The sequence below is a fragment of the Cryptomeria japonica genome, chromosome 5, assembly GCF_030272615.1.
Source record: "Cryptomeria japonica chromosome 5, Sugi_1.0, whole genome shotgun sequence".
NCBI lineage: Eukaryota > Viridiplantae > Streptophyta > Pinopsida > Cupressales > Cupressaceae > Cryptomeria > Cryptomeria japonica.
Genome location: NC_081409.1, coordinates 106987934 through 107132112, shown reverse-complemented (window position 1 = coordinate 107132112; position 144179 = coordinate 106987934). Strand labels below are relative to the sequence as shown.

The 144179-nt window shown below is 38.7% G+C and overlaps 1 protein-coding gene across 2 annotated transcripts; it reads right to left on the bottom strand.

Annotated features, from left to right (window-relative positions):
• Nucleotides 1-49165: 49165 nt before the first annotated feature.
• On the bottom strand, nucleotides 49166-133155 carry LOC131067272 (kinetochore protein SPC24 homolog). 2 transcript variants are annotated; one of them, XM_059221277.1, is made up of 6 exons: nucleotides 132993-133155; nucleotides 97386-97627; nucleotides 96824-96965; nucleotides 96633-96734; nucleotides 49866-49939; nucleotides 49166-49480 (listed from the first exon to the last, which is right to left on the bottom strand). In XM_059221277.1, the coding sequence occupies exons 2-6, from the start codon at nucleotides 97582-97584 to the stop codon at nucleotides 49374-49376; spliced, it is 624 nt and encodes a 207-aa protein (XP_059077260.1). In that variant the 5' UTR covers nucleotides 97585-97627; nucleotides 132993-133155; the 3' UTR covers nucleotides 49166-49373. The 2 variants fall into 2 exon arrangements, with proteins under 2 accessions (XP_059077260.1, XP_059077261.1); XM_059221278.1 differs by having other exon boundaries at nucleotides 132872-133001.
• Nucleotides 133156-144179: the final 11024 nt, after the last annotated feature.

The following is a 144179-nucleotide window of genomic DNA, read 5'->3' as shown; positions in this document are numbered from 1 at the left end:
TGCAGGTTTTGGAAGACTTTCAAATTTGCAATCTTGTTTATCTTGACTCATTTTAATGGTACAAATTGACCAATCCTAGGATAGGCAATTTTTATTTTATGCAACAAATGGTTTAGAACAAACAATCACATTGCTATCTTGGTTTAAAACGAACATTCATATTGTCTTATTTTGTGCAACAAATGGTAAAAGGAACACTTCATTTTGCTATCTTTCCTAAAAATAACACCATGGTTGTTGGAGCAACATCTCCAAGTAGCAAATAGATCACATTGCGATGATGGGTTAAAAAGAACAAGTGTCTTTTGTGTTTGGCACGCTTGTGCAAATTAGTAGAGTGGTCCCAATTCTAACACACACTATCCTCTCCCTTGGCTCTCATGGTCTTAGGTACAAGAGAAAAGTGTTAGTAACACTCTAAATTTTCTATTTTAAGAGAGGCCTACCAAGGGACACATCACCCTTGGGACGACCTTGAGAGGTAAATCCTTTGAGCTACTATAAAAATCAAGTGAGAGCTAAATTTGTACCCTTAGGGGTTTCTATCCTACAATGTAACTTGTCAAAAGGACATATGGGCCCCACTGTGAGTGACAAGGCTCTTAAATGAGCCACTGTAGAGTGAACTTACATCTAAATGCATCGAACATTACTAGACACCTCTTATTTTAGAAGCCCACCCGTTCTATTGATTGAGGATATTTGTGAAAAGTTCAGTGCAAGAGAATAGAAGGTTTTTCTCCCAAGATACTCACCATACATATTTCCTTGAGTAGAAACATGACTTTTTGAAAATCTACTTGTAGCTTAATGAAAGTGGAGGCTCCCCCATCATAGGGACCACCTATCTATTATGCTCATGCAAGACTCAGTATATCACATCCTTACCTGCCACAGTGGGATACATAAGGTATGTAGTACCAAATTCGAAGAAATATCAATTTTTGGGCTAAAACAATTGCAATTGGCCATTTCCATAGAGATAAAAAGTGTTTGAGTTATCTTCGTATTGTTTCATACCAGTGGAAATTTGTGTGGACTTTAGGCCTATGAACATACACACAATATCAAGGTCAAAAATTTCATGAATGGGTTGATTTAGACCCACACCTTTTATGCCATTTTTGAAAAAGGCAAGAATATGTGTTTGTGCGCTTGACGTGTTTTATTGTCAAAGAGATCAAAGCAATTACAATGAGTTTCAATCCAACAACAAACCAACACAACAACTTCACACAATTCTTAGAAAAGGCACTCATACTTCGTATTTGGAAATATCTCAAATACACTAAGAAGTCAATCTATTGAAAAACTAAGAAAAAGAAAAGTGCAAAGAAAATCCAAAAGAGACAAAGCTTTGTATACAAAAATCGTAAGCTCTTGTTGAAGCATCACACCTTCATCCATCGATATCACAACTTTAGTTACGATTTTACCGACGAATTTGAATTAGAACCACTTGTATCCCAAGATTTCTTTCAAAGAAGAGCTTTGTCATCTCATCACAATCACAGTCAACACATTCATCTATCATACATTCCACAACCCGCAATCACTTATTAGGCTTCTTCAAACACCAAATCATTTCACTTTCTAAATCTTTCCACAACTATATTTCGCATTTCCTAAATCATTTCCAAATCATTTTCAAACATCATAATAGATTCACATCTTTCCAAAAGTCAACACATCGTAATCCTAAGGTCATCATCTTTCATCATTTTCTCAAAAACATTCCACATCAATCATCAAAATTCATAATCACTTAGTAGAAACTCCAAGGTCTTACACTCATTCCATAAACATCAGCATTCCATTAAACTCTCAACATTCAAAGGTCTTGTCCTTTGTTCTTTCTGCTATTGCTAAAACACAACAATCACATACTTTTTAGTGTGTCTCTACATCTAGGATAAATCATCCTAAGAGGCACTACTAAACATCATAGATAGGTTAAAAATAGCTTTTGAGTGCATCCTCTCATACCTAGGTGGCTTGTGATTTGCAAACACAAACCTTGACACATCTCATCTCACATTTGTTGAAACCAAGCAAGCAATATCAAAAGAACTTTGTTGACATTCCACCTTTGGTAAAAGGAGATCACTCATCCATACACATTTCAACTCATCATCATCATCATAAAATCTTGGAACTATCAACGAGGACCAACCACCCGCTTCTTTGTCATTCGTCTCATTTTTAAAATGCAAACATAAACATGTATAGGACTAGGTCTCAGAGTTAGAAACATGGGAAAAATTAAATAGAAGAGAAAGAGGACCTCAATGACTTTCATGATCCAAAAATCATAGATGGAGAAAACCTAGATACTCCTACACAAGAAGAAATTGAGTGAGCAACACATAACCCTCGATTTAACATACTCTTTGATGAAGTTCTCAAAGGAAATGTTGATGCCCATTTTCTACGGCTTGCTCAAGAGGGTGCCAAAATCCCTGGAGACTTTCATGTGTCGCAAATTAGGGACACACCAGAACAAGCCCAACATAGTCATCGACAAGACAAAAATCAAGATGACAAGCGAGCAAGGAATACTTGCAATTCTAACAATACCCACTATCAACAAGGAAGCATTCCACCTCCTCCCATGGAAATGGATATGTTAAGACAACAAATGCAAGACCTTTCCCAACGAGTAAACTCGAGGAGGGCACAAAAGCGATATGCTATTGACGATATATGTCCCTATCCATTTGATAGAAACATCTCCATGTCTCCTTTTCCACACAACTTTGAAACTCCAAAGTTTGATAAATACAAAGGAAAGGGAGACCCTAGAGATCATGTGCAAGAACTGTACTCCACTTGCTTAGAGGTTGCCTATGAGGACACATATTTAATGCACCTTTTTCCCCAAAGTTTGGGAGGCTCAACCATGTAATGGTTCTCACGCCTACCCAGCGGGATCAGGACCTTTGAAGACTTAATACAGGAATTTGTCACTCATCATGCGTACAACATAGAACACGATGTTTCCATGGTTCATTTATGCAACACCAAACAAAAGAATGGAGATTTATTCTCAACATTCTTGCAAAGGTGGAGACACCTTTCTAGCAGACGTTCCTTCCCCATTCCAGAGGAAAAATTAGTTGAAATTTTCATTTCAAATTTAAATGATGAAATGGAATTCTACTTAGACATCAAATGTTCAGAAACATTAAAAGATGTGATAACCCAAGGGCTCAAAATTGAAAAAGCCCTTATCAAGAAGGGACTTGTCAAAATTTACAAAGACAACAAAGATGGTCCACGACCGACATTCAACAGTGACAAACCCAAGTTTTGGCCTAAGAACAAAAACATCTTCAATGATGGTGTTGTTGATGCAAGGACTGTCAAAATTGCTCAACCCATAGTCAAAATCACAGGACCAGTTGATAATCACCAAAATAATAATACCAACCAAATAAATCTCCCAAACAATTAAAACAATCAAACCTTCCAACACACAACAACAGGCACCTAAAAACATGTACCCTACCTTCAAACCCAATCACACATACGCACCCTTGGGGCAACCTCTTGAAGTGGTATTACGACAACTTATATCTTCCAATCTTATCACATTGCCTAGAACATTAGATTATGAGCCTCAGGTCAAACCTCCATGGTGAAGGGATAATGAGTATTGTGAATGTCACAAAGGAAAGGTTCATAAGACCTTGTTGATCAAGGTGATACAGAAGTCAATGACCATAATGCAAAAACTTCCAATACGAATCACACTATGTTCAAGAATCCAATCCCATCATATGAGAAAGGAGGTCCATCCCATCAAGGTAAGAAACAAGATAATGCGACCAACTATCCACGTGCAACTTATACCTATATTGTCAATAATCTCTATGATGCTAATGAACAAATTGCTACCATTACAATCAAAGGCAAAGATCCCGCATGCAATGTTGTCACCCGTCATAGCAAGCTTGTCTTACCAGGAGCACCATCAAAAGCGGCATACATGCCCAAGCAATATAATCTTGTCAACCAACTAGATAAAACTCCCAAACTCATTTCCATACTAGAGATTTTATGCCTATCACCCTCGCACAAAACTATCTTTGACCATGCTCTCTAAGAATCATCAGTTCCATCCAGCCTAAACACAAATCAATTTCAAGCCATGGTTGGAAGTCTCAAATCATCCCCATGTCTCAATTTCACTGAGAGTTATGATGTATCCTTTCAGCAACTGCATAATGCCCCTCTACACATTGAGGGATTCATACACCAATATAGAATCAAGCGAGTCTTGATTGACAATGGAGCAGGCCTTCACATTTGCACCTTTGAAATGATAACAACATTAGGATATTTAGAAGAAGTAGTGGATGCCAGAAAGAAGATCACCATCAAATCCTATGACGATGTAGAACGTTCCTCTAAAGGGTGTGTCACTCTACCAGTAAGGGTAGGACCTGTGGTGAAGGATGTAGTTTGCCAAGTCCTAGACCTACCTCTTCCATACAATCTCCTATTGAGAAGACCATGAATCCATGCCATGCAAGCAGTACCATCCACCTACCATCAATGCATAAAATTCCCACATCATAGCGTAGAAATATCTATCTTGGGTGATGCTAACCCATTTTCCTATTGTCACAATATAAGGCATCAACTGGATATCATAGTGCCTAGCAATAAAGAAGCCACCGCCTCATCCTCAAACATTGACCCAACTTCTCTTACTAGTACATCGATCCCTACACCAAAAAAAGACAAAATGAAGATGAAAGTAAAAGATGAAGGCCCAGGAGAATATAACATTAGCCAACTTTTTTGTGTTGGAAAACTGCCTCTTTCACCTAGAACTCATGGCAAACTGCAAATTTCACTCAAGTCACCTGTTGCAACAAATACTAGTACACTTGCTAGATTCATCCCTGGAAGATCACAAGAACAAGAGACTATTGATGAAGATCTGGAAAAATAGATTTACAATGACCCTTCACATAAAGGTAAACAGAAAATCAAGATCCCTACAGAGATGTATGGCAAAGGCTTCTCAATGATGCAAAAGATGGGCTATGATGGTCATAGTGCATTAGGATCTCACAAACATGGGGTACAAGAGCCATTACAACCCTTGTTAAAACCAAGAGATAAAACATGACTTGGATTTACTCCTAGTCTAGAAGGCTCTTCTAAGCTCAAGCTTACCAACAAACCAAAGCAAGTTACATAGAAGTCCATCACACCCAAAGTCAGACTTTTGTCCATTACAAAAGAACCCACGACATCAGTAGATCTGAATCATGCAAGCACTTCCCAATCAATCCCGTCATATGCAAACAACAAGAAAAAGGGAGAAGTTGTACAAAAGTCTATCACTCCAAGGATAAATCCCTTGTCTATTTCAGACACCCAAGCAACATCAACAATTCCATTAGATATGACACCTTTAGTAGTTGTCAATAAAACTTTCAATCCTGAAGACATTCCTATGAGATACAATAATATAGTATTAGAAAGTGATTCTGAGATAGGTTCACATGAATATGAATGGAATTCTTCATTTTTGCAATCATCGGAAGGAGATTCTTTTAAAGTCAAGAAAGTTGAAGGTGATGCATGGATTAAGACCTTTTGGTTTTCAAATGATGAGGATACTTTTAGGAGAGATAGGTCACCTCCTAAGCCTGATTATGAAGAGGAGAGTACCGACAATGACCTCAATACCTCCATACTTACCCTAAATGACACATCCTATGACCTTAACCTCATTGATGAAGCCATGCCAATCATTCGCCCCAAACTCATTGACTAGGACCAACAAGATCCCCCGCGCCTTGACACCTTCCAAAACAATAAAGCAATCATAGACTTTCTTGAATTATGGGATAACATACCAAGCAGGGATCACAAAGCAGGGTTCGCTATTGAAGTCAACAACGCGACTTATTTTGGAGAGAATGTCAAACCTTTCAGTCATAAAAATATATCAATAAAGGATGGCTCTTCTAGTGAAAACCGCACCGCAGCACTTCTAGATCTCAAAACAGTAAAAACAAAGGACGCATCCAAAGGTGAAAACCTCTCTGAGGCACCTGAGGATGGAAGGTTTGACATTCTCCCCTTTAGCACAAATAAAGAGAGATTGTCCATCCTTATAGAGGAGACAAAGGAATTCAATCTAGAAACACCAAAAAATCCACACATAATACATCTTGCAGAATCATTAACTACAGTAGAAGATCTTGATTTCACAGAGTTCTTTCATAACAGGCAAATAAAATTTGCATGGTCCTATGCAAACATGTTAGGGTCAGATCCAAAACTAGTAATGCACCACTTGATAGTACCAAAAGGAGTGAAACCAGTGAAACAAAAGATCAGAAAAATGCATCCTCAGATTGCACTGTTAGTAAAATCAGAACTCAAAAATTTGTTAGACGTTGGTTTCATAAGACCAATTGACTATGCAGAATGGATCTCCAACATTTTAGTAGTGGCAAAACCGACTAGAGGCATCCCTATCTATACAGATTTTAGAGATCTAAACAAGGCATGTCCTAAGGACAACTTCCCTCTTCCAAACATTGATATGATTGTGGACCTCACAACAGGACAAGTAATGCTGTCACTCATGGATGGCTTTTTAGGGTATAACCAGATCAAGATTGCCCCATAAGATCAACACAAAATTGTTTTCACATGCCCATGGAGTACATATTGTTGGAACGTAATGTTGTTTGGTTTAAAAAATGCAAGGGCCACATATCAAAGAGAAATGACTGCAATCTCCCACGACATGATGCATACACTAATGGAAGATTATGTGGATGATTTACTGGCTAAATCATTAAAAAGAGAGGGTCACCTCATCGTGCTGGACAAAATCTTCAATAGACTAGAGAAATATAATGTACGCTTAAATCCGAAGAAGTGTGTTTTTGGAGTAACCTCAGGGAAGCTCCTAGGATACATTGTCTCAAACAAAGGAATTGAGGTTGATCATGCAAAGGTCAAAGCAATCATGAAAATACCACCTCCTAAGATCATAAGTCAGTTGAGTACATTACAACGGAGCCTACAATAAATCCATCGATTCATTGCACAATTGGTCGATAAATGTCATCCCTTCACACATTTGCTCCATAAGAATGTCTACTTCAAATGGGAAAAGAATTTCCAATGAGCATTCTAGCAGTTAAAGGACTACCTAATGACGTCGCCATTGCTCACACCGCCATCTTCAGATAGGCCTTTGTTATTATACATATCAGCTACAACTACAGTCTTAGGGGTATTATTAGCACAACATAATGTCAAAGAAAAAGAATGTGCAGTATACTACATCTCTAGGACATTAGTAGGTTATGAGATCAATTATACACCTATCAAGAATGAGCTTGCCTCGCAGTGATTTTAGCAACAACCGAATTGAGACAGTACATGTTGACACACAAGATACAACTCATTGCCAAGATAGATCCACTCAAGTACCTACTCAGTAAAGAAACACTAGCAGGTCGTTTGACAAAGTAGGTTATGTTTCGCAATGAATATGACATAGAGTATGTGGACCGAAAAGAAATCAAAGGGCAGGTCATTGCAGGTCAGTTGGCTGAAACGCCACTCATAGGAGACCATCCTCTTTTCTCAAATTTTCTAGATGAGGAAATCTTCATAGTCATTCTAGCACAACAATGGAAGATATATTTTGATGGGTCCTATACATTAAGACACGATTCTAAGATGGAATTATTTTTATCACACCTCAAGGTGATAACATTTCTAAATCATACAGACTCACATTCCCATGCATGAACAACATAACAGAGTATGAAACCTTGATCACAGGACTAAGAATGGTCGTACAATGGAACTTAAAGGAGCTACAAGTCTATGGTGATTCACAACTTCGATAGGTCAATGATGAATACCAAACTAAGAATGATAAGCTCATACCTTACAAACAAATGGTTGATAGTTTCAAAGAATTATTCATAGCTATCACTTTTGAGTAGATTCCTCGATATCATAACAGAGCTGCAGATGCAATGGCTACAATAGCTTCTCCCCGATCTTCCACGTAACCCAACACACTACGAGTTCTTAGTTGAACAACTTTGGATCCCCGCTTATGATATCCCTCGGTCCCAATTCCCCATGGTATGGTGAGTTTTACGCTTATCTACGCGATCAAATCCTTCCACCAAACCAATCAAACAATCAACGAAAAACCTTCATCTGCCAATCTACCCGATACACTACCATTGCCAAAATCGTGTACCGACGAAGTCTCAACGGTACTCTCCTCTGATGTTTAGAGCAAGGTGAGGTGAACACAACTTTAGAAGAAGTACATAAAGGTATATTTGGGGCTCATTCAAGTGGCCCTTCATTACCTAAAAAGATCATGAGGGAAGGATATTATTGGCCCACCATGGAAAAAGACTCCTACTACTTTTTCAGAAAATGCAAGAAGTGCCAAGTTCGTGGAGATTCGATACATGCACCAGTGCAAGAACTACAACCCATCACAACACCATGGCCCTTTTGTCAATGGGGACTTGACCTTGTGGGTAAAATCCATCCATCTTCATCCAATGATCACAACTTCATCATTACTGCCACATAATACTTCACCAAGTGGATTGAAGTCGTTCCACTTACCCAAGTAACTGACAAGCATATCGCTTCATTTATCTTAAACTACATCATCTATCGGTATGGTGTACCCATTTCCATCATCACATATAATGGGCTTCCTTTCAAAAATCAAGATGTCCAAGAACTCTGTGAGAAGTTTCATATCCAACATCGCTTCTCCACCCTATATTACCCACAAGGAAATGGTCAAGCAGAAGCCTGAAAAAAGAACATATTGAGGATCCTAAAGAAGACAGTTAATGATGTTGGTCATGATTGGCACATTCGTCTGAATCCTACACTATGAGCATATCAAACTAGCATTTGAACCCCTACAGGCACAACCCCATACTCACTTGTATATGAAGTATAGGTCATCTTGCCTATTAAAGTTGAATTACCATCCCTACGGGTTTCCTTGCACAATTTGATTACTGATGAACAGTACCGAGTCTCCCATCTTCAAGACTTGGAACTACTTGATGAAAAGTGGCAAGCTGCCTATAATCACCTAAAAGCATATCAACAGCGCATGAGCAAAAGCTATAACCATAGGGTCAAACCTCACACATTAGAGGTAGGAGATCTTGTTCTTAGAGAGAAACCTCACAATCAACCAAATAGAGAACATCAGAGAAAATTTGAATCTAATTGGTTGGGTCCATATGTCATCACTGCAGTCTTCAGGTCTGGGGCATATTAGTTAGCAACTTCAGAAGGAGAACCACTGGTAGATACAATAAACAACATGCATCTCAAAAAGTTTCATACATAAGTTGTACAGAGCATCAATCTCATCAAATATAAGAAAATACCAAAAACATTCAGAAAAAGTAATGAACAAAGCACAAAAAATAGAAAAATCAAGAAAATAGTAAAGAAAAAATCATTCATCCAAAATGTGAAAACCACTTCAGTGGCGCCTTGGATAAGTACAGTGGTGAAAACCTGATAAACAGGCGTCATTCATAAAGGTTGCAACTCCATTGTCTTTCAGACTTGTTGCGATAACATCCATTGCATACACTCATACATCATATCTACCATAGCTTGTTATTGATCTGTAATCAGGGTCATTACCTCATGTGTCACGCATCTTGCTTTCACACTGACACCTAACTAGGGGCAAATTTTAACCTATATGATGGGAGTGGATTCTCAATACTAGTGATTCGTCGAGTTACTCATTTGCAAATATCCTGAAATAATCTAAAAACATTAGTAAAATTTCAAAAAGACCAAAAACATTCGAAAAATGTCTTGAAATAATCCAAAACCATTCATAAAAATCTCAAAAAGACCAAAAACATTAAGAAAATATCCTAAAATAATCCAAAAACATTAAAAACAAAACAAACACCCAAAAACATGAGAAACCATCAAAATCAATCAAAACATTGCAATAAATTGGTACTTGTACTTAAACATACAGTCAGACACAAAACAACATTTGAGTGACCTAAAAGAGGACCAACTATCAGACAAACAAGCAAACATTTGTGCAATTCATACACAAGACCTTCTTAACAAGGATGCATCCTTCCTCCAAAACAAGACATAGTGACATATCTCTTTGACAAGAAGATTTTGTTTGGCTGATAAGCATTTGGCCATATTACTGCTTTTTATATCAGGTTCCTATGCTTCTCCAGGATATCCACAAGTGATTAGAATGCCCAGGATGGTTCATGATATCTTTTCTTTGTTTTCTATCTGTGGATTGTTCCAATGAAGTTTTGGGGCAAATACTAATGGTGTCTACATGGGAAGTTCACTAAGCTATGAGATCCTATGCAAAAATACAAAGTCGTGGATCACTATGGCTTATTGAATATAGCGTATACCTCGACCATGTGTATATGACCCAGAATGGAGGGGAATTTTTCCTTGTCTACAATGTTTGTTTATAGGTGTAATGCTCAATCTTGGTTTCTGATACCTCAGTCAAGATCAGTACCAAATAAGCCCAATGATGAAAGAAAGCACTTTGAAAAGCACAAGATCCATCCATTTTATTTCATTTGAACATATCCTACTATTGAATTTCATCCATCCATAAAGTCATATCGTTGCATATCATTCATACATAGTCATGACAATGGATAACTCTATTTTGATACTCTTCCATAGGAATGGATACTAGTCCCTTCATACCTTCTATCTAACATTGACTCCCCCCTCACCCTCCCTATCCAAGTCATCATCATAATTATACCCTGCATCGTTTCCCATCAAAACCGATCAAGAAAAGTACTCTTAATCAAGGTCACTTGTAGGTCATCTCGTAAGAAAATCAAGTTATTGTGTTTGCCTTTTAAACCCAACTGTCAATTGGTCAACCAATATCACACAATCAAACTAGGCAATTACATCGATTGTCTAAGTCTCAACGAGTACTTTGATTTAATTATCTGGACTTCATCAGGCAATTACATCAATTGTCTAAGTCTCAACAGGTCACTTTGCTTCAATTACTCATACTTTATCTTGTCTGAGCAAACAATGTCATCAACTGTCATGCTTTGACTTAAACCGAGGCAATTCAACCAATTGCACCAAACTATCTAAAACAATATTGATCACTTGAACAACATCAATCAAATGCACCACAATACCGCCTTTGCATCATATCTCTTGCATGACCTAAGGGTACTTACTGGCTTCCTATTATTCACTACTGCTCACCATTCACCCTCATTCATTCCAAAATCCTCCATTCTACCATGCCTATTTAAAAAAAAAAATTCGAGAGATCACCCAAATTTGTGCAATTTCATCCAATCTCTCGAGGGGGCATACCTAACCACCAACCTAGTGCATGTTGGGGCATGTACCATGCTTGCTTGTTTTTCTTTGAAACGATGCAATAAACCACACCGTCTCAAAGAGGGGCAGTGTAGACACCCAAATATGTCCACTTAATTAAATAAATACTTAGCACTTATTTGATTATTTAACCATCAATCAACAATTAATTAAATTAATATTTAATTAAATCACCCCAACCCTCTTCTCCTATTATTTAAATAAATTATTCAATTTATTTGATTTAATTCATATAAACCGTATTCTGACTGTTAATTAAATAAATCATATTTATTTGATTAAATCCCCTTTTCACATTTAATTAAATCTAAATTTAATTAAATAACCTCTTCACATTTAAATAAATCAATATTTATTTAAATATCTATCTAAATGCAAGTTGCACCAATAAATTGAAATAAATCAATTTTATTTTAATTAAATCCTAAAAATCTTCCCACTTGCATTCTCCTACAAAATCCACTTGCATGCCTAAACCCCTTCTAGATTCTTCTCACTTCCTATTTGCCTAATTACCCCTTAAAAATTTGCACATTCCTTAAGAAAAGGGTCACTTATCAAAATCCTCCAAAGTCTTCATAAACCATTAAAGGCTTTATGTCTTCAACAAGATAACCTCTAAAGTCTTCAATAACAATTAATGGTTAACTCAAACTCAACCCTTAGTTAGAGACTTTCTCTCTAACTTAACCATCCTTTTAACCCACAAATCTCTTCAATCATTCAATGCTTTGACCATGGTTATCCTTTAACCCTTATACATTATTTTATCCTTTGGATAAAAGAATTATCCATTAACTCAACCCTAACCAAACCCCCTAGGGTAACCATCATGTCTCCTCAGGCATTTAATGCCTCTTCTCTCTCCTCTCAAGCCTTCTTTTGTTGACACTTGTCAACATAGGATTGGTTTGAATGTGTCACATGGATTGAGTATCATTCAATCCTAGCCCTTGTTAATATAAATTCATCTCAACCCTCCAATTGCCCATTTCTTCTATAAAAAGGATTCATTCCTTCATTGTTGAAGGACACACACACACACACATAGGATTTATTCATGTATTAGCATTGTTACTTAGAATTTGAATGTTTTGTAGGAAGCCATTGCATTAGGTTCTATCTCTTCCACTTGTTGGAATTGCTATTTAACCTCTAATACTTCATTTGCATCCTCATTCAACACTTGACACAATCAGCCATCTCCCATCCTCCATTTGACATCCCTTTTGTCCTAAGTGCTCAAACTAAGGGCATACATCAAATAGCAACAGGATCTTGGAGAGGAGGAAGACAAGGAAGAGCCATGTCATAGGGAACATCATGGGGAAGTTCATTTTGTTTCCTTCATTTCCTAGCTAGCTTCTTATTTAACGAATCTTTCTTGATATGTTTTGAAAGGGTTTGAGTTCATTATGTTAATGGTTGAGCATGTTATTTAGATGAACTCGTATTGATTTTCCACTAATCCCCATTTTCATTGCATCAACACTAGCATGAAAGAACTAGTGTTAGAGGTCACAAATGAGATAGATGAGGAATTAGGATATACCCAACCAAGTAAAGTAAGGATGTGGAGTGGAAAAGAAAGGAACAATTCTTGCATATTTAGGCATAGGTGGATAGCATTACAATCACTAAACTAGTTCTTATGAATTTTTTAGAGGGGATGTGGGATTCAAGTGCACTTTGTGTCATTACCTAAGTGTGAATTAATCACTAAAGTCTCATTGGTTTGATATTTGGTTCAAAAATATTACTAATTGTGCATGAAAATAAAACCTCAAAATAACAGATATTCTGTGTTTTTTTTTCGGTCGATAGTAAGTATAATTTTATTGATATTTAGAAATTTTACATATCAGAGATAGATTTTTTCTATAAAACCAAAAAACCCCAACCACCCAGACACCACCCCGAAATTCCCTTCATAGAATCACAATTTTTTGAATTACAGACTAGCAAGGTCTTTTTCACTCATATACAAACGTCCAAAATGAAACAGTTGTTTCATTACAAAAAACCGCAACAACCACACCCTGATTTACTCCTTACGACATACAACAAACCCTACCAAAACGACAACAACCTCCCACCAACCCTCATTGCATTCTACAACATCGCCCCGTCTTGGGCGAACCAGTCAAAGACGCCTCCACACCATCCATCACCTTCCTCTTTTGCACCCACTTTTCCACTGTCATATCCATATTCATTCTCTTCCTCACCCGCTTTGTTGCTATCTTTGTTTTTGGATTATCTCCCACCGCCCTCCTCTTAGCTTCTTTTTCCCGCAAGAAAAAAATCAATAAGTCCCACCCTATTACTGCTTCTGCCCTTCTCCTCTCTATTAAAACCAAAATGCCATCTCATAAAAGGGACCAATTCACGAATCTCATACTCTGCATCATTTTCCAACCCTTCGCCAACATTAAACCCTGCACCCGGTAAAGTCCACTCCAGTAGCGAATTCAACCCACCCAACCAATCAACCTCCACACATTCTTTCAAAACCAGTCCACATTGTCGTCCTGCTTGCCCAATTCTAAACCCCAGGACATCACCATTGTGACTATATCCACATTTTTCCTATATTTATGCATTGTTCGTATAAAACAGTCACCCAATAGGGTCTCCAGAATTTGTAGAAAGGCCCCATCCCCACATTTGAATATATACTTCAGTCTTTTAGCAAAGATATCCCTTGTGAAAGCCAATTGTTGCTTGAAGGTATACAAAGTAAAGGTGGCCTCTATCTGCATAGACATCTATCACTTCACCACTTCAAACCACTGCCAAAATTAAAACATCGCCAAATTTAAATATCGAATTTGGAAACCCTGTCCCATCACACTCGGCCATGCTAAAAAATCATTGCCAACTCAAACGACAGTGTACTCCCTGGACTCCACCTCATCAATAAGTAGATCTCTAAAATCTTCGATATGTACCACATTCTCATCATGAATGGATAGCTCCCACTTGGAAAGGGCATCAACAACCTCGTTTCCTTCGCATTGTACATGGGTGACACAATAATCATTAAAATCTTTTAAAATATTTATGATGGTATAAATATATTTATTGAGGTGTCATGCTTGAGCCTCTCCCTTCAAAATTGCATTTACTAATTGTATACAAATAAAATTCGCTATGAGCAATTAAATAAATATTTTATATTTATTTAATAATTATTCTTCTATTAAATAGTTAATTTAAAAAAAATAATGTATTTAATTCATTCCATGTCCTTCTATTAATTAATTTAATTGAAACATTGTATTAATCAAATCATTATATCCTTTTCTTTTAATCAATTAATTAAATATCTAATATTTAATTATTCCTCTATCTACTATCCTATAGTCTCATTAATTAAATAATTTCTTAATTATTTAATCCCTTTTCCAACTCACCTTTCATTCTCCACATCACTTCTTCTTTGTCAACTCATCCATCATGTGGCTAAATTAATTCAACAAAATTAAATTAAATTAAATCATTTATTAGCCACTTATCTCCAACTTCCAAAATAAATGAAATATTGTGTACGTACACATATTTTCCAACCTTCTTCTATATTCTCTCCAACATCCCTATATCTTAGGAGGACTTGAGTCCACTTGTCATCTGATGCAGAGCATCCACACCCACACACAATCCCTACACCTTTTAGGAATCTACTTCACATTGTTGAGGTTTCACAATGATTAATCAATTTCCCTTATGAAGGTTTTCCATAATCTTTTATAAAACTCCACACGTATTGTTTCTTGCCTATGAACACAATCATACCTTCTAGACCAACTAGGATAGGTTTCTTGGCATTGAGGGCAGTCATAAACCAAAGGGAGTTTAAGTTTGTTTGAAGGATACCATCCCTTTATACAGAGCCTTGACACTTCCACACACCCTCTAAAAACTCATAACAACCATTAATTAGCAAACACCATGTACTCTGATCCAACTCTCAACATGTACAAAAGGTTACTCTTAAACAAGAACTTACTAGCGTCTTTGACACATGCTCACTCAAAGATAAATATCTTTTTCCATTGGAGATATTTTATAGATCCCTCCGTTGGGACTCTAGAAACCTATGGTATGAAGAACATATCAAAAAATTAGAAAGATCCAACGGTTAAATTTTGAGATATCGGCCCCGTATCAAGACTCTATTTTTCTTGTGATAGACAAACCTTCCTGAAGCAAGTTTTCAGCCACCTTCATGCCTCAAACCACATGCAAAACCTATCATGCAACCCTGCAACAATAATGGCATGAAAATTTACATAATATTACATATTTCTACCAATTTGTGTGGCTTGATCAACCAAGAATAAAAAGATATAGCATTATCTTTGTCTCAGTTTGCCCTAGTTCTGGGTTTTGACAATTTTGAGAGAACTTATTGTATCTTTGCCAAAACAACACCAAATGACATGAAACCTGAAGGAAATGAAAGGTAATTTACTATTATTAAACCCTCAAACCATGTTAATGAACCTTCAATGCATAGCAATGGTGAAAACTAACAAATTGTAGACTGAATGTGAAGAAAGTTCAAGAAAACACAGAATGTGCAAGGAAACCACTTACTATTATTGCCAAAAACTACAATTTCAAGAATTACATCTTTTTGAGGAGTGCTTTCACCATATTTATATAATTATAAGGATTCCCAACCGACCAACTAACTATAACCACCCAAAACCAACCTTTTTGCAAATGTTGTCAAGCAACTTTGAAAAGTTGCATTGACATCATTTCTTGCTTTTTGACAACTTTTGGTTTATTGTACTTCTTGATCATCCAATACCCCAAACAGGTTAAATAACATTTTATAACATTGAAAATGACACAAAATACTCCCCACAACCTTGATATTTCCATTTTGACTCGTTTTGACCACTAGACCCTATGTGAGCAATTTGATAATTTTCAGGACATATGACTCAACTGACTCAACCTTTACATTTTAATGGCACTATTGGCATTATTACATCATATTGGGTCTAAATAGACATTATTTGAACAAAACAAAAACAAACTAAATCATGCCCCACATATGGGCCCTTAAAGGGATGAGGTGCTCCTGCACCATACTCCCCTTGGAAAAGAACTCATGCCCCATGAGTATCCATCATGAAAGGCACCATGAATCATATGATATCCTGGAACAAAAAAAGGATAAGAACCTGCAATCCAATTCACACAATAAGGATCAGAAAAGAACTTTCCCATTGGTGGGCAACCGGTATATGCATGTGTAGAAACTTGAACCAGTTGGCTTGGTTCATGTTGCTTCTCTAGAACACTCTGATTTGGATCGGTTTTCATAATAGGTGTACTGATCTGAGTGGGTTTAGTGGGACAAAAAATAGAACCAATCATTACCCCTACGCTATCCTTGTGATCCACCTTCTCTTGTGTAGGTTTTGTTTCAATTTCCTTGGCTTGAACCAATGTCTTCTTACCAAACATTACAATCTTACCTTTACCCTTAACATCCTCACTCATGGGCAACAATGTATATTGTAATCCATTATTCTCAAGAGTATAAGTGTTCTCCCTACCATTGTAGAGTGTACGGTTTTCATATTGCCATGGTCTACCAAGTAAGATATGGCTACACTCCATGGGTAAAACATCACATAAAACACTTTCCTTGTATGAATCTGAAAATCAACTCTTGCCTGGTCTTTAACCAACAAACTAATATCATCATTAACCCAAGATACTTTATATGGTTTCTTATGAGGTATCCTCTCTAATTGCAATTTCTCAACCATTTCATTTGAAACCATATTATCACTTGAACCTGAATCAACAACCAAAGTACAAACTTTACCTTTGCACTTACACTTTGTCCTAAAGAGGTTTCTCCTTTGAATGGGTTCATGTCGTGTTGATGTCTTCAACAAGGACTTCTTCATCATCAAACACTCACCAACTTCCTGTACACACAATTGCCTTTGGACTATCACTAACCTCTTCCTCTTGAGCATATGCAACCCTTCTAGAGGATGATGATGATGTTGCTCCCTTCTCAGGGCATTTGAAAGAAGGATGCCCATACTCATTACAGTTGTAACATCTCCCTAAAAATTGGTTAAAACCCCTACCAAATCTACCTCTATTACCACCAAAACCACCTCTAAAATCATAAAATGACTTCTCTTTACCTTTATTTACTTCACCTTCTTCCTCATTGTTTGGTTTATGTGAAGGAAATATACCTCTACCCCTACCATTGTTATTGCCTCTACCTCTTGCAGCCTTATCTTGTCTCCTCTTCATCTTTTCTTCCACCTTGAGAGCTAATTGATAACATTCCTTGACATTACCGGGGTTAGCCACAACCAACTCATCTTGAATATTAAATCTCAAACCTCCTAGCTATCTAACAACCTTAATAACTTCATCTTCTTCTCTACTAGACCTTATACTCAACTTTAAAAATTCATCAGTATATGCCTTAACATCTTGTTTTTTTTGCCTTAACCCTTGCAATCTCTTATACAATTGAATTTCATAGTCTTTAGGAAGGAAATTACCTTTTAGTTTAGCCACCATCTGATCCCAAGAAGTAACCTTGGTCTTTCTTCTATCAGCTTCTTCATGATCCCACCATAGGAGTGCATGTCCCTTGAGTTTTGTATTTGCCAATCTGACCTTTTGTTCATCAGGTATGCCTTCTCCATCAAAATAAGCATCCATTGCTGCTATCCAATCCAAAAGTTCTTCCTCTTTCAAACTACCATCATACATTGGTATATCACCCCTTACCTTGTACTTGTCTCCTTTTACTTCCTTAAGAAGTCTGAGTGTTCTTTTTTCTTCAAGGTCTATCTGCTCTTCAGTTTCTTCCTTTGCCTCATGGAACTCTTCATCTCCTTCCTCTTCTTCACTAACATCCCCTACATCAACATTTCTTCTCTGACTAGTCTCCAAGGCTTCAAGCCTTGCTAAGAGGGCATTATAGGACTCTTGTAACCTTGTGTTCTTCTCCTTCAATTCTTGGATCTCCCTTGTTGTACCTGCATTCTTCGGAGGCATCTTGTCTCACTCCCTTCAACCTTCAATAAGAACTACTCCCTTGCTCTGATACCAATCTGATGCAGAGCATCCACACCCACACACAATCCCTACACCTTTTAGGAATCTACCTCACATTGTTGAGGTTTCACAATGATTAATTAATTTCCCTTATGAAGTTTTTCCATAATCTTTTATAAAACTCCACACGTATTGCTTCTTGCCTATGAACACAACCATACCTTCTAGACCAACTAGGATAGGTTTCTTGGCATTGAGGGCAGTCATAAACCAAATGGAGTTTAAGTTTGTTTGAAGGATACCATCACTTTATACGGAGCCTTGACACTTCCACACACCCTCTCAAAACTCATACCAACCATTAATTACCAAACACCATGTACTCGGATCCAACCCTCAACATGTACAAAAGGTTACTGTTAAACAAGAACTTACTGGCCTCTTTGACTCACGCTCACTCAGAGATAAATATCTTTTTCCATTCGACATATTTTTCAGATCCCTCCAGTAGGACTCTAGAAAACTAGGGTATGAAGACCATATCAAAAAATTAGAAAGATCCAACAGTTAATTTTGAGATATCAACCCCGTATCAGGACTATATTTTTCTTGTGACAGTCAAACCTTCCTGAGGCAAGTTTTCAGTCACCTTCATGCCTCAAACCACGTGCAAAACCTATCATGGAACCTTGCAACAATAATGGCATGATAATTTACATAATATTACATATTTCCACCAATTTTTGTGGCTTGATCAACCAAGAACAAAAAGATATAAGATATAGCATTATCTTTGTCTCGGTTTGCCCTAGTTCTGGGTTGTGACGATTTTGAGAGAACTTATTGTATCTTGGCCAAAACAACACCAAATGACATGAAACCTGAAGGAAATGAAAGGTAATTTACTGTTCTTAAACCCTCAAACCATGTTAATGAACCTTCAATGCATAGCAAAGGTGAAAATTAACAAATTGTAGACTAAATGTGAGGAAAGTTCAGGAAAACACAGAATGTGCAAGGAAACCACTTACTATTATTGCCAAAAACTTCAATTTCAAGAATTACATCTTTTTGAGGAGTGCTTTAACCATATTTATATAAATATAAGGATTCCCAACTGACCAACTAACTATAACCACCCAAAACCAACCTTTTTGCAAATGTTGTCAAGCAACTTTGAAAAGTTGCATTGACATCATTTCTTGCTTTTTGACAACTTTTGGTTTATTGTACTTCTTGATCATCCAATACCCCAAACAGGTTAAATAATATTTAATAACATTAAAAATGACACAAAATACTCCCCACAACCTTGATATTTCCATTTTGACTTGTTTTGACCACTAGACCCTATGTGAGCAATTTGACAATTTTCAGGACATATGACTCAACCTTTACATTTTAATGCCGCTATTGGCCTTATTACATCATATTGGGTCTAAATAGACCTTATTTGAACAAAACAAAAACAAACTAAATCATGCCCCACATATGGGCCCTTGAAGGGATGAGGTGCTTCTGCACCATCCTCTCATTCCTACATCTTCTCCAACTATCCTATATCCTCTCAAGTCTTCAACTCAGTCAAGGTGAGATGAGTGACACTTGTCTTCTCCTTCCCCCTTTCTCTCAACCTTCAACTTCTTGCTCATAACCATCCAATTTGCAAGATTCGATCATGACCATTGATCTTTGCCACCTAAGTTCATGCACTCAAAAATCTATAAAAAGAGGTCTCCTAAGCCATTTTGAAACTAATAGACTAATAGCTAATCATATAGTCATTCTAGGAGTCTTTTATCTTGCATCCGTGAGTTTAAGTTTGAAGCAATTAACAATTTTAGAATTCTTATCATAGCTTAATATCATGTTAGCTTAAATCATTTGCATATGCATATCATAGTATCAGTTAACTATCAACTCATTATTCATATGCCATCTTGGAAGCTACCAATGCTTGTCTGAGAGAAAATCATCTGCAACCAGGAACAGTGGAGTTAGGACACAATGAGGCGTAAACCATGGAAGGTATAATCTTGTTTATTTCATTGACTTCATGTTACTTCATTGGTTGAAGTTAAGTTTCCTGTGGCTTTCATTTTTATATTATATGATGGACTAACAAGTTTTAGGACATTTCTTTGGAGTTCAACTTTAACCTCAACACTAATATTAGTGAATCTCCCTCTACATGTAATTTTTGAATGTCCATCTTCTCCCCCCACTGCACAACGAGTCATGCCACTTGTTCTTTTGCAACATTATTCATACCTACCAACAATTTCTTCGCTTCCATAACAACAATATTACCTTTCCAATCTCTAATAACAAACCATGTACCCAACACTTTTAGGTTGCCCTCAGAGGCCCCATCAAAATTCACCTTTTACCAACCTTGTTGAGGGGTGATCCATCTCATAATAGCCCTTTGACAACCATCCGGATTGACCCGGTGAGGCCCATTAACAGGCAGATATTCTGCATTCTTTAAACTATCACACATTATACATGTGATTTCTCCAATACTTTATACATTTCAAATCTTATACAAATTTAACCCTCTACCCATTTTAGTTATTTTTACTCATAGGTTATTGTTATATAATATGTATGACGAATAAGCTAATTACTACATGGATCTTGTTTCATTGATGGGTAATGAAAGGTTTTAGAAACTATAATCATAATGTATATTATGAAATATGTTTACTCAATGACATATTATTATAAGAGCGAGAAGGTTAATTAATTCAAGGGATTCTTAAAGCCATCAATGTCTTAAATACAAGTTAAAATAATGAGATAGCTAGATATTGACAAAAGGAGTCATAAACCTTGCATCCAAATGTTTGTATTTATTTATTTTTGTTAATTAAGTATTAGTCATCATGAAATAGGGTGTCCCATTATGATGGCCATGATTAACACATGTATTCTTTGATATTTGTGTGAAAGAGATTTTTTCTTTCTTTTGATCGGTTATGACTTTTTTACATTGGATTTAGGGACCCCCTCCTTGTGGTTACATTTCTTTCTTTGTTCATGAGATGTTAACACCTCCCAATTTGATTCATGTTGAGCTCAAAGCCTTCTCCTTATCGCGCCATATATCTCCTTATACCTCCTGCTCCTTATCTCTCCACGCGATCTCCCTCCTTTCCTTTCGCTGCTCCTTGTCTCTCCACGCGGTATCCCTCCTCTTCTTTCGTTGCCCCTTATCTCTCCACTACTCCCACTTCACCTTTGTCCACTGGCGCCTAGCTCCTTCTGTCTACCGTCTCCTCCCATTCATCATTGTCAGACTTGGGGCCACGTCTGATGCACCATGAGGCATTAACACCTTGATGTCTTCCCTGGGGAAGTTGCCAACCCAATGCCCGTCGCACTCCTCCAAACCTGCATACGCTAAACCAGGAATTGAACATAGAACAGCCCTATCAACAGGGTACGTGACCACCCGTCACGCTGGGGGGTCAACCCCCTGTGTGAAAGAGAATTTAATGCCATAGTTAAGTTGGCTTATAGAAATGAGGAAACACTAAAAATATAGAAGATGCAAAATAAATAAATAAATTGATCATATATAATAGAAATACTAAAATGACAAAGAACTTGGAAAATTAGTTGTGAGGCTCATTGGCTAGGAAGTCAACGCAATGTGTTGTCATCTAATTTGCATAATATCAATCACTCTATGCATTAATGTCCTACAACCTTGTATACATATATAAGACACAATAACGACATACTAGGTATATTATACATGCACAAAATACAAAAAGAAAAACTCTAAAATGATGATTTAATTAAAATATCAAAGTAATAAATATTCATGCATTTAGGCAACTTCAAATACCTTTTAGATAATACAAAGATAATGTGAGTGGATCTTAACTTAATATCTATCCCTTATTCGGTCTTTCAACCTCTACATAAAATCAATGAAATGAGGGAACAATGGACAATGTGTGCCCTTAAAGCCTATGTGTGTCTAAGAATAAGCATGTTGAACAATAATAAGATAAATAAATCTATAAGCATTAATCTTTGGTCTAGGTCAGGAGAAACACCCTAGTGTATATCGTAGGAGTAAAAGGTGATAGATCCACAATGCTAAAATAAATAATAAAAATACAAAGTAATAAATAAAATAAATACTAAACACACCAAACTAGTCTTCACAATGATAATACAAAATGATCACGATGCCAAGGAGGTTTGGTATAATGTTGGAATGCTACAATTTACTAGAAAATGTTGTAGGTTGCATATAAGAGCTCAAGCTTGCATAAGCAACGAAGATCCAAACTTGGAAGAAAGAGTGGGAAGCTCTAATAGAAATAAAAAATGAAAAGGTGACTTTTGGACTTCCAAAAACTAGGCAATTGAATGTCATAAAGGAATGTTTGGAAGTTGGAAGTTCATTGCAAGTTAACAAATGGACTTTCTATGACTATATAGTCAAAGGATGTAAGTATGCCACATGGACATTTGCACCTAGCATTCAAGTGCAATATGCTTAGAGGATTCATAGAATGGGTGAAAAACATAACACAAACATAGGGTAACACATGGAAACACAAAAATAAGGATGAAACTGCAAAATTACAACACAACATTTGCATTGGGAGTGGGAGTGGGTAAAGGCCAAACTTGAGATAAAATAGTCCTCAAACATGCCGCGAGAAGTGGACACCAAAGAAAGACCAGCACACAATGTGATAATTATAGGGTACATAATTTTTTATATTCCTCCAAATCTCTAGTTAATTATACTCTTGTGAAAGCATGATTTTCAAGTGTATTTAACTATGTTTTTTGTACTAATTATGCATTGGGATATTTTGGAGTATCCCAATGTATAAAAGAAAATAAAAGAATGGAGAAAGAAAGAGAAAATGGTCACTAAGGACGATAAAATTAATGGTAATTTAAAAGACTTTATTTTGTCTAATGATATTTTGTTTGCAAGAAATGAAGGAGAAGAAATTCATAAAATGGACTTTAAAAATCCAATATTTGACAAGGAAAGAGATGAAGATGAGGAAGATCTATTGCAAGAGAGGATGAAGAAAATTGAAACATTGTTTGAAAGGGAAATGATAGAAGAGATTTTAATGTAAGAGGATAAGATAGAAGAAAACAAAGAGTTTTTGCTAGAGAAATAAGAGATCCCGTAGGTAATGGGCTATTTCTCTAAAATTTGTAAAATTGAGTTTGGTGTTAAGTTACATTCCAAATATTTTTTTAACACTCGATTCAACACACTTTCAAAGCAAAAAATTAAGTTGTTTAATTTTGCTGGACAATATGGTAAAAAATGTCAACCATGGGGTGATATAAGGAGGCTAAGCTTATGTAATTGTTAGTTTTATGTGGACCATAATATTTGTAAATTTTTATTTGTAAAGTGCATATTGGATATGCAAATTTCAAAAAAATGTGAAAAAATGAAGCCCAACATCTCAAAGTTGGGACATTATTATTTAATGTAATATTTTTCTTAGACAAAATCCAATGTTTAATGGTTGTTTGAAACCCACCTTTCTTTTACTACATTAGCTTAAAGGTCATGCAAGGCCAAAATGAGTCACAAAAAATAACAGATTCTCCCTCTATCACAAGGTCACAACACATTGATAAAGACAATAATTACACCCAATCTAGATGGTTTTATCATTTTCAAGGATAGCAAGTCCGAAGAAAAAAATAATAATTTGCAATTATCATGAGATTAAAAGGAAAGCAAGTCAAATGTTGTATGAGTGAGGTCATGACCTTCCCAGAGTAGTAGCTATATTACATAAAGTAATGTCCAATTTAGCATCCCTTCAAAAAAATATACAACTCAACTCTAGACCTAAAAATTCTTATTATATCCTCACAACATAAGAAATTAAGCAAGGCAATACTCAAAACACACATTGTCTTCTTATATTAAACTACATAGTCCCTATCATAGAACACACTCAACTCCTTAAAGAAAGCAAGATACATGGAAATATTTCCTTAACTAATCTTAAAATAGAGTAATGTGTAAATTTTAGATCTTTGCAATTTCCAAAAAGAAGAAATACATATAAAACATTAAGAAAATTATACCACAAAATAGGTGTGCCTGAGGAAAACCCTTTAGAAAGAAAAAGAAAAACTCCAAATAATGCATTAATTGTATTCTCAATAACAAAGTTTAGAATACCATCTTAGGGTCATGCTCTTACAAGAGTATCACTAACATACAACTCCAGAGTATTTCCAACAACATAATAATGCTTGCAAATCAATTATCTAATACCTTCATCCCAATCGCTCAATAAATAGAAGAGACAATACACAAAACCATCAAATGGTAATTATAAAACCATGAGATAAATCCACCTAAAATGTGGTGACTAAATCCCTAGTTAGAAATCCAACACCTAAATCTCAAGATGACTCCAAAGGCTAAAATAGAATATTCCTTCTACTTGTCATAAGTGTGTCACAAATCGCTCACCAACTCGAGTATTCCATTTTGGCTTCATTATCTTCAATCAAAGATTCCTTATGATGTGTTGTAACAAGCATCATAAGTTGGTAACAAGTGTAACGCCCTCTTATATATCTCATTCTCTATCCTAGATGCTTTTACATTTCAAATGCAAGAGGTACAAATTTTGAAGGCCATAATTTTTGGACCTAAAAAGCCTTAAGGACCTATTTTGTTAAACTATAGAGATTGAAAATATTTACACAACAAGCATGGCAAAAAACCAACTCAATAGCTGAGAAATTGAGTTTTTATGTTTAAAGTCTAAAACTATATTCTTTATATATTTAATATCAAGAGAAAGGTTGACATACCTTTCATAATAGCTCTTGCAACATTTTTTGTAGCAATGCAAATATTAAACATTGGCATATGTCATTTTTATTCATCATTGTAGCAACATAAATATAATACATAGCATAACTCCAAAAGAGATAAACATAAAATAATGTTGTATCTTCTTGTACCACTCTGAAAGAAAGCAAATCCCATCTGAAATAATTAGAACCTAATAACTATCAGATTATTTATTATTTATTAATGAGGGTTATTGAAATGGTGTGACTAGTGAAGCCACCCTTCCTCCTATATTTAGGGAGGTTCTCTCTCATCTAAGAGTGTGGTGAATTTAGAGATTTGCATTGAGTTGTATCACTATGCACAAGAGGTATTGTTGTCCATGAGGAAGTAAGGAGAAGTCTCCTCGAGTTCAATCTATTTATGATAGACTATATTTTGTAAGTGTTTTAATAAAATGATGTTTTATGGGGTATTTTTACCTGAAAAGGTTATCCCATGTATATCTTGTGTAATGTATAAATTTATGCACGCATGGTTCTCATTTCATTTATATATTATATCTTATTTATAATGATTAGCATCCTAAGATCCTAATTTCTAACATGGTATCGAAGCAGGTTAGGCTAGTACTAATCATTTTTATAAGTTATACTAAAAGACATATAAAACTTGATGGGAAACTTATTATGTTCAATCAAAAAGTTTTGGTAAATATAACATCTCTTCCTTGCTAGTTTATATTTGTTAGAGAAGAAATGCATCTTATATTATATTAAAAAATGTAATTATCCTCATTGAGCAACATGATTACAAGAAAAAATTTGGCCTTACAAAAATTGTCATTTGAGCATACATCATAAGAGGCAAATATTTAATATCTTTTTCAAAATTTGACTTTGAGATTTTTTTTATTTCATCAACATCATTAGTTAATGGTACTAATAAATCAACCATCATTTCAGTCACTTTTAACATACTACATAATAAATGCCATCTAAACATAAAAACTCAATTTCTCAGCCTAAAAAAGTGAGGCATATTTAAAAACTCAATTTCACCATAATAAAAACCAACTCAATAGCAAATATATAGAACAATTTCTCAACCCAAATATTTAAAAACTTATTTGAGAGGCATATTTAAAAATGTTTCAACCCAAATATTCACTTTTTTATATACAAATTATATTTTCATTCTCCTTGTACTTTCATTAAAAACTTCAACATTGAAATACCATCACAATCTTAAAAAATAAAAAAATTATTTCTTTATCAAATTTCTTCTAAAGATGCATGAAAGAAAAATGCATAGAAAGACTAATATGTAGACTACAATAAAACCATAATTCTCTTAAAAATATGAAATAATACACTCTAGCAGGGGAAGAGCACCAGTAGTCGTTATTGTTTTAATAATCGTTCACTCCTTGTGCACCCAACCCCCACAATTACTAACTTTAAAGAAGCCAAAAAAATGATAACTAAAAGTCCATTAATAAATTTCACATGTCTAATAGCCGCTCATTTTTTAGCTTTTTTGGACCATAATTGACCCATTTGTGCACGACTACTGGGACATTTGTGCATGACTACTAGGCCATTTGTGCATAAGTATTGGCAATTTTAAGTGGAGAATTTTTGGGGCATTTTTAAGTAGGTATTGAGCGACACTTTGAAATGTGTACTTTTGGATCCTTGCACGCATAAAAGATCCTACAGTGTGCATCTTTACTACTCAGAACCCAGAACAATAGCTATAAACAGTTAAGTCGCATATAAAGACAACTAAAAAACATCATGAAAATTTGACGTACCATTATAAGTGTACGAAATTAGCTATAACAACTACTAATATGCTTCCCCTATGAAAAAATGTGTCTTCTAAATCTTTCAAATTATTGTCGAGCAACTATTCACCAAAGTAACCAAATCAAATGCGATTGAAAGCAATCAGTGCCTAACCAACGATGGCGTCTATACACTTCTCTTTCCAAAAAACATCTCTTGATAAGAAAGTGGGGAAGAAATTGCGTTTAGGCATTTCCCAAAGGAGATCAACAGTTTGATCAACGTATCTATTCTGTGCATATCCCTAATTGCATTCCATGAGGCCACATCTCTTTGGTGTATAAAGTCAAACAATTATAAGATGAGTTGATCTGAGTTGCAGATTATACCAAATGCATTGGCATGAAGATTCCTAAAACCTTTTCAACAAATCTGTTGTTGCGGATATCTTGAAATCATTCTTGTAAGTTTCACAAGTCCATTTGCGAACCACATTTTCTCTCCTGGTTAAGTCTTTTTTGTTATACGAAAACTTGTAATGGACTTTTTCACCTCACAACAATCCCTTCGTCAAGGTAACCTTTTGGAAACCGCATAAAAGACGTAGAATGGTTCGATGTTTGTGTTTCATCTGGCCCTACCTATATTTTCAGTAGTGTAGGTGCTTCATCTTCTTGAGTATGATGAGCTTAGAACCACCTAAAAATGAATTTGTGCGCATAAATGAACCTTGAACCATACATCATCTATATCTACAAACATAAATTTGTTTTGTTCCATCAACCTATAATAAGAGATTGGTGGTGTTGACAAACAACCTACAATAAGAGATTGGTGGTGTTGACAAACTTTTTTTTAGCTTGTTAAATATGGAAACTCTCCTTATAATAAGCCTTATGGTTGGTTTTGAAAAAATTTAGACGATGGAAAGCAACAATAAATGCAAATGATATTGATGCGGTTATATAAGCATTAAATGATTAAGCTTGTGACTTGATACAAGTGGAATGTAATGGGTGTCATAATTACCTTTTATATTTTTAAAAAATTAATCTTCGAATATTTTTTAAGTAAGAACTTGTAAATAAAGCAGATGTTGTCGCATGTTGATAAGTTCAACTCTAATAATCTCAAGAAATAAAGCATCCACATCCATAATCTGGATCATTGAATATGTTAGTAGGTATTTGATGAAGGATGTGTTAGCACCCAAAATCCAGCTCAATTAAGAAAATAAAGACCCCAAATAAAATTTTAAGTGAGGGTTGGCAGGGTTTTTCTTTTTTATCATTGACCTTTTGCTCTGGTTATCGAAAGGTTAAGTTATTACCTGATGGGATTAGCGTCATTTGAAAATTGGTCCCACATTCCTTGTTTACACTGCTTAGCCGGTGATTTGTAGAAAACAAAAATCTTTTAAGAAAGGATGAAGTCATGAGACGTGGCCATTTAGCGGTGTCCGAAGAAAGGAATTTGGCATTCGGTGGGGGGTCTTCTTTAATTTGGTCGAGAGTCCAAAGTTATGTTGCATAGGATCGGGTACTTTAGCCTCGGTGAATTTCTTTTCTTCGACTGAGCGAGGGCTAAGAAAGATAATTGTTGAAGTGATGTTGTGGGACCACTCGGGACTCGGTGGAAGTGTTAGCGGCATTATTGTACACAAACATAAGACTAGTTAATTATGTGTAATTGTTTTGGTTAGTTGGCAACCGAGGGGTGGTCGTTGCGGTGCAACGATTGGCGCTCGCACCCCCTCGATATCTTTATATACTTCCGAATGTAACTTGTAACAGGAAGACGATTAGGAATGGAATAAGATCTCTTATACTTTGTCTGATATCTATGGCCTTACTATTCTGCATTACGTGCTTTATGTTTTAAGTTATTCACCCGAGAGGGCAAACATTTGGCGTTGTTGCCTAGACGTACTCGGGAATAGAAGACGCGGATGGCGCACGGACACGATGGGCCTACCCGTCAGTGAGATTAACCCAGAGGCCGACGATGCGCAAATGGAACAATCATCCTGGGACGCAGAGCGTGATGGCACGAGGCGAAGGGGAAATTGAACCCTGTAATAATCCCGGCACAATGTTGAGATAAATTGTGGCCGAAAGGAAAAATAATAAAAGTTTTTTTTTTTGTTTTTTTTTTGTACATGGCGTGTGCTTGCTATGTACGGAAGTGATTTATGCCCAATATATTAAATAAAGATAGAAATAAAAAAGCAGAAACAGGCGAGTGGGACGCCGCGTAGAGGGCCTTGATTCTGGAGCAGCAAGTAGAACGTAGACGGAGGCTGAGGCAACTTGTCGAAGGACGACTTGCTAAAGGGTGGCCCGACGGGAACCAAGGAGGTGTCACGGAGGGTGCAGAAGCCAACGGAAATTTCTACGCGTCGAACACTGTAGGGTGCGGAGCCACGAAGAGTTTCTAGAGGAAACAAGGTTAAGGAGAGATCTAGTCAAAGAGACCCGGGATCGGTTCAAAAATTTATCCCTTACACCACAAAGTGAGGATCACCAAAGGGAGCCAGGAGTGGCACGGGTGACAACGAAGGGGAGGATAACCGTACGGTAGGTGCCACACTTGGCAGGCAAAACACCGTACCTCCAATCACCCACGCAGGACACACCACCGGCATCGGAGGGACCGGAGGGAGCGGCGCAAGGGCCCAGACACAGCCACAACCACCTCTAGGATGAGGACCCCATCGATGGGGAGTAAACAGAAACTGTCGAAGTTCAATGGCGACGGGAAGGAAGATCCCGTCCACCATTGTCGAGCGTGCGAAACCATATGGTTAGCGAACGGTGTTACCGACCAAGACGAATGGGTAACATAATTCCCAGCAACCTTGAGGGGAGTGGCCATAGACTGGTACTCAGATATGGACAAGGCCAAAGTCGGCACATGGCCCGACCTAAAGGAGGAGTTTGGGATAGAGTTCCGCCTCCTGAGAGATGACAACGAAATAGTCGCCGAGATCAATGGAACGAAGCAGAACAAAAACGAGACTATCCGAGCCTATAGTCGGTGGCTAAAGGAACTATTGGGAAAAATGGAGAGTCAACCAGCAGATGGGTTGAAAAAGTGATGGTTTGTGGAGAGACTAAAGCATTCCCTCCGAAAGAAGATGAAAATCGTTTTACCTACATCGTACGAAGACGCATACAATAGAGCGATGGATCTCGAGAGCGAGACCAAGACATCGAAGAAAAAGAAGAAGAAGGATAGCTGGCAAACGAGTGCAAGCGCTCCAGAAAGACATGGAGCGAATGAGGAGGGAATTCAAAACAATGAGAAGCACCGGTTGGACCAAAGGGGAGATATGGTGCACTGAGTGCAAAGAGGAGGGGCACACAAAGGGTACTTGCCCAAAGAAGGCATTCTGCGAGATTTGCCAAGTGATGGGACACTCCACCAAGGAGTGCCCATACAACATGAAAACCCGGAATACATAAATGAACCAGGTGTTGTTCACGAAGCAGGCCACAACATCTGCACCAACGGGTATGGGCCAACAAGCGAACAACAATGCAACCTCAAGAGGCTACCAAGATAACCGGTGGGGAGGACGGAACAACAATAACAACACAAGGAGTCGGATCCAATACGACTTCAAAGGTCGACCAATGGTACAATGCAGAGCGTGCAGCCAGTGGGGGCACTTCGCCCGAGACTGCTTGAAGGGAGAGGCCACACAATATTTGTGCAAATGGTGCGGACCGGGAGACCACGAAGACACCACCTGCCCGAAGTCTGGCGTCAACTTGCTCAATGTCGAGGAAACCAAAGAAGAGGAAGTGCTGGCCGTAACACGCGCCCAAGCCAGATACGCAATGTGCCCAGACCCGGAGATGGAGAAGCAAAGGGCACGGGAAGCATGGGAAGAAATTGAGAAAGAGATACGAGAAAGGGCGAAGGCGAAGGGTACGGCGAGTACTTCCAGCCGACCGGAGGCGGAGGATGCTATACTAAATCCCCGGCCATACAACCTCCCCGTACGGTCAACAATGAAAGGTGGTGGATGGTTCAGATGCAATATTGGTCTAATCCAAAATAGTTTTGGAAGCTGCAATCCCCCCTCTGATCAGAATATTGCTCTTTGAGATCCTCTTTCCACTTGAATGGCTTACAGTCTAGAATTGTTAGCTCCTCCTTTAGTTTTGGGTATGCTCCACTTCTTTTCTTGTGGAACTCCTCTTCTAGTTGGAAGGATGCCAAGCATGCCTCCTTTGAGACATCTGCAATGTGATGGTGGCACAGCTCAAAATAGTTAGACAACAACAATAAAAGGTTCTCTGTCAAAACAATTTTGGTGCACATAATCCTTTTTTGTCTTGTTCTAGACCAGATGGGAAGTTTATTTTTTGCACATGTTGATAACGTGTCAAACTAAAAAGAAGCCAAATGTAAACAACTTGTAGCTTGTGCATTCCTTCTTATTATAAAAGGAATACTAGGGTTGTAGATTAGGGATTCTGAAGTTTTACACATCTATGATCGAGTAGTAGTAGCCCTTTGCTAATTTAGTGTTCTTGTGTAGTCTTGCAGAAAAGAAGACATAGCTCTCATATTGTAAACATCAATTGGTAATGAAAGATATACTTCAATTATTGCATACTCTATCTCCTAGTCTATTTTATGAATTCATGTAAGCTAATATATTAAGGATATTTTGGTTTATCTTGGTATTTTTTATATCATTGTGTAATTATGCTTATGGGTGTCTCTCAAGGAGGGAATCAAATTCTATATGCAAATTGCAGTGGGTTTAGAAGATATTTACAGGATTAACAAGAATGGGCGAATGCAATAAATTAATGGAATTGTGTTAATATCAGGCATTAACATTGATAAGATTCCCTAATTTGAATTGTCTTATGAGTGCCACTTGTTCTTTTGTTTTGTGGGTGTGGCTTTGTTCCCTTAGATATGCACTGGATTGTAAATTTTGCCTCTGAAGTGTTTCAGAATCGATTCTTTTTAGCAATTCCTCTTTCTTTCTCTTTTTATCTTGAGAGGGCAAGGGACTGGTTTCTGAGTGCATGATTGATATCCTCTTGTATCTTTAAGCACTGCTTGTGTTGATTTCTTAGTCAAATTTTAATTATTGTGGGATTGGGGATATATGTAAGTTGTATACATAAAAGATCCCATGCGTAACAGAAAAAAAATCTACCAAATTGCAAACTTGTGTAATTGTAATGAACTAGAAGGCATTTTAGATATGTCAGTTCTAACAGGAATACCCTCCTGAGTCGAGTAGAGCTCGAAGTGAAGAAGGCTTAATTAAGCCTTGTTTATGTTTTATTTTCTTGTCCTTGGCCTATTCATAGGTCAAATTGATATTGAAGGTTTATCTCCTTGGTCTGAAGTGTATTGAAGTCCTTAGGGCTGAGGTTTGCAAGAAAAATCACCAATGACATGGATATTATATGGTATTATATTCTTGCACTGTCATAACGTCGATACAAGTTTTGATCTTATAGAAGATATGCCCTAATAAGGGCATAATATATTTATTAATCAAAAAATACAACCTCTTCACTAGAACATGACTTGTTGCTAGTATCAACAACCCTTCACATCCACTCTATATAGATCAAAGTATGGGTTGATTTAATCCCTAATTGCTCAAATCATCATATTTATCGAAGTTAAAATTGTTCCTTTGAAATTATAAGTGATATAAATTATAAATTGGGAAAGTTAGTTTGAGTTTATCATATATTGTTATATTCTCAAACAATATATAGGAAATATGTAATATACTTTTCTAGTTTGATACTTATGGAGTTCCATACTTTAGATATGCCAAAATTTAAATATTAGTCCTAATACTATATTTCCTTCTCAAATACACGGCTATCACATAAATTCATTCTTGGAGCTCGCCTGTCAAGCTTAAAATTTGTAAAACTCATTTCATATTATTCAAGTGATTTTTTCCTTGTCTCACTTAACGCATGCATTTCATTTATATACACTAAGAAAAGTAGTTGATGAATGGCGCATTGAGGTCATTTGTCTCAATAAATTGCCCCACCATTTAAAAGAATTCATTTAGTTGGAAAGATCTTTATATTTAATATATTTTTAGTATAAGTATCATGTACCATCTAAATTTATTGGGAATCTAGCACCTTCTTATAATGGGTGGCTATCGCCCTTATAAGCTCTCCGAGAAGCAAACTTGGAAAGGATAGCTCACCTATTGCATAATATTTTCACAGATCATTACTCTATATAGTACCATGTCTACTTTTCTAATTATTCATGCTTATGCTCATGAAAATATAGATTGATCTCCTTGCTACTTTTATGAGGAATACTATATGATATTCGGTAAATGACAAATTCATAATATTATTTATTTTCTTTGCACCGAGAATCAAGTTTAATTGATTACTATGTTATTGACTATATTGGTGATTCTATTTTGAGTTGTGCCTTCAAAACATATGGTGCAGGTGCTAATACACAAATGGTACAATACTTTAATAAAATAGCTATCTTCTATGTGCCTTTGAATCAAAAGGACAAAATATGAAAGTAACTCTTGAAGAATCAATAAGGCCTTGAAGATTTATGGAAGAGTTACAATTGGATACATGTAAAAGTTCCATCTTACTTGAAGTTATTTTACTCTTTCCAAATAATATCATTTCTAAAGAGAGAAAAACATTTTGAAGATCATGGGCAACTCACTAAAGTAAAAGTATTTCATCATAAAAGTTTTCTCCAAAACCATCGTAAAAGAACATTGAAGATCATGGACACATGTTATATACTGGAATCTTAGCCATCACTTATTAAAATCTCTATGCAATGATATGCTCCAAATTCAAATCAATGTTTTCCCTTAGGTGATGCCCTTGAGAGGCAGTGTGCATGTTAGTGACACCACCTAGTGACTAAATGCTAAATGTAAGTCCTTCTAGCTTAGGTAAGTCCTAATAGGCATAAAATAAGACCTTTAGACACTAGCAAGTCCTTTGGGCATTTTAATGTAAGTCCTTTTGACATAGACAAGTCCTAATAGGCATACCATAAGACCTTTAGGCACTAGTAAGTCCTCTAGGCATTTTAATGTAAGCCCTTTTGGCAAAGGCAAGTCCTAATAGGCATACCATAAGGCCTTTAGGCACTAATAAGTCCTTTGGGCATTTTTAAGTCCTACGAGCATATTGTAACTTCTTCTCTTCATAAATTTTCCTTATTGTTGAGGTGAATGTAATGTAGTTTCTCGCATCTCTTCTTCCCAACTTAAGTTTAAGGGGGTCATTGGAGTTTTTTCATCATCCATATAATTATTTTATTATCATAGAAAATTGTTACTGTTATGCTCTGCATACTCACCCCCTCCATTTTGTGCCTAGAAATGTGCGTCCCCTTTTTGTTTGTTTTTTCCTTCTGTTTTTATTTCCCCTTTGTGTTTCTTGTTTTGTTACTTCGGAGTTTCGAAGTCTCGAAACCTTGGAGTGTGCTTTTGTATTTCCTTTTCTATGCACTCCAGAACCCTGGGACCCCACAATGTGTATATTTGCCTTGTTTCTTTTCGTTTTGGGCTTAGGAGTTTTGGGTTCCACAAACCCCAAAGTGCTTTCGTTTTCTTCTTTTTGGAACTTCGGGATTCCGGAATCCCGAAATTACAAAGTTCCCCTTTTGTTTGCGCGGTTGTGGACCTCAGAGTCTTGGAATCCCGAAACTCCAGAGTCCTCTGTGTTTTGTTTTCTTTTGTTGGTGGCTTTGGAGTCTCGGATTCCCGAGATCTAGAGCCCCCCCTTTGTTGGCTTGCTTGTCAGAGCCCCAGGTTTCTGGAATCTCATAATCTCGGGTTCTCTTTGTTGTTTTCCTTTTTGTCGTCTCTTCGGAGTTTCGAAACTATGGAGTCTTGAGGTCAGTTTCTTTCTGACTACGAAACTCTGGGTTCCTGGAACCCCGAGGCATGTCATGTCTTGATTTGTGCGATTATCGAGGATATTTATATCCTTCCTAGGCTCATTTTGCTCATTTCAACATCCAGTCATCCCAGAGCCCTATTCTTCCAATGATTCAGCGAGTTTTCGCAGCGTGCTTTCTGTCCTCCTTCCTTTGTCCAAGTACGTCTTTTCTCTTCCTACCTTGTGCTTTGTGGGGGTTTCCTTTTTTTTCTCTCCTTGTCTTGGTTTTGTTTTGTTTTTCTGTTTTTTTTTAGCTTAGGCTTTCTTGTTTTCGAATAAGTCGTGTTCGGCAGTTTAGCCACTCCCCTCTTCACTTTCGGAATCTCGAGAACCCAAGATCCCAATCCTTTGGCTTGATTTTCATTGTTTCACTCTAGAACCTCGAGTTCTTGGGATTCCGAGAAGATGTCTTGCCTCATGATCTTCATGCTTTGGAACCTTAGGTCTACGGGATCCCGAAGGTATCATCCTTTGGTCATTTTCTTTAAAATCATTCACTCCAAAATCCGAGGAACGAATTCCCAAGATTCCGGAGTTTCTTTTCGATGTACCCATGTTTTATTTCGGAACCCCGAGTTCCCGGGATCCTGAAGTTCCAAAGAACTATCTCATTCAAGTCTCCAGAACCTCGAGTTCTCGGGATTCCGAAGACTAACTCTAATTGACTGTGACCTCCCCTTTTACATTTCGGGATCTTGAGATCCCAAAATGGCGAGTTTCTGGTGCTTCTTACTCCGGAACCCCAAGATCCCAGGATCCCAAAGTAAGATTTGTTAGAAGTTTTTGGGACTTCGAAACCCTGGGATGTCGAGATCCCGATGTCACATTTAAGATTTGCAGACGTTCTTTTGACTCCGAAACCCGAGAACCTCGGGGTCCTTAAATCTTTCTGCAGGTTTGTGAAGAGGTTCTTTTGAACCCGAAACCCCGAGATTTCGAAGTTCACTACTTTTGAGAAGAATTTCTAAGTACTGATTGGGTATTTTAGTTTTGCAATTTAAAAGGCTCTTATGGAAGCATTAGCAACTCCAAGGAAGAAGACCAAGAAAGAAGTTAAGCCTGAAAAGAACCCTATCACTATGAAATATCAGTACCGAGGCCAAACATTGGTCTCAAAGTTTGAAAATAAGGTACAATGGGTCACAGATACTGAGATAGGTCATATCGAACTGGAGGCAATCAAAAATGAAGTATCTAGGAAGAATCTTAATGCTCCATATAGGAGAATCAGGCGATCGGGACTAGTAGAAGCCACAATTTTCCCCCAAGTAATTTAGTCCCTAGAATTGATATTGGCAGTTGCTCAACATTACAACAAAGACACCAAGAAATACATAAACACCAAAGGAAATTTGGTGGTAGATTTATCAAGTGACATGCTTGTCGTGACCTTTGGCATTCCAGAATATGATGAAGTTTTGCAAACCACTGAAGAGGAAGCCATTCAAATTTTCAACAAAAAAGTGGTGGATAATAGGTGTCACATAAACGAAGTATGACTCAAGGAGCCAATGAAATCAGGCCTCAAAGCTACAAATAATATCCTAAGACCAGATTCCAAGGATGCACACTGTGACCTCATCATCATGCTCAACATAGCCTTCGATAAGGAAGATTGTAGGCACTACCACTTGTGGATGTTTCATTATATCCACACCATCCTTAAGGGAAAAGAATATTTTGATTGGGCACAAATCATATCTGACAATATTCATGAGCAAATGTGCAATGTACTTCAAACCAAGAAGTTCTTTATGACCTCCTATGTGATTTGGGTGGTAGCCAAGACTGGAATTTATCCAAGATTAAACACAAAAGGTAGGTTGGCAGGACCAGCAGAAAGGAAAGTTTGGGAATTCTACACTCAATTGCCTATTCAACAAGATAAGAACCATTTCAAAAGAATCAATGATGCCTTCATATATGTTGTTATCTGCCGGCTAATAGGTGATGTGGGGTACCGTATGTCCTCCGAAGCAATGAAATTAATCCAAGAATGGGGAACTTGGTTCATCTAGAACCAAGGGTCTACTTATATCCACTCCAGTAGATTCAAAGGTAGCCCCTTCCTTCCCCCTCGTTATTGCAGCAACAAAATTATTCTTCTAGAGTATGGAAGACACATAGTAGGGGTGCAAGCCCTCATAACCCAAAAACATAAAACAGGAGTGACATTCCCATTAGTCCTGGAGCATTATAAATGTCAGTATTTGCAGACAGCAAAAACAGCCATTCAAAAGTTACAAGATCTGTGTCTCAAAGAATTTTCCTATGCCCAATCGCCATACGACCCATTTGGCAAGTTGAAGCCGATGATGCCAATTGCATACAATGGACATATACCTACACTGGAAGAATTTTGGGCAGGAATGCAAGATAAATTTGAGGCCAGGAAAAGGTGATTCTACGGGTTAACAACATCCCAGATGAAAAAAATTGACTCAAAAACAAATATTCCTAAAGATTTCAAGGATAATGGGAAACTCTTGGACGCAACTTATGGTGAAATGCAGTGGACCAAAGGCCTCTCTCCCCAATAAGATGGTTGGAGAAAGAAAATGTACAAATTGATGATATCTCAGAACAAGTTGTTGAGAGAAGCCAACAGTGGTTGAGTCTTAGGCTTCGAGCAAGCATTTCAAGAGAAAAGAAGAAAGATAAGGCCACCAGTAACCCTCAATCAAAAGCCACTAAGTAATATGTGAGGACAAAATCCGAATCAACGAAAATACTTTGGTGGACCAAGAAGCTCCTATGCCTGCCAGTGAGAAAGAATAATTAAAGAAACAATTGGATGCAAAGATGGAGGAGTCTCAACTCCTAAAAACAACAATTGAGCATGGCATAACCGTTGGGTTACTCGTGCCTCAGGCAACAATCACACTAGTTCCTTCTCTTTCTACTCAAGCTCCTGCAGCAACCACTACACCATCTCATGAGCGGGTAACCATCCATAACATTGAGTTGAATTTTGATGAAGATAATGAACCTATTTTAATGGTAGCTCGTAAAAAGAAAGAAAACCTCATGCAAAGGCATGCTACCTCCTAGCAAGTTCTAAGAGAAACAATGTTAGAACAGGTGTCTGCTACCCCGCAAAATGAGCAACCTACTCAAACACCTGTCGATGAGCCCAATGACCAAATAGTAGATACTGCCCAAACATAGGTGTATGAAGTGCAAGTAGAAGTCATGGAGGTTGATGAACAAGATGAACGCTTAGTACTCACCCCTCAAGACCAAGAGCAACCCCCTCAAGCAATTGGAGGAAGGCCAACAAAAACAACAAGATGAAGTAGATAAAGAGGCTTTTGAACAAGAAGTGGATGAGAAGTTAGAAGAATTTGCTAAACAACGGCAACAGGGCTTTGAGCAAGTGCTACAAGCAAACCTTGCCCAACAACTTCCCCAACCTCCACCACAACACACAAAATCTACAAGACAACAACATGAGCAGCCTTAAGATGTAGATAAAAATCAGCAAGAAGAGCAAGAGGAGCAAGAGCAGCTACCACAAACCCACATGGTAACTGCTAAGGTAACCACTCAAGGTGAGCAACAAGATGATAGTATGCCCCAATGAATTACTTTTAGCTTCCAAAAGAAGAAGGTTGTGTTACCGAGTATCGCCCTATAGGAAGCAGTCGTTGAGTCACCCAAAAGGACAAAGAAAGCCAAGACTCTTCACCATCTTTCAAGGTCTAACTCTGGGGATGTTATAGCCAGCATTGTTGCTCCCATACAAGGAGATGAACAAGCTTCCCCAAGGTACCAAATTTCCTAGGTAAATCTTGGAAAACAAACTAAATGGGGAGAAATAGCTTCCTTGGATGTTGTCATTGCTACTATAAACACAAGGATAGAAAAGGAGCGTAAATCCAAGAAAGAGGCCAAGGCTCAGCTGTGACAATACAGGGAATTGCTTATGGAAATGGCAAGACCATTGGATTCAAGACTAGGTGATTCTCAACCTTCTACCTCAGCACTACCACAGGAGGAAGTCAAGGCATTGTATGCAATGAGAAAGAAGGTAACCGCTCTTGACACCTGGGCTGGAGATCAATTGAGCAAAGTGAGAATGTTTCTTCAAGAGACTATGGACATCTACGAAGAAGCTCATTTTCTTGAAAGATGTATGATCTTACACTCCACCAAGTTGAGGGGCAATCTATTAATTTTGCAAAACAAATCAGAGTGCTGAAAAAGGTTAAAGATTTAGGTGAAGATATAATTAAGAAAGAAGATTTGTTAGGAGGCGAAGATGTCAATGTTTTGCAAGCCTCGATTGATGCATTAGAGTTCAAAAGGGATGTTTTTGATCAATGCAGAGCTAGAATGCTACAAGGCCATCCACCTCTTCTAAGCCTCCTTGATGAATCTAGGCAATATGTGGTGAGGATGTTAGGTAGACATGTGTCAAAAGTCTTTCGAACAAGCTCACTCAACTGGGAGAACATGCCCAAGCAGTGGGATGCATATAAATCTGAAAATTTCTCTCCAACCGTTGAATTTGGTACCAATGTCTTGGAGATATACATGTACCTCATCCTCCAATCTTACCAAGCAACACAAACAATGGATAGTCTAGTTGATAAGTTAGAGGAACTCAAGGAGAGTCTAAGAGTTGCGAAGTTTTGCATTGAGTACTTGTTGCTACTTGGCGAACTATCAAAACTACAAGCGGAGCAAGCAGTAAGCGAGCAATTCACTCTAGGTGCACTCCCAATTTTTGTAAGCACAAGGGTGCAATCATGATTCATGAAGGTGAGTCACACAATTTTGACAACAGTCCAATGATATGCATGCTCAGCATGCACAATGCCACCAAGCCCAAGCTACACTCCAAATGAATGAGACTGCCGCTACAATTAGTGTTCACTTGTTGCATAGTACTAGTTAACTGAGGTTCAAAAGCAGTGACTTGCATGTCAACTGCAACCTCCACCTTTTTGTAACTGAATCATAAGTTGTAGTCACTTCGGGATTATAGGGATCGAGACACTATAAATGTATTGAATCAAAGCCATTTTGAGGGTCCGAAAATTGAAGATTGTAGGCCATAGTTAGGAACTTATTTACAATATTTTCATTTCTAGTTTTTTTTTAAGTTTCATACATTGTTGAACTTACACAATATCAGTGCTCGTTGGTACCCATTAACTACTGAAGTACCTTGAGTTGGAACTGTTGATGGGCCTTTTGTACTCACCTAACATGCAAGTTTCGCGAAGCGGAGTTTCTCTTGAAAAGAGTAAAGATTGTGAGATCTTCACTCTCCAAAGTCTCATTTGTTGGGTCAAAATTGTGCAGGTATAACTCAGGGTCTGTGATTTGTTTGATCAAGGTGGTATGCTGGTAGGAGGAAGAACTTGTGTAGATTCACTATTGTATTTGTGTTTTTCATAATTAAAAGAAAAATTATAAAGCAATGTGAGTTAGATTATAACGTTAGATCACGTGCTTGTTTTGAATAATCTATAACTCTACACTTTTAAGTGCTCATGAAAATGTACACTCAATATCTCATAACTTCAAAATATTTTCCCTGGAAACTATTGCGACATATAATGTTTGAAAGCTGGTAATAGCCGACTTATGGAACTATCTCGCTAAAGAAACCCTCATTTATCATAGTTGTCTGACATAGTCATATATTCAAATATAAAAGAGCATATTTAAATGACCACAAGGCATTTTGGTGACAGAAACAAGAAGAAAATCAGTGTACATGAGATTTTATTAGCAATCTTGTCATTGATGTCAAATAGTTGCAGATTTCATACTGAATCTATTGCCTTTTTACACAGTTTGCATTAATTTCAGATACACAAGTTTTTGGGTTAAAATTTGGTTTACCTGTTCATGCAGTATACGTATCATTGGATCTGTCTTGTCTATTTTGCTGATACGAACGATTTCAGCAGATTGGTTAAGATGCATTCTGTACGTTTAGAGCAGACTAGTTAAGATGCATTCTGTCATTTCTGATTGCCTTTCTATATGATGAATAAGTCACTGTTTATAAAGATGGGTTAAAGGAGGATTGCACGGTATTATGTCAAGATTTCGATAACTTGATCATATTTGGCTTTTGGTTATTGAAATAGCTACGATCTTTATTGTAACTGTTGCGTCGTTCTTTTCAAGAAGAATTTGTAATCACAAAGTCTTGGAACCACCAACTCAACTAATGATTCAGTTGAGCAAATTCTGTTTAACTAACTTGTGATTACATTATTATAACTAGACGTGGATATAAGTCAAAGCAATCTATTTGATGAGGAACTAGTTAGTAAATAGTTTTAACCGTGGTAGTTGACAGTTATTAGTTAACAACTAACAGATATAACTAATGTCAAGGTGGTTGGGAGTTCGAACTGAATGACACTTCTTTCTTGTGAGATAGGCGATCTATTTATATGATGGTTTGATTTGATGAGTTGAGTTGCTGAGGCATTACAATATTTTTCTACAAGAAAGAAGAGCATTACTGATTGGTATTTTAAAAACAAAGTCTGCATTGTGAATGGTGAAAAGTACATGGGTTTTGAAGAGAATCATAAGAACATTACTGATGGGAAATTCTGAAAACCAGAGTCTACGATTATGGCTCATTTTTTATACATTTCAGTTCAGGTATAACTTGTTTTACAATCCAATATGTTATTTCTTCACCATTCTAACAATTTCAGATAAGTTGCAAATCAGTTTCAACATAGTCACAGAACAGATTGATATTGTTGAGTAAATTGATAGTATTGAAGAAGTCTTGCAGATCTCTGTTGATGACTAACACCTTTAGTGATGGTTGACAACATGTTGAATAAAATTATGCAGGGTTCTGTGTTTCGGATATGTGACATCATGATGTATTGTTGAAGGGCCAAGGCATTCAGAATCTAAAAGTTCATTTCTATATGTGTATGTATCTATAACTTGGTGATTGTTAAAGTTGAAATCAGTGGTATAGTGTAATTGTCTTTCTGATAAAATCGATGTTTGTAAAAGAATTGAGTTGTGTTGACGTGTGTTTTGTACACGATCATACACAGAATAAAATACCCAAAGGCATCTTATCCTCTCTTGAATAAAGTCTCTAACTGCTGAAGATTCGCATGAAGGATCAGTTAGGATGACTCCAATGTTCTAGTTAGTAGGGTCTCTACGTGTGGATAAACTCGCCGTGGTATGATGTGATTTGCTGGAATCACAAGGGGACTTACATCTGATGATTGAACTTCTGATCCACTTTGCTGGAACACAGGCTCTTACTGGCTTAGATTTGAAAAAATGGAAAAAGGATGAGGGCGAAGAGAAGATCTAATCCTAATACTAAGAATGTAGGAGCAATGATTTGATTTTTGATGAAACTCTAACTAGGTCTTGTTTTGACATCAATGGACCATCTCCACAAGGCTAGTGCGATCAAAGATAATCTTAGGTGGCCCTTCTTCTTCAAGCTTAGTCTCAGGAGGTCGGAGCTGATGATGGATCATATCATTCACAGTAACTTGCTTATCTAGAAAAAAATTTGACAGTGATTCCATTTGTGTTTCCTCTACAAGATCCTTCAATGTTTCCTCAAATAGCATAATGGGGATGAAATCTTCAAGCGCCCCTTTGAATTGTTCTTCATATCTGGGCTCACTTAACATGTCAACTTGATTGTTTTCTTCAATGAGGCCATTTGAAACCTCCTGCAATTCAATCTCAAGGATCTCCTTTTGTAGCATAAGTGAGAATTCTTCAAGGAATGAGTCATCTTCTTCTTTAATTGCTTGTTCAACTCCTAGATCTTCCTTTATTACTGTTTGAGTATTCTCAATTGCTTCTTTAACTTTTGTCTCATGGTATTCCTTTTCAAGTGCAAGGCATGGCGGGCTATCCATTGTAATACATTGATCATCAGGTGCACTAGTATCGTCAACGTACACTTGATCCTTCTCACATTCAGATGCTGGAGCAATGTCTTGTTCATATGTTCTCTTGAATTCGGCTGCGAGATGTGCACCCCAAGATCTGTTTATGATGCATTCTTCCTTGGACAAAGTTGGCATTCCAAACTGGTTTCTGACTTGATTGATAGCCATTTCACGTACTGAGCAAGTAAATTCGAAGTGAGGTGAGTTGTGAATTCTACACCACAATGGTAGTAATATATTTTCTAAACGCATTTCACCGTCCAAAATGAGTTGACTCTCGATCATCCACATGAAGCTTAGAAGAGGATCTTTAGTCTCTGGGACACTGAAATTGCCTTCTTCTATTTCTGGCTTGGGGACATCCCAAAAGAAGATTTTTCCCTGCACTGCCGATTCCATCCTTGATAAGCACTTCAAGCAATGCATCTCATCATGTTCCTCTGTCTCGTGAACTCGACACTGCCCTGGTCTTGCAAACTCGGACAATCTGCGTGGATAAAGTTGTGTATCTAACCTCCACCAAAGTTCAGGAAAATCAACTTGTTGCTCCTCATGAAACTGTTGCCGCTCCATTGAGAAATCTTTCTTTTTTGATTTTTTGATTTTTTGATTTTTTTGGATTTTCTATTTTCCACTTTTTTTGGATTTTCTATTTTTCACTTTTTTTTCGATTTTCTGGTTTTTCACTTTTTTTTTTGGATTTTTTGGAATAAGAGAGATCTTGACTATCTCAGATTCAACTTGAATGTTCAACTGGTTCCAGCTTGATTCCTTCTTGCGTAAGTCCAACTGACGATCCAGCTATCACCTTCCGTCGAGTGTTTGAGAAAAAGCTTTCCACTGATCTTCCTTGGATTCAAGAGTTTGTGTTCGCTGTCAAGCACTCCTAATTCAATTCTGTCGAGCGTGGACAAGGGTAAAAAGTTCTTGACAAGATCGGACTTTCAAATGCTCAGCCCTCCTTCTAGCGCCAATTTTGTTGACGCGGGAGGAGGGTGAAAAGGTCCTTAAGATTGCTCCTTGTAAATTATGAATTGATAGAATTTGGATTTTCAAGTATTAGGCATTCATCGCGATCAGGCGCTCCTTCTAGCGCCAACTCTGTTGACGTGTGTTTTGTACACGATCATACACAGAATAAAATACCCAAAGGCATCTTATCCTCTCTTGAATAAAGTCTCTAACTGCTGAAGATTCGCATGAAGGATCAGTTAGGATGACTCCAATGTTCTGGTTAGTAGGGTCTCTACGTGTGGACAAGCTCGCCGTGGTATGATCTAATTTGCTGGAATCACAAGGGGACTTACATCTGATGATTGAACTTCCGATCTGCTTTGCTGGAACACAGGCTCTTACTGGCTTAGATTTGAAAAAATGGAAAAAGGATGAGGGCGAAGAGAAGATCTAATCCTAATACTAAGAATGTAGGAGCAATGATTTGATTTTTGATGAAACTCTAGCTAGGTCTTGTTTTGACATCAATGGACCATCTCCACAAGGCTAGTGCGATCTTCTAAGGGAAGCTTTATGATGTTCAAATCATCACCGCAGGCATAGACACCATCAAGTTGATGCATATCAATGAAGAAGCGACAAATTGAAATTGAGCTTAAGCTGAATGATTCCAGTTGACTACACAAGGCAAGTCTGCAATCAACAAACTGCTAGTAGTATGGATATACGAATTCCACCATCAATCAATCACATTTCCTCCATTCATCTAATCATCTACCATCTAGGATTGAAGACTCAACAAGAAACCATGCAAATTGCAAGAAACGACACACTTCACCATTACTTCAATGAAAATGGAGTTTGTTTACAATCAATGGCAACAATTTCTTGCCTTGTCCTCCTATTCTACTCTAATTACTATTCTATCAATTTCTAACTACTCTCTATCTACTAACTGCTTTCTATTATTTACAACTCTCTCTAATTGCTAATTAGCCTTTACAAATGAAAATGCCTGGGCTTATATAGTGCCCACAATACAATTCGATGGCTTAGATCAATTCGAGATCAATGGCCAAGATTTTACAATGAAAACCCTAATTAGGGTTTGTTACAACCATTACATAACATTTAATGCTTGACCAATGATAAAATTGTATTGCTTGGACACATGTCCCCTCTAGAAAAATCGACCAATGGATAGCCGGGGTAGGTACATCGGAGTTTGTGCCACCTTCCATGAGTTAAGTACATTGAATCTGGACATGCTGAGGTGGACCTCATTGATTGGAGACGTGATGACTAGGATGCCACCTCGTATGACACTTGGTTGATACTCAATTTGGTAGCGTTGAGAAGTTATCTTTGATTAACTCTTCTAAAATTATTTGCTTCTTCAACGAGCCCTTGTCCTAACTCCATGTGTCCTTGATGTGCAAGACGATGATGTACCTCGCCTTGGAACGCTGGATTGAAAGAGGTCGCCCCTGTCCTGGCTTGATCGTCCCGGCGAAGACCGTCCTTGATCCGGCTTGATTTTCCTTGATGAGATCTCCATTCGATGCCTTCACAACATTTCATAATTAGTAACTAGATATTGCAATGCATAACATAGATTAGATTAATTTTAGGAAACTTCATGATAAATCCTTGAGTTATCATTTCATAAAAACGATTGAGCTATTACAATTCAAAATTTAAAACTATGACGATCAACGATTCAAAATCAAAACAATAAATCCAAATCGCCATACCTCACTTGAGAGCTAACTCTAGAATGCAAAACAAGGATTGCCTAGGCAAAATTAATGTTAAATGGCCTCGACATGATCTTGAAGGATAATGAACATCCTCTTTATCAATTCGCCACCCTTGGGGATGTCTTTGACGTGGTCTTTGGCAAGTCCGCCTAACTTGAAACTTGAACTCCTTTGATAATGCTTGTGCCTTGTCTTCTCCAAAATCGCATATGAAAGAGGATAAAATGATGATTTGAAAATGAAATAAACACCTCCCTTTATAGGCGCTCACCTTCACATTGACCCTAGGCCGACTTTGGTGAATAAGGCAAAAATAAACTTAAAGGCCGACCTTTGTAAAATGAAACAAATTTTAAATCAAGCGCCCCATTTTATTTATAATTAATTAATTTAATGCCTATAATTTTAAATAAACTCGATTTTTAAAAGGCAAAAATTAATTAATAAAGACCCATGCCCTAATGTTAAATGCTAACTTTAATTGGATTTCAAATTTATCGATTTTTTCCTAGCATTTAATAAAATCTAAAGAATGTTTTAGCGCCAAATTTGGAAGAGGTAAGGACACAAACCTATCGCTCTGGTCCCTGACTAAGGGACAGGAGCGATCCATTAACTTTGTCTTGATCCTTGCATTTTTGACGTTCAAAGTCTTCATCTCCACGTTGAATTTGCCATTTTCGTTGGGTTCTTCGAACTTGATTGATTTGCTTGTGTGAACAGGTGCCCTTTATGACCGTTATCGCCCTGGTCCCTTGGAGAGGGACAGGAGCGATCTAGATGTTTTCACTTAGATCTTGTATCTTTAATCTCCAATTTTCATCATAAGGCGAATAATAACATTATTTCTTCATTCTATGCTTGTTCCACTTAACTTCTACAAGGCGTTTTTGATGTTTGGAGGATCATCGCCCTGGTCCCTTGGAGAGGGACAGGAGCGATCCTTGTGTCTTGGTCTAAATTCACCACCTTTCAATCTTTGTTCTTCGTTCATTGCCTTCCAAATAACGTCCTTGACTTTGTGCGACCCTGCCTTGACATGTATTTGAAGGAAAATGAAGGTTTTAATAAAAATCGCTTTGGTCCTTGTCCAAAGGACAGGAGCGATATAGCTTCTTTGTACAAATTGGTATTCATTTGACGTTTAAAACCCTTGTATATCATCTTGTTAAGACGCCTTAGACCTTGTGCGACCTCGCAAAACCTTGACTTGGCATGAATTTTGTATCAATTGGCAAATATAGTAAATATCGCTCTGGTCCCTTGGAGAGGGACAGGAGCAAACTTCAAGGTTTTGAGTTCGTCCTTGCCTTCTTCAACTTGTCATTACCTTCATTGGGTAAAACGTAGTCCCTTGATCCTTCTTGGTTGCTCAATACTTGATAAACTTTCAAAATCTAGGCCCTTATAGGAATTTCGCTCTGGTCCCTTCCTGAGGGACAGGAGCGAATTAGGGTATTTTAATGCAAATCCTTCAATTTGGTGATCTTCGTAACTTTGTGTTTCATTGAGATGCCTCGAAATGTCCTTGCCACCTTATATCCGGACTTGGAGTGTCTTGAACTTGGAGGAAAAGCGACATAATCATTATATCGCCCTGGTCCCTTGGAGAGGAACAGGAGCGATTTTGCTCTTGTAGGCTTTGTCTCACTTTGCTAACTTCAAAAATTATCTTCAATGGTCTCATCATACCTCCTTTCATTCATCTATGCCTTGGAATTCATTGTAACCTGGCAAGAAATTTGTCTAAGACAAAAATCGCTCTGGTCCCTGAGTGAGGGACAGGAGCGCCCAGGCCAATATAGGTCTCATTTGGTGTCCTTCAATCTTCAATTTTGTCTTCAACGAATCCGTTACATCGTCCTTGCTTGCCTCAAACTTTAAACTTGCTTGCTTTTTGCCCAAAACATGCCTCATGAAGAATTTCGCTCTGGTCCCTGGGAGAGGGACGGGAGCTATCACTGAACTTCGCCCTGGTCCCTGACTGAGGGACAGGAGCGATTTTTCATTTTGGTCCATTTTTCTTTCACGAATGCACTTCAAGTTATATTCAACTGATGAAATGTATCCCCTTTGACCCCCTCAAATCGCGAAACCACTTAAATCTTGCAAGGATAATGCGAAATTGGAATTCAAGCTCCGGTCCTTCAGTGAGGGACAGGAGCGAATTTTGCTCTCTAGGCCAAATCGTTACAATTTTCATCAAAAAATGTCTTGGCTAAGGAAGATATCATCTTACTTCATGCTATGAATAAAAGTTAATGTCCAAAAAAGGTCTAAAATTGTGCATATAAAGAAAATCGCTCTGGTCCTTCAGTGAGGGACAAGAGCGAATTTGACCTTCTAGGCAAAAACTTCATCATTTCATTGTTTTTGATCAAGTCTGGATGCTCTATCATGCTCATTTCGTCCTTCACCATGCCTTTGATGTCTCAATTCGTCCAAACACGGTCAGGAATGGCTCAAATAAGTATTATCGCCCTGGTCCCTTGGTGAGGGACAGGAGCGCTTCGCCTTGGTCCTCCTGAGAGGGACAGGAGCGAAATTCGCTCTGGATCCTCAATGAAGGACAGGAGCGAAATTTGACTTTTCGAACTCTCTATCAGGATAATTTTTATGGAATATAACATTTAAGTATAAGTTTATACTTTAAGTTATATTCCATATATACTTTCAGGATGTTTGAGAGTGGTTTCAGACCTCCAGGAGTTATATTGCAAAATCTAGTTTTTTGAGGTTTCTCAGTTTTCAGACTTAGCCAAATTTTCAGGACCTGCCATCACTCAAGCCGGACTTGCTTATCCATGTGATCACCTGGGCGACACTCAAAATGGAAAGGCTAACTAACAAAACCCTAAAAGACCAAAAAAACAAACCCTAAAAAGCAAAAAAAAACATGGGTCCCCATTTGCAATGGGGCGATGTGTGAAAACGTCACAACAAGTTGGTGCTCAAATTATTGAATTGAGGTATTGGCAGAGTTGGTGCTCTCAGTAGGGATTTGGTGACTCCTTAGGGTTGGTGCCCTTAAAGTTTGTAATTGATCTTATCTGTGAGACTGGATTAGGAGAGTATATCCTAGCAGCATTACTCACTATGGTTTTCCCCTTCCTGGGCTTCTGCATCAAATCTTGTGCAGTTGTTTCATGCGTGATTGCTTTGCATTATAGTTTCAATTTCAGTTGAAAAGCAATTCTAGGAAAAGAGTTAATTGGATAAAATTTTAAGTTTCATTTACTACTGATTCAACCTTCCCCCCCCCCGCTCTCAGTAGTAAAATCTTCAGAATTGTCCATTAGATTGATGAGGATCTTCTGGAAAAACTTTAAGAATTTTTATTTCCGTGGTGTTTCATATCACTCTCATATATCATCGAGACGAGAACAAAAAAGATTGCAAGATTGTAGACATATTCTCCTATAAAGTGCTAACAGATTCCATGGGGGTACAGAAACCAAAAACGAAGGGGAGAAAATATCCCCAGATATATACCAAAAGAAAACAAGTTAAAAAGAAACAAAGAATTTCTCGATGCTGTTGTTATTCTGCTAAGTCCAGTTCCCCATATATAACAAATGGGCACTACAGATAATTATGTTTCCACCATTTACAAAACTTGGAAAAATATTGCTTTTCCAATTTTATACAGCTAACCATGTTCATTTTTAAGAGTCAGCCATCTCCCAAAGTCTGTTACATATCTCAACGCAAGACATCTTTGTCCTATCAAACTCAAACTTCTCTATTTTTTGTTTCTCCCTGTCTACAATATCTGGAAAAAGTTAAAGGAATCATAAAATATGCAGCAATTTATTGTCTTAAATTAATGGTAAAAAATGCCTTGAATACATTGCTATCATTAAATACACTCTTGGAATGTCTCACCTTTACTGAGAAATTCTAAGTTTGTAGACAGGCAATTTGAGCTTAAATTATAAGTGATATACAAAAGTTAGGACAATATCTATTTTGCATTAAAATTAAAAACAACTAAAGGAAAATAACAAAATAATCAGACTGAAATTAATGGGGCAAGTAATTCATACACAAATCAAATTGAAGTAAAATATCCATATATAATAGTTTCAAAGGAATAAATCAAATAACCAAATAAGCCACAAATTCCTCCTAAACATGCAATTTTTTTAAAAGGATACGACCCATGTACTTGTCCATTGCACTTAAATCTGGAATGATTCTTGAAATAGATGCATACAAAGAAAGTTCACTCCTGCAATTGTTAACATTAACAGTATATGAGAAATTTTTTGAGCAGGACCAATCAAACAAAAGAAATGAAATTAATTTTAAACAGAAGCCTAATATACAATAGCGTCCAAAATTAACTCCTCAACTGGTATTATTATTTGCATGGGAGAACAGATGGTCCTTCATTATCCAGAGTTTTTACCACAAAAGAGATAAAATGCATCCAAACAAGGTAATCAATTACTTAATTGCATGTGCAAGCCGAGGACAGGATGTCGACTTCCTTGTTTTCTCATTGCATTAAAGGACTTTTAATATTTATAATTTGGTTTTAGAAGAGCATCCTACACACATTAGCTAGGATTTCTTGTGTGGGTGGATGTGTGAGTCATTGACAGCCAAAGTTTTTATAAATACTTTGACTCTTAAAACCTAGCAAAATTCAATCTTAACAGGAATCTGATATGCACCAAGAGACTCTTAAATGCCTCTATACACAATATCCAATGTACGTTAAGATTGATCTGTGATAGCATACAAAATGAAGGAAATGTGCTTGTGGGTCAATAAAAATCATGTGAATAACATGAATGCTTAGATAAATGAACTTGAGCTAAACCTTACATATTTCTAAATTACACAGTTCAGTACTGTATATATACATGATAAGGGTGTACACATGTATACAGGTTGAGGTAACAGGCAATGTATAGACTAAGTGCCAGGAGCGGTGATGCACAGAAAGAGGAACAAAAAAGGCCAGAGATTAAAATGAGAATTCCACCTTAATGAAATCTTGTGAATTGAGTTAATACAAGGGAAGATTTATATTTGATGCTCTAAGAAACATGTACAAAGATGCATCTTAAATTCTATAAGTTTAAAACATTCTACAGTACATGCTACAATGACTGTTTTAAGCAATCAAATTTATTCTACAGTATTGGTCCCCACTCCCTGGATTCATTACCGTATCTTTCATAATCTATAAATTTCTGTGAAAGAAAGGTTTTTCTAAGTGGGAAATTGGACCAGAGAGCAATATTTGCACCACATATTTACTAGCTTAAATTCTAATTATGGTTTCTTTGGTTTTATCTGTACTGCCAGGGTAATGAAAGGCATTATCATGAATTAGATTGAACATGTTAATATTTGTAGACAATTTACTATACTAAATTGCATTCTGTTCTCCCATATAAATTTCTGTGAAAGAAAGGCATATGCAAGCGCAATATGCCTTTTGACAACTGTCAGAATACAATTTAGTATCTTCTAGAAAACTCTCAACAAATCGAACAATATAACTCTCAAAATAATGGTTTTGCTCAAGAGATACGTTCTGAGAAGGCTTCATGAACAACTAGGACATTACTGGCATACCTTTCTATAGAAACATCTATGTAGAAGATGCTGAAAGATATCATTCTCAAAATGCCTATTCCATGAAAACCACGAATCCAGTCCAAAATAGACACCATGAGAATGATATCTATCAGCATCTTTTACATAATTTTTATGTCAGTTTATGTTACCATAGAATAATTTTAAATATGAATTTATTTTACTTCAGAGTTATTTTATTTTACTTTAAAGCTTATTTACTACATACATATATATATGAATGAATTTTAATATTGATGTCTTTATAAATGTTGGCTCTAAATAGTTAATCTTTACCCGTCACTGTAGATTATACCTATCTCTTCCTTTGCACTTAAAATCAAATCCTCTATTAAGGGCAAAGGTTGTAATATTTGATTTTATTCTTATTAAAATAATATTGTAATATTGATATAATGGTCATCTTAGTCATTTAGTTAGTATTTAAAAGTTCCTTTGTCTTTTGTCTTTAGTTATTTTTGGGAAGTTTCCTCTCTATCTTTCGTGTTTCTATTTTATGTTCTTCATTTCATGGTATCAGAGCTTAGGTTCTCTTTTGGCCAAAAAAATTTAGTAAAAAAATTCGTGGGTTTCTGATTTTTTTCCACAAAAAATCATGGAAGGTTTTGCTTGATTTTTTTCACAAAAATCTAGAATTTTATTTCTATTTACTACTCATGATGGTCACAAGTAAAGTTTTTAAACAGACTATGAGGTTTTGTACGATTTCCTCCTAAAAAACGTGACTGGGTTTTCTGATTTTTCTCCACAAAAATCATGGAGGGTTTTACACAATTTTCTCTTCAAAAATCGTGGTTCCTCTATTTGTTTCTTGTACGATTTTTGTGTAAAAAAAATCGTGGGTTCTTTCTCTGCTAGAGGGTTTTCTTATTTTTTCAACAAAAAATCATAAAGGGTGGTGTTGTTATCTGGGTTTTCTAATTTTTTTTCTAAAAAAATCATGATGGGTTTTTTGCGTGAGTTTTGAGAAGCTGATCTTGATGTCTCTAGATAAAGGGAGGGATGGCTTTGTTATCCAACATCATGTTGGAAGGTGTGTAGGGGAAAAACTGAGACTAAGTATGGAAACCCTAATCCCACTCTCATACATACTCATGGAATACGAAAGAGCCTAGGGAGGTGTTGTGACCATTTCACACATCGCCCCATTGCAAATGGGGACCCTTGCTTTTTTTTGCTTTTTATGGTTTGTTTTTTGATCTTTTAGGGTTTTGTTAGTTAGCCTTTGCATTTTGAGTGCTGTCGGGGAGATCAATAGGATAGCAGGTCCCGAAAATTTGGCTAAGTCTGAAAGTCCTGATCCTGAAATTTGGCTAAGTCTGGAATGTCCTGAAAATTTGGCTAAGTCTGAAAGTCCTGATCCTGAAATTTGGCTAAGTCTAGAATGTCCTGATCCTGAAATTTGACTAAGTCTGGAAATTGAAAAACCTCAAAAAACGAGATTTTGCTATATAACTCCTGGAGGTCTGAAACCACTCTCAAACATCCTAAAAGTATATATGGAATATAACTTAAAGTATAAGTGACATTTCCTTCTATCTTACTTAAATGTTATATTCCATTAAAATTGTCTTGATAGAGAGTTCGAAAAGTCAAATTTCGCTCCTGTCCTTCACTGAGGATCCAGAGCGAATTTCGCTCCTGTCCCTCTCCAAGGGTCCAAGGCGAATCGCTCATGTCCCTCACCAAGGGTCCAGAGCGAAAAAGCTTAGTGGAGTCATTCCTGACCTTGTTTGGACAAATTGAGACATCAAAGGCATGATGGAGGACAAAATGAACGTGATAGAGCATCCAAACTTGATTAAGGACGATGAAATGAAGTATTTGTCTAGAAAGGTAAATTCGCTCCTGTCCCTCACCAAGGGACCAAAGCGATTTTATTCATATACACATTTTTAGACCTTGTTTGGACTCGAACTTTTATTCATGGCGTGTAAAGAGATGATATTTTCCTCAGCGAAGGAAATTTGAAGTGAAAAGTAAAAAGATTTGGCCCTGAGAGCAAAAATCGCTCCTGTCCCTCACTGAAGCACCGGAGCTTGAATTCCAATTTCGCATTATCCTTGCAAGATTTAAGTGGTTTCGCGATTTGAGGAGGTCAAGGGAAGTATGTTTTGCCCGTTGAATATAACTTAAGTACGCCACAATGAAGAAAATCAGCCTAAGTAACAAGTTCGCCCCTGTCCCTCTCCAAGGGACCAAGGTGACTGGCTAGGGCACCCCTGTCCCTCTCCAAGGGACCAGAGCGATTTTCCCTCAAGACAAGATTCGGGCAAGAGAAAAACAAGTTTTACGTTTGAGGTGGGTGAAGGAAGACGCAATCGATCCGTTGAAGATAATTTTCGAAGCTAGCAAAGGACGAATTGGCTTGTAATTGCAAAAGTGCTCCCGTCCCTCACTGAAGGACCGGAGCTTGAATTTCAAATTTGCACTGTTCTTGCAGGATCAAGACAATTTTATGATTTGAAGAGACCAAGGAAAACATGATTTATCCTTTCCGCGCCCTCATCTTTTTTCCTTTTTTCAAATCTAAGCTAGCAAGAGCCTGTGTTCCAGCAATATTCAAAGCAAATCAGAAGTTCAGGCATCAAATGTAAGTCCCCTTGTGATTCCAACAAATCACATCATACCACAGAGAGCTTATCCACACGAAGAGACCCTACATACAAGAACCTTGAAGTCATCCCGATTGATCCTTTTCGCGACATCTTCAGCATTCGGAGGCTTTACTCAAGAGAGGATAAGGTACCTTTAGGTATTTTATTATGTGTTCGATAGTGTACAAAATACACGTCAACAGGGGGTAACGCACGTCGGCTACTTCTGATGAGAAAGAGAGAGTCGTGGATTACATCTTAGGTTTTCTATTCCTTTGCTCTAAATGAGAGAGGAATGATGCAAAATGCAATCTAACCTAAAAAGCAAGTAAGCAAGCAAACCCTAATCTGAGAATGCAGATCAAAGAACAACTGATACACTGCTGCAAAGTATAGATCAGAAGGCAAAATCAAATGTGCACCTATGTCTGAAATCTAAGCAGAAATGTTCGAGACCAGGGTGCCACGCCACTGTCCCGATTTTGCAATTTTGGAGCTGCAACTGACATAAGGGATTCTGGAGCCTGCAAAGTTTTGTTCTGCCAAGTCCTACTGACAGAGGACAAGACCATGGGGCCACGCCACTGTCCTAGGCAAGACCAGGGCACCACGCCCCTGTCCTTGGGGTTTCTACCAAGATCTGCAACCCAAAACTATCCATGTGTGCTCTTTTGGTCTGGAAACTTCCAGCGACGCTCGGATCTGAACTTGTACTTGAAGCTAAAAAGGAGGGTTTGCCTTAGTCAAACACTTGTGTTGGTGATTTCCACCTCCACGAATAGCCGATAATGTACTGAAAATGTGTGTGCAAGATCCTAAGAATGAAAGTAAACAGCCTAGAGCAACCCTAAAGAGTAAACCCTAATTGCTTATAATTGACAAAGTAAATGCTCTAAATGCACAATGCAAAGTGATCTAAAGCATGAATGTGAATCAAAATGAAGCTTATGCAAAGACATGAAAACAACATGAAACCATACCCAACCCGAAGGGAAAGGTACAAGCCAATCGTCAATCGGTGATCTCCTATTGTTCTTCTACATCTTCAAAAGCCCCTTATTGATAAAATGATGCTTGATGAATGTTTGATGGATGAATGTTGAATGTTGTTGAAGACTTCAAAGATCTACTCTTTTGTTGCAAAGAAGGCTCTAATGCTCCAAAAATCTATTCTTCGATTCTTAGAAGAAGACCCCTTCAAATGAAGAAAGAGAGCTCTTAAGTATGAAACCCTAGATCTTAATTTCATGTTTAGGCCGACCTAGGATTTGAATTTCTCGGTGATATTTTGGGGTTAAGCATTATTATATCATAGGATTGTGCTCCCGAAATTTCGAGAAAAAAGCTGCAGACCATGTGCATTCCCGCCATGGTCCGACCAACTTTTCACGAAATTTTCAGGGCCGTTAGATATGATGATATTAGAGCGAACCCCAAAGTTACAGCTGATTTCAAGATGTTTTGATATGCAAAATCGGGCCTAAACTATCAAAATAAGACATAATTAGGGTTTATGATTATATGATTCATTTGAGGAATAAAATGAAAAAGGGCACGCTTAGGGTAAAGGGCCCAACTTTATAATATGTAAAGTGATGAGACATGACCATAGATTTAATTTAATTAATTAATTAAATGCTTAAAGGGGAATTAGAAATGCAAGATGCAAGACACACTAAGGCGGGTGCTAACCTAAGTGTGAAATTGTACCACCCTAGCAAGGGTGTACAATTTACGACACTACATTTAGTGGTCATATGACACTACGTGCATATGCAAGCTAAAGTATAGAAAAGTAAACATCATTTGAAATAGGATATATCCATAAGTTGTCAAACGAAGCCCCCGGCAGTATTTGCAATACAAAATTAGGAACCACATCCTACAAAATCACATGTTAGATCACAAAATCACCTAATGCTTACTAAGGAAAGTGATGAAATTCGCAGGTAGCTATCTGCCCCCCCTGTTTCGACTTGCTTATTAGTGAGGTGAAACAACGTATCATGTTTTCCACAACGAATTGTGATAAAGATTTTGATGAAGGAAGTTCACAACAAGGCTTGATTGCTCATCCAAGCATATTATGGAACTAATGCGGAGCGAGAGGAAGAACTCACAATTCCAACGCCACCGACAGTGCGAGAATCAGAGCTTCGTAGCTCAAGATATGATAGATTGAAGAAAAAGTGCAGAAATTAGGGTTTTAACTTAAAAAAACAATCAAAAAGTGCATAACGCATAAATATGAAAGTGACACCTTCATTTGTCACTTTCTAACTTTTTGGCACTATTCACTACAGAGGAGCCCACATACAAGCCATCATGTCGCGACGCCGACCTGAGTGACCTACGAGGATGAAGATCTTGCGCCAGACCGTACTCGCCGGCTGACCGCTCGACGAGGTGAGTTGACCTTCCATTGACTCCATTTGAATATTTCATGCTTTCATAGTTTTTAGGAATGATGATGTCCTCCCCAAGTCCGGGCCCGAGCCCCCTCTTCGAATACCTAGGGGTCCTAGGGCGCCCTGGTCCTCCTATGGCGCCATGGTCCCAAGGGGCGGCCCTGGTCCTCCTAGGGCGCCATGGTCGCAAGGGAATGCCCTAGTCCCATCTGGGTGCCTCGGTCCCACCTGGGCGCTATGGTCCACTCAGCGCGCCCTGGTCCTTGTTCGGGGCGACCAGCGACAACACGAGATCAGGCGATCAATGTTAGAACTGATAGAATGATTGCATTGATTAGATGATAGTGATGATGATTGATTACTGATGATAGATTGCTTTGCGTTTTGCAGACACCGCCATACATCCGCGAGCATACCGCCGGTCTCATCTTTCGGAGCCTTGGAGAGCAAATCCCAAGGCTGACAGCGAGAGAGAGGGATTTGCTACATGCAGTGAGCTTGTGGGATGCGATGACCATGTCGGCCATCCGATTCCATTCTGCGATGCTGATGGCGCTGATGGATAGATGGGATGCAGACACCTCGACGTTCTCATTACCTGTGGGGGAGATGACGATCACCCTTTAGGATGTATACCGCATTCTGCGCCTTCCCATTAAGGGAAAGATTGTGAGATATTGATCCGACCGGAGAGAGGAGGATTACAGGAGAGAGCAGGTGCATGTTGTTGGGAGAGTGATACGCAGCAAGACGAGGCGCCCACATCATGGTCAGCTGGCTCCTACACCCTATCGATAAGGTTCCATTAGTGAGGCGATTTATGATTGCGACCCTTGCATTAGCCGTGTGCCCTAATGGGTGCGACACACATATGCATGGAGGACTCATCTACGCTATCTAAGCGATGGAGAGACATAGGAGGGTACACTCTTGGGGTCGGAGCATGCTTGCGCATCTCTATCACGACCTTGGGGAGTATGTGTTTGGACAGGGATGCAGCTTGATGACATGCACGCTACTACAGGTGTGGATGTTTGAGCATATTACATACACTACGTCTGCTACAGCCCCCATAGAGCTAGTCCCAGAGCAACCTAGGGTATATGCTTATCCTCTTACCCACTAGTGGCGATTCGGTGATCTCCTGTATTGGAGGTTGAGATTAGATAGATTGACAGCGAGCGGAGTCATATGGAGACCCTACCTCAGGATGTACATGTGGGCAAAGATACACAGGCAGATGTTCAGCATCTAGAGGAACCGTCTTCTAGAGGGACGATGCAGCCACATAGTCATTTCCTTCTACTTCGACCGATTTCGGCAACAGTTCGAGTTCGAGCAGTGTGTTCCTACTAATGTGCCCGTGTACATCCGACACTCACACGTGATGTCGAGGCTAGGAGCCATTCCTAGGCCTACCAGTCATGAGATCGACATCACAGACTCACACGAGTCGGATCAAGACATAGCGACACACTATAGAGATGATTTGGCACGCACCGGCGATACATCACATGGTGGGGGAGGACATACCCTGGAGCCATTTTCCCAGTAGACTTCCCTGGAGGGAACCCTAGACCATGGAGACAGTCAGGCGACAGAGAGGGACCCCGATACATCCGAGGGCTCATATGATCAGGCTGACGACACTGGAGAGCAGGAGGCAGGGGAAACGAAGACGATCCTGACACTAGAGATGGAGATCGAGATGGAGATGATGAGGAGGACGGAGTGGACGACGAGGACGAGGACGAGTCAAATGCAATTCTTCATCACTTCGGAGAGGATACCATAGCCCTAGATCCACCGAGTCTCCCACTGCAAGCAGAGAAAGACCCTATAAGGGATCCTGATCCTAGTCGCCATCGGCCCACACCTACTATACAGAGACAACATGATCGCGGAGACCCTAGCGGGTCCCAACCTCAGGGGGTCGTTGTTCACGATCCCTATTGGGGAGAGGGAGATCTAGGTAAGGTCTCTTGTTATTGATTAACTTATGTAACTTACTTGCTTTAGATTTGATGACATAGGATGTTACTGATGAAAAAATTTCTCTCTATCTTGCAGCTACCATCCAGGAGTGGCATTCTTTGATTCAGAATGCAGTGACAAACCTCATTGTGACTGCGCACATCCCTAGTTCTTCACAAATATCACACAAATCCTAGAGTAAAGGATGACACGAGGACATTTTCTCACCGATTCGGACGAAGATGGAGGTCCTACGAGAGAGATTACGACAAATAGAGCATGACCTGGCAACATCACAGACAGAGGCAGCCACATACCGTGGGATCATGATGGAGAGGGATCGCAGGCGCTCCTCGCGGAGTCACTCGCGGTCCATGTCACAATACACCCCCATGGGGCCACCCCCACGGCCAGATCAAGAGGGGGCATCTAGCCACCATCCTCCAGCTACTAGTCCTAGGGATAGGAGATGATTTTGATGTATTGATGTATATATGATGACACTCATGGCTATGTTATTTTAATGCTTAAACAATATATGCATTGCTTAGATTAGAAGTAACATATTGAGTAATGAACATGTATGTCTAGTTCTAATTTCCATGTGATTGATTTCTCAATGCTTCATGATTAAATTGATACATGTGTGATTTAAATAACTAAGTATTTAATCAAATGCTACTTTGATGATGTAAAAGAAGAATGTATTAAGCCCGAGAACTATATGACTAATGTGATTTATTTAACTCTAATTAAACACAACATGATATAATTCTACTTAACACATAAGAAATTGTATAATATGCTAGCATATATGAAATGTAAATCTATTCAATTTACACAAAAGAATCCTAGACAAACAATAAAGTAATGAAACATGCTTGTCAAGAATGAAGTAATGCAAACCAAAGAATATAACATCATTTAATCTTACATACTTTAATGAAGACATGCTAACATATTACCCAATTTGGAAGAAAGAGATATAGAGAAAGAACTGAAAGTAGACTAGAAAGAGAGAGAGAGAGAGAGAGAGAGAGAGAAGTAGAACTAGGCATATTATCTACGAAACCGCATAGCATTTATGGGTTCCTTGAAAGGGGTACCTTCCACATCTGCTATCCTGTAAGCACCTGATCCATAAACCTCGACAACAATGTATGGTCCAAGCCAATTAGGGTTGAATTTTCCTTTCTCCTCAGGTAAGGCATTCACGTTGCGCTGATTCTCGTAAAGGACTAAATCCCCTACCGAGAAGGAACGTTGAATAACCTTATCATTGTAGCTTCGTTGCAAAGTTTTATGATATGCTTGACTATGCTCGAGGGCATTTATATGCCGTTCATCGAGCATCTCAAGTTGTTGAAGTCTTTGCTCTCTATAGGAATCATCATCCACTATACCCCTAAGAGAGACTCTCAAAGAAGGAATCTCTAACTCCAAAGGCATAATGGCATCGACACCATAAACAAGATTATAAGGAGTACAACCCGTAGCAACACGTACACTCGTGCGATAAGCCCACAAAGCATAGGTTAATTGAGTATGCCAATCCTTACCATGCTTGTTTACAGTTTTTCGAAGAATTTGTTCAATTATCCTATTAGAAGACTCAGCTTGACCATTCGATTGAGGATAATAAAGTGTAGAAAATTTATGTTGAATATGATATTTCTCAAGAAATTTCTTCACATCCATATTTTTGAATGGCATTCCATTATCTGAAACTAAGGCGGAAGGTATCCCAAATCGAGAAATAATGTTTTCCAAAATGAATTGACAAATTACTTTAGTGATAGTGGATCAAAGAGGAACAGCTTCCACCCACTTCGTAAAGTAATCAGTGGCAGTTATGATGAAAGTATGTCCTTGAGATGAAGGAGGAGATATTTTACCAACAAGATCCAAACCCCATGTAGAAAAGGGCCAAGATGCTACCTAAGATCGAAGCTCTTGGACACGAGCATGGATCAAATTGCTATGTTGCTAACACTAATGGCATCTTTTAACAAACGCAAAGCAATCCTTCTCCATGGTTTGCCAATAATATCCCATTCGGAGCAATCTCTGAACTAAGGATCTATCCCCAACATGCCCCCCACAAGCACCTGAATATGCTTCCTCAAGAGTAATAGGGATTTCAGCCTTGTTTAAGCATCGAAGAAGAAGACCATTATAACCCCTCCTATAAAGAACATTAGAAAGGATAATGTATCTAGCAACCAATTTGCGAATCCTAGCCCTAGTATTCCTATTCGCGGAGTCAGGAAAGGTACCATCACTCAAATATCTCACGATATGCGAGTACCATTCATCAGAATAACGCAACAATATGCTCCAAGGTATAAGAATCAAATTTTTGCAACAAGGATAAAGCTAGATCTCTATATTGTGATAATTTGTCTTGCTTAGCTTGATAAACTCATGTCACTCGTCTTTTGATTCGTTGAGAATCTCCATAAATATGTAGATGTTTCACATTCAACGACAAGGCTGCTTTAATTCCAGCTATAAGAGCCTCATATTTAGCAATGTTGTTGGTACATAAAGAATTGAGACAATACGATAAAGGAATAGGCTTCTTTTTAGGAGAAATTAAGACCACCCTGCCCCCGATCCTGTACGACACTTATAGCCATCAAAGTACAGTTCCCAAGTCTCATCAACCTCAGTGAAAAAAATGTATTCATCGGGAAAAGACTCTGGATTAGATAGGGAGAAGGGTGAAGAAGCATCCACTAAGCGATCAATCAACGCTTGACCCTTTATTGCCTTTTGCGAGACAAACTTAAGGTCAAACTCAGTCAACATCATAACCCACTTAGCTAAGTGTTTGGAAAGGTCAGTTTTGGAGAAAAGATGTTTAAGAGGATCAAATTTAATGATAACATGGATCTCAGCATTCAAGAGATAATGCCTCAACTTTTGAGTTGCAAAGACTAAAGCAAGGCACTATCTTTCTATTGCAGAATATCGGACTTCGTAATCGAGTAGAGTGTGGCTTATGTAATAAACCGGGCATTCTCTACCATCCTTATCACATTGTGCCAATAAGGTTGGAAGAGCTTGAGTGGAAGCACCAGTGTACAAAAGAAAAGGCTTAGTAGGATCAACAGGTTGAAGAATAGGAGGATCGGCTAGATAGGTTTTTAGGTCTTTAAATGCTTGACGACAATCCTCATTCCATTGGAAAGTGATTCTTTTTAAGCAATTGTGTGAAGGGAAAGGTACGATCCGCAAGTTGAGAGACGAACCCAAGAATAGCTTGGATCTTTCCTTGCAAACTTTTTAGTTGGGAAACAGCCTTAGGAGGTGGCATGTTAACAATAGCATCTATCTTGTTCGTATCCACCTCAACGCCACGATGTGAAACTATGAACCCTTATAGTTTTTCAATTTCCACACCAAAAACACATTTTCGGGAATTCAAACGCATGTTATACTTACGAATTCTCTCAAAGATTTGACGAAGGATCTTAACATGATCTGTAAGAAGAACGGATTTGGCTAAGATGTCATCAACATAATCTTCTAAGATTTTATGCATATAGTTGTGGAAGATGAGAGTCATAGCACGCTGATAGGTTGCGCCAGCATTTTTCAATCCAAAAGGCATCACAATCCAACAAAACATACCCCAAGGGGTGGTAAAACTAGTTTTATATTGATCTTGAGGATTAATGAAGATTTGATTATATCTTGAGAAACCATCCATAAAGGATAATAAAACATGCCCTGCTACCAAATCCACTATCATATTGATATTCGGGAGAGGAAAGTCATCCTTTAAAGAGGCCTTCTTTAAATCACGAAAAATCCGTACACATTCTATTCTTGTTTTCAGCTTTAGCCACAGCTAAAATGTTTGAAATCCATGGGGAATAATCGATAGGACGAATGAATCCAGCATCCAACAGTTTTTCAATTTCAGCTGTAACAAGTAATGCCACTTTTGGGTGAATCTTTTGAATCTTTTGCTTCACAAGTTTAGCATCAAGAATTAGAACAATGTTATGAGTGACAATCTTAGGGTCTACGCTAGGCATGTCAGAATATATCCAAGCAAAGATCTCAGGGAATTCATGTAACAACTCGGCATCCTATTTTTGCTCCTCTTCGTTAAGACATTTCCCTATCTTGATGATTTATCTTCAACACAAGGATCCATCTTGATATCAATGGTGTCATTTATTAGGAGATTACTTTGTTGAGGAGCATCTTTTAATTGAAGAAACTCTTTAACTATCCCATCGTTATTTCTTTCTTTCGCTACGTAAGCTTCCACATTTAGACAATAGGGAAAACTGCAATTATGGTGATAACGAGGAAGGTTGTCATAGGCTCCCAAGAATTCAGCTAAGGAATCATTGGTAGAAAAAACATCCAAAGCAAAGACACAAGAAGGGTCACAGTCAATATATTCTAGATATTTTATTGAAAGAGAAGCAGAAATGACATTAACACTAATAGATGGTCTCTTAGAGGCTTTAGTACACTTCAAAGGATCACAACCAAGCCCAAATGTGATATCACGAAAGTTGTTTTCCAAGGGAACTTTAATCCCTTGTTCTTGAGCACCACATCCATTTCCATTATATCCACCTAGCTAGGATGTGAAAACCAGGACCATAAAGGTTAGTCATTTGCGAAGAAGAAGGATTTCCAAAACGTGAAGGATCAAAATCCTCTAGACCAAAAACTAAGGGACATGAAGTCTAAGAAGCTGCCACAAAGTTATTTCTCAACAGCCCATATAAAGCACATTGCTTATTAGGTTATTCTTCTTCCTTCTTCTTTTCAACCTTAGGTTCTCTAGGGGGAATTTTGTATTCCCCTATGAAAGTAGGATTGAAATCAAAGGATCCCGAATCATCTTCTGCAAGAATCTTTTCAAGAGAGAAAGTGTTTTCAATCGTAGAGTTGGGCTGAGAAGTCTCTTCCTCAAGAGACTTAGGTCCACTTGAGGAAGTATTGGGAATCGATCTAGATATAGGAGACAGGTTTGATGAACTGGTCACACTGATCAGAGTAGAAGCTTTTCAAGAATTATCTAAGATAGTTGGGGAAGAATTGATTGAAGAGGATTTAGAACTTAATGTTTGTAAACAAGCCTGAAATCTTGCGTCACCTAACAAGGTATATGTTGTGTTGTTGTGAATGAACTTGATTTGCCTATGCAATGTAGAGGGAACAACTTGCATGCTATGAATCCAAGGTCTCCCTAGCAACAAGTTGAATGTCAACTCTCTAGACATGACATGGATAGGTGTACCTTAACAGGCAAGGTGATGACACCTAATGAAGATTTAGCAACATTATCGAAGCCACGGATAGTGAGAGAATCGGCCTTTATAAGAGATGTATCAACATTGATCTTATGCAACAAGTTAATGCTGCAAACATTAAGGCCAAAACCATTGTCCACTAGTGTTCGTCTTATCGCACTATCATTTATGATAATCACAATCATTAAAGGATCATATTGTTGTTGAACCTCACTAGAGGGCAGCTCATCTTGCGTAAACACAATCTGAGCCTTAGGTGTCGTAATAGAGTGAATCAAGGAAACCATATTGTTGGATGTCACTGTGGGTGGGACACTCAATGTTTTTAAGGCATCTTGTAGCATTTCGTGATAAGTCGAGGAAGTTTGAAGCAAATCCCAAAGGGATACCTTGGCAGGAGTAGCTTTAAGATGTTCGACAAGATCATATTCCTTACCAAGGGTTTGTGAAATGTGAGGTGCTTGAGGAAGAATGGGTTGAGGATCAGGTAGACGAGTCAAATTAACCGGAGGAGGGTTAGGTTACTTATTGTTTCTCATGTTATAGGTATGGGGAACTGCATTATAACTCTCCTTAGTTAGTTGTCTAGCATAGATATAAGGACTCTTAGTGGGCTTCCTTCCTTGAACCGTAATGATAGGTTTGTTTGGAGTGCTAAAGGAATCGTGACTATATCCACCTTGAACCGTGAAAAGAAGTTGATTAGGAAGAGGTGAAGTTGGAGAAGGACAAGCACCTTGGACAACAAAAAGAGGTTTGCTATGTTCATTCACATTGATCATGTTAATTTAACCTTTTAGATGCATTATTCTTGTTTGAAAGTTTAGGCAAAGACATAAAGTCATCAAGGGCATCATCCAATAAAGCATGGTCATAGTGATTGAAAGGCTTATCTTTGGACTCAAAAGGAGACATAACATCATAGAGGGAATCACGGGAGTCAACTATGTTGCTAGATCTAGTGGAGGAGTTGATAGGAATGTACCCATGAGAAGAATCATTCAACTTATTTTTCTCATCACCACAAAATGGCTTAGTAACAAGATTGATTATTTTTTGGCAAAATGAGGGTTTAGAAGGCTTAGGGTTCAAAAACCCATCTAGAGCTTCATCTAATTCATCCTTAGTAAACTCATAATCAACAAAATTGCATACATCATCAAAAGCATGAACATCTTGCAAATAGAAATCTGACATTTTGAAATGAAAATTGCATGAAACTTAAACACACAATGCAAGGAAAATGAAAGAAATCTCTCTTTTTCTTATGTTTTGAAAGCAAATGAAATAAACTAGATCTAGATCTAACAATGCAATGCAATGAAAGTGAAATTGGATTCACGTCGGGTTCACCAAAGATGTGTAAGGGAAAAAGTGAGACTAAGTATGGAAAACCTAATCCCACTCTCATACACACTCATGGAATATGAAAAAGTCTAGGGAGGTAACGCACGTCGATTACTTCTTATGAGAGAGAGAGAGAGTCGTGGATTACCTCTTAGGTTTTCTATTCCTTTGTTGTAAACGAAAGAGAGGAATGATGCAAAATGCAATCTAACCTAGAAAGAAAGTAAGCAAGCAAACCCTAATCTGAGAATGTAAATCAAAGAACAATTGATAAACTGCTGCAAAGTACAGATCAGAAGGCAAAATCAGAGGTGCAACTATGTCTAAAATCTTAGCAGAAATGTCCAAGACCAGGGTGCCACGCCACTAACCTGTTTCTGCAATTCTGGAGCTGCAACTAAAAGAAGAGATTATGGACCCTGCAAAGTGTTGTTCTGCCAAGTCCTACTGACAAAGGGCAGAACCATGGTGCCACGCCACTGTCCTAGGCAGGACCAAGGCGCCACACCCCTGTCCTTCGGGTTTCTGCCAAGATCTGCAACCCAGAACTATCCTTGTGTGCTCTTCTGGTCCTGAAACTTCCAGTGACACTCAAATCCGAACATGTACTTGAAGCTGAAAAAGAGGGTTTGAGGTGGCTCCATACGGTTTTGCCTTAGTCAAACCCCCGTGTTGGTGATTTCCACCTCCACGAATAGTCGATAATGTACTGAAAATTTGTGCAAGAACCTTGTGTGTGTGCAAGATCCTAAGAATGAAAGTAAACAACCTAGAGCAACCCTAAAGCGTAAACCCTAATTGCTTATAATTGACAAAGTAAATGCTCTAAATCCACAATGCAAAGTGATCTAAAGCATGAATGTGAATCAAAATGAAGCTTATGCAAAGACATGAAAACAACATGAAACCATACCAAACCCCAAGGGAGAGGTACAAGCCAATCGTCAATTGGTGATCTCCTATTGTTGTTCTACATCTTGAAAAGCCCCCAATTGATAAAATGATGCTTGATGAATGTTTGATGGATGAATGTTGAATGTTTTTGAAGACTTCAAAGATTTACTCTTTCGTTGCAAAGAAGGCTCTAATGCTCCAAAAACCTGTTCTTCAATTCTTGGAAGAAGACCCCTTCAAATGAAAAAAGAGAGCTCTTAAGTATGAAACCCTAGATCTTAATTTCATGTTTAGGCCAACCCAAGATTTGAATTTCCCATTGATGGGGTTAAGCATTATTATATCATAGGATTGTGCTCCCAAAATTTCGAGAAAAAATTCGCGGTGCCACGCCCTTGTCCTAGGGGTTTCTGCGAAGATCTGCAACCCAAAACTGTCTTTGTGTGCTCTTCTGGTCCCAAAACTTCCAACGACGCTCGGATCCGAACCTGTACCTAAAGCTGAAAAAGAGGGTTTGGGGTGGCTACATATGGTTTTGCCTTAGTCAAACCCCCATGTTGGTGATTTCCATCTCCACGAATAGTCGATAATGTGCTGAAAATGTGTGCAAGAACATTGTGTGTGTGCAAGATCCTAAGAATGAAAGCAAACAACCTAGAGTAACCCTAAAGAGTAAACCCTAATTGCTTATAATTGACAAAGTAAATGCTCTAAATCCACAATGCAAAGTGACCTAAAGCATGAATGTGAATCAAAATGAAGCTTATGTAAAGACATGAAAACAACATGAAACCATACCCAACCCCAAGGGAGAGGTACAAGCCAATCGTCAGTTGGTGATCTCCTATTGTTGTTCTACATCTTGAAAAGCCCCCAATTGATAAAATGATGCTTGATGAATGTTTGATGGATGAATGTTGAATGTTGTTGAAGACTTCAAAGATCTACTCTTTCGCTGCAAAGAAGGCTCTAATGCTCCAAAAACCTGTTCTTCGATTCTTAAAAGAAGACCCCTTCAAATGAAGAAAGAGAGCTCTTAAGTATGAAACCCTAGATCTAAATTTCATGTTTAGGCCAACCTAGGATTTGAATTTCTCGGTGATATTTTGGGGTTAAGCATTATTATATCATAGGATTGTGCTCCCGAAATTTAGGGAAAAACGTGGCAGACCATGTGCATTCCCACCACGGTCCGACCAACTTTTCACCAAATTTTTGAGGTTGTTAGATATGATGATATTTTAGCGCATTCCAAAGTTACAACTGATTTTGAAATGTTTTGATATACAAAATCGGGCCTAAACAATCAAAATAAGACATAATTAGGGTTTATAAATAAATAATTCATTGGAGGAATAAAATGAAAAGGGGAAAGCTTAGGGTAAAGGGTCCAACTTTATAATATGTAAAGTGATGTGACATGACCTTAGATTTAATTAAATTAATTAATTTAATGCTTAAAGGGGAATTAGAAATGCAAGATGCAAGACACACTAAGACGACTGCTAACCTAAGTGTGAAATTGAACCACCCTAGTAAGGGTGTACAATTTACGACACTGCAAAAGGATTATGGAAACTTGGTCATATCCAGAAGTTCTGTAGAACGAGGGAGGGTCTTAGCAGCAAGCTAATGTCACAGAGCGTTATGCGGAGAAGGGGGTAGCCTTTCATGCATTCGTGACCAAATGACCTGCAAATTTTGTCATCTTCTGTAGGGTAGTTAGTAGAATGACCATTAAGGGAGGGAATTAATATAATATTGTAATATTAATATAATGGTCATCTAATCCATTTAGTTAGTAACTTAGTATTTAGAAACTTCCTTTTATTTCTTTCATCTTTAGTTAGTTTTAGGAAGTTTCCTTTCTATCTTTCATGTTTCTATTTTTTGTTCTTCATTTCAATTCTTTCTATCGTTTGTTTACCCTAACCTTAAATTTATTAAGGTCAATTCAATCTCATGGGCTTCAACATTCATACTGAATTTGTATTTGTGTGCAAGAATCCACATTAGTTTTGATACATCCACACACAAAGTAAAAGGTACTCTTAATTAACCACCATAAGAAATGAGTCCCATATTGCAGCGCCGTGTAATGTCCCCTATTTATAGGCTGTCAATTCCCAAAGGGAAACATAAATTACTACCTAGTATATTACATTAAGTCGGAGTATGATTAAAGTTGTCCATAATTCAATTTAATATTGTGATTACTCCAATCCTAATTCCTAATGCCTTCTCATTCTTAATCCCAGAAGAGGGCATAGGCTTGTCTAGGGCACTATGACACCACCACCCTAATTCAGCCCAGACATCAGGAACATCAGTCCTTTCATCGTTGGGGCCCTTTTATCTTGGAGTGGATTTACTTTGCCTCTCCATTACAGCCCCCACTTCCCTTGGGGAATAGTATTAGAATTGATTAAGTACTTAGACTGTGAATATATTTGTCTTTCAAATATTAGGAATGTATATAAAATTAAGTATGATTGTCATACATATTGCAGCCTATATTAAAATTATTAATAATACTACTAAATTCTGCATAAGAATATTATCAGGATGCATATATTAAGCACATATTAAACAAATTCCCATGCATACCACCAAGAACAAGGATGTTACTGCCTGTAAATTAATCACAGTTCAGATCTGATCTGATCTGATCGATGGTGATGTCATTGGATGCTTTTGATTCCTTTCGTTTATATCTCTCCATGTGAGGGATAGGTCACACCTCTTCATCATGTATGCCCTTTGGCAAGAGACACAACCTTTCACCATTAGCACCCTTTAAAAGAGTGCAACTCTTCACTATTTCTACCCTTTGAAAGGGACACAACCTTGCACAATCAGATCTGCATTTCTAATTCTCAAATTCACCCCCTTCAAATGAGTTCTATTCTCCCTTTTATACCTCTTATTTGGGGGAGTCACAACTTATCATTTCATGCCTTTTGACCATTCATTAACTCTAATCAAATTTTAATTATATTCTTTTATATTTTGATTTCATTTTTATTTTTTATCTTTTCTATTTAAATTTTATTATTACTGTTTATTATTAAATTATATTTCGAAGTGGGGACATTACATGCCACTAGGAAGTAATCCCTATTGTGCACCACCCTACACTGAAAAAAAAGCTCCAATTCCACTTATGAGTCATGACCAACAAATATAAAAAATTTAGTACACTACTACATAAAAGAATTAAAAAAAACTAGCTAAACATTACCAACTTAGTCTTCCTTAGTAGTGATTTAAAAACAACTTCAAATCTTTTATGTAGAGGTGCATGAGAAAATAATGTACATTCTCTTAAACCTCTTTAGTCAGAAATCAAACATCCCTTACAAACCCTAATACTGCCGATACATGCAATATCCAATATAGCTACTCATACTATAAACCCCAATCCATGGAAATCACAAATGGGAACATATACAGTTGTAAAAGACCAATATGCAAGCATTTGCACAGCATTTAAACTTGACAGCCCCAAAAATTATGAAAGAAAATATTTTTCGAGAGAAAGAAAATATGTATAGGGCAAAACAATAAAACAGCTTACAACCACTTTGAGCATTTCACATTAATCTTAAATAGAGTTTTAAAACATTATAAGCAACACTTTGAACATATATCAAGGGTTTAGTTATTACAGCAGACCAGCTTTTAAGTCCACAACAGGATGCCATTACAATACCATGGCTATGTTGAAATAGTACCTAGCTCAGATACCTATCTATTGTATTTTAATGTTGTCAATGACAAATTAAAATACACATGTATTATCTATCATGTAAATAAAACTTAGGGCTAGGCCCAAATACATGTAACTTGTAATTATGTCTTGCTTGGGCAAGACCTATATATAATGTAACTTGTGGATAGGACAGGCCCTATAAATGTAACTTGTAATTTGGTTGTTTGCCCTCTTGGGTAAACGGTTAAATGCAGAAAGTAAATGCACAGGACATAATGGAAATACATTAAATAACCAGTCTCTATATTAATTCAAGAGTCCATGTACATCAAGTGCTTACAACATTATATCTGACACGACTATCATGATCCTGAGAAGAAAAGGTACACAATATATAATACCCGAAGGGGTGCGACACAACCGTCGCGACTCCAACTACCTACCCGTCGGCTAACTAACTGACAGCCGTAACTCATTATTACCGACGACAACATAAACATAATATAACAACATAACATAATGATTATTCCCGACAACATCATCCCCCCCAAGAAAAGAAGTCGACTCCGACGACTTAATACAAAATAGAGATGAACAGCAGAAACTACTGACGCCAGTCGGGCCCAGATCTTATACACTTGCTGCGTCCTCGCCTGAAAACCCGTTTTTGCTACCATCCGATGCTCAAGTGCGGATTTCACCAATATTGCTTCCTTTGCCATCACAGTCCTCCTGTGCCTAACCCAAACTTGTCTGCAAAACATGTTTTTCAGTCTCAGCTTCCACCAACTGCTTCTCAATTGATACTGTCTCCCTAGCCAATTTGTCCTCGATAGCCACCCGTGCTGCTCTCCCGGCATCCAACTCCTGGGTACGTTGAACTAAGTCTCACGCGACTATTGCCTCCAACCTGGTGGTCAGCTCCTCCCGAGCCCTCTCTGCATCCACCAAGGCAACCTCACGTCCAACCAAGACATACTCTGAGTTCCTCAAAGCGTACCCGTCATGCCTGGAGGTGGCCACAATCCGCTGGCACAAATGCTAGGGGACACCTCAAATCCTCCATCACACTCCCCAAAGGCTAAAAACTGAACAGAATAACTCCCTGGTGTCATACAACTGCGTGGACTTGCAATGCCTTCCCTCAAACTCTGTTTGTTCCCAACCTCCAAATCTGTCTCCCTCTACGGCTTATGGCTTCCCCGCCAATGCTTAGCTGCAGGCTTCTTTCTCACAATACGGACAACCACAACACTTCTCGTGGTCTTCTATAGCTCAAAATAAACTGGGGGTCTGGGGGCAGCGCCCGTAGCAGGGTCGAGGGGCAGCGCCCCTCGCGGGGTCTGGGGCAGCGCCCCGACGGGGTCGAGCGGCAGCGCCCCTCGCGGGGTCTGGGGCAGCGCCCCGACGGGGTCGAGCGGCAGCGCCCCTCGCGGGGTCCTTGCCCAAGCAGAACCCCACGAAAGTCCATGGTGCGCATCATTTCTGTGATATTTTATGATGTCAAAACCCTTCTTCTACACTCCAATATTTTCAGTGTCTACGCTCTAGATGTCATCGAATCATTTTTCAATCCGTCGTTGTCATTTTTTTTTGTTTTTTTTTTTTAGGCACTGTAATGTCCACAATGGCACCTCGGCCATACAACCTCCCTGTAGGGTCAACAACAGCACTGGCACCTCCAATCGTGCGGCCACCTTCCTATGCGGTCGACACCCTTCTTATCGTACGGACACACCTCCGGTCAACAACAGCACTGGCACCTCCAATCGTGCGGCTGCTTCATCTACCTGTGGCGATCGTTTTGCCCTTACGTGGCTGTGTGGATTGTCGAGCTTGGTCTCTTTTTTTCTTTTTCCTTTTGCGGTTGTTGCGAGTTGGTGTGCGTAACCCTTGCTGTGCGTGTTGATCGGGTCGTGCGGTGCGTGGTTGGGCCGTGCGGTGCGTCTTCCTCCTCCTTTATCCCTTGCTGTGCGGCGGTGTTCGGTGTTGTGCGGTGGTCGGGCTATGCGGTGGTGGGTTCATGTCTCGGCAACAACCTTCGGTGGCTCCCACCGCACGGTGTGACTGCCGCACGGTGGTGTCACCGTCGGTGATTCCACCGCACGGTGGTGCCACCGCACAGTGCTGTCACCTTGGTGGTTTCACCGCACGGTGGTGTCACCTTGGTCCCACCGTACGGTGGCCATTTTCCCTTTTTCTTTCTCTTTTTTTTTTTTTTGAACCGTACGGTCGTTGTCGTACGACTGTACGATTTTTTTCAAAAAAAAAATTATATAAATTTTTTATCGTACAGTTGCCTGTCATACGACCGTACGTTTCTTTCTTTCCTTCTTCCAACTGTACGGCCCTGTACGGTGGTGTTTTTTCACAATTTTTATTTTTTTTCCTGCCGTGCAGTTAACTGTCTCGTACCACCGTACGGTGTTTTTTTTTTTTTTTAAAAGTTGTCTAGAGAGTCCTCGGCTCGAGTCCTCTGTCTCTGGGATCGCTCTTCATCCTTCTCAATTTTCCTCGCCCAAAAGTCTCCTGCTTTTGTCCCGTGCCTCTCAGGTCGCCTGCCCGGCCTCTTAGGTCCCCTTCCATCCTCTCGGGTCCCCCTCCGAGCTCACGGGTGTCTGTCCGGCCTCTCAGGTCCCCCGCGCGCTTCGCGTGGTAGGGTTTCAATTTGTACCCGTTGGTGGCCAATCTATTTTCAATGGCCATCGGAAGACCTGGAACCACAAATTCTACAAGAACCATAAAGATTTTGAAGACTGTGGTCTTCCATACAGGGTTCCAATCATTGCCAACACTCTTTGGATTATCTACGTCGCTAGGGTTTGGGGCGTCTCCCTTCCAATATTCTTTGTATTCCGGCAAGTACACCTCTATTGGTTGCTCTGCTTCCTCTACTTCGAGCCTGTAGCTTTGGAACATTTCATAAACCTCTATTTGCCAGTGGAAGAGCCCGTTAAGTGAGCATACCTCATCTTCAAAACATCCCTCCAATTCGAGCACCCCTTCACTGTTCGGCTCCATTGTGTTCTTGCCCTTGCTTTCATCAGGACCCCCCTCCCCTTTATTAGAGTCCTCTGAGTCCGAGTCGAAAGAGGCGAGCTCTTCGCCAACATCTTGGGTGTGTAGGTCAAAGGTATATTTCCGCCCTCCCTTCTCCATGGAAAGCGTATTTTTCTTCCAGTTGTGGTTTACCCTCGCATTGATCAACCACGCTCTCCCCAGGATGGCATCATAGCCTTTCTCCTTCGAGGGAATAACCATGAAATCTAACAAGAATGGTTGCATACCAATTGTCACTTGCTGGGCCATCAATAGGCCGAGTGGCTTAATGTTGTGTTGGTCCGCTCCCACCAGGTTGAATGTGGGTGGCCATAGGGTGGGCTTCCCCAGCTGCTTCCATGTTTCTTCTGGTAGTACATTCACCCCAGATCCTCCGTCCACAATGGTGTCCTTCAGAATGGTCCCACGGATACCCATTTCTACCACAGCTGGGTGTCTACCACTGCTCAAAGCTAGTAACATCGGGTCAGTCGAAGGGCTAACGGAAACCTCCACCTGTGGTCTACTCTTCGAAGCGGTGGCGGGAACCCCTACGTGTGGTGCACTCGACGATGCGGTGGCGGGAACCCGTACCTGTGGTGCACTCGACGCTGCGGTGCTTTGCACATTGGTGAGGATGGCAGTCCTCAATTGTGGCATAGTCTAGAAGGTCTTTTACCTTTATCGGCACCTCCATCTGCAAGATTTGCCCAATGATTTTATTTTCTGCTTCCGTACGGGATGATGTACTCGCCACCTCGTTGTCCCGTCGTTCAGTCATCATCTCACGTTCAATATTGGCCTTTGCCTCCCGTAATCTCTCCTTCTCAGTATGGGGGTCAGGATAAGTGGCTTTTTTCGTCTGGGCGCGGGTGATCGCCAGTACTTCTTTCTCACCAGTCTTCTCAGCCTTCTCAATGTTGAGGAGATTAACCCCTGCCTGCGAGCAATTTGCGTCCTCATGGTCGCCTAGCCCACACCAACGGCAGAGGTGCTGAGGGGTGGCTTCCTTCGTGCAATCACGGGCGAAGTGCCCCCACTAATTACAGGCCCTACATTGGATAATTGGCCGGTCCTTGGCGTCATACTGGATACGGCTTCCGTTATTGTTATTGTTGCTATTCCTTCCGCCGCCGCATCTGTTGTCCCGATATCCTCCAAATGATGTCGTTGTGTTAGTATGTTGGCTGGTACCCGCTGGTGCGGATGTTGTGGCTTGCTCCGTGAACAGCACCCGGTTCATTTGCGTACCTCGAGGTTTCATGTTGTATGGGCAATCCTTGGTGGAGTGTCCCATCACTTGGCAAATCTCGCAGAATGCCTTCTTTTGGCAAGTACCCTTTGTGTGCCCTTCCTCTTTGCACTCAGTGCACCATATGTCCCCTTCGTTCCGACCAGTTCTTCTCATTATTTTGAATTCCTTTCTCATTCGCTGCATGTCTTTCTGGAGCGCTTGCACCCGTTTGCCAGCCTCATTGTCACTACTGCTTTCCTGTGAAGAGTCATTGTCCTCGGATGAGGATTTATTACTTTTCTTCTTTGATGTTTTGTGTTCGCTCTCCAGGTCCATCGCCCTATTATAAGCGTCGTCATATGACGTCGGGGGTACAATTTTCATCTTCCTCCGTAGGGAGGATTTCAACCCTTCTACGAACCATCGTTTCTTCAATCCATCTACGGGTTGGCTTTCAATTTTACCCAAGAGTTCTTTCATCCTCCGACTGTATGCCCGTACTGTCTCCCTGGTACCTTGTTTGGTACTGTATATCTCCGTTACAATTTCATTGTCATCACGGAGCAACCGAAACTCCCCCGTGAATTCCTTCTGTAGATTGGCCCACGTGGCCACTTTTTGTTTGTCCACATCGGAGTACCAATCTATGGCAACTCCTCGTAACGTGGCTGGGAACTGCTGTACCCAGTCATCCTGGTCTGTTACTCCGTTGGCGGACCAAATGGTTTCACATGTACGGCAGTGCCATAAGGGGTCTTCCTTGCCCTCCCCTCTGAACTTTGGCAATTTTTGTTTACTCGCCATCCCACCGCTAGGTCTCGCTCCTCTAATTCCTTGTGTGCTTGTACCTGGCGATCCTTCGCCTCCTGCAACTGAACCTCCACTCGTGGATCCTCTGGAAAAAGTTGCTGACACCGAACCAACCAAATTGCCTCCCGTACGGTACCCTTGTGCTCCCTCGGCACCTTCAGTAGTACCGTCACCTTCCGGTGTCTCCCTCCGATTGGTTGTCTCCCTCCGGTTGTCCTCTAAAATGGACAAATTCTTTAGCAAGTCTCTGGTAGCGTCAATCACGTTTAGACTTCGCCTTGTTTGTTCCACCAACTCTTCGCGGCTTCTTACCCTACGATGGTATTCTGGCGAACTGTAGAGTTCTCCTTCGACACCCTCCGTGACTCCTTTTGGCAGCCCTACAACAGTGTAGACAGTGTAGTTCTCTCCGTCTATCTCTGCCTCTGCAACCTCCGTGACACCTCCTCGGTTCCCTTCAGGCAACCCCTTGACCGGTCGTCCCTCGACAAGCTGCCTTAGCCTACGCCTTCGTTCCATCTGTTGTCTGAGATTCAACGCAGTTTGTGCCACTTCCCATTCGTCACTCTATATCTTTTTATTTTTGTCCTTATTTAGTCTATTGGGCATAAGTCACTTCCATACACAGCAAACACAAGCCATGTACACAAAAAAACTTTTATTATTTTTATTTTGATTTTGCCTTTCGGCCACAATTTATATTAACAGTGTGTCGAGATTATTACAAGGTTCAATTTCCTCCTGGCCTGGCGCCATCTCGTTTTGTTTCCCGTCGGCTGTTCTCTTCGTAGCGTTGCAGGATTTGTTGTCGTCGCTCTTCCTGGGCAATCTCCTCCAAGCGGCTTGTTGTGGTAGCGATGCCTATGCAAGCAACCGAGGGAGGTGGTTCATCAACCGGTTTACTGTCGGGCTAACCTCCAGCGCTGTCCACACGGCAGTTGGTGGGATTTCTACCTCCGCCGCCTCTCGTCGGACGTAGGTCTGAATGGCTACCTGTAGCAAAATTGAAAATTCTCGCGTTGTCGTGTCTTCTCCTGTGTAAAGTTCTATCCGCGCGTCGTCGGCCTCCGGGTTTACTTCACCAACGGGTAGGCCCATTGTGTCTGTGCGCCATCCGTGTCTTCCGTTCCCGAGTTCGTCTAGGCAGCGTCGCCAAATGTTTGCCCTCTTGGGTAAACGGTTAAATGCAGAAAGTAAATGCACAGAACATAATGGAAATACATTAAATAACCAGTCTCTATATTAATTCAACAGTCCATGTACATCAAGTGCTTATAACATTATATCTGACACGACTATCATGATCCTTTCGAAGAAAAGGTACACAATATATAATACCCGAAGGGGTGCAACACAACTATCGCGACTCCAACTACCTACCCGTCGGCTAACTAACTGACTACCGTAACTCATTATTACCGACGACAACATAAACATAATATAACAACATAACATAATGATTATTCCCGACAACATTGGTTTGACCCTAATTGGGTAGTGTTGGTATCTGTTTTATCATCTACCAAACATTAAGATAGGATACCCGAAGGTATTCTATCCTCTCCTGAAAAATCACTACTGATTCCAAGGTCTATATGTGCGAACAAACGACTTTAGTGGAATAGCGTCTTGGGTAGTGTATGCTGAAATTTTCAAGGGGGACTTACGTTTGACAAGTATTCTTTTGAACTGCTGAACTTAGATGGATTTAGTAATTTAGGCTCTTCTTTTTTGGGGGTTTTCTAGGATTTAGACTTTCAAAAGAAAGGGAAAAAGAGATAGGGTTCAGGAAGGCTAATCTAATCCTATGAATTCTGGAGACGGTATCAACCGAATGCTTTCAAGAAACCAAACCTTGCTTCGCCACACTAGGGACAACTACACAAGGCCGGTGCAATCTTCAATGGGTTGTGCTTATGATCGAGATGTTGGGATGCACAGGGGATGGGCTCAGACTAACTTTGCACGGTAGAATGGAAATCATCCATTTACCAAAAGTATGAGCAGAAATACACCATCAAATGATACTTATCAAATCCTTCATTCAAATTAACAACAATGAAAGCAAATCTAGATTACTTTTAACTAAGTGTTGAGGCAATTGAAACCATGCAAATCATTCAAATAATAGAGATTACAAAGCAGCGCACATGCAATATATTATCTGGAAATGACCCTAAGCAACAATACATCAAAAACCTCACACTTTTCAAATGAGAGGAGGTAGCCTTATATAGTTTTTCGAAAATCAATGAATGGCCGAGATCGAACAGTGATCAAGGGCCAAGATTGAAAGCTACAAACCCTAATTAGGGTTTCCCAAAACTAACTACCCTCGACCAATTTCATTTGGGACACTTGTCCTTCTTGCTAAATATGAACCATCAATGAAAATAGAAGGTTGTTGCATTACGAAGTGTGCCCTTCTAGAAGCTTCTGGATAAGTCAGGTTCATCGAACCTGGACATGCTGACTTCGAGCGATCTGATTGGTTGGAAAATGATGAGGCGCCACCTCAACGTGTTGGATGTCTTTCTTGAATTCTCCAATTTGTGTCAAGAAATCGTCTAAGTATGGAAATTTGATTCCTTCTTGTAGCCATCTGATTCTGCTTGGGAGCTTGTCCTTTTTAATTCCTTCAGGAGATGAAATTCTTCAAGAAGTTGGAAGTTTATCTAACTTTTCCATATTTTCACCAAGTCTGAGAACTTTTCTTTCTTGATGCCTTGAGATTCTTTCAAGTGCCTCGAATTTGGAGAAGAAATCTCTTTGTGAAGTATTTCTCATACTTAGCCAAATTTTGTCCCTCTCTATGCTCGGACGAACCTTGCTCGTGGTCCCGTTTTCAATTCTGAATTTGGCTCGAAACTCCATTTGTGTTTTCTGTGATGATCTTGCCTTCAGTTGCCAATTTATGTTGTGTGGGAGGAGGGTAAAAGCTCTGGGTAACCCCTTGCAAATATGAAATGATGGGCTCAAGTTGTTTAGGCATTCGCTGTGATCATGTCCTTCTTCTCGATAACCTAACATGCCTTCAACATTTCCCATACTTAGCCAAATTTTGGCTATCTTCGTGCCCGGATGAACCTTGCCTGTGAACTCCAACTGCGATCTCTATGATGATCCCGCTTCTATTTCCTCTTTGAAGTATGCCCTTACTAGGCTCTTCCTCTGAAGTTTGGAGGCTCCCTTCCTTAGCTTGTCCAGCCAGGAATGATTAACGGAGGCATCGTACTCCTCCAAGTGGTCCTGATACAGACTGTCTGCTTCGTCCTTAGCCTTATACACTGTGTTCTGATACTCCGGGATCCGGAAGGCCCCCATCGGGTGCAATAATATCCTTACTGATGGGGTTGTAGTGTTTGGCACACTCAACTACTAGTTCATTGCACTGCATGGTGGGGAGGAAACCGGCAACGTGCACGATACCACTCTTCATCATCTTCCGCGCAATGGTGGTAGGCACAAGGTTGTCCAGACCAAACATTCGCTTCTTGAACTCCCTCAAATTGATGTGTCCGCGGTTGGTGTCACCGACGTTCTTCCATTTTGAAGTCATCCTTGACTCTAGAGGAGCATCTTTATCTACCTGGAACTTAATGGTGTCTAAGACCTGCAGATGAATGATGAAAACTTTAAGTTAGAAAATTTCTGCAAAATTTCGAAAAAAATAATGCAGCCTCGAAATGGCTAAGTGTTGGAAAATTTTCCTTTTTTCACTCTCATACTTAGCCACAAAAATTGAATTTTCACCTCCAGACCCTCAGCCTTGAGGCTGGTTGAAGTCACCATCAACTGTTAAAAACTTTCAAAAAATTTCATACTTAACCAAAAAAAATTTTTTTTTTTTCAAAAAATTTTGAAAAAATATTTCTCAAGTTCTTGAAAATATTCAGAAAAATTCATAAATCTGCGTTATGAATCTGATTTCACCTTCGAATGTGCAGAAACAGGGCTAGAAATCTTCTCGAAAATATTCCAAAATTTTCAGCGAAGGTTAAATAATCTTCTCACGCCTTGATTGTCCTCCAAAAATCCACGAAAAATCTGGTCTAAAGCAATTATCCAGCTTCCAAAAATGTCAAAATCCTTGTCCAGATGATCTTCGAACTGAACTTTTACCAAGCTTTCCTTAGTAATTTCGAAGTTGTTGATATAATAATGAAGTTAAAAATGAAGTATTTGTAAGCAAGGTTAAATTCTCAAGTAGAAACCTTTAAAAAAATACTTCTAATTTCATCTCCAGTTCTTTCGGAAAGTTTTTGGTCATGTTTCCAATTTTGAAAATATTCCAGAAGTTTCTATTTTGGTTTATAAGTTCGAAATATTAATTAATCCTCCAATATTCTTCTCTGGAAACTTTCTATTTTGGTTGAGGTTGGAAAATATCTGACAATCCATGAATTTCCTTTTTTAGAAACTTTCCATTTTGACTTTCAAGTTCGAAATCCTTGTTAATCTTCCAATATTCCATTTTGAAAAACTTTCTATTTTGGTCTTCGAATTCGAAATTTTAGATAAGTTTTTTATGACATCATATTGATTGTGTTTGACTTTTCAATGCCCTAGTGAAATTTTTAAATTTTGAATTTCCAATTTTCTTGAATTTTGGCACACTTTTGGATATTTCCAAGGTATGGCGGACTTTAGCTAGAGCTCCTCCTTGGCCTCCATTATGGTGAAAATTTGGCTAAGGCATTGGGGCGGACTTTGACCCTTGTTCCCACATGACCTCCATCAAAGTGGGGCGGACTTTAGGCTTAGCTCCACCATGGTCTCTTCAAACATGGCGAACTTGGGAGCGAGCTCCTCCATGGCCTCCTTCATGGCCCCCTTCAACCTTGGCGGACTTGGACCTTAGCACCCATGTGACCTCCATCAGCATGGCGGACTTGGAGCTTGGCACCTACATGGCCTCCTTGATGGCCCCCTTCAACCTTGGCAAACTTGGGCCTTAGCACCCACATGACCTCCTTAGGTGGGGCAGACTTGAGTGTTGACTCCTACATGGTGAAATTTTGGCTAAGGCATGGGGCGGACTTTGAAGGTCTCTCCTCATGGCTCTCCATCAAGGCAAAATTTTGGCCAAGGCATGGCGGGGACTTTGAAGGTCCCTCCTCATAGCTCTCTTTACCCTTGGCAGACTTTAAAGTTGGCACCTCCTACCTTGCTCTCTTACTTTGGGGGACTTGGGAGAGGGCTCCTACATGACCTCCATCTTGGGCGGACTTTGGTGGTCTCTCATCTTGGGCTGACTTTGGCGGTATCTCCAACTTGGGTGGACTTCTATCATCTCTCCCACCTTGGGCAGACTTCTATCATCTCTCCCACCTTGGGCGGACTTTGGAGACACCTCCTCATGGCTCTCTAACCTATGGCGGAGTTTAGACTTGGCTTCTCATCACTTGGCATGCTTGGGCGGACTTTAGGCTACACCGCTATGCACCCTACACATACATGGCGGACTTTGGAGTGTTGGCCACCATGGCCTCTTCAACCTATGGCGGACTTTGGAGTTGCTCCATGCAAGGCCAACTTTAGGCAACACTCCCACCTTGAGCGGACTTTGGAGACACCTCCTAGGGCGGACTTGAGGCATCTCTCCAACCTTGAGCGGACTTTGGAGACACCTCCTAGGGCGGACTTTAGGCATCCCTCTTCTTGGGTGGACTTCAAGCATCTCTCCGATCTTGGCGGAGTTTTGGTCTACCTCCCAACATGGCGGACTTTTAGACATCTCCAACATGGGCGGACTTCTAGACATCTCCAACATGGGCGGACTTCTAGACCTTTGCTCTTCAAGGCGGACTTTTGGAGGCTCTCAAGAGGGCGGACTATATATGAAATATAACATTTAAGTTATATTTCATATATATTGTCAGGATGTTTGAGAGTGGTTTCGGGCCTCTAGGACTAATAATGCAAAATCTAGTTTTTGGAGGATTCTCCAATTTTCCAGACTTAGTCAAATTTCAGGATCAGGATGACATTCCAGACAGCCAAATTTCAGGACATTTGAGGATTAGGATGATTTTTCGAGCAGATTATCCTTTGAAGGTGCCATGACCCCCTAAAATATAGGAACTTAGCTTTTTGGGTCAAAACTTAAAAATTTTGGATCGCGGTCGAAGCAAGTCAGTGGTACAAGCGTAAACCCTAGGTTTGCATCCCGAAAAAGCAAAAAGCCTAAAATCTAAGGATTTAGCTTTTTTTAGATCAAAACTTGAAATTTTCGAGTTCCGGTTGAAGCTGGTCAGTGGTACAAGTGTAAACCCTAGGTTTGCATCTCGAAAAAGCAAAAAGCCTAAAATCTGATTTAGCTTTTTTAGGTCAAAACTTGGAATTTTCGAGTTCTAGTCGAAGCTAGTCAGTGGTACAAGTATAAAACTACGTTTGCATCCCGAAAAAGCAAAAAGCAGACATCCCTAAAAAATAGGAAAAACTTTCTAAAAATAGCCATACCGGGGATCGCGCTGAAAATGCCAAAAACGAAACTTCCTAAAAAATAGGAAAAAGCAAAAAAGCAAACTTTCTAAAAATAGAAAGTTGTCCAAATTCGTCCAAATCAATTGCGATCTTCGTCCTTTGGCCTCTCTAAGCACTCTGGTGGTGTTCACGCTTCCGAATCACATAACTTGCAAAAACTAACTTTCAATCGTCAGGGCCTGAAATGCTCTAAACTGGACAAGGCTTGGTGAAACTGCAGCAAAAGGTCATAGGACACTAACATAACCCTAGAAAGTAGGAAAAGAGAGGGTCCCCATTTGCAATGGGGCGATGTGTGAAAAAGGTCACAACAGGTAGGTCAAGACCTATTTGGACGATCTACATAATATTATTATTAAATTAATAAGAAAGGCTGACTTGAGACTTGACACCACAAGTCAAGTATATAAGCAAGTCATTTGCAAAGCATATTGAATCAATTCACATACAAGGCGAATCATTCTTAAGGCTGTCAACACATGTAATCTGCTCTCCAACATTTGGCAATCTCTCTCTCTCTCTCTCTCTCTCTCTCTCTCTCTCTCTCTCTCTCTCTCTCTCTCTCTCTCTCTCTCTCTCTTGTGCGAACTTGCTCCTCATCCATTGCGTGAAGGCTGGCTGTTAGGTGATGCTATCAAGATCTTGCGAAGCTAATGAAGACTTGCATTGAGCAAATTTGATGTTGATGATAAGGGCTGCAATCTCCATTATCATATAAAGAGGAATTCAGATCTGCTATCTTGTTGGTAGAACATCAATCTGAGATAAGCACACTTTCCTTGTAATTGCCTACATTTGAGATAATACACATTGTACTTTGTGGCTGGGATTTTCACCTCCAAGAGGGAGGTTTTCCCAAGGTATTGGTGTGTCTTGTTTTGTGTTTTTATTGCTGTTACTGTTCTGTTATAACCTGATTATTTAAGATTAACATCTGATTGCTTAAAATTAACAGGCTAGGCTAATGTTTTGCAGTTACAGTATTAGTTAACCCACAATATCACACACCCAAATACCTTTAAGGTTTATACAGTCACCATTGACCCAAACAACCTAACCATTAACCCACTCTCCATCACTGACCAAGAATACCACAACAAGCACCACATCAATCACCTCACCCAACCGCTCAAGTAGGAGATGCTTCAGAACATGTAGAATGAGGTCATCATTGTCGTAACGTTTTCACACATTGCCCCATTGCAAATGGGGACCTCACTTTTTGCTTTTTAGGGTACTCGTTTTGTTAGTTTGCTTGGTTTGGCAATAGTTTCTTTATTCGTTAACCTTTGCAAATAGGTATTAGGGTTTATAAGATTTACAATGTCATGGATGCAAATGATCAATTTGTCCTTATGGAAATCAAATTTCTACTCTTCCTCTGAATTTAAGTGAAATTAGTGAAAATTGTTGCAAGTCATTGTGAATTTTGTGATGACAAATGAATTTGTCCCTATGGAGGTCGTTTTTTCCACTCTAGGGAGAATGGTTGAAAATGGAAGATTAGAAAGAGTGGAAAATCCAGATGGATAGGGAATTTCCACATTAGAACTTCAAAAGTCCGTATGGAAATTGAGTTTCCACTCTTGAGACTTGAAGCAAAGAAATGATGATGGAAAACAATTTTGTCCGTATGGAAATCGAATTTCCACTATGAGAAAATTCATAGGGACTGATTTGACCCTATAGAGATCGTTTCTCCGTCATGGTATGAACAAGATCTAAATGGAATTTCCATAAGAACAAAGTAGGGACTGATTTGTCCTATAGAAATCGAATTTTCACTTGAGAATACTTTGCAAGCATCAATCAAAGTTAGGGAATAATTCGCCCTTATGAAGATCAAATTCCCCCAACACAAATTTGCAAAGATAACAAGAGGTTTCAAAAAGGACAAAAAAAGGGATCAAAAAGTCCCTATGAGGACCAATTTTCCACTCAAAGCATGAAGATCAAATTTCCTAAAGGGGATTGTGTCAAAAGTAAGGACAAAAGTTGGGACAAAAGTAGGGACTAATTTATCCCTATAGAGGTCAAATCTCCACTAGACAAAGTACCTACCAAGCATTGAGAAAAAAGTGGGGATTGAATTATCCCTATACCTATCGATTTTCCCTCAAGGTAATAAACTGGCAAAGGAACAATGAATTCCATAAGGACTGATTGTTGTTTCCAAAAGCATAGCCATTTTCTTAATATCTTGGATTGTGTCCTTGATGGTTTTCTTGATGTCCTGAAGGATTGTTCTGATATCCTCAGTTAGCACCATGATGTGCTTGCTAATTACTTTACATATTTTGGATTTGGTTGTTCTGGTTTCTATGGTATGTAACCTCAATTGAAAACTTCTTGACTTGTTCTATCAACTCCTTCATTTCGTCCTTTTCTTCTTAAGTCCAAGATGAGGATGTTGTCATCTGAAGATAGACTGGTTGTGATGGCAAAACTTTTGACATAGGAGCTCCTGGATGCAGCACCAGCTGATTAGTGGGAGTGGGAACATGATTGATAGCACAAACATAATTTGTCATGCTATCTTGTCCAAAGTAACTAGGTGTCCTTGCAACAGTTGTTGGTGATTGGAGGCTAAATGTTGGAAATATGCCTCGATTTTTCCTGACCAGTGTCCGGGTTGATCGGTGTAACCTACCCCAATGGAACCCTCTTCTTGTGATCAGCTATCGGGTGAGCAAGTTGAGTCGATCTGACGGTCCGGCGAAAAGATCAAACGGCTGTAACTATATCGCAATGGGAAGATGACCGAAATGTTATCCCTCGCGACATGGCAACTAAGTGATGGGTCCCGGCAAGAGAGCACTCAAGCGAAGTTAACTTGTGAGCAAGTCCAAGATGATCGGACAGTGATCAAGGTTGATCCAACGATGATCGCTAGGCCGCAATGGGAAACTACTCATTGGAATGTCCCTCGCGACATGGCGACCAAGTGGTGGGACTCGGCAGGTGAGCGGCTCAGGCGATTTAAAGGTCGAGTAGATCGCAGATGATCGGACGGCAATCACAGTAGATCCGACGGTGGTCGCTAGGTCGCGATGGGAAATTGCTCGTGAGACTTTCCATCGCGACCCAACGACAAAGAAGAATTTCGGGCGAATAGTGAGGTCGTGCTAAGATGTCAAAGTTGGGACCCGAAACCAATCAGGGGGTGCCACGTGGCGGAGCGCAGAGAGAAAGATCGGACATTTGAGATAGTTGATTGTTTGTCTTTCCGATACCCGATGGAATCGCCTACGGCGATCAGGTTGATGTCGCCTGGACCGAAGACTAGTAGGTGGACACTTGGAATGTTTTTGTCGCTGTATTTGAGTACGAACCAACCCGTCTTCCGGATGAATGTGGGATAATATGTTTTCCACGAATTCATGAATGAACAGGTTGTTACTGGACGGTTATGCTCCAAGGCCGATTGGTTTGGCAGATGGCAGTTGCCAGAGATGTAATTGACGAGTAGATGGGTGTGCATAAATACTGTGGTGGTAGCCGAAGAGAAGAGAGGGAAGTTGTAGAAGCTAAGCCGAGATGTCTGCATGTTCTGTGAACAGAGTTCTGAGAACAGAGTCCATAAAAGAGGATCTAAGTACTTTATTGTAACCGTGTTGGTTACTAAATAAAGGGATCTCTTTTTGGTGGTGGGATTTTTACCCATAAGGGTTGTCCCACGTATATCTGATGTCTTTCTCTGGTGCTATTCCAGTATGGTTAATCTTAATCCTTTGTCTGAGTTTTATCTTAATGTATTGCAAACTGAAATTAAAATACTTCCTTGCTTACAAATCCCCTTAGAATTGATGTTAGGAGAGTGTTTTCCGCCGACTGCTTTCCTTACACTAACCTTGACAACTTCCACATAGGCTTATTTCAAATTAGTCGGAGCTAGATGAGCTTTCTAAACGAACATGGAAGTGAAACAATCCAAAGTTGCATAGTAGATTTGTCAGGTTGCCTCATCATTTACATTATATAGGGTGCGTAACCTTGAATAAGCCCTTTGTAATTTGTTGTTGAAGGCACCGATTGATTCACGATCTACTAGGGAAATTGGCAATCAAAATTTTCCCAAGAACGTATCTTTCAACCGTTGACAATCCGAAATTGAATTAATAGACAAATTGATATACCAATAGAATGCCTATTCACCTAGTATGGAAATAGCCTGCAAGCAACATCTTCATTTTGGATGTTTCTGTTTTGGAGAGTATCTTCAAATATCTTGATGTGTCCGTCTGCAATGTGATTAATGTCATTGACATGAAACTTGGAATAGAAATGTTCCAAGTTCTTGGGCATGTCATGATAAGCAGTGACTATTGTGAGAGGAGATGCATTTTGTGGACGCTAATTCACCATTGCTTGGACTACCTATTCTTGGATAACTGTCGGTGCGGCTACTTGAACGGGTCCTTGCTAGTTTCTTACTCAAGTAGCTTCTTATACTTGACGTTGAGATGGTGGAGTCTAGAATAAACGGGCAATATCTTCCACCCTTGGTGAATCTTGACTTGTTGAAGCTTCCTTCTTGCCACACCTTGGCTTTGGAGCAAACTTTAATTCTTGTAACTCTTTTGTTCCCGAAGTGGATCTTAGGATTCTTTAATGCCTTTTTGGTGAGAATGAGTTGATACGATCCAATGTGTATCCGTTGAATTCAGCCCTTCAGATCTATTGAGGACATACAGGGAGTGGAAACCTTTGGTCGAGGAGTGCTCTTTCGATTTCTACTTGGATTTCTAGGGCTTTCTGTTCTTCTTCTTCCAAAATGAAGCTCACTCAAATGTACTCGGCTGCGCTGCTCTTCAATTTCCAAGCAAGATTGTTCAATCCCGAGATAATGTCTTTTTGATTGTCTTCAAATCCCAAATTTGGCTGCAAGACTAGGGTTGTATCTTCAAGCAACACCATCTTGTTTCATGCTAGATTGTTTCCTTGAATAATGATTTCTTCTTAAGTGAAAGTTCTTCTTAAACTGCAGAGAAAGGGAGCCCTCCTAGTGCCAATTTTGTTGACAGGTGTTTTATGACCACACCAACACAGAATAAAGTGTCCAAAGGATACGCTATCCTCTCTCGAGCACAATCTTGTGTATGCTAAGATTGCAGAAGATCATACAAGCGATTCCAATGTTCCTTACGTGAACTTGCGAGTTTGTGATGGATATGAGCTCGTTTGGCTTGATGTATGCTAATAATCCAAAGGCAGACTTACACGAAGTGAATCTTTCTTATAAGGAGACTTAAGCAAATTTGGATTCAAGGAAATGTGGTGAATGATTTAGCAATGATAGGTATTTTTGGAACATTTTCTCAATGAAATATGCAAAAAGTAAATGAGTGGAAGGATCGAGAGGTTCTAATCTAAATCTAAAGAACTCAAAAGACAACAAATGCTCAAGTGAAATCGACCACACTTTGTTTCGCCAACTTTAGGAAACTACACAAAGGAAGGTGCATTCTTCAAGGGTTGTGCAAAAGATTTCCATATCAACAATGAACACCAACAAGACGAACAATGTTCATTCGACGATCGAAGTTAAACATACACATAAAAGGGCTCAACCCAACCTTACACTGCAAATAGAAATCATCTATTTGCAAAAGTTATGAGCATATAATTTCACCATGGAACAATATTATCTATCTCATTCATCTAATTGCTTGAAAAAAAATCTAACCACTTGAGGAAGAGAAACCACACAAACTTTCAAAATAACACAAGTAATCACCAAAACCAATGAGTTACTTCTCATTATCCAGATAGCTTATAGCAACAATCTCATACAAATTAACACTTCTTACAAATGAAGGGGCCAACCTCTTTTATAGAACCCAAAAATGAAAATAGATGGCCAAGATTACATTGAAATAAATGGCTAAGATCTCTTCATGCAAAACCCTAATTAGGGCTTGACCAAAAATACCCTCGGTGGCGCCAAGTAGTGGGCCTGCCAATAAATAAAGCATCACGCCCACTATGCATTAAATAACCCATCACGCCAAATAAGGCGCCCGCTATGCATTAAGTAGCCCACCACTCCATCATGCATTTAATAAATCATCGCCCAAAATAGGACATCTACTATCTCTCTTTGATGGCAAATGCTATGAATCTAGTCATGACGCCCTCGAGCTCACCTACAGAGACACTTGGCGTAGTTTCAAACTTCTACTCCAAAATGGCTATGTCCTTTTCACACTTGCAGAAAGTCTTCTCCCATCCTGGCATTGTCTCCTAAGTCATACGTATGATGCTTAAGAACAAGGAAACATTCGTCTGATGATCCCCTGAGAAGGATTCCACGAAGAAGAAATAATACAGTCTGCTTTTCAAATTATCCACTATCAACTCCTTGTCAATTAGTCTCTTTGCAAACAATGCCTCAACAGTAACAAGGATTCCCTCTTGAATTTTCTTGACTGTTGTCCTCAATCAAGCTAACTCCTCATTTGATCTTTCGAAGAATTCCTTCTCGGAATTTACTATACAGCGCCACCAAGGGAAGTTGTATGCTTCATTTTCTCTAATAACTTCACCATCTTTCAAGGCTTGTCTGGGAACTTTCATCAATACTTCTAGGCGTGCAATAGTCATATCCTAATAGATGTGCATGTCCTCCCATGCTTGGTTCACATTCTCCAGTCTGCCAAGGATAGCCAAGATTCTCTAGTATAACTAAGCCAAGTCCTCAATAAAGTTAAATGCTGCAGTGAAAATGTCCTCCACCCATTTCTTAGTGCCTTGGGCTATTTTTCTTATTTCTTCAAGTTTATCAACTGACTCCTTCGAAAGAGTTGTGGGACGAACAAAAGTTTGGTCTTCCTACTTAAATGGACACATTAAGCGTTGCACATACCCACATAGAGGTTTGTTCCATTCCTTCAATGCTTGAGAGGAATCATCAAAAACCTCTATCGCTGATGCCCTAGTAGCACATCTCAGATCAACCGTTGTCACATCATACTCTTCTGGAGTGATTTCACTTTTGGCCTTGTCAAACCTTGGCACTGCCACATGTAGAGTCCTGAATCCAGATTCGTTCCTTGTCACCTGAAAAGAATTTCTTTGCCACCTTCTTCTCTACTAGATTGTTAACCGACTTACAAATTTTTCAATTTCAAGTGTAGGATCAATTTCTTCTTATGGCTCATTCCTCATTCTTTCTTTCAGCCAATCCGTAGTGGTCCACTGCTAGTCATGTGTTTTGAACTGCTCTTGTTCCTGAGTTACTTCCTCAAGGACTCATAAGTCTTCAATTGTTGTTACTCAAAAGCAATCCTGGATATGTTGTTTTGTATCCAAAGGAAGTTCTTGTTCCTCATTTCTTTGTTGCGCAAGCCTTCAGGAAGCATTGACACTAAGTATATCATGTGCTTGTATAGTGTCTTGGCCCTCTTCTTGTGGCTGGTTTCTCATATTCAGACCTGCTACTTTCTCTGTGAAGATGCCAATTTCTTAGCAATTTTTTTTGTTGAGTTTGTTTCCAGGATGTTGGAATCGTGTTTTTAGTTTTGTAATAAGGCCAAGAGGCCATAGAGTGTGTGCTCAAATGATTGTAAGGGCCCTAAGAGTCTTTGTTTGGCCAATGTTGGCATGTGAGCTCTTAAGGGTGCCAGGTAGAGCACTTAATAGGATAAGTTGTTTTTGGGTTAATGTAGGTTGGTTGATGTTGTTTTGAAGTTGTTAAGGTCATATGAGTCATTTGAAAGTGACCAAGTTTGGGTTTGAGCAAAGTCGCTCACCTAAGCAACAAATTGCAAAAGTTGCAAAAATTGCTCACAGCAACTTTGCAACATTTTTAGACACCAACGATTAGTTGGTTGACACAATCAGTTGTGAGTGTTTGTAACTACACCAAGGCCAGTATAAGGCTTGGAAAGGCCGATGATAATCGGTTGTTGAAGGTGGTTGAGGATCGAAAGAAAATAAACAATTTTGGTTTCCCATTGTGTTCTTTTGAGTTTTTATTGTTCTTTGCAAGTTCGTACGACTTGCATGGATTGAGAATCCCAAAACAGGGTCATGGATTGTTAGACTGCTGTCTTATCTTCATTTTGTTTTTGATTTGGAGTCTTGAAGTGTTGTAGGTTGTAAATAATCTTCATTTTGTTGCAGGTGGGTTCAAGAGCCCTAAAAACCAGGGTTTTGAGAGCAAAATGGCTCCAACCTAACGTTCCATGGTGGATTTCCACTCTGAAACCTTGTGGAATGGTAGGTTGCAATGTATTCTATGTTTTCTTTTTGGTTTTGAGACAGGGGAAGCCAAATCAAAGATTTGCCACCATACCCTATGCTTGGCACGTTGAGTTGGCAAGTGTTAGGAATCATAGATAACAAGCCCTAATTGGGTGAGTTCGGTGGGTGAACCAGAAGTATGATTGGTTTCGAATTCCATACGGAGGCACAGACCCCAAACTATCATCAATTCACTCAAGCAATCGAACTGGTGAAGGAGTTTTGAACAATCCCTATTTTTAAGGCCTGGAAAGCGACAATTAGGCCTAGTTAACCAGTAAGGGTTAGATATGTTAGTGACCAAACCCACCTCCGATTTTGAGATATTTTATGTAAACCCCAAAAGGGTGTCTGGAATGACAAAGAGTTCATAGGGTTGTTAAAGAAGTTTAATCAGTGAATGCAGAATACCCCGCTGACAGGGCTACTAGAACCGATTAGGCCTAAAAGTGCAGTTTGTTTGTAAAACACCAAACCGGTAAGTGTCAAAAGCTCCTGAGTAAGGAATAGGGTTGGGAATCCACCCAAAGTCATCCATCCTAATGTGTGTAGTGTGGGGAATGAAGATCCTGTGGTAGAGGGGTTGAACTCTCAGGTTGAGTGTGAAAGAGAGTGGAAAAATAAGGTCTCCTACCCAAGAAAAATGGAACTCACAAAACAATAAGAGCTTATCCTAGCCTAAGAACCTTGGGAAGGTCAAAGAGGGTAAGTCTTACAGACCCTTGGAGGGTGTCAGGTGTAGAATCATTGGATGGTTCTTGTGTAGCTTGGAGGAGATACCTAGACAAGGTAGCACAAACCGGTGAGAGACAATCCACTCTACATCAACTGGACAATGTGCATGGTGAAGGCATCATTTGCTTTCTTGAAATAAGTAGTGTTGTACAGGTGCAACTAATGATAGTACTCGTGGACTTTGAACTATCTTGGACCGCATCCCATGGATCCTTTGCTTGACAATCCGTTGAATTTGGCCATTTTTGCCAACATATAAACAACATATGAACTCATGTAGAAGGACTAGGAATGCATCGGATTCTTCAGTTGTCCGTCCAAGTTGTTGCTAATTATCCTTGCCCAATCCACCATCTTTATCGCATCTATCACTTCCTCAATGAAGTAAAACATCCATGGCTCGAAGATGAATGTCTGTGGACAACCCATGATCCGACTAATCATCAACACGAGATCACTATACTCTTGCTTGGAGTCTATGCTAGTGAGCTGCTTGGGCATTTCAAAATGGTGAGGCTTTGGCTTTTGCATCCATTTTCTGTTGATGATTCTTGCGCATCCATCTACTCTGGAGTCATAGAGCATGGCCGCACTTTCCTTTATCTTGTACACCATGGATTGACACGTGGGGATTCCAAAGGCCTCGGCAATTGCCTCGACTGTGAGGTTTACAAAGAGTCTACCATCAGGAGCCACAATTGCTCCTCTCAGAGTTGTAGTAATTTTCACATTTGACGGTCAGCTCCAGCTACTAGATGACAAGAGGGAACCGGCTGCTGCCACAATTCCACTTCTAGCTATCTTCTTGGCTACAAGCTGACAGAGGATGTCCATTGTGACCAAATATTCTTTTCCTAAATTCTTCCAACTTGAACGTTCCTAAGTTGGTGTCAGTGACTTCCCTCCATTTCGAAATGATCTTCAACTCGGGGAGGAATCGTTCCGATTCATTTTTTATCTGTGTTTGCCTTGAAGTGCTTCCCACCTTGCTTTGCCATTTAATTTCCAGCAAAATAAAATAACTATCATTAAATTCATGCTAAGGAAATCTTAAAATCCACCAAGGGAAGAATTCCACGTTGCATATTCCAAACTTGGAATAAATAAAAACCTCTAATGATTAGAACTCATGGATGAAGAAAACCAACGCCTTAGTCACTTTTCACACCTTGCTCTTGCTAAAATTCTCCAAAATGCGATGTGAAGAATGAAATCTCATGCCTTGTTTAGATAGGAAATCCGCCTATCAAGTTGCCATGTTGGCACTAGGATAAATTTAGCAACTGCATAAATACTTTCTAAAACAATTTTCATGTTTCCATTGTGAGGGGGAGATGACTTGTCGTTCCAGTGGACCCCGCTCGTCATACTTGGCTTCAAAAATAGGAATATTCATTATGTCTTGAGTTACACCCCATTCATGGAGAATATTCTTCTTTGGGCATTCAAACTTGCTCTTCCACATCACCTTCTTTCCTAGGTGCATACAAGATAAGGAGAAAGATTTTTGAATGTTTGGCACCAATTCCATTTTTGGTGGAAGACTTCCTCTTGCTAGGGCGCATATGAGATATCCTAAAGGATTTTCAAACACTTAGTAACATTTCATCCTTTCCATGCTTGCAGACTACCTGAGTGCACTTGGGGTGGGGAGGAGGAATTTCTAAACACATAACCACTTTTCATGCCCTTCTAAGACTTGGGTACATTCTAGATAAGGAGGATATTTTTTATACTTAACCATTTTTTGCCATTTCCAAGACTTGGGCACATTTTAGACCTAGAGGAGGAATTTGGAACAAGAGGAATAATCCTCCCTACCTTGGGATTTGTGCCCAAAGAGGCATCCTTGGTGCACTTGAGATGGAAAGAGGATTTTTGGACAAAAGGAACATTCCTCCTCTCCTTAGAATTTGCACCCATGTAGAGGTTCTTGGAGCACTGGAGATAGGATGAAGGAATTCTTTAATGCCTTAGTCAAATTTTGAATTTCCATGACCTAAGCGGATTTGAGAGCTAGAGGAGATTTTTGGACTCAAAGACAATTCCTCCCTACCTTGGGACTTGTGCCCAAGGAGAGATCTCTAGCACATTTGAGGAGCAGAGAAGGATTTTTGAACAAGAGGAAAATTCTTCCTCTCCTTGGGATTTGCGCCCAAGGAGTCAATCTAGGCGCATTTGGAGTCTAGAGGAGGATTTTTGGAATGGACAATTCCTCCTCTTCTTGAGATATGCGCCCAAGAATGGTTTTTGTCTTGCTCAACCTTTCCAATGAGGATTTCCAAACTTGGCCAAAATTGGATCTTCTACTTGTTTATTTGCTTCTCCTGATTTAGAAATGGATGCTCAAGATCATTTTGCAGTCAGTGCTTCACTTCTTGCCAAGGATAGACCTTCCAAAAATAGACTTACTAAAAATAGTACGTTCTTACAAACACAAAATTAGGGCAAACGGGAACACAATGAAACTTACTAAAAATAGTTTGTGCAAACTCAAAATTAGGCCAATCAAGGCCACAATGAGACTTACTAAAAATAGTAAGTTCTCAAAAAAGGCTCAAATTTCACTGGTAGGCCCTTTGAAGGATTCTCTTTTCTACAGTTAGCCAAAATTTCACTATGCCCAAGGTTACAAACTTCTTTTCTAAGTCAGTAGGATAGAAGCCCTAATGACTGCTTCCAAACTTAGCCAAATTTTACCAAAACGTTTGGGAACTTGAGGGAATTGAGGAAATTTCTACCAGACTACCAAAAAACTCACAACCAAAAGATCAAGTGGACAAATATGTAGGGGGTCCCCATTTGGAATGGGGTGATGTGTGAATAGGTCACAACACTCGGGTCAAATTTCCACTTGGAAATAATTGTGCAAAGACAAGCGGATTTTTTTTACAAGGACTAAATTGTCCTTACGAGGACCGATTGTCCACCATTGCATTTGGTGGAAAGAAGTTAACAACAAGCAAAATTCATAGGGATAATTTTGTCCCTATTCCTATCGAAGTTCCACCAATGAGGATTGAACCAAAAATGGAAATCAATCATTACCATCAAGAGGTTTGAAGCAAAACAAAGATCAATGAGATCAAATTCAATTTTGTCCCTATACACATCTGATTTCCACTCCTTATGTGATAAGGGAAATAAAAATGCTAAGCAAATTTTCATAAGGACTAAATTGTCCCTATGCAAGTCGATTTCCCCACAAAGGCAATTGGAATTTGAGACAAATTTATCTCTATGTAACCTGAGTCAACTTCAAGAGATTCGATCTTTTGTGAAGACCAATCAAAGGTTGGGACGAATTGATCCCTATATGGTGCGATTTTCCACTCATGGCTATTCAAAATTCAAACAAAACAAAAAAATTAAAATCATACTTATTGATGTTTTATTTACAAATCGGCTTGGAGGAAATTTGAAAAGACATGATTTGAAGGGACATAAGCCGACCTCATTGAAATGATTCATCAACATATAAAGGAGGATTTAAGAGAGCAAGGAAAACATTCAAATTCAAAATCTATTTTCTCCAAGGCAGAGCAAACTGATTGCCAGCAGACCAGCGACTTTCAAGAAGGCTTTCTCATTTCTAAGCTGCAAGGAGTAAAGGAAGGGGCTGATCGCAGATCAAAGCCCTCATTGATTTCAAACTAGGATCTTTGGACCTCCCTTTATCAGATTTAAAGAAAAAATTACAGAATACAATCAGTCATCCTTGAAATTTTGAGGAGAAGACATCCCAGAATTTTGAGTAGTAATCAGACCTAAGTGAAACATATAAAGAATCATTTCACACTTAAAGATGTGATTAATGTTTATTTATGGTGTATTAATTCAAATTAGATCTCTTTTGCAGGTATGATTGCAAGCGAATGAGGAGTGGAGCACAAGGGTGTGAGACAAAGAATATCAAGATCAAGTGGTCAACTCGTCCTACACTTCAAGAACAACATAAAGATCAACATAAGAGAAGACCAGCTCAAGATGCCCAAGTTTGTTGGATAACCTGAAAGGCATGAGGTGAAGTTGGATAATAGGCAAGATGATGGCACTTCACAGAATGGAAGGACTCAACATCATTGCACCGTACATGAGGACAAGATCAAGACCTATCCATGAAGATATAAAGATGTTTTACAAATCTTGGATTTCTTCCAAAAATCCATGAATCATTGCTAATACGCCAAGGTGAAAGATTCAATGGAGCAATGCAAGTTAATCAAGTCTACAAGGCAAGTTGAGGTGGCATCCCAATAATCATTCATCCAATCAAAGGGCCCCAAGTCAGCATGTCTAGATACAATGAACCTGACTCATCTAAGGAAGGAGCAAGCGACACATGGTGTTTCATCAAATATTATTTCACATACCTAACATATTTTCTCATTGGTTAGGATTATTAGATGGACATGTGTCTGATTCGCTGTGATTATTTCATTGGCCAAAAAGGGGTTATTTTAACTAAACCTAATTGGGGTTTCATCTTGTAATCTCGGTCGTTGATTGTGAATCAGTTTGAGCCATTGAAATGTAATAATGAGACCTCTATATAAGGCTCAACACTCTCATTTGTAAAGGTTAACAATTAGAAATTAGGAGTTAGAGTAGAAGTTAGAATAGGAGAAGGCAAAGATTGTTGCCAAGATCTTGTCGTAAGAGACATGTTGTTTTCATTGAAGTTATGGTGAATTCTCTAGTTAACATGTTGTATGGTCTCTACTTCTCATTTGCTTTAAAGTTGGTTAGATGAATGGAAGATATCATTGTTGATGAATGGCGTACCTAATGTTCATAATACTGGTAATTTGTTGATTGCAAATTGCAGTGTGTAGTCGACTGAACTTGTGTGAAAGCTTAACTTCTATTACTTCATGCTCATTGTTCGTGTGGTTGATGTGCATTGGTGATAAGAAAATCATTCGTTTACCCTTAGGAGATTGCAACAGTTTTGTGTAGTTGTTCCTTGATGGCAAAACAAAGCTTTGTTTGGTCACACCTAATCATCAATTAGTTCCAACATTCTTAGGATTAGATTAGCTTTCTTAAGCATTAATTCCTTTTGCTATTTGTTTTCCAATTTAAGTAAGTCTTCATGTTCCAGCAACATTCATGTTCAACGTAAGCCCCCTTGTGATTCCAGCAATATCACATCAAACAAAATGAGTTTATACATGAATAAAGTCAAGACCTGACTATCGGAACCTTGGAGTCATCTCGTTTGATCACATAGTTTAGCATCCGAGAGGTCCTTGTTCAAGAGAGGATAAAATACTTTGTATTTTACTTTGTGTTGCATAGTGTCATAAAAAACACATCAATAATCACCCTTTCTTCCAATGAACATCCCTATGGCCACAGACTGCAAGGCCAGGCGATTCACAATAATATTGGTGCCCCTCAACTCCTTGAATAATATTTTGGCATTATTGATCACCACTTTTGCTCCCTTACACACCAAGTAAAGGGCGATTTCTCTACCGATCCCTCACAACGTGCCCATCATGATGGCCATTTTATTTTTCCACATTTAATTTATGTCCGCAACCCCTACAAAACTCCATTCACAGCTTCAATTCCAACCCACCACAATGTACATTGAGCTGTGCCGTATTTATTAATGATTTGACATGTAAATGGATGTCAAATTTACATTAAGGGGTTTTAGTTTTTATGTACACAGTAACAACATGAGACCTCATAATACCACTTTAGAATGCCTCTTGGTGCATTTAGTTTTATAACCAGTGCCCACATGTCTGCCATTGGTACAAGTCAAGACTCATGGCATCATAGGTTCAATAACATTAGATGGTATGTGACTGAAGATTATATAAATATCATAATGTTCATAACAGAATTCATTTTATGGGTATTTTTGGCATTTGCCTTAACTTGTAATATGCATGTACCACGATAGCTATGTTGAAAATTATGTATCAAAGAAATAAAGAAAAAGCACCAAAGGGAGCAAGATTACTTGGACAGATTATGAGGATCCTGATTGAAGCATTATACAGGATGACTTTCTGAAATGAAATCCTCATGGAATTTTTGCAAATGCAGCATATTAGATAGGCAGGATCTGCTAATTTAGGCAAGAAAGCTATACAAGAGTTATGAAAATACAGACATTAGTAGCCTCGTCATAAGTATAAAAACTTTAAAACACTGATGTGCTCCATTCAACCAAAATATAATGAAAACTGACTCCTTAAGGATAAATTCCCCTGAAACACCATTCTTGCAAAATAAAGCTGGTTATAGAGAAAAGATCAGTGCATCGGCAGTAACACTCCAGCACTTCAATAGTTTATGACTTTTACTTCCTCACCCAAATAAAAAACCTATTAATCCTCTTTATGTTTCTCAAATACTAAGAATTCTGAGAATTGTCATACTCTAAAATCATGACAAGAAATTTAGAGGGGCAGTGTCATTTTGGGTACAAGATGAGAAGAACATTGTAAACAATAGAAGCATTCAAATATTTCAATATCATTGTAACATTCATGTGCTAGAAAGTGAAACAAGTAACAGTCTTACTGTGCTCTTATTTCTTCTTTTTTGGCTTTGTTCACTGCTTCCTTGTGGCTTTCTATGCGAGATCGCTCCAATTCCAACCTATCCATCTCGTCTTCAATGACTGTGTGAGATTAATTGTGTTAGAATTAAACTGTGCTAAGATTAAACACCTTCAGACAGGCTGTTGGTATCTTAGGTTTACAAAAACTTATCTAAGCTCTTGCATTAATTGATGCTCATATTGCTGCTCTCTTTCCAATTCAGTGTGTAAGGATTGCAATTTTTCATCTGCTACTCCCTCCTTCTTTGCAGACTCCACTTCCCTTTCATGCACAAGTACTTTGCCCTCAATGCCTGCTGTCATGATGATTGAATTAGCAAATAAAATGGGAAAAATAGCATGTGAGTAAAACTGTAAGCCAATATATTAAAAAAACTGGAAAAGAAGAAAGTGCTACCAAGATATTCATAATTACATAAATAAAACAAGAGATCAAAAATTCAAGGGAAAAGAAACTAAAGATCAGATTGAACCCTACATTAAACACTACCCACCTAAATTGAAACTCGCTAGAAACATTTTTCCCACATGAATTAGAAGCAATTCCAAACCCTAGGAAAATAGAAGCTAAGCGTATGAATCTAAACACCAAATCGACCAGAAAAAAGTTCCAATGACGATTAAACTTATTTCAATCACTTCCATGTAAGAAAAACAAGTCAAAACATGCACTCAAAAATAAATGATCAAAGATAATAATGCCAGTAAATTACCTTTCAAGGCTGTTTGGACTTCTGACAAGTCCTCCTCAACAACAGATTTGAGATCGCTTATTTCTTGTTGTACTTCAGCTAACACAGAAAAATCTCTAGCAGTGTCAAGAACTCGACTGAGATCATCAGCAAGCGACAGTATACCCTCTAGGTCTAGACTCTGCACAGCATCAGGTTTAATAGAGTCCAAGGAGTTCATTCTGAAGAAAGTAACCTTTTAAAGTGAAATTAGGTCGTCACACCTGCAGGATGCATATTCAAGCCATCTAAGGAGCATATCTAGCACTAACTACTGAAAACTCTGTCATTCCCATGAAAGAGATAATATTTCAAAATGTTTTTTATAAGGTAATTGTTATGCCACATAACAGAATACATTACAAGTCATGTTCAGTCTGGTCTATCCTACTCTAATGCATTCAAGATAGCAACTATCATAAGGAACCTTTTTGCGATGTCCCCTTTTTTTATCTACAAATACTGAATTGGTTGGCAGTTAACCAGGACTGAGTTTTGAATGCAATGTTGTCAACAATTAGGACAAGAGGGTCTTTTCAGCTAGAGGGTGTTAACTGAGTCTTCCTCTTGAAGCAGCTTAGTTGACCAGTTAACTAGTTGCGATTTAAAATAAAGGCTGTTGCATATGTTTAATCTCATAGCTGGAGTTACCTGTGGTCTTCATCAGGAAATGAGGTAGCGTTTGGTCAATTGACTACCAGAAATTGTGGAGAGTTGTTTGTCAGTTAGATGCCACTAAATGTCGAATTTAATTGCATTGATTTAGGATCGCATATGTTGGGAGTATAGGAAGTGCTGGAACGAAAGGAAAGGCGATGGTGGAAATTACAAACCAAAAATTTTATTCTGAAATTTACACGCCTACAGCAATTTGCACCTGAGACAAAAAGCCTCAACAACTAGCATTATTGCAGGACAACAGAAGGGTAGAGCAGGGTGTTGAGATCTACAGTCATTCAGTTGGCATGCTCACAGTGATTGGAAGCTTTAAGGTGTTAAATGGGTACAACCAGTAAGTTCTCTAAGATTCATTCTTATTTCTATTGAATTTGTATATTTACAATAGGGAAAAAAAGAAATCACAATGTATTTCTGTTGTTCAAATCCTTTCTAGGCATATTTTCTGTGTTTTATATGAGATTATTATGGTGATATCAGAGCTGTAATCTTGAAATTTATTTGCTTCTGGATTGGATTGTGTGACTTTTTTTAGCATCAACATTTCGGATCACACACTGTGATCCATCATCAGGATGTTTAGAGAATGCCAGGATAAGAAAGATAGTATGTTTAAACACAAACACATATATAAAAACAAATATATATATATATATATATATATATATATATAAACAAACACAAATATATATATAAACAAACACAAACAATGATAAACCAAAACAATTAGACATATGTACCACATGTTAGAAAGTGACACAAAATGAAGTATCAGCTTAGGAAACAGAGGAAACAAAAAATGTCACTGGGACAGACAACAGGAATTTATGACATGATGAAATCCTTGAAGGATGGGCAGCAACAGCTTATCAAACTCTTCATTCAGAGCATGCAGAGTAAGCAAACCAAGGAAACAAATCATGCTACTACGTCTTTGGGAAATGGTGCACAAGGAGAGCCGTCATCTTCAGCAATGAACGAAAACACACCAACAAAATCAGTTAGTATACAGCAATACCAATAATCACATTCTTGTATAAGCAAGTCTTGTTGCAAGTCAAAGATATAGACAATCAACAGAAGGTGGATTTGGATGCTCTTTGCACAAAATATGGGGCAAAGAGTACAAAATTCTGGAGAAAAATTTCTTTTGTGAATTTTCATATGCTGAAGTTAAAAACTAGAACCAAGAATGGAAGTAAACTTACCCCAAACAGGCCTTGGAAAGATTTCCAAGGTAGTTTGGGAAAATGGACCATTCCATCAATTGATGGATCCAACTAAACCCCAATGCAAACTTGGATCGTAAAACTGAACACTCACTCCTCAGCAAGCCCTATGTACAAGGAGGAAGCAATCGAATTTGCAATCCTTCACTAGAAGAGGGTTGCACATGAGTGGTCATATCACAATTTAGTCACTCAAGGGCTCAACCTCATCGCCATCTGTGAGTATTTCTGCAAGAGGTTGATCGACAGTTTTTATAGACAAGACCCAAAGAAACATTTTAGAGAGTTGGCTTAGTTACAACATCAAGGCTCAATGCATGCATATGTAGCAAATGTTTAGAGGATAGAAATGGTGTCGTTTGATGTGTTAGAGAGCCATCTACCATTCTTTTTCACAAGAGGGTTCAAAGAACCCCTTAGCTGCTTAATTGAGGCCATTGAACCAAATTCAAGGCCAAGTGGCATCATAAGGGCCTTCCATGGGTCTACAAAAGAGGGGGTGAGTTAAAGATCACCACCTCAACAACAAGAAACTCCATATAAACCCACTTGAGATTACTGAATTTGGGGACAAAAACCCCCCTAGCTAGTTAGTGTGATTTCATCTGAGAATCATCATTGAGCTACAAATTGAAGCTTCAGTTATGGATTGCAATTATTACATTTTTTAAGTCTTTTGGAGTTGCAGATTTGATATTGTTTGTGATGAGTTTGTTGAAGTTTTTTTTGAATGAGCAAACTAAAGGATTTCTTTGCTGGCTGTACCATTAATTTTAAGCAAGTTGTACCTGCTCTCATGGTCATACCATCTACAAAGGTTTTCATTGTTGCTAATGAACACATTTCTGTCATTCTGAGATGTGTTGGTGTTTGTTTTATCATCTACCACACATTAGAATAGGATACCCGAAGGTATTCTATCCTCTCTTGAAAAATCACTACCGATTCCAAGGTCCATATGTGCAAACAAGCGACTTTAGTGGAATAGCTTCTTGGGTAGTTGTTGTGACCTTTTTACACATCGCCCCATTGCTAACGGGGACCCCCTCTTTGCTAGCTTCCTGCGTCGTTAGGTTAGGGTTTTGACTGCTTAGTGGGCAATTTTGCGTTTTCCGTGCCTGAGTCTCAGAGTTTTGATCATGCCTAGTGCCGTCTAGGGTTTTTTAAGTGTTAGGATCAAGTTGCAAAAGATGATTTTTTTTAATGATCCTAAGTTTTGCTAAGTGTTTGAGCATTTGAACGTTAACGTGCTTTTAAACACGTGCATCGATAATTTTAAAGTGCTAAGATATTCACAAACCTTTTGGAGTTGTTTTCTCACTCCTAAGGTAATATTTAAGTTGGTTTCGCACTTTATTCCAACATTTTCCTGGCGTTTCGCTCATATTTTTGGAAAATTAGTCTAAGTCCAGTTAAATTTAAAGTCGCTAAGTAATTTTGAGTGGTTAAAATGTTAAAATCCTAAGGGAAATCCATATTCCAAGGGTTAAAGGGTCAAAATCCATGCTAGAGGTGATTTTCCCCTCACATTCCAGACTACCCAACCCATTCCCCCACTCAAATCCATACTACACATGGGTTTCCCCTGGAATCCATACTGGCCACTAACTTCCCCCACTGTTTATCCACACCTGGAGCGATTTTCCCCTAGGAATGCTAAAATTTGGCTAAGTGTCAAGATTTATCCAGACACCCATCGAATTTCCCCTGGGAGTGCGGATTGGAGTGCAAGGATAATTCCATGCCTGGGTCGTTTTTCCACCAGGATTTTTGTGACAACTAAGTTAGGATTTTTGTTCGGATTTTTATCCAGACAGGGATCGATTTTCCCCTGAGCATTTTTGTAAAGATTTTTGTCCGGATTTTTGTCCAAACAGGGATCGATTTTCCACTGGGAACATTATGAAGAGTTTTGAGTCCGGATTTTTGTCCAGACCGAGGTTGAATTTCCACCAGGGAGGTATTTTTTCAAGTTAAGTGATTTTTGAGTGTGGATTTTTGTCCAAACACCCATCGAATTTCCCCTGGGAGGTGATTTTTTGCAAAATGAGTGCATTTTTGTCTGGATTTTTGTCCAAACTCCTATCGATTTTCCCTTGGAGGGTGATTTATGTGCATTTTGATGATTTTGAGCATGGATTTTTATCCAAGCATGGGTCGAATTTCCCCTATGGGACAAATTTTGACACTTAAGCGATTTTTTAATCCCAACCTATAGCGATTTTCCCCTGGAGGCTTTATTTTGGATTTAAATTGCAATATTTTAAATAAAAGCCCCATTTTGATTGCTTTTAAATAATTATTAAATGATTATTTAAAATTTAAAAACAAATTTAATAACTTGCAATAATTATTAAATGTTTGAATCTTCTAGAAGCAAGTTAGGGTTTCACCAAGCAAGTATTTATACAAGTGTTTTTTTATCCCACATTGCTTGTGTGGTGAAAGTTGGAGCTGAAAGCAAGTATATGAGAGGAACTTCAGCATTATTTTATTATTATTTCTACCAGGTGTCTCCATGAGAGCGATTTTTTCAGGTTGGGCGAATTTTTTTACCAAGGCATTTTTGTGAAGTGTGGGATTGAGGATTTATTTTCCTCCATTTTTTCCAGCTTGCTGATTTATTCCTCTTGGTTGCCATTAAAGACCAATTTCAGATTTTCGATTTTGCTAAGTTTGGCGATTTTTTCCAAATTTAGCAAATTTTTGGTGAAAGTTGGCGAATTTGTGTTTGGAGACCTTGGGCGATTTTTCCTCCACCATTGTTGCTTGCTGTTCAAACCTTCATTTCTGCAGATTGCTGCCATTAACAACAATTTTCAGAATTTTGAAAATTTCGATTTTTTTTGCTAAGGAAGGCAAATTTTTGTGTTTGGGGTTTTCAATCCCAACTTGGGCGATTTTTCCAGATTATTGCCATCATCCATTATTGCAGATCCGAGCTACCATTGGCATCAATTTTCAGATTTCCATTTTAGCGCTAGACTTGGGAAAATTTCGATTTTGCTTGGAGGCCACATTTTGGTGGATTTTTCATGCATGTTTGTTGGCTGTCATCATTTCCAGCCTGCTGATTCGCTTCAGATCTGAGGTTTGCTTCAGATTTTGACCTCCATTAATGGCTGCCATTAATTTTCAAACTTAAGCTTTTATTGCCCAGCCAATTCTAACTTAAATATTTAGCATTTGGAGAAATTTTGTGGAGTTTTCTGTGCACTTTTTAGACCATTTTATCGCTGTTGCAGGTCTGAAACTCCATTGTTAGGCGGTTGTCCTCAGAAATTTCATTTCCAACCACCTAACCAATTTTGGCGAATTTGCTTGGGGCTGTTTCCTAAGCCTTTTTTCATCATTTTCAAGGATTTAAACCACTTTGCAAGGTGCTGGTAAGTCTGAAGTGTTCGATTTTTAGACTTGTCCTCAGAAAACTAATTTTTACCAGCCATACTTACATTCCAGAAAATGATTGTTTTCATCAATAAAACTGATTTCTATTGATTTTATGCACATTTTGAAGATTACAACATATTTTAAAAGTCTGAATTTTCAGGTTGTCTTCAGAATTTTGACCTCCATTGTTGACTGCGGAAGGTGTCTTCAGACATTCATTGTGTGAAAACACAACCTTTCACACCTTTCCTAAGTCATCATCAATCCGGTATACTCCTTTGCATTCTTTGCTTGCATATTTTCTAAGCGTAAGGAGGTATAAATGAATTTTTATGGAAGGCTTCCATGCCTTAGTGTTGTCACACATTGAACGTAATTACTAAAATTTACCAAGTGTATGGATTAGTTTCCTGACTTCATGCTCTAAACTAGCTAAATCTCTAGAAAGTCAAGAATTTTATTACAAGTATTTATTTTTATCCTAGGACTAACTTCCAGTTTCGTGCAGGTGCAATGTCGAAGTCAGGATACAAGGAAAGGAAAGAGCTGCTGAAGACGTTGGAGATTGGATTTTATCCAGAGTTCAAGATTTCATCCAAATGGAGGGAGATCACTGATACCAACATGCATTTCCTGGACTTCGACCAGATGCAGCGTCGGATGTTCGGATCCAGAGATCAAATTCCTTCTCCAGCATATGCGAATATTATGAAGAGTGGCATTTTCCATGCCGCTGGGTTTCCACAATCCATACAGTACAGTGAGTTGATCCTGGAGTGTACACGATGTTACGATCCGCTCACAACAATGATCAAGAGTCCGAAGGGTGTTGTCATCGCCTACCTTGCTGAGGATGCCATTGCTGAGGTATTCGGAATTCCACGCAGTACAGACATGAAGGATGTGACCAAGGAAGATTATGCAGACAGATACACGAAGAAGATGGGTGTATGCAAGAGTTTAACTAATAAAGAATGGATGATTGAACCTAGAAATCATCATTCCAAGGCTCCCAAGACACTTATGTGCGTAGATTTTAAGGAGGAATATAGTGATTTGATATTCCTACTCAACAGAGTGATGGGAATGCCGCAGGGAGCAATATTTCATGGATGGATGTTCTACTTCATCTAGGATTGTCTTAAAGGGACACTAGTGAATTGGTCTAAGATCATAAGCAACAATCTGGATTTTCAGTTGAGGAATGTAGAGAGGTCCAAGTCATTCGCCATGACTTCTTACCTGGTGTACCTGCTTGCACGGTTTGTTTCATACAGAGGATTAATATGCAAAGGTGAAGTCGGGAATGGGCAAGGATAGTTTAAGAGTTATGAATGCTACCCCCAGTTGAGTATGCATAGAATTGAAGACTATAAAAGAGTGAATGATGCATTCACTATGTACATCACACGGATGCTACAGGGCGGAATCCACAAAAGATTGTCCAAGGAGGCAACAGAGTTAATAGAGAAATATGGATCGTGGTATATACAGTTTCCCACTTTCACATACCTCAGGATTCATGGGTTTCAATCTGAACCCTACAGGCTTCCTAGGTATCCTACTGACAGAATGATATTGTTGGAAGTGGTAAGACAACTTCTAGAGTTCGATGTTATCCAGAGAGAGAAGCACAAGACAGGAATGACATTCCTTATTTCAGTTGGGAAGACGTCAGAGGTCTGCCAATCTACCATAGCTGCCAGCACTGCAGGTGAGGAGATTGCATTCTACAGATTTGCTACCTACAAGAAAAGAGAAAGATTTGATCCAGACAAGAAGGTCGGAAGGATCAGAGGAGAGAAGTTCACTCACAAGGTTGACATAGAAGATTATTGGGCTAACTTAATGGATGAACAAGCAGTAAAGAGAAGAATGTGGTCCTGAATGTCAGTGGATTTCATGAGGAAGTGTGGACATTTCCTCATCCCTGATCAGGTATTAGATGATAGAGATCATACACACCCACATTATGAGAATGAAATGAAGAAGGCAATCCTATTGCCAAATTGGTCAGAGTCAGAGGAGACTGATCTGAATATATTGATGAGAGAAGTCTTGAATTTCTCCCGCACATGGGTAGATATGCAAATGAACAAATTAGTTGACATGGGTGTTCCCTTCACTTATGAGAGGATGAAGACGGAAGAGTCTACTTCCGAGGATAATCAGAGGACTGTAAGTGATGTCAGGATTCATGCAGACGAAGAGAGTCAAGCTCCCAAAAGAAGGAAGAACATGCATGGAGAAGTCAAGGCTAGAGAGAAGAAGATTGAGGATGTGAAGAAAAAACAGAAGACTATCATTCCTTCACCCCCTCCCAGTGTCTCATCAATCGAAGTGATTGAAGTAACAGAACAGAATCAGGAGACTCAACAGTGTTCCAACACAGTGATACTACCAGAGAATACTCAGGAATTTCATGCCACAGCAACATCTGCACCTCCTAATGAGAATGATGACCAGCCGGGATCCCCTACTGTCCTTTTGGAAGTTAGTTTGGGAAATGATGTATATGATTGGACTAGGAATAATCCTGATGATAATGATGAAGTTATCTCGACACTAAAGGACCTTGATCAAGAAATATGTCTTGATGATGGTATGGAGATGACCGCTATTCCTGAATGGTTGAGGAAGAGTATGGAAAAAAGTAAACAAATGATAGAAGTACAGCCTATTGAGGATATTGATGACTACCTAGCTAGGAGTGCTAAGAAGAAAGAGCCCAAGAGAGCGGAGATTTTGTCGCACATAGCTAGAGATGAGACAGGAATGTGGATTGCACAGATTGTTGTTCCTAGAGCAGGCATGACAGTGGACATTGCTACTCCCGTGGATTTCCAGATCACTTCAGTTGCCCTTGGTCGTCCATCCGCAGGGCAAGAATTTCAAGAGATTGGTGACAACCTCCAAGCAATCAATGCCAAGTTAGACACAGCGATTGCGGAGAATGAAAGGTACAAAGAAGAAAATATTAGACTCAGAGAGTATATTGCAGGGACAAGGCGTGGGGATCCCACCCTTATTTCCCCTATTGCAGTTGACCAGGGAATACATTCACACTACGAGGTAGCGAGAGGTACACACTCCGAGGTGGAAAAGTGGATTGAAAGCACAAGAAGGCAGGCAGATGATTTCCTTATTCAGTTTGTCCAAGCATATGATAAGACAACAACGCTTGTATTCAGAATCCAGTATTTGGAGGGAGTTTGAGAAAAATTCCGACCTATCCAAGAGAAGACTATTCCACGCCTCCTGGCATTGAAGAAGGTTCCTAATTCCATTTTGGTCAGCGAGAACATTGTGCACAGTGGAGACATATATAATTTCCATGGCTGGTATTGTGCACTAGCTTTGAAGAAATCAGCTTATGAGAACGCCCAATCGAGTTGTATGGAGATGGAAGGATTAATTCAAGACATTCAGATGAAAATCCTTGCCTCGATTGAGGAATTATTGGGTGTTGATGTTAGTGATGCTAGTGGTTTACACTTAGCCGAATTAAGAGACAAGATAAAATTTATGTATTTTTGCCAGTTGGACCCTTTGCAGAAGAGTCAGATAGATGACTTGGTCTCTTTGTTGATTCATGTTCATAATTCGCAGAAGCTCATACCTGAATGGGAGAACACTTTGAATGCTTGCTCGGATTCATTGGATGTGATTGATTTACAGCAGGATACCTTGCCTAGCATTTCCATGGAAGAGTTAGATTCAGTTTTGGCTAGACTCTTGGAGTATGCTAGGAGAGAGAGAGATGCAGGGAGGAATCTTCTAGAAGATTCCCTATTTGATGACTAGGTATCTTTTCATTGGGCCATATGTTGGTGGCACCATTTTTTATGTAACCCTAATTAGGGCAATTCTAGGGTTTTGTTAGCATGATCTTGACTGTTGATCTTAGATCAATCTTGGCCATCCATTTTGTAAGAGACTCTATATATGCCTCCTTGTCTCTCATTTGTAAGAGAGTTTTTGTAGAATTGTTGGTATATCGTACAGCTATTTGAATCCTAATCATTGTTCAATTGTTGGTGATTTTGCTCTTCAAATGTTGTCTTTGCATTCATGGTTCTCAATTCCTCCAAGTTAGATTAGATTTTAGATTAGAATTTATTTTCATGTATGTTAAGATTGAGTGGAAGATTTGTTGAATTCATTTGTGTGGAATCCTTAACCCATACCACTAGCCTCTTGCCCCTGGTAAGTGCGCCTTGTGTGGTCAACTGGAATTTGAGTAAGCATAACTTCAACTATTACGCATCCGTTGACAAGCATCAACTTGGATGGTGTCAACGTTTGATGGTGATAGCTTGAAAACCTTTAAGTATACCTTAGACGATTGCACTAAGCTTGTGTCAATACCTGATTGTGAGACCTTGCCTGGTTTGATTCCACTAAATCCATTCATCATTTCCTACACTCCTAGTTTTAGAATAGATTTCCTGAACCCTATTCTTTTTCCCCCTTTATTAGTAAGAAGTAAATCCAGAGCCATATTGATAAATCTTGAGTTGTCAGCACACCTATTCCGCATCATTCATGATAATCCAAACATTTGCGTAAGTCCCCAAAGTGAAACACAACAATTCACATCAACCACTAAACTTACCCACTTGTCAAGACCTGACACGTAGAAGCCTTGGAATCACATTAGTTGATCTCATCCTTAGCATCTAAGGTGATTTTGTTCAAGAGAGGGTAAATTACTTTGGTAATTTATTCTGTATTGTTATGTGCATAAAAAACACATCAACAGTAGTGTATGCTGAAAATCTCAAGGGGGACTTACGTTAAACAAATGTTTATTGAACTGCTGGACTTAGATAGATTTAGCAATTTTAGGCTCTCTTTTTTTTTTAGCTTTTCCGGGATTTAGACTTTTAAAAAAGGAGAAAAGAGATAGGGTCTGAGAAAGCTAATCTTATCCTTAGAACTCTGGAGACGGTATCAATTGGGTGCTCTCGGGAAACCAGACTTTGCTTCGCCACACTAGGGACAACTACACAAAGTTGGTGCAATCTTCAATGGATTGTGCTTATGATTAAGATGTTGGGATGCACAGAGGATGGGCTCAGTCTAACTTTGCACAATAAAATAGAAATCATCCATTCACCAAAAGTACGAGCGGAGATACACCATCGATTGACACTTATCAAATCCTTCATTCAAATTAACAACAATGAAAGCAAATCTAAATTAACTTTAACTAAGTGTTGAGGAAATTGAAACCATGCAAATCATTCAAACAATAGGGATTACAAAGCCTTAAGAGAAAGCACACATGCAATATATTGTCTAGAAATGACCTTACGCAACAATACATCAAAAACCTCACCCTCTCCAAATGAGAGGAGGTAGCCTTATATAGTTTTTCAAAAATAAATGAACGGCCAAGATCAAACAGTGATCAAGGGCCAAGATTGAAAGCTATAAACCCTAATTAGGGTTTCCCAAAACACTATCAGCATGCATGAATAAGAAAGTGACATGTGGCACAACTGCTAATCTCACTGAGGTGAGCATCCACTTTCCTCCTTCGCAAATTCGATGTATCTGGACACAATAAGCCTGACCTCCTCCATAGTGACACTTGGCAAACTGCTAATTCGGAAGTCGATGATGTCCACATCATCGGTACATGTGGCGAGGATGCTTTCCCACTCAACCGCTTCGGCAAGAAAGTTTTCATCGATGAAGAGAAAGTTTGCAATCTTCGAAAGATCACCCTTGTCAATCATCCTTGAGTCCTTGAAGAAGCTTGACTGAATCCTAGCTCTCAGGTTCTCTGCCTGCAAATGCTTCTCCCTTATACTCTCTTTCTTCCAGATCTCAGACGCTACATGAAACACCTTGCTCAAAATCTCCCTAACACTCTCCTCTGTCTCAAAGCACTTGGTCTTGGATTTCTTCAAAACTTCAATCCAGGTGACCAAGGCATAATACCAGGTGTTGAAGTCATACCTATCTCCGGCCTTTATGACACCTACATCCACTAGACTTCTCTTCGACAAGCCTCAAATAACCTTCAGATGCAGAAGTATTTCATCTTGAATTTCCTCCACGTCCTCCCAATTGGTAGCTAGATCCTAGATACGGCTGACCAGCGAAGAAGCCAACTCATGTGCTGATACTAAATTTTCTACTAGTATATCAACACATGTTGAAGCGTCTGAAATCCACTCCTTGGCCTGTGTGAACGTGCCCTTCATATCCTCATAATCCTTCATCAATTCGTGTTGAAGAGGCTGTGGAGGGGTAATCGGGATCTTATGGTTAAGTGGCCTAGTAAGATGGAGGGCATACTTTCTCCATTGCTGATTTTCTTCTTCAACCTTCTTTCTCTTCTCTCTCTCCTGAGCTAAACTTGCCTTCAGGGCGTTACAAGAGTCATCGAAATGCTGGACCTCTTGGTCTTGGGTGGGCTTACCCAGCTCTATGGTGGTGATCTTGTAATCATCTGCGGCGTCGTTGTCCCTAGTTTTTCCTTCTTTAGGCACCGCTATCAGAACTGTTCTGAATCCTACACTGTCTCTCCGAATCAAAGAAAACCTATGGCTGGCTTGGGTGGTTTAGCTATAGCTGGCTCATTCACCTTCTCCAGAAATGTTGTTGTAATTTCTTCAGAACAGGCCTCCTTGGGGACCTTAGCCTTTACCCTTTCCCTTAACCAATCAAAGATAGTTGATTGCTCTACAGTATTCTGGTCAAATCCATCATTTGTCCCTCCTGGGTTTGCAACTATACCATCCAAGAAGACTACGGAAGATGTAGGCGTTTCAATTTGCTCTCTGTCCGGACTTTGGACAACTTCTTTCATTACTTCCTCAATCAAAGGAGAAGGCACCCTTACTTCATCATTAACCATGCATATGTCCATCTCTTGCTCCTCAAATGCATTCTAATCAGGTACGATAGAAGCGGCACTTAGGATGGACTGGCCTTCATTGGACTCCCGTCTTTCCCCTACAATCTTCTTTCCTGTGACCTTTACGAAGCTTCCAACTAACTCCTACCTCTTCTGAGACCCAACACTTTCTAGATTCTGGGTATTACCTGCAGAGGTACAAGGATTGGAAGACAAAGAGTCATCCACTCCCATCAATTCATAGGTCAAGGTCACACCTTTGGACTTTAATTGCCTTGTCCTTTCAGATGTCCATCACCTCGAATACTCAACCACCGACCTCATGAGGTCTGCTAGATGTGATTTCTCTCCCTCTGCCCAATCTACCAAAGCTAGTGGTTCATTCTTCATCTTTTCAAAGCCAGGTTGCTAAAGCTCAAGGCTATCCTCTACTAGGTCAGCAACTCTGAACACCTTCGTCGCTCTTACCATGCTCAAAGGGATCCTCGACTAAAATCTCTTCCTGATCTCGAAACTATCGGTTGTGTTAGCCCAATAATCTTCTAGATCAACTCTGTGCTCAAATGTCATCCCTTCAACCCTTTTTATTTTGCGGAACGGATCAAAATTCTTCCTCGCCTTGTACTGATAAAAGGGATACCAAGCCAGCTCCTTCTCAGCAATCGCAGTAGCTTGTGACAATGGGCATGTTTCCAACCCATTACCAATGGTGGGAGAGGAAGTTTCGGCCTTCTTCTGTTTATCTCTTCGAATCGCCATGTACCCCTCCAGTTGCCTCACAACCTCGAGTAACACAACTTGGTTGGTAGGGTAAGCTGGAAGCTTATAGGGAGACCCAGAGAACCCCTGAATTCTAAGGTAAGTGAACTTTGGATATTGGATATACCAATACCCGAATCGACTGATGAAGTCCATAAACTCTTCAGAGAGTCTCTGGTGCAGTCCACCTTGCAACGTCCGCGTCATGTGCATGAGGAAGGTATCATTCACTCTTTTAAAATGGAACTTTTCTTCCATGTGGAGCTGGGGATAGCAATCATAGACTGGAAACTGGTTCTCTTTGTTCCCTACTTCTCCTCTGCAAGTGAGACCTCTGTATCTGTAGGTTCTAGCCAAGGAATAAAACAGGTGCGAGCTCATGAAGAAGGTCCTATTTGCTTCTAGGTTCCTCAGCTGATCATCCAAGTTGTCACTTATCATCCGGGCCCAGTCTATCATTTTTACTCCGTTCATTATTTCATTAATGAAATAATACATCCAGGGCTCGAATGGAGCACCTTGAGGATTTCCCATTATCTTGTTCAGCAAAACGATCATGTCTCCAATGTCTTTCTTGAAGTATGCTCTCAATAAGTTCTTCCTTTGAAGTTTGGAGGCACCTTTCCTTGGCTTGTCCAGCCAGGAATGGTTGACGATGGCGTCATACTCCTCCAAGTGGTCTTGATACATGCTATCCGCTTCGTCCTTTGTCACATACAACGTGTTGTGATACTCTGGGATCTTGAAGGCCTCTCTGATGGCCTCATCACTGATGTTCGCCAGCACTCTTCCATCAGGTGCAACAATGTCTTTACTAGTGGGGTTGTAATACCTAGCACATTCAACTACTAATTCAGTGCATTGCATGGCGGGGAGAAAACCAGTAGCATGCACGATACCACTCTTCATCATCTTACGTGCAGTTGTGGTAGTGTTGACGTGTATTTTGTACACAATCATACACAGAATAAAATACCAATACGCATCTTATCCTCTCTTGAGAAAATAGTCTCTAACTGCTGAAGATTCGCATAAAGGATCAGTTAGGAAGACTCCAAGGTTCTGTTAGTAGGGTCTCTACGTGTGGACAAGCTTCCAGCGGTATGATGTGATTTGTTGTTTCCTTCAAGGGGTCTTACGCATTCTGAAAGTTCAAAGATTTTACTAAAACTAAAGGAACTTTTCAAAAAATAACAAAAGAGTAGGGTTTGAAAGAGGTCTAATTTAGCCTAACCCTATGAATGACTTAGTATGGACAAGACTTGGCAAGATTCAACCAACTTCAATTTTGCCATAAGATAACAACTCAATTGAAATTGGTGCGATCTTCTAAGGTAACAAAATGATATTCAATGCATCAAAGATCAAAGACACTACCACGAAGGTACATATCCAAGATACAATAATGATTGAAGGTTAAGGGACTCAAAGTATTCTCCAGTCGACCACGCAAGGCGTTCCTACAATCAGCAAGAAGCTAGTGGTTTGGATTACGAATCCTACCAAAGATCAAGTCTCACACAATGTCCTTCAAATTAACACACTACTTTGATTGAGCATGATTCAAGTAAATTGAACAACCATGAAGATAACCAAGAAAGTTGCAACAAAACACCATAACTTCAATATTTTATTGATTTCCAAGTCATCATGTACAACAATTGCTTGAATTCCTCTCTTCAAAACTCAATCTTGCTACAAAATAAAATTGCTTCTAACTCTAATCTCTCTTCTCTATTACATCAACTATTGACTATTTCACTATTATCAAATGAAATGAAAAATGGGGGTATAAATAGCATCCCCAATTACAATGAAAGGTCCAGATTGAAAGTAGATCAACGGACAAGATCATGACACCTAAACCCTAATTAGGGTTTGTTACAAATGGCCTCCTTTTTACTGAACAATATTAAATACATAGCCAAATATTAAATTTGGCACAAAAACCTAGGAGACATAGACCAATGATAAATAAGATGTCATGTCATCTGTAACAACCTTTCATCTAGAATCTTATTCCCTTTCCAATTCTCTTTCTTAGCATATGCAATGAATCTTGATACGATTCCTTCGATTTCTGCGATTGGAATCTCGGGAAGATTCTTCATACTCTCTTCCAAGTGGATGACCTGATCGAATGCATCTAGAAGAGCTGCGTCCCATGAAGGTTCAAGTTCCTTCGTTCTTTCAATCAGGAGCATGGTGGCAAACATTTGATCATACTGCTCATCTGTAACATTTGCGTCCTTACAAAAGATGATCTTGATTCTATCCTCTAGTTCCTGCATATCCACATCTGTCTCGACCTCGATCCTTCTGCCAAGAATGGTACGAAGTACCTCAAATACTCTGTCCTGGATCGGATTGATCACCTCCTCAACTTGGCCACATCTAGTACTGATGTCTTCAAAGAAAACACTCTTCATATGGAGTAAGGTTGACCAATGAAACAAACTGTGAGATTCTCCCTCCAAGATCCTCTCCTGCGCTAAAATCTTCCTTGAAGTATGTCTAATAACTTTCAAGACAGGAATGATAACATCCTTGGTATGGGCGAATGCAGCTACTGTTATCATCAAATTGTGGATCATCTCAAGAACCTGGATAGCTTGATGAATAATCTTCATCATCCTTGTTACAAACTCTATAGCCACTGTATGAGATCTATCCATCCAATTACTTGTACGTTGGACCATGTTCCTGAATCTTTCTGCTTCATTGATTGATTGAAGTGGAAGTGCTTGCACTGGTGATCGAGCTGGATCCTGACGTCCCAAAGGTTCATTGATGTGACTGAAATACGTCCTCCATGCACCGACCTCTCTCTCAAGCTTTCTATTCTTCTCCATTTCTTCTCTAAGCTTGTCTTTCAATGCTTCAAATGAATCGGTAGCATCATCTAAAGTCTGCTCTGCTGTGGATGGTCCTAACTCAAAAGTCTGTATATCATATTCTTCTGCTAGGATCTCACCTTCATATTTGTTTGCTGCCGGTGTAGCTATCTGCAGTTTTCTGGATCCAGTCTCATCTCGAATCATCTTGGACATCTTGGTAGCCTTCCTTTTTTCTGTTACTTCGTGTGAGCGTCCAACAAGGCTCTCTAAGTCGATTGCATTGTCCTCGTCCTCTACTACGATCACCTTAGTTAATCTTTCCTTCAACCAATCTGGGATATTCGATCTTGTCTCTTGAACTTGAATCTCTTTATGCACTATTTCTTCTTCTCTGGGGGGAGATGTCATTTCATTATCTTCCTCTAACTCATAGTCTTGGAGAGATCCATCGAGTGAACCATGCTGTGCCTGTCCTTCTTCCTGCCTGTCGTTCTGTACCATAGACTCCAAGGATTCTTCCACTTGAATTGTTCTATTCTCTGGTCTAGAAGAAGTACCGGATGATCGATCTTTGTTGGCCCCTTGCTTTCTCTTGGAAGACTCTTTCTTTTCTGACCTTTCTTTTCTCTTCGAACCTCTTGGATGGAGATTGCCCTCACTGGCACATCGAAGGTTACCTTCACCTGAATTCCTAGGATTAGGATTGCCTTCACTCACACTAGCTCCACCTTCGGCTGGTTTCTCTTCCAAAGTGAAAGTCATGGCTATGCCTTGTTCTCTCAACTTCTGATGTTGAACGTCAACCCATCTGCGAGTACAAGACAAAACTGGTGCCATCAAAGTATCTAAATCCATGACCTCGGGCTCATTCCAATCCAACCTTATTGATTTGCTTTCTCTATCATAGGAAGACTAGATATGTCTGCCACTGTCCTGAGCTTGGTCGGCCACTCTGTAAATCCTGCATTTCCTGATGAAATCCAAAGGTAATCTAGAATGCATTTTTCGTTTCACTTCAAGATCATCTAAGAGATTCATCATAAAATCTTCAATCTGATACTCATGTCTAAACTTTCTGCCGACTGTCTCCTCTAAATGTCCATGTGGATCAAAGCTTTCTCTCAAAGCAAAAGATGAAAAAGAATACAAGGCTAACTCCTTCTCTGCGTCATCCATGGCTAAGGCATTAGGACATACCTCAACTGAGTTCCCCAAAATAATAGGTACTGGAACTCCATTCTGATGTCTGTGTCTGAATGCCTTCGCATATGCTGCCAACTGTCTTGTTACTTCAAGTAACACAATTCTGTCTGTCGGATATCTCGGCAACATGTACGGAGGTAAAGGACATCCATGCACTCTAATGTAAGTGAACTTGGGAAACTGAATGAACCAAGCACCGTACCTCTTTACTAATTCCTGGGCATCCTGAGATAATCTGTTGTGAATCCCACCTTGCAACGTCCTCGTGATGTTCATCGTGAAGGTATCATTAACTAACTTGTAGTTACTCCCTGGTGGATGATGCAAGTAGGCATAGGATTCACAAGCTCTGACCTCGCCGGGTCCTCTTCCAATCACTCCTCTGTGAGGTAGTCCTGCGTACTCAACACTCCTGATCAAAGCATAGATGACGTATGAACTCATGTGGAAGGACTTGGTAGCCCTGAGTCTCCTCAACTGTACGTCTAAGCAATGGCTAATCATCCTAGCCCAATGTATCGTACCTTTCCCTTGAACAATCACCTGGATGAAGTAAAACATCCACTTCTCAAAATAGAAGGCATGAGGGGCTCCTGTAACTCGGTTGAGCATGGTAATCAAATCTCTGTACTCCTCCTGGAAATCAATCCTCTGTGGTGTGTTCGGGATCTTACTCAGACGGGGATGGCTCTTGAGTAGCCAGTTCTTGTTGATTATGCTTAGGCAAGCATCTGGATCATCATTGTACATTGATCTGGCTCCTTCTATGCTCTTGTATATCATGTCCCTGTGCTCTGGAAGATGGAAAGCTTCACTTATAGCTTCCTCTGAAAGGTACGCCAAAGTGTTTCCCTCATTGGACACGATCGTTCTGGACTGTGGATTATAGTGACGAGCACACTCGATCATCAACTCATGGCACTGAATAGCTGGAGGAAAGCCGGCCGCCTTAATGATGCCACTCTCTATTATTCTGCGGGCGACAGGTGATGGCTTGCCAATATAAGGGACCTCTCAAAACTTCTTCGTGCTGAAGTTGCCCAAGTTTGTATCTCCAATGTTGCTCCACTTCGACACGATCTTGGTCTCCACTTCTTCGGTCTTCTGATCTTCTTTCATAAGAGCGGAACGGCTGGTGGATGCTCCCGCCTTCGGGGTTGCCATACCTACATAACATTTCATAATGAGAACTAAATTTTGCAATATATAACGTAGATTAGAGAGATAAATTTTTAGGAAACCTCATGATAAGTCTTTAGAGTTATCATTTGCTAAAAAAAACGATTGAGCTAGGAATTCAAAATTCAAAATTCAAAATTCAAAATATGACGATCAACAACTCAAAATTAAAACAATAAAATCAAATCGCCATACCTCAATAGAGAGCTAACTCTAGAATGCAAAAAGGACAAAATCGCCTAGGCAAAAAGATCGAAAATAGCCTTCAATGTAATCGCCTTAGCAAAATAGCAATTCACCACTTTTTGAGTTGCCTTTGACGTGATCTTCAAAATTCGTTCAAATGGATCCTCAAGTTCGCACAAATAAATCTCCAAGTCTCGCACCACCTTTGGACGATGTTAGCGTCACCTTGGATGATAGTTCGCACCACCTTTCTTGGAATGAAATTCGCACTTCTCCAAACACAATTCGCACTTTCTTCCTCCAATCGCATGTGTGAGATGATAAATAATATTGTGAAAATGAAGATTTCACCTCTCCCTTTATAGCGCTCACCTCACCATTCACCCCAAGGCCGACTTGGTAAAAAATAAGGCAATTTTAAACGATTTTTTTTTTTTTTTAAATAATAAAGGCCGACCTTGTCATCTTAGCGCTCCTCTTGATTTTTTTTTATTAATTAATTAATAATTAATTAAATGCCTTTGTTTTTAAATTATCAAATTCGATTTTTTAAAGGCAAAATAATTAATAAATGTTAAGCGCAAGATTTAAATGCTAATTTAATAGGATTTTTAAAATTATCGATTTAGCATTTAAAATAAATTTTAAAAAATGTTTATTTGAGCGCCAAAAATGAAAAGTGGGGAAATTCAAACCTCATCGCTCTGGTCCCCGACTGAGGGACAAGAGCGATCCATCAATTTTGTCTCAATCTTGGCAATTTTGGCATTCGAGATCTCCATCTCCACGTTGAATTTGGCGTTTTGGCTAGGTCCTTTGAACTTGAATGTCTTGCTTGTATGAACTAGTGCCTATATAACCATTATCGCCCTGGTCCCTTGGAGAGGGACAGGAGCGATCTTCATGTTTTCACGTTGATCTTGCATCTTCGAACTCCAATTTTCATCATAAGGTAAATAATAACATCGCTTGTTCATTCCATGCTCGTCACACTTGCTTTTCACAAGGCATTTTGATGTTTAAAGGATCATCGCCCTTGTCCCTTGGAGAGGGACAGGAGCGATCCTTGTCTTTTCTCCATTTTAAGCTCAAACTGGTAATATTTAACGCCTATCTCCCTTTGTATCGCCTTCCAAATGATGTTTAAAACCATGTGCGACTTTATCTTAACGTGATCTTCAAAGGATATCATGTGTTTTGGCAAATATCGCCCTGGTCCCTTGGAGAGGGACAGGAGCGATCTCCATGTCTTGGCTCAAATTTGTAAACATTTGATCTTCGATCTTCGTTCATTGTCTTCCAAAGGACGTCCTTAACTTCGCCAATCCTTGCATTTTCTTGATTTTGAAGGAGCATGAGTGTTTTTAATGAGATCGCTTTGGTCCTTGTCCAAAGGACAGGAGCGATATAGGCTCTATAGCTCATTTGATAACATTTTGACGTTCAAAACTTTGGTATATCACTTTCAAAAAACGCCTTGAACCTCTTACAACCTTGCAAAACCTTGCCTTAACGTGATTTTTGCATGAATTAGTCAATACATTCAATATCGCTCTGGTCCCTTCCTGAGGAACAGGAGCGAAGTTCAAGGTTTTGAGTATGTTCTCATGTTCTTCAACTTGCCATTACCTTCAATGCGTGAAATAAAGTCCTTTGATCCTCCTTGATTGCTTGATGCTTGATAAACTTTCAAGATTTATGCCTTTATGCAACTTTCGCTCTGGTCCCTTGGAGAGGGACAGGAGCGAACTGAGATATTTTAGTGCAACTCTTTCGACTTGGCGACCTTTGTAACTTCGTGCTTGATCGAAATGCCTTGAAATGCCCTCGCCACCTTGTTCTTCGTCTTAGAATGTCTTGAATTTTGAAGGGACGACAGTATAGCCATTATATCGCCCTGGTCCCTTGGAGAGGGACAGGAGCGAACTGGGGGTCTTAGTGTAAATCTTTCAATGTCGATGACCTTTGATGCTTTGTGCTTGACGAAGATGCCTTAAGACGTCCTTGCCACCTCGTTTCTCATCTTGAAATGTCTTGAATTTGGAGGAACGGTTTTGAACTTGAAGAAAAGGCAACAAACTCATTGTATCGCCCTGGTCCCTTGGAGAGGAACAGGAGCGATCCTGCTCCTGTGGGCTTCATTTTACTTCGTCATCTTCAAAACTTATATTCAACGGATTCGCAATGTTCCATTCCATTCATCCATGCCTTGAGATCGGTTGTAACTTGGCAAGAAAATCATCTATAACAAAAATCGCTCTGGTCCCTTCCTGAGGGACAGGAGCGAACTTAGGCATTTAGGGTCCTTGCTGATGTTTCATGATCTTCAATTTATCTTCAATGAGTTTATTTCACATCCTTCCTTGCCTTCAAACATAAACTTGACTTGATCTTCGCCTGAATCTCGCCTTATGAAGAACATCGCTCTGGTCCCTGGGAGAGGGACGGGAGCTACAATGTATTTCGCCCTGGTCCCTTCCTGAGGGACAGGAGCGATTTTAGCATTCTGGGTCATTCTCCTTCATGTTTGTACTTCAAGTTATATTCATTTGATAAAACATATCTCCTTGGACCTCTTCAAATCGTCAAGTCATTAAAAATCCTGCAAGGACAGAGCAAAATTCGATTTGTAGCTCCGGTCCTTCATTGAGCGACAGGAGCGATTTTGCTCCTACAGGCCAAAATAACATGATTTTATACATTTTACCAATTCCCGAGGCAAAAACAAATCATTTTCGATTTCCGGGATCAAAAATCAAAAAACTCAAAATTTGGTCAAAATTGGTTAATTGGTCAAAATTCACATTTCATCTTCAACACTTAGACAAATTTAAGCTCTGCATTCAACATTCCAATTGAAAATAGACCACTTTGGCGAAATCATTGCATTCAAAATTTGCATTCTTACAAAAGAAGCTCAAAAGCTCTCAAAATTGACTGGATTCTGGCCCAAAAAGACGTTAATTAAAACCCTAAGGCTTGACCCTAAATCCAGACAACTGACTGACTAACAAAATCCTAAAAGCGAAGCGAAAAGCAAGCGAAAAACGAGCAAAAAGAGGGGGTCCCCATTTGCGATGGGGCGATGTGTGAAATGGTCACAACAGGTAGGCACAAGGTTGTCCAAACCAAACATCCGCTTCTTAAATTCCCTCAGATTGGTGTGTCTGAGGTTGGTGTCGCTAACATTTTTCCACTTCGAAGTCATCCTTGATTCAAGAGGAGTGTCTTTATCCACTTGAAATTTCATAGTGCCTAGAATTTGCAATCAGACAATGAAACCTAAGTTAGGAATTGATTCGTAAATTGAAGAAAATAAAGGGGGCTGCGAATGGCTAAGTGTTTGAAGATTGCATTTTTTTTTTCTCATACTAAACCATAAAAATTGAATTTTCATCTATAAACTTCTTCAATTTCAAGGATGGTTGTGATCACAATACCATACTACGTGCTATAACTCAAAACTCTCCTATACTTAGTCAAAAAAAATGATTTTTCCTCATTAGAAATTCAAATAAATCCACTAAAAATCATTTTTCATAACTCTGAAAAAAACTCAGAAAATACAGAAATCTGCATCGTAAATTCAACTTCACCTTCATATAGATTGAAGTAAGGTTGGAAACTTCTTTAGAAAACTCAGAAAGGATTAGCTATTCTTTCTTATACCAGCTGGCTTCACTCAAAAATCTGTGAATCCTTCGTCACGAAGTTCGCCCAACTACAAGCAATATCGAAATTTTCTCCAGATGAACTCCAATCTGCCAATACTTTACTATGCTCTCCTCAAGAACTTTGAACTTCTTGGTGTGTAAAAATGAAGTTACAAATGAAGTATTTGTAAATAAAGTTGAATTCCCAATTAGAAACACGCAAAATCCTCCAACTCATATTTCTAAATCTAACTCGTATTTTGGGAAAGTGTTGTCATCTTCTTTAGTTCGAAAATCCTTCACTTATGCGAGTTTCTAATTTGTTTTCAGTTGATTAATTCGAACTAGGCTCATAAAAGAATATCTTCCAAAGTTTCTAATTTAGAACTCAGTTCAAAAATCCTCTTGATTTTGCAAAATATCTTCTTTCTCATTTTGATTTTGAGTTTCCATTTTAATTTCCCAGCTCAATGATCTTTGAAAATCTCTTTTTCCAACTTTCTAATTTGATTAGGAGTTCGATTTTCTTGGAAGATTTGATGACATCACTCAAAATTTTATTGACTTTGTTTGACTTTCATGTTTGGGCGGACTTTTGGGGGCTCATCTTCATGTTTGGGCGGACTTTCTACTAAGGCATAAGGCGGACTTTTGAGGTTATCCAAGGCAGACTTTTTCCACTCCAAAAGGCATGGCGGAGTTTAGGAAGGCTCCCACATGGCGGACTTTTTTTAACACCTCCAACATGGCATAAGGCGGACTTTCATGGGACATCCAGGCGGACTTTAGGCCTCTCTCAACATAGGGCGGAGTTTTCATTACCTTCTCAAGGCAAAGTGCGGAGTTTAGATTCATCTCCTATGGTAGACTTCAAACATCTCTCTAGGCATGGCGGAGTTTGGAGGTGACCCTACCTAAAGCATAGGGCGGAGTTTTAAGATATCTCCTTCAACATGCATGGCGGAGTTTTAAGTGTTCAACATGGCGGACTTTTTTGAAGGTCTTCAACATTGCATCCACTTCCTTGGGCGGAGTTTAGGAAGGACACCAAGGAGGGCGGAGTTTTAAGCTCCCTCTTCTTGGCCTCTTTAACACATGGCGACTTTGATGGTCTTCTTCTTCAAAGCGAACCTCTCCATTGCTAGCATCTTGGACGGACTTTGATGCACCTCCAACATTGCTACCATCTTGATCATCTTCCAACATGGCGGACTTTTGAACACCTGCCATAACACTCAACATCATCCATTAGCCAGACTTAGAAAAAAAATTGGGAAATTTCAAAATTTCACAATTTAACCAAATTTAACCAAATTAACTTGAAATTTGAAATCCATACTCAAGTAAATCATATGAAGCATTATGACCCCTAAAATGTAGGGAACTAGCTTTTTAGGTCAAAACTTGGAAATTTTGGATCTCGATCGAAGCAGGTCAGTGGTATTAGTGGAAACCCTATATTCCCATTCTAAAAAAGCAAAAAGAAGACATCCCTAAAAAATAGGAAAAACTTTCTAAAAATAGCCATATCGGGGATCGGGCTAAAAATGCCAAAAACAAAAGTTCCTAAAAAAATAGGAAAAAGCAAAAAAAAAAAACTTTCTAAGAATAGAAAGTTGTCCAAATTCGTCCAAATCAATTGCGATCTTCGTCCTTTGGCCTTTCTAAGCACTTTGGCGGCATTCATACTCTGGAATCACATGGTTTGCAAAAACTAACTTTCAATCCTTAGGACTTGAACTGCTCAAAATTGGGCAAGGCTTGGCAAAACTGAAGCGGAAGGCCACGGGACACTAACAAAAACCCTAGAAAGCAGGAAAAGAGAGGGTCCCCATTTGCAATGGGGCGATGTGTGAAAAAGGTCACAACAAGATGCTCTTGAAATAAATGTGCAAGCCATACAGTTTTAAGGTTGCAGATTTGGCTAATGACCAGGTTGTAGCATATACTGGAGGTGCTTGTGAGGAAGATTTGGGAATCCTAGGCTGAAGCACTGCAATTTTTGAAGGGTTTTAATGTTGAATGGAGGCGTGCAGCTTGTTGGAGAATAATTCCTTCAAATATGAGTTGTACTTTGGGTGATTTCATGATTTGAGGGGGTTGTACACTCCTATGTACTTGCTGTTGTGACTGCTGGTTATTCATCTCAACCCCACACTCACTTGATGTTGCTCACCAACTTGATATGATGTCATTTCCAGTGAATATGTGAAGAGTTTTGAGGAATTTATTTGCGTCCTTACAGCTATTGTTATTTTGGGTGCGCATCATGCCTTCATTATGGCGTTTCTTAAGCACTACCTACAAGCTCTCTAGTCTAATTTGACAGTCCAAACAATAGGACCAAGCGACATCAGTTAAGTACCAACATTTCACATCATTCATTAAAGGTATCATGTTGTTTCATAGCTGAGTTCATTTGTTCAAAATATTTGGTATTATTTGGAGAGGTGCAGCAGTTTATGAGTTGTATTGCCTTTGATATGTCATTGTAAAACAGTGGATGGTAGCACTGCCAATGAATTTGATCATTTCTCATTGATGTATGTATTCACCCACTGAATAAGTGATAGCTTTGTATTGATCCCAATTGAATAAGTGGATGATTTGGTTGTTGCATGCCCCATTAAACAAGTGGTATGTGTTGTGATCATTTCACACATCGCCCCATCAAAATGGGGACCCCTCCTTTTTTTCTCAGGTCCTAGTCTCTTAGTCTAATATCTCCCTCCGAGATGAAGTGAGTGAGTTTGTAATGTCTAGATATCATGAGAGTCAAGTCTATCATGAGTTCAACCGAAGAGTGTGAAAGACAGCTAGTTAGGGATACTATGAACTGAGGTAGAGGAGCGAACTTCATCTCCAAGCCTAGGGAAGAGAACTTCATGTTCAAGCCCAGGGGAGCGAACTTCATCTCCAAGCCCAAGGGAGCAAACTTCATGTTTAAGGCCAAGGGGAGAGAACTTCATGAATTGAGGTAAGAGAGCGAACTTCATGAACTGAGGTAGAGGAGCGAACTTCATGAATTGAGGTAAGAGAGCGAACTTTATGAATTGAGGTAAGAGAGCAAACTTCATGTATTCCTATATGAGAGCAAATGCCCTTGATATTTCAATGCACTTTAAAGATTAACCAAACATTACTTTGGTGCCCAAAAACAAAATTCAAATTTGAATGAAAAAGAGGTAAGTCGGCCAGCATGAAAAGGTAATTTGTAATTTTATTTTTGTTAAAACAAGTCGGCCTTTATAGGAAAAGACACAACCTTTGCCTTGATTGCCTATAAGAGGGAATTCGAACCTTCGTTTCAAACCATCAAATCAAACAAACAATTCCTCTCGGCCAGTAGCAAATTTCATCAGCAAAGAGCAAACTGAGATGAGCGAATTGCATCATTGGCAAAAGCAAATTGCAGATTCAAAGACAAATTCCATCCTCCAAAGGCAAATTCGATCAGCACTAAGGCGAATTCAGTCACAAAAGGGAAGATTCAAGGTGCATATCCAGCAATCAAGAGGATCAAAATTTATCATTGAGCTGGAAGTTCACTAGGATACAATGAATTTGCTCAGGGAGGAGAATATAGGGGCAGCGAATTACATCAACATCATAAAAAGGGTCAAGTAAATTCACCCTCTACAAGGCGAAATTATCCAGCAGTCACCTCATTGATCAGATTTAAAGTTGACTATCAAAAATCAGAGGTAAAGGCATCATTTTGATTGATAAAGGATCAGGTACAGGTCTGATTAAAGTCGGATATTGATTTTTTTTTAGTAAATCAGACCTTGTTTCATTGAGAAAGTGCACATAGATGTAAAAATCAGTCTTATTTAGTGTCATGTCCCCTCTTTAGTATGACATGACACTTTACGTGGATTTGCCTATTCCAGACTCTCGTAGGCAGATGGTTGTGATGAGAGAGTCATTTTGGCGTTTATTTGGTGATTGGATGGCTCATTATGCTCTTGGAGACATTATATTTATTATTACTTTTTATTTGGGGCCAAAATGTTATTGAGGTGCACTTTTTATTTCATGAAGTAACTTTTTATCTAAAAAGTGCAATGAGGCTTCTAGAAGATTCTATTATGGATACTTCTAGAAAGTCATGGATACTTCTAGAAAGACTAAGAGGCTTCTAGAAGATTCTATTATGGATACTTCTAGAAAGTTATGGATACTTCTAGAAAGACTAAGAGGCTTCTAGAAGATTCTATTATGTGTATAAATAGACCCCATGGGTCTCTCATTTGGCATCGAAGTCTATTTTCTCTAGTGCATCTACTTGAGCATTTGTGGAGCTTGAAGGTCTGCAAATATCATTGATCTTTGGGAACGATAACTCCCTTAGATTAGCATAACTGAGGAAGTGAAATATCTTCTGAAGGGTTGCGTTATTGGAGATGGTACTCAGCCATTTCATGTTGGATTTCAATTGAAGGTTGATTTGAGGGCTTGTATTTGGTAAATAAGGGTTTTGAATTCATCCCAGCTCAAAATTTGGTACTGCAACCGCACAGTACAACCCAGGCAGCAGGGACAGTACGGTAGTGACAGCAGGGCATTCTTGGGACAGTCCAGTCCTCCTTTCATCAGCATTTCATAATCGGAGTTCAAGGAGCGATTTCCAGGTTCCATTGCATGGTTTTTGTTGTCAATTTTTATGATAGAAGTGCACAGTTGTAACAGTCATATATGTATTCAGAAAACAGTCCATTGTAATCAGACATTGCTATCTTGTAGTTGGATTGATATAGTAGAGAAGGTGCATTGCAAGGTCATTGTTCATGTGTGATAGTTTATACATTCTCTTGTCATAAATTCAGTGCTCATGTGTAAGAGTTTGTAACAGTCATACATTTTTAGAAAATTAGTCTACTGAACAATGCAATCAGAATTTGGGAAATTCATGATATATTAGCATTGAAGTCCTTGCATGAATATTTAGAGTTTCATTATTGTTTATTGTGTTACATTTCAATATTGGTATTGTTATCTCAATTGTACTTGATGCTCAAAACAACTATCATATTGAAACACTACATCACAAACAAAACAATTCAATGCATGCCAAGTGTTTGACAAATTGTCTCAGTTCAGATTTGGGGTTTATTAGTGGACTTTATAGTAAGGGTCATTACATTTAGCATTCAATTTCATATTCATTTAGATGTAAGATTGATTTAGATCAATATCATAGGTCGACTACTAAATGAATAGGCTTCATTGTATCAACGTTTCACATACCTTTCACCATTATCCTAACTTACATATCTCTTATAGGTGAAAGATGGCGGCACCTAAACCAAGTGGAGCCATGACCTGTCAAGCACTCATTAAGGAAGACTCAAGGAACGATGCATTAAAAACCAGGATCACCTCTCATTGGAGCAAAATAGGAGACACCAATCTCGGGAAATTCAACACTAATAGGTTCCGAAACCCATTGTACACAAGTGAACCTACTGCTACAGCAAAGAAGATGATTGATAGTGGGATTATGAATGCAGCTGGCTTCCCTCCTGCGGTGCAATGCTATGAGTTAATTGTTGAATGTGCTCAACACTATGACTCTTCCTCAAGAAGAATAGTAGCAAAGGATGGAAGAGTACTTGCATATCTCTCGAAGACAGCAATTAGTAAAGCATTTCATCTACCTGAGCCTAAGGACATGGTCTACATAAGTCTGGAAGGAGCTAAGTTCGCCTACGACGATGATCCAAAAGATTGTTCAAAGATTGTCGACGAGTTTTGGTTAAAGAAGAGTACAGGTGGTAAGAGAAGATGGCCCGGCAGATTACATAGGGTGGACTTGAAAGATGAATTCAGAGACTTCATCACCCTATTCATCAAGTGGTGGGTGCACCTGAAGCTTCATATTTCGAGGACTGGATGTTCTACTTCATAGAGATTGTCACTCATGGCAAGGATGTAATTAATTGGGCTAGGCTCATCAGCAGCAATATTGATCTGCAGTTAAGAAGACTAATGCACACTAGACATTCTACATGAGCTCCTATGTCATATACTCTCTCGCAAGAAATTACAAGTATCCCGAACTAATGTATAGGGGTATAGTCAAAAGAAGACCAAGAGAAATGAAAGTGCATGAATGTTATACACAGCTTCATCATCCGACTAAACAACACTATAGGAGAGTGAACGATGCATTCACTATGCACATCATGAGGACGCTTCGAGGAGAACTTCAATAAAGACTCTCCAAAAAGCACAAGCATTGGTTCAACAGCATGGTGCATGTTTCATCCAATTCCCGAAGTTCACTTATATCAGAGTTCAAGGATATCCTTCTCCTCCCTACATGTTGCCACGCTACCCGACAGACAAAGTGGTGCTGCTTGAGGTGGTGAGACAATTGGTGGCATATGTCAAAGCATAAAGGCATAAGCATGGAACCAGTGTTTCTTTTCCTATTACGCTTGGACACTCTATTGAAGTGTGTCCTTCCTTTCAGGTAGCTGAAGACGCCAAAAAAGAGTTGGCACTCTATTCACTCAAGCCATTCACTCCCAGAGATCACTTTGATCCATATGATAATGTAAAAAAAAAATTGGGAAAGAAATTTTGACACCAGTGGCAATTAGAGGACTATTGGATGAACATCCAAGATGATGTGGAAGTGAAGAAAAAGATGTATTCCAGACTACCTCTCAATTTCATTAGGAAATGTAGGTTGTTTAATGTTGTTGATAAAGTTCAGGATAGCAGTAAATATCTCCAATCAGCCTACGCCAAAGAAAGCAAGGAGATCAACATCAATTGGGTTGACATGGAGGTCGTAGATTTGAAGGAATTGATGAAACAAGTCTTGGAATACACTCGCATATGGATAGACATACAACATCAAAAATTGAAAGAGCAGAACATAACAATGACATTCCACTCAAAAGCAAGGAAAGACAATGAAGATGAGGCAAGCGCGAATCGAAGTGCTTCTCAACCATCTCACTCAAGAGGTACCAAGAGAAAAGAAGATCGTGGAGAAAAGGAGTCCTCGAGGAAAAAGCATAAATCAAGTTCCAATCATCCTTCCTCCAAGCGTGAAGAACAGTTGAACAAGGATGAAAGACATGAAGAATAGAGAGTAGAAAAGGAATTAAGTCAAGGAGCAAATGAATCAATGGAATCCACAGTTCACAATGATAAAGGCAAAGAGAAATCATCACAAGGACAAGAAGATCTCACTCATCACATTCAAGAGATCGAAGGAGATGAAGAAGAAGACAATGATGAGACTACTTCACCACCAAGAGATGAGCAAGTGTGTGAAGAAACACAAGTTCAAGAAGGGAGATCCTCTATTCCTGAATGGCTTAAGGAAAGACTACCCCAAGAAGTGATAGTAGTTGATGAAGAACCAACATATGACATAGGGAGCGTTCTAAGTCGGACTCAAGAAGTCACCGAGAAAAGGAAAGCTACAAAGATGTCCAAGGTGATTAGAGATGATTCAGGATCTAGGAAGTTGCAAATAGCTACTCCAATGGTTGATAAGTATGAAGGTGAAATCACAGTAGATGAGTATGATATGGAGACTATTGATTTAGATCCACTAACCTCCAAGCAAGCCATAGGTGATGCAAATGATTCATTGAAGGCAGTTAATGATATGTTAAGAGCTGAAGTAGAAAAGAATAAAAGGTTAGAGAAGGAGATAAGTGCGTGGAGAAACTACTTCCAACAATTCCGGGAACCATTGAGGCATCAGAGTCCAACAGCTACACCACCACCCTTGCTTCCTACGGAATCAGTTGATCATATGGAGAAGATGAGGAATTCGGCACAATTGATGGACACATGGATAGAAGACTCATATACCAAAGTTAGCAAGTTCATGAAGGGCATAATGAAGACACTCGACACAGTTATAAAAGTCCTTGCAAGAACTCATGTCCTCATAGAAGCCTTTGAAGCATTTGCTCATGCTAGAGATGTTATCATTCCAGTATTGCAAGTAATAAGGAAAACACCCAAAGAAGTCTTGTCAAGAGAGAAGACAAGAAGAGAAGGATCTACGCCCAACTTTCTACAATGGAGTAGTCTACTTCGCACGAAGAAGATCATTTTTGAAGATATTGGAAACGGATGCAGTCAAGTTCAAGATGATATGCATCGTATTCATGATAAGTTAGTAGAAGTAGCACAGATCATTTTGGAGAGGAAGATCAATCCTGGGATGATCATAGAAGCCAGAGAATTGGAAGAAAGAGTAAGAGTTATCTTTCATGGGACTGATGGGATGATCACCAGAAGACAATTAGATGATATGCTTGAACTCGTAGTATTAGCCAGCAAGACTCGAGAGCTCGAACCTGAATGGGAGAATGCCATCATCAGAGCCTTCGATGAAGTCATGCACATTGAGGAACAATTGAAGTCTTTACCTGAAGTTCCGATGACTGAGATAGAGGGCATAGTGACCAAATTCATTGAATTTGCCTGGAAGAGAAAGAGAGAAAGGAATCAAGATTCTAGAAGATAGTTTGTTATGATCCTACTTGGCAATTCATTTTCTCATTGGAGGATACTTCCTTGATTTTCGTGCCAGCCCATGTTATTTTCTCATTGGTTGATTTCATGAAAATGCTTATCTAGATAGGGTTTCATTTGTATCAAACCCTAATTAGGGTTTATGTGGCAAAATCTTGGCCCTTCATTGTATTTGGGAGTACTATATAAACTCCATTCATTTCATTTGAAAAGAGTTAGAAAGTTAGATATCAACTAGAGAGATTAGATATTAGCTATAAGACATAGTGTTCAAGAGTGATAAGAGGACTTGAAGAATTGTTGTTATTTGGCTTTTGGATAAATAAAACATTGAAGTTATGGTGTTTCTATTCAATCTTTGAAGCTTATTGCATGGTTTTTCACCCTCTCAAATCAATCTTTAAATTAGTTTAAGTATTTAGATTGAATGATGGGATGTTGTACTTGATTTATTGTGAAGCTCATAATCCATACCACTAGCCTCTTGCTGATTGTAAGTGCACCTTGTGTGGTCAACTGGAATCATTGAAAGCTCTTAAGTTCAATTGTTGCTCAATCATGGGTATGCATTCAAGTGATGGTGTCTATGCTTAGTAACGATTTGAAAAGCTTCGAGTGTCCTTAGAAGATTGCACTAGTTTTGGTGGAGTTGTTCTTGTATGGCGATACTAAGACTAGTAGAGTTTCACTTATGTCGTCTTTCATCCATTCATAGGATAGCTTAGAACCTCTCAACCCTCATCTTTTGCCATTTTTAATTATAAAGATCTCATAATAGTAAGAAAGACTTCACTGCATATCATCCGCAAAGTACTTCATAAGTCTCTTCATGCAAAAGGCCCCTTGATGAAACAACAAACACAACAACCACTCATGCTTATCCACGCGTCGAGACCTGACATTTATAAACCTTGGAGTTGTCTCAAGTGATCCTTAAGCTAATCTTCAGCATTTGAGTAACTTTGTTCAAGAGAGGATAAGATACTTTTGGGTATTTTATTTTGTGTTCGCATGTGCGTAAAAAATACATCAACAGTATGTTTGTAATTTTCTCTCTCACTGAATAACTGGAGGTGCCTCGTTTTCTTTCTCACTGTGTAAGTGGAACTGCCCTCATTTAACCACTAAATAAGTAGATGCTTTGTAATCGCATTAAGATGAATAAGCGTTTAGTGTGTTTTCTTTCAATATTGCATAAGCACTCTGTTGAATAAGTGGGATTGGCTAACTTGCCAGCTAGTGCATTTCCTTCCAATTGCAGCATTCTATTTAATTGTATAAGTCTTGAACATCGTATGCTCTCACCTTGCCCATCTATAATGTCCCCTTTTGGGATACACCTGAATTTTGCCCAAAAATAACAATACCAATAATACAATTTATTTACAAGAGTATTCTTTCACTAAATTACACTATTAAATTTAGGAAAATAATCAACATGAAGCAAAATAATAATGAAACTCTTATTGTAAATATGCACATTATAACTTATTCCGAAGGATAAACAATATTAAAAACTTGAGGAGAAAGTATGATAGGGCACGTAGACAACTACCCTCCTCAACTAAGCCCAAGGGCACTGAACACCCAACCAAAACAATTCAACCCCTTGGCCCACAAGTACCAACTCAATGGGTGGACTACTTAATTGAGGGGGCCCATACTCCTGCACCTCCCTATTATGTTCCATTGCAATTTCTTAATATGACTGCCTTCAAAAAAATCAAATGCATAATTACTTAAATAAATAAATCTGGCATTAAATTCACAAACTAACAAACATAGGATTCAACATATACCATACCAATTGCTTCAGGAATATACTATTTTTCTTCTATATCTTACTGTTATATAGGTTCAGATTATTACTGCCCAATAATCCAATTACTTGCTGTCTTTCAAATTCAGATAAGATCTCACTTGCTTAATTCATTCAATCTTTTTCTTATATTTCTTTTCCCCATGCTGCATGCCAATCACTATAAAATATTATGGACTGCTGTATTTCCTCTGCATTAAAATCAGAATCAGACTTCCCTATTTGATGCTTGTTCTGAATTAAACTCAGACTTCAGGATTCTTATTCCATATTTAATATTTACTCTACTTCTTTCCTCTTTGATGCCCTCTTGGATTGAATTGCACTTACCTTTTATATCTCTCATTTAGAGAGAAATTTAGAGAGAGAGACATGCCTCTTCATAACACCCTTCCCCTTGGCAATGGTTACACCCTTTCAAAGTGGGGCGCTGCTCCAATGTTTTTATTTTATATTAATTCCATTAATATTTCATTTGGGAATCACTGCTCCCACAGGCTCCTTATCCAACTCCCTTGTTAAATGTTTTCCTTCCTTTATTAATTAATTCCCTTACATCTTGGTCGACCTTAAATGGGTAATCACTGCTTATTTTCTCTTTTTTTGAGTCAGCCCTAACACTTCAGTTGCTTACTTCATTATTATTATTATCATATATATTTTTTTTATTTCTTTGTTTCTGAAAGGCCCTTCTTTTATTCCTTTAATTATTTAATGCTATAATTTGTATTTATAAAGCCCTAACCTCAAGCAGTGCATGACACCATCTCGGGAACTAGGTGATCACAAAATGAAAAGGATGTTGCATTGCATCTTAATTTTCAATTGGAAGTTATTTTCAAAAAACAAAAACTAGTAGTTTATATTACACAAAGTTGACCAAGAAAGATGCCTTCCATTAATCTAGAGCAACACAAGTGGTGTTTGACCAATTAAACAAAGTATTGTGCACTAGTTCCATTCTAGCAATATCTAATTTTTCATTACCTTTTGTAGTGGAGTGTGACACTTCAAGAGAATGTTTAGGGCTTGTTCTCATGCAAAAAAGACAACTCATACCAATTTAGAGTAAAAATTGTACAAAGATAGAGCTTAATTTCTCTATATATCATAAGGAAATGTTTTGGTTATGCATGCACTGTCTAAATCCAAACAATATCTAGTCTTGTCAACATTATCTGGTTTGTACGAACCATAATAGTTTGAGGATTTTCTTAACATAGTGTAGCCTCAATGGCAAGCAACATAAATGGGTAAGCAAAGTGTGGGCCTATGATTTTGAGATCACACATGTCAAAGGTAAAAACTATAGTCACAAACGCAATCTTTAAGAAACCAAAATTATAAGCCATAATCTTCAATAGAATTTGACTGGAAGAAAGAATTGCTGGCTAAGTATGCCAAAGAGACACTAGCTACAAGGATGATTGAGGGTACTATTGTTGCCTCAAATAAGGTTGAGAGATACTAGGTGAAGCATGATATTATTTTGTATAAGGCCAAAAAAATTGTGGTGTCAAGTTTCAAGCTGTTGAAACAAAAAATTATTGCAGCATACCACAATTCTTTTTCAAACTTATAGACAAGTTTGAGGCAGATATGCTTGGAATGGCCTAAAAAAGGATGTTTTGCAGCATGAATGAGAGTACGAAGTGTGTCAAAGGATTAAGTGGTGTATCTTTCAGATTTCAGTTTGGTGCTTTCATTTCAGAATAAGTTTATAAGCTTTGAATAAGTTTTTTGAAAGAATTAATTGGATAAGAATTTAAGTTTTATTTACTACTGATTCACCCCCCTCTCAATAGTAAATCTGTGTTCTACGCTATATTGCACTCATCGTATATCCATTTTTGGCTCGTTATCGTATAATCTTGTTTTAGTATTTTGGCTTTTGACTAGTATCACTATCAACTGTGTTAGGCATATGGCCATTTTTGTTTCACTTCGCTTTTCTGCAAGGGTGGTGTGGTTTTTGTTGCTTGTTTAAGGTTGTACTTTTCAAACTCTAGCACTCCCAATTATATTTATATTCTGACAATTACTGCAATGGGAGTGGCCCCCAAGGCCAGACTTTACCTATAAAAATAAAGATTTTACAAATTTGTGTGTTAATCTGATACCCAAATTTTTGGCTAAGTCAAAATTTTGGTCTTCCAAGTCATTGTCAAGTTTGACTCTGTAAACGATGCTTACAACTATGTCAAAGCATTTTCTTTCACTTCTTTTGGTACCAAAATGAGATCAATAAATCCTTACCCAAAAAGGTTCACATAACTAGCAATATTCGAGCTCATGTCCACAAATAATTTAAAATTAAGACAAACTGTAACCAAAACAGTACGCATGGCTTTCTTACTTACAGCTGGAAAAAAACTAGGGGTTTCAGAGCGGAGAAAGACAACAATATTATGCCAAAAATGAAGAACTGAACGTGAAACAACAAAAAAAATCGTCCGCCAAATTTTTCAGGGAATGAAAAGCATGCACTAAAATGTTAGAAACTTCACTTCTGTGTTTTCAAATCTCAAAAAATAGAACTTCATAAAAAAAAAAAAACAGAACATTTAACAAAATCTCAAGTAATGCCTAAGCCATAATTCTTCTTCTATATGTCAAACTATGAAATAATACATATATTTATTGCTGAGGATAGCACAGTGAAGTAAAAGACACTCTGGCCTTATAAAATAGAAGGCTCGCTAAAGAAATCAATATAATAGACACAATAGGGTTTATAACTTTTGAGACATGCACAATCCGAGAACAATATAATATTAGCAGTCCTTTACACAGAAAATTAGCTTTAAACCAGTTTAGAACCTAAATCACCGCGAAAAATTCAATACCCTGGCTCGCATTCACAAAATAACTTAAAAATAAGGCCGCGAACCGTAACGAGTACGAAAATAAATTACATGAGGCTTACCTACAGCTGACAAATATTCATTTGCTAGGATTTCCAAAATGGAGAAAAAGGAAATTGTAACAAAAACTAAACAAAAGATTATGCAAAATTTGGAACAGCGCTTAAAATTCGTCATAAAACAGAAAAAAGCCTCAAATTCCTCAAGTGAACTAAAGGGAAGAGAAACATTCAGAGCTCAAAAACATGAGTAACCGATCTGAAAAAAAAATGTAGGGTTTTCTTGCCTTCGAAAACAGCGGGACTCGAGCTCACGACCCGGACTAATTATTTTAATTCGAGGGAGAATTCGAGACATTGACGAAGAACTAGCGAATGAGAGAGAAAGAAGAGCTGTCTTTCTTTTACCTTTTCTGCACAATCAATGAATAAGCCAGTAACCCGGCAACGCCTCAGAAATGACACTGCTCCACTGCCACTCGTTTGAACGAGATAGCCAGTAAGCAGAAACATTGAAATTTCAATCACGAATGAGCGGGAAATGGAATTCGAATTTACTCTCCAATTTTTATCAAATGTAGAAAATTAACACAAAGTCTTCTCAGTGGGATTTTTTTTGGATAATTTTTAAGCCTCTGGTCCTATGAATTTATTGTTTCAAATTTTGAGATAGAAATCTAAAATATTAGTTAATTGATAAGTGATATAAAAAAAATTTAAGTTGCTGGGACAATTTTTAGTTTCATCTTAATTTTCTTTTTTTTGTTTGATGGGATCTTATATTCCATGTAAATAGATCTTTAAGTCTTTCATAAGACCTTACCCTCAAGAGTAAAACTAGCAATTGCATCTTGATGTGCAATGGGTACATAGAAGAGGGTGGAATGTCAATTAGGGGAAAAAAATTGGTATATTTTTTGCATAGATTTGTGTAGTAAATGAGTTCAATTAGTAGGCCATTTAGAAAATGGCATTGTTTGTGCAACAAGGTTATCAGTGAAGAAGTATTGATTCAAATCAAGTACGTGTCCACTTAAAGGTATCTAAACATAACTAGAATGAAATTTATGAATCGGAACGCTAATCAAGGTCCATTATCAATAGGCTCATGTTGTGTTTATTATATATATATATATAAAGAGAGAGAGAGGGGGGGGTGGTGGGGCGGGGGGGGATAAAGAGGGAGATTGATAAATAAAGAGAACACTACTTTATAGGATCTTATTCATTTCTCTTAGGGTGAAAATACCCTCATCACAATCATCAATATCGAGCAAATCAATGTTCAAATTAAAGTTGTTCCATCTTCTTATCTCACTCTGCTTTCCATTTTTTTGCAAATGGATTCTAATTTCGATAGGACGGTAGTCTGAAAAATTGGAGGGGTGAACTTTAACAAATCTGTCATATATCAATTTGATCAACACAGAAAATGATAATGCTGAAATAAAATATATCAAGTTTGCTAAAGAAATTTTGGGGCCTTTTTGATAATTGCACCAAGTAATCCAAAGGCCTCTATAATCATCTTTTGGTCCTAAAAGATCAAATAATTTCATAGAGTTTTTTATCTTACACTAAAAGATTTTTTTTGTTTCCTTTCTACCCCATTTCTAATACACCAGTTGTATCCATTTTATCTTCTAGCATTTTAAAATCACTTCTCAAAACCCATGGAATGTCTCTAAGAGTATTTAACCTTTTGGATAGTTCAGTTTTCTCTCTATAATTGCGGGAAGCATATAAAGAGTAACTACCAAAATCCAAATCATCGATTTCTAGACAATCCAAATCCATATGTTACATTGAGAAATAAATAAAATTTGATATGTGTTTCCCATTTATTATTAAGAAAAATAGTTGTACCACTCTTCCCCCTTTTATGATTATTGTGAAATTGGATAGCATCCCTTCAAATAAAGTTCAGGTTGACTTCCAATAGAAAACCAACAACCTTGACTTCTTGAATGAAGACCATGTCAAGAACCTTGAAATTGTTTAGAAGTATTCTAGCAACGTATTTATTTCAAGGGACTCAAGACCTTTGACGTTGTAGCTAATGAACTTTAGGCTCATCAAAAGTAAGATTGGGTTGTGCAACTTTAGGATTCGTGTATAGTCTACAAAACATTATAAATTTTTTTCTTCTTTACTCTTTTTTCTTAAATTTGTGTTTAGAGTCTTCTCTACTAACACGTTTCTTCTTTTTTAGAGGAGATATTTTCAATTTTTAAAATACGATCATCATCACTTGAAAATAATGGGTTGCAACGACTATATGATCAGACCTACTCTCCATGACACTCTTATTTGACAAGATTCAAACATCTTCACTTGGATCTAAAGCACTATAAACATCAAAGTTTAGAGCAAAAATACTTGAAAATTTCTTGTTGTGGTCCTTTTGGATTTTTTTTTAATCTCCTCAAGAACAAGTACTCGAGCATTCTTTTTATGTCTCAAGTTCTTCTCCTCTATTTCATAGTGAGCAACATCAAAATGAACTTTATGAATATCTTTTTGCAAACTATTAGAATCAAAGGATTTATGCTTGGTTGAGGGTTTGTTAAGGGCATCCTATTAGAGAACGTGGAGATGTTTATTAGGCTTCTCTTTAGTTTCCAAGATATTAGAACCAAATTGTTTTTTCAATTTCGACCAATCTTTCTTATTAGGCATTAAGACTACCCATGCTTTCTGATTTGCAAAAAAAAAAATTTTCGTTCATATTAATTGCAACTTGGTTAGATAATTCAATTCCTATAGAGAGTGAAACAAGAATGGAGAATAGTAGCTTGAGAATCTTCCACTTTGAGAACCATTTCCAGTGGAGAGAGCAATCGAGGAGTAAAGGTTCAAAGTTGAGGTAGTCTAGGTTCTTGACAGTAACCCATGTAGCTACTAAAAAGGCCAAAACTTCTTCATTCATCAGATTTGGGGATTGAGAGACCATTCCAAAGATTGATATCCTCATATTCCAAAGTTGTTTATTTAAAGCCCTTTTTTGCATGGTATGCTTTCTGAAAAAAAAAAATTACAAACAAACACTTCTAAATCAAACTATAAAATGAAACATAGAGGCAAGTATTTTTTACTCAAACATTAGATATTCATTCATCAAAAACCTCCTCGTATGGATATTGTCCCTATCAACAACAACAATGATTTTAACCTACTTTCTTCGTTATCGACAACTGAAATCATAACTTTGGCTCAAGGATTAATGTCTTAAAGGGAGGATGAGGCAAATTACCTTCCTCTCTTGTAGTTCATTCACCTCCATCTACATAAAATCCATTCTCACCCACCACAACATTGAACTTGATCCCTTTTAGAGATCTCTCGACCTTCTCACTTGTTGAGACATCTCAAAAGGTTTTCTTTTGGGATACCTCACTCGCAACAATATTAATTTCATCCTCTTTGGCGGCTTCAATTCTTGAGCCTTCATAACTTCACTACCCCCAAACATTAACTCTTGGTATGGTCTAGGCACCTAGAGCTGACGGGATAAAGGGAAGGAAAAACCAATTAAAAAAATAAAAATAAAAAAATATTAAACAAAAGAACAAGAGAAACACAAAACAAAAAGCCAATCCACAAAGTCAGAAATGGGACTTTAAATTCCATAGTAACAAAGAGCACCAAGAAGCAAGCAAGGAATCGAGAGAGAGCAACAAAGAAGAACAGTAATAAATGTCGACTTTTCAACTTCCTCAAATCAACTTTAGGCCTCGAGCCTGCTATGGATGAACTAATAAAATAAACTATCTGACTATTATCCCCGGAGCTGCTTCCATCCTACTATTAATCTCCAACCTCTGATTATTTCAATCACGAATGGGCGGGAAATTGAATTCCAATTTGATCAAATGTAGAAAAATAACACCAAGTCTTTTCAGTGGGATTTTTGGGGAATATTTTTAAGCCTGTGGTCCTATGAATTTATTGTTTCTAATTTTGAGAATTAAAAAATATATATATATATATATATATATATATATATATATATTATGGAAATCTAAAATATTAGCTAATTGACAAGTGATAGAAAAAAAATCTTAAGTTGGCGGGGCAACTTCTAGCCCCACCCTAATTTTCCAAATAATTTCGAACATAATATTTTTTGTTTGATGGGATCTTATATTCCATGAAAATAGATCCCTAAGTCTTCCATAAGACCTTACCCTTAAGAGTAAAACTAGCAATTGCACAATTATGTGCAATGGGTACGCCAAAGAGGGTGTAATGTCAATTAGGGAAAAAAATTGGTCTATTTTTTCCATAGATTTGCATAGTTCATGAGTTCGATTAGTAGGCCATTTAGAAAATGGCATTGTTTGTGCAACAAGGGTATCAATGAATAAGTGTCAAATCAATTGTGTGTCCACTTAAAGGTATCTAAACACTATTGAAGCAAAATTTATGAATCAAAAAGCTAATCAGACTCCATTATCAATAGGCTCATGTTGTGTTTACTATATATATATATATATATATATAGAGAGAGAGAGAGAGAGAGAGAGTGTGTGTGGAGAGACAGAGAGATGTTAATGTAGATGTCTATAAAGAGAGGGATAAAGAGGGAGATTGATAAATAAGGAGAACAATATTTTATAGGATCTTGTTAATTTCTGTTAGGGTGAAAATACCCTCATCACAATCATCAATATTCAACAAATCAATGTTCAAATTAAAATAGATCCCTCTTCTTATCTCACTTTGCTTTTCATTTTTTTGCATATGGATTCTAATTTTGATAGGATGGTGGTTTGAAAGATTAGAGGGGTGAACTTTAACAAAATTATCATATATCAATTTGATCAACACAAAAATGATAAATGTTGAAAAAAAATATATCAAGTCTACTAAAAGAATTTTGTGTTTCCTTTCTACCCCATTTCTAACACGCCAATTGTATCCTTTTATCTTCTAACATTTTAAAATCGCTTCCCAAAATCCATGGAATATCTCTAAGAGTATTTAACCTTTTGGATAGTTCAATTTTATCTCTATAATCACGGGAAGCACATAAAGAGCAACCACCAAAATCCAAATCATCAATTTGTAGACAATCCAAATCCATATGTTGCATTGAGAAACATATGAAAATTGATATGCTTTTCCCATTTATTATTAAGAAAAATAGTTGTACCATCCTTCCCCCTTATATGATTATTGCAAAATGTTAGGAATTGTATGCAGAAAATATCAATTATATGCAGATAAATATTAAATAGAGGAATGAAAAACATAGAAATAATAATAGCAAAATAGTCCAATATTATTATCCAGCAAATCGAACCTATTACAACCTGTAGACACCTATTTATGTCCACTTGATTAAATGAATTTTATATTTATTTAATTATCCTCCATCTAGCTATTAATTAAATTTACATTTAATTAATCTACCATCTATTTTCCAATTATTAATTATATTATATTTAATTAATTCACCCATTTCTTCTACTAGTTAAATGAATTATTCAATTTGGCCTGTTAATGGGCATCTGAGGGCTAATCTTCAGAGTCAGGGCCAATCAATCCCTGGGTGGACTCTGCCAGAAAAGGGGTGGATTAAGATTAATTTTGATGATGCATCGAGGGGCAACTTGGGGGTTTCTAGTGTTGGGGTGATTGCTCGAGACGATTGGGGCAACACTTTGGCCATTGATGCTAAAAGACTGGTGGATGGGTCGAACAACGTTGCTGAGTGTCAAGCGGCGTTAGAAGCTATTCTAATGGTTGGGAAACTGGGAGTGAAGAAACTCCATTTGGAAGGAGACTCTCAGGTTGTGGTGAACGAGATAGCTCAAGGCCGAATGGAGGCGTGGCACTTAGACAAGCAGGTTCGAAGAATGCAACTTCTTTTGGGCGGTTTTGAAGATTTTAAGGTGACTCATGTCCTCCGAGAAGCAAACTTGGAAGCTGACAAACTTTCAACTGTGGGAGCGAATGGCTCCTTGTAAAACAATTTTAGTTTGTTCGAGGACTTTAGAAATCTTAGTGATTTTGAACTTGGTAAGATGGCTCATCTTAGAAAAGTGAACCCGAGCTCGATTTGAAGTGACCTTTTGAAGCCATGGTACTATGGGAATTTAAGATCCTCGTAGAGTGTGATCTACGACATTTTTGCAAGTGGCCTTGCGGTGATGGATGATGATGGAGGCGATCAGTGTGAGTGATTGGCGACGATGCTTAGTTTTCTGCGAGGCATGTGGAGTAATCATGACATGTGATGGTGGTGCCTTTTAAAGGCTTTTGTATTCTGTTTCCTAGCATTTTGTGGTGGCTGCTTGGTGGTTGGCAAAGTGGTCAAGTTTTCTTTTGTGCAGTAGCAAGGAAGGATGGAAGCAAATTTTTCTTTGGCGTCGGATGAACAATTGTCTGTGTTTCGTGGGTTGATCTCGAGGATTAGGCTAACAAATGTCTTTAGAGTGGATGGTGAGGTTGTTGTTTGGAGAGGAATTCTTGACTCAAGATTGGCGGCCGAGAACAAACCTTGACATTTCATCGCTTTTTGTTGCTCTGGCCTTGTAGGTTGGTAAGTCGGTGGAGGAAGTGCAACGGGTTTCTTCCCTGGTGTTGAGACCCAAATGGGCAGGTGGCTTGCAGGATGTGGTGGCCCGTGTTGTCATTGGCGAGGGGTTGAAGTTGGTGGAAGGCCCGCGGAGGAGAATTGGGGTGGATGAGGGGGCGCTGCAGCCCTTTGTCATCTGGTTGGCTTCCCGACCAGTTACACTACAGGTGGAAGACGCAAGGATAGGTTGGGGCCGGATTGTGGAGTTTGTGCATAAACTGGGGTCGACTGAACGAGTGAAGATTTGTGGTAAGGTGACCCCCATTTGGTCTGAGGCCCCTCTGGACACGGATGGGAGGCCTTTGGTTCGTCACCAGATTCCAAAGAAGTAGGTGAAGGTGGTGGAGCGTGGGTCTCTGTGTGGAAGTAGGCTAGGAACGGTGCCAGGTGGAGGGAGCGTGTCGCAGGAGGCATGACCCAGCAGGGGTATCCCCAATTTTTCGAGAGAAGAGGCATTGGGGTGGTTTAGTAGATAGGTTCTATGGGTCGTTAGGGGGCCTTTTTTGGTGTGCTTTTTTTTTGTGTGTGTGGTTGTAAGTGGCCTTTTGTGGCTATTGGCCATGGTGGGATGGTGTCTTGTCGGGTTCCTTGTTGTAATAGGGGCATGACCCCATAGTTTGGCAGAATGTCTTTCTGCTCTTCGGATGTAACACTTTTCTATTTCAAGCAATATATATTAATCTGTTATCGATAAAAAAAAAATTAATTGTTCAATTTGGCCCGTTCGTGGGTTCCCTAGGGCTAATCATGTGAGCGGTACTTTTGAAGCGGATGTTGTGACATGGTCAAAGCCGAAGGGGGGTTGAGTGCAAATTAATTTTGGTGGGGCCTCAAAAGGGAATTTGGGCACTTCAGGTGCGGGGTGTGTAGTATGTGATGATGAGGGGTAGATCTTTTTCACAAGAGCAAGAAGATTACAAGATGGAACCAATAATGAGACAAAGGCTCGAGCGGCCTTATTAGCAGCTAACTTGGCAGTAAACACGAAGGCATCGAAGGTCCACTTGGAAGGGGATTCCCAAGCTGTGATCAAAGGTGATACCCCATGTTTTTTTTTTGATAAATTGTTTATGCCATTGAGCCACGATGTATTGAAACCTTTTTTGACGGTGAGGTGGGGTAGGGTTTTTTTATGTCTCTTCTTAAGTTCAGAATGGTTTTGGCTGGGTGGTTTTTTTTTAGATGGTGGTTTGGTTGTATGGTGGTTTACTACGTACTTCAATTTCCTTCTTAATAAAAACCAAAATATTTTACCGATCAAAATAAAAAAATAATTATTCAGTTTATTTGATTTCATCCATCTAGCCAAATTTAGACTATTAATTAAATAAATTATATTTATTTGATTAAATTCCCTTTCCATATTTAATTAAATCCCTCTCGCATTTAAATAAATCAATATTTATTTAAATATCTATTCAAAAGGCAAATTGCACAATTATTTTAAATAAATGAAATATTTATTTAAATTCCTAAAATCCCTCCCCCACTTGCACTTTCTAGAAAATACAAGTTGCAAGTCAACCCTTAAAGTCTTTAAGCCTTTAATGGCTTCCTTCTAGAGTCTTCTCAAGCCTTTAATGGTTTCCCTCGAAGTCTTTTAATCCTTTAATGGCTTACTTCTAGAGTCTTCTTAAGCCTTTAATGGTTTCTCTCAAAATCTTCAAACCATTAATGTTTTGTTCTCATTTTTCTCCTTTAAATACATTAAGATTTATTTAAATCATTTAAACACATTAAGATTTATTTAAATAAAATCCAAAATTCACATTTAAATAAATCAATATTTATTTAAATCTATCAAATGCAAGTTGCAACCAAGAATTGAAATAAATCAATTTTATTTTAATTGAATCCTAAAAACCCTCCCACTTGCATTCTCCTACAAAATCCACTTGCATGCCTAAACCCCTTCTAGATTCTTCTAATCACTTCCAATTTAGCCTAATCCCCCTCATAATCATTTGCATGTTCCTTAAGAAAAAAAGGTCACTTCTCAAAAACCCCCAAAGTCTTCAATAACCATTAAAAGTTCTTACATAACCATTTATGGTTAACTCACCTTTGACCTTTGGTTAGAGACTTTCCTCTAACTTAACCATCATTTTAACTCAGGGGTCTCTTCAAAGCATTTATTTCTCTGACTAAGGTAATCATTTAAACCTTTCAAATTCATTTATCCCTTGGATAAAAGGAATATCCACTAACCTAACCCTAACCCAACCCCCTAGGGTAACTATCATGTCCCCTCAAGCATTTAATGCTCCTTATCTCTCCTCTCGAGCCTTCTCATGGTGACAATTGTCAACATGGGATTGAGTTGAAAGTCTAACATGGATTGATTATCCCTCAATCCTAACCATTGTTGAGATTACTCAATCTTAACCCTCCAATTGATCATTTCTTCTATAAATAGGCTTCGTTTCCTTCATTGTCATCAATCCAAGTCTTCATGCATCTAATTTATAGTCTCGTTTCATCAAGCATTTTAGCCTCTCTTTGATAATAGCAATTAGATCATTTTAGTAGCATTGTAGCATAGATTTGTCGTGTTTTGCATATCATGTTAGCAATATATCATGTTAGTCGTATTTTCATGCTAGCTTAATATCATTTTAATATCATTTTCATGCTAATTTTACTTCATATCAATATCATCATTCTTGCAACATATCATTATATAGTTTCATATCAAAAGCATTCACTAAGATCTTAGTTGCATAGCATTTAGGTCTTTTATCAAACTATCCCTCATTCTTTGGTTAGTCATCCTAGAGATCAAGTGCTCTTCTAAACTGAGAGCCAAATTGATTTGAAGGATCCTTGAAGATAGAGAACAATGAGATGTTTTTAGAGTTTTGATTGATTAACATGTTCTAGTTCTTACTGAATCATCTAATATAATGTTTCATTGGTATGCTTGATTTACTCACCTTCGTTTTGCAAGTTCCACTCTTTCTAGCGTACATTTTCGGCGCCCATCGTGGGGCAAGTCCCCAAAGTTTTAATTGTTTCGCACGTAGGTTGGAGGCACTTTTCAAAAAGAATATTAGAACGACACATAGGTGAAAAACTATAGTGCATACAACATATATTCCAACGCATCCGTCCTCTACTACAACACATTTGAAGGTCAAAGTAGCGCATCTACACTTGTTTCTAACGCATAGAGCATCTTTCCAATCTAATATGTCTTACTTTCTCCCGGTGCATAGAATCATCAGTATAACTCATAACTGCCCCATAATAGCACATCTGCTTTGGAAAGTAGTGCATTTGTTCCATTTTACAGTGCATATGCTCTTTTTTTAGCACTTTTGTCTTAGACAGAGAACTAAAATTTATAACCCCAAAGAAAAAATTAGGTTTGTGGGCCCACCATATGAACTAACTTTTTGAAGGGATTTTGCAGGTATTAACGTTTGTTGCAGGGTCCAAGGAGGTAGTCTAAAAAATTAGATTTATTTATTTTAAGTTTTCTTTTACAAAGGGGCTTAAAAAGAATTCATCGTTTGTTTTTTTATAGAGGCTCAAAAATAACCCTACTTGTCAATTGGTGCTTAAAAGGAATCTAATTTGTCCTTTAGTGCTTTAAAAGAATCACACTTTCTTTCTTGCAAAAGAGGTAAAAAGAACCACAATCCAAACTTTCAATTTTGCAAAAGGGTAATAAGAATTCACCTTTTTTTTCTTGCAAAGGTAAAAGGAACTTTGTAGTCATTTTGGTGCTTAAAAAGAATTACACTTCTCTTTTTGGTGCTTAAAAGGAATCACATTTTATTTCTTGCAAAGAGGTAAAAAGAACAACAAATCAAACTTCCATTTTGCAAGTTAGTTTCACACTTCTTCTTGGGCTATTAAAAACAACAAAGACAATCTTTCATTTTTGCAAGGGATAAAAGGAACAATCAACATCTCTTTGTGCAAGTTAAAAAGAACAAACCACATTGTCATTAGCAAAGCGATTTTATTTTGTTGACTAGGTTTGCTTTCAAAGTCAAAAACAATTGCTATGTTGGACTAAAATGAACATCATGTTTGTTGGAGCAACATATCCAAATAGCAGTTAGATAATCATTGCAATGAAGGATTATAAAGAACAAGTTGTAAATTATGTCTTGAAAGTGATGGGCATATGCTCTCCCCTTAATTGGATGAATAAAAAGCCAAACTCACTATTTGAAAACTTTTTTTCATTTTTTGCAATAAGATGAAACCTTTAGCAGGCCTGCCCTTTCGAGAAGCCCATAAGGTCGGTGAGAAGGGAATGACCTAAGTGGGGAACAAATTAAAGCCAAGTTTACCAACCCACTATAATCAAATGTGAATGGAGATGGAAATCACATCCAACAACAATGTGCATTGATAGCCTTCCCCTAGTATCCTTGAGATAAGAAAATCCTTTGTTTTAAAGGTTGGGAAGCCTCTCGAGGGAGTTTATCTTTCGTTGCGCCGAACAAAACCCTTATTACAAGCCTTAAAATTAGAAACTTTACCAAGTCAATAACCAGACATTTGTAATATCATAGTGCAAGGGTGGGGAAGAATCCGCCCCCAAGACACCATACATCTCCCAAGAAAATGATCCAATTGAGGAGCAATCCTCTTTGGTTCAACTTCTAGAAAAAGGAAAAAAAATGGGCACACCCTAGGGTGTGACAAGGCTATTTGAGCTGAAGGAGTATCAAGTTGTGGGCTATGATATTATTTATGACCTTTGAATAAAGAGTCTTCTTGGTGTGTTTTTCTTGTAGCAAACCAGTGAAAATATCGGGGATTTGAAAAGGTCCTCAAAGAACATACACTTCATGGTAGATTAAGGTTAAAACTACTATTGTTTTCATGAGTGTTTGTTGTGTTCTTGTTGGATATCAAACAAACATCTTGCAAAAATATCAAACAAAATCAAGAATCACTTTACAAATTGCAAAAATCGGGTTTCTTCCAACAAATTCAGAGAAATATCAACTAGTGATCCAAGTGGCACAATTTTAACCAATATCAACATCAGA

What these genes read in the sequence shown, in the direction of transcription:
- LOC131067272 (XM_059221277.1), bottom strand. Translation starts at nt 97,584, where the DNA reads ATGAACTCCTTGGACTCTATTAAACCTGATGCTGTGCAGAGTCTAGAC. An exon ending in AGTCCAAACAGCCTTGAAAG is followed by an intron (nt 96,966 to 97,385) that starts GTAATTTACTGG and finishes TCATGACAGCAG; the next exon opens with GCATTGAGGGCAAAGTACTT. An exon ending in AATGGACAAGTACATGGGTC is followed by an intron (nt 49,481 to 49,865) that starts GTATCCTTTTAA and finishes AACTTTTTCCAG; the next exon opens with ATATTGTAGACAGGGAGAAA.